The sequence below is a fragment of the Barbus barbus genome, assembly GCF_936440315.1.
Source record: "Barbus barbus genome assembly, chromosome: 17".
Taxonomy (NCBI): domain Eukaryota; kingdom Metazoa; phylum Chordata; class Actinopteri; order Cypriniformes; family Cyprinidae; genus Barbus; species Barbus barbus.
In genome coordinates this window covers 10,156,220-10,300,398 of record NC_136745.1, presented here as the reverse complement: position 1 = coordinate 10,300,398, position 144,179 = coordinate 10,156,220, and the positions used below count along the sequence as shown (strand labels likewise).

The following is a 144,179-nucleotide window of genomic DNA, read 5'->3' as shown; positions in this document are numbered from 1 at the left end:
ACAGAAAACGGACGTACTTTCAGATGTGAAAGTACACATGAAGTACACGCGCAAATGAATGGTTTCGACTCTCTGCCTTGTAAACAACTCCTAATTAATGTCATTAACAAATAAAAGATCATCAGTCATCATCCAAATACTTTCATTTAGAACAGTGAGCTTCAAAAACAGCTTACATTTCCAAAAACCTGCAGTACTCGAACAAGAGAAAGTTTGTACGTCTGCTCAGACCCTGACGTGATGCGAAGCACTTTTCCACGTCAAAGCCAGTTTTTACAAATATGAGCACTGGCGTGGATTTAAGTGTTTGCACACTCTAAGATCAAATCTGAGTGTATGCACGCTTTATAAATGAGGCCCCAGGCTCCGAAAATAAGATAACATGACTGCATTTTGTCTGCGTGCTCTGAAGCTCATAATTTATTGCATACAAAAATAATTGCATACAGTGCCTTCTCCTACTGTAGCAAATTCAATTTTTCTTCATGATATTTAGCGCAAGGGTAATGACGAATCAGGTAGTGAAGATTTTATTCTCTTCAGTTCGTTGGATGGAAATGGTGCTTTATTCGCAAATGTTTTATGCGATATTCCAATTGTTTTTTTTATTTAATTCGTAACTTTGGATGGAAACATAATGGAGATAGTGATGAAAAAGTAAATTTTGTCCAAATACTCTCTCTCCTAGACCCTGTAAAAAAAAAAAAAAAAAGATTTTTCACATTTTTAAATAAATATTACGAGAGTACATTTTACAAGATAATACTATTTCAGTCTTTCTACTTTAAAATTTCATGTTTAATTTAATGCGCTAGTTGATGTTTCTTTGTAATTTATTGTGAAATTCACTAGCAAATTCTGAGTGAAAATTATTTATACACCAATTTTTGTTTTTCAGTGTACAAGTGGTCTCATGCTGATGATGTAATTGTCATAATATCGTTACTGCTGTGGGCAGCAGCAATGGCCGCCGGCTGAATGGCAGCTGTCCCCACATCCACTTGTACACCATAATGAAGAGCTGTCAGGAGTTTTACCGTCATCATTAATTACCAAAACATTCAAAGTGCTTGAGAGGTTTTTAGTGGGTCAATAAAGTTAATTTATCACAGCCTGTATATGAATGACATTTAGCATTGTGAAATGCCAAACATACTTGAGCTGACACTGACTCTCACATGCTTTTTGTGTGTGTGTGTGTGTGTGTGTGTGTGTGTGTGTCATGACTCACATCACATCTCACACACTACATATGCTACTGAGTGCACACTCGAATGTCTGCACACACTCAAAGACAAAGAATAACAGAGTCGACCTCCCCCAGGTGCCTGTCATCTCAACACAAGGGACTCAGACCACGCGGATACATAGTGAAATATTTCAAACTGAATATCTCTCCCAAATAACAGAGAGACGAAACATGAAGTGAATTTACAATCTGAGCATGAAATTGAAGTTATCTTACTGAAAAATTTGACTTTTTACAATAGAACAGAATAAAATAGAATATGCACAGTATGAAAAGTCACTTATTCACTACAACTCCAAGGTTGTCTCTTATGCTCACCCAGGCTGCACTTATTTAATCAGGAATATAAAAACTGTAATACCGTGACATATTATTACAATTTAAAATAACTATTTTCTATTTTAATATATTGTAAAATGTATTCCTGTGGTGCAAAGCTGAATTTTCAGCTTCATTACTCCAGTCTTCAGTGTCACATGATCCTTGTTGAGAAAAAACAAAGTTGTTTTGCATTTACAGGCTTGAATCAACATAAATCATCTCAACTTTGTTGTGTAAAGACTCCTTGTGAAAATTTTATCAGGCAGTGAGTGCACACAAGCTGAGGCAGAGATCACTGATCAGAGGCCCTTGTTAAAGTCGACAGAGCCAGTGCTATTACACATTAAACACTTTATACATAAGAACTCATTTTTACAGCCACAGTTTTTACTTTTACTGTGCACTATACCTGCTGCCAAAACCTTAAAGATATAGTGTGTCATTTCCTCATAGAGAGCTGCTGTTTTCAAAAAGGTTTCCTGAACATTCCCCCTGTCTGTCATTGAGCAGAAAGATAGAAAGTCCCATCTCAAACTCAAGCCATTGGTTGAGACAATGTTCCCGTGTTGGGCTGGTCAAGATTTTGGAAGCAACACTAAGTCACTTTTTGGGGAAACTGTCAAAGCTGACATAGGAGAAAATGTTTAATCATTAAAAAGATGCACTTCAGTATATTTACCACTTAGATAATGGTCCTTTAAGGACAAGTTCACCCATAAAACTTGCTGTAAATTTACTTCCCCTCAGGCCATCCAAGCTTTAGATGAGTTTGTTTCTTCATGGGAACAGATTTGGAGAAATTCAGCATTACATGACTTGCTCAGCAATGGATCCTCTGCAGTGAATGGGTGCCGTCAGAATGAGAGTCCAAACATCTGATTAAAGGGGTCATATTATGCTTTTTTAAAGATCATTATTTTATGTATTTGGTGTACCAGAATATATTGACATGCTTTAAGTCGTGGGAAGTCGTGGCCTAATGGTTAGAGAGTCCGACTCGTAATCGAAAGGTTGCGGGTTCGAGTCCCCGGCCGGCAGGAATTGTAGTTGGGGGGAGTGAATGTACAGCGCTCTCTCCACCCTCAATACCACGACTGAGGTGCCCTTGAGCAAGGCACCGAACCCCCAATTGCTCCCCTGTGTGTGTGTGTGTGTGTGTGTGTGTGTGTGTGTGTGTGTGTGTGTGCGTGTGCGTGTGTGTGTGCGCGCGTGTGCATTTGTTCACTACTCACTGCTGTGTGTGTGCACTTGGATGGGTTAAACGCAGAGCACCAATTTCGAGTATGGGTCACCATACTTGACAATACGTCACGACTTTTAATGTTCAAAAAACACATTATTTTTAAAATACTGTACATTCTCTGTACTGTAGGTTCTCCATGTCCTGCCTCAATCGCGTCGTTTTCTACAAAGTCCCTCCTTCCGACAAGCGCAGTCTGCTCAGATTGGCCAACTGGCACAGTGCATTGTGATTGGCCGAACTCCACAAGCCGCGTCAGAAATGTAACGCCCCTTTCCATAATCGCGAGCTTCAGCTTTCAAAATAAAAGTAAAGACAGTTAATAATGTCCTATAGTTTTACCATCAGTTCAAGCCCAGAAGGGGAATAGATTCACGTGACAAACACATTGATGATGCTCATATATATTTGCACACAACACAAGCCGCGGTTTAGACAGCTGACTCCACTGTGATGTGACTGTCTCTCTCTCTCACACACATACACACAACACACAAAACTCAATAGCAAATACTTAAACTAATAACAAAACATAGCCTACTTACAGTCGCTAATTCAGAAGAGCCAGATTGTCATAGCAAAGTCAGAAATACCTCCTCTCCTAGGTTCCCTAAATGGTCGTTCATAAAATGCGTTGTGACAACATCTGGGTTGTGCTGTTCTATTGTAAGTAATCTTAATAATTTTGGAAGGCCAACTAAAGTGCTTTTGCTTTCGCATAGAAACACACAGCGTCTCCCTGACATGATATGGCTGCTTCAACACTACTGCAGTTACTGAAACCACGCCTTCTTTCTTTGTGTGAACATTTGGGCTGCATTATGCAAATATTTCCACATCGTGATGTAGACATGTGGGGGCGTGTTTGAACGAGCCGTTTTAGGGGGGCGTGGCAGAGTCTTAACTTTTATAAAGAATATCTCTTTGGTTTTGAGACTTTAGTCTTTGCAACTTATCTATGCACAATCAGCTTGTAACAATCCAAAGAGAAAGGAAAACTTGAAATCGCATCATATGACCCCTTTTAAAGCATCATAATAGTCCACAAGTAATCCACATGACTACAGTCCATCAGTTAATGTCTTGTGAAGTGAAAAGTTGCTTAAAATATGAGTCCTCTATACATAATATTGCTTTCTCCAGTGGAATACTCATCTAGTCTGAATCGGGAGAGAAATATGCACAGATCAAGCACTGTTTACAAGTAAAAAGAGTCCAAAGCTTTTGGTGGATTTTGATGTGAAAGGACAACGGGATGGAAGTCTTTTTTTTTTTTTTTTTACCATAGGAAGCATTAGTATGGGTTATTGACTCATATGTTGGCCAGAAGTGACAGTTTGAATTTAAAAATGTCTTGATGGATTTGTTTTCTTACAAATGTGCAGCTTTTTACTTCACAACACGTTAACTGATGGTCTGGAGTCGTGTGGATTGTTTGTGGATTATTGTGATGTTTTTATCAGTTGTTTGGACTCTCATTCTGACGGCACCCATTCACTGCAGAGGATCCATTGGTGAGCAAGTGATGCAATGCTACATTTCTCCAAATCTTACAATTGAGGGAAAGTATTTTTTTGGTAAACTAGTCCTTTGTAAAAAGTCAGCAACCAACAATCTCTTGGCCACTCTTTCATTTCACAAAGCGTTCTTCCTGCTTTGAGTTTTTCACAGCTTATCGCCGTCTTCCACAGTGGTAAAAAGCGAAAGTCATTTTGTCTCAAAGCAATGATATTGAATTTTCCTCTAAGATGAATTGGAAACCACAAAAAAAATTGAGCCAGTTACTCTACATGAGTCTATGAGCAGTTTCTCATGGAAATGCAGAGGGAAGAATTTACTTAATTTCTATCTGATAAACATTAATCAGAAATGCATCTTTCACACATTACACAACATTACTCCCACAACATTAATAGCCTATCCATCAGACCTTACCAGGCTACAAAATATTAAGTTAACTCACCTAAAATTTATAAGTGGGTCGATTTTCAGCAGAGATTTCTGTGGCAGAGCTACTAATATCTCCTGATGTCTTGATTTTTCTAGTATTTAACCTTCTGAAATGTCATGTACCAATCAAAATTACTTTTTGTCTTAAAAAATATAGGGTCCAAAACAAGTTCATCAGCAACATCTGTGAAATGCTGTCAGTTATCACAGTCAATAATTAGGATTTGTCCCTCACATCGTAAAAGCATGCAAACCTATAGAAATCTATGGGACAAGACACATCACTGGGATAAATATATGAAACCAACAGATTTTACATTTAGATTAGCATTCAATTTGGTTTGTTCTTCACATGCACAAGTCATACGGACAACTTGTTTGACTCCAGAAAAAAGCAAGTTGTGTAATTCTCTTAAAGTTTTCCTTTTGTATTCCAGAAGAGTCAGTCATACAGGTTTGGAATAAAACAAGAGCGAGTAAATGATGACATTTTTGGGTGAACTATCCCTTTAACGTGTACCGAACCCAAAACATTTCTTTCCGACACCTATATTTTCCAGCACAGCTGTTGTTTACTTTCAACCAGGACAGAGTTCATCCAATCTCACCCACATTTAAACAGGAGAGACAAACACGCTCCAGCTCCAGCAAATGACTGCTCGCCTCAGAGAGATCGTGTGCACTTCTGCAGAGGCTGGTACTGCTGGCGGGAGTCCAAACTGTATTAGTGCCACACTAATGCGACTAAATGAAGCGCGGGAAAGCTTATTTATGTTTGCTTTGACAGAGGAGGAGTCTATTCTGTCTTCATAAGGCACTTTAAAAAGGCTGCCCAAGGCAAACGGCTCCAAAAACCAACACCATAAAGCTAAATTGAACAAACAGGTTTCATTAAACCTCGGATGGGAATTAACAGAATTTCCCTGGATGTAAACTACATTCCGGATTCTCATTGGGAATCCGATCAAGCTTAAAAGGAGGAGGAGGAATAAACGTGAAGATTTGATCGCCACCATTAGCTTCACAAACGGCGGAAGTTTGGTTGCGCTGCTTGATGAAAGCTGAAATTGTCCGGATTTTGCCTTTTTGAGTTGAAAATCTCCTGCATTCCAGAGTTATTCTGTGAGGAGGGAAACTTTTCAATATTTTTTCGGAATAATAATGCTTCAAGTGCTCATTAATTGAATTGTGCCAACTCAAGCTAAATTGATAAAAATCAATATGTTCTGATATTCCAGAATTGTTTTATGTAGCACATTCATCTCAGTTGTTTGAGCCAATCAGGAGAGAATACAATATCATGTGACTTACATTATTAAGATAATTAAAACCTTGATCAAAACAAAAGTTTTTTTTTTTTTAATTAATGAACTTATGCTCACCGAGGCTGCATTTTTTTGATCAAGAATACAGTAAAACCAGTAATATTGCGAATTATTTTTACAATTTAAAATAGCTATTTTCTATTTAAGTATAATGTAAAATATAATTTATTTCTGTGATGTAAAGCTGAATTTCCAGTATCGTTAATCCAGTCTTCATAGTCACATGATCTTTCAGTTATCATTGTAATATGCTGATATTCTGTTCAAGAAACATGCATTATTATTTTTTAAAATTGTTAAAAATGTTGCTTTTTAATATTCTTGAGGAAACAGTGAACAGTGATTTATAAATATATAAATAGATGATCATTTCTAAATGCAAACATGAAATCATCCTATATTCCGTTAAAATATTTCTAAAATGAAATATTAATTTGAATACATTACGTTTGTTATTCATGTTAAATTAACATGCTGAAGCTTGCAAAAGACTTCATAGCAAGAGAGCAGGATAACATCTCTTCTCTCCTCAAGCAGGGTAAATTGAAAGCAGGAAGGCGAGCTCATGAGGAGAGACGGGACCTTGGCCAGTGTCCAGCTTTATCAGCGTGACGCAGTCGAGGGAACGCAGATCTGCCGTACACACACAATCACTCCAGGATTACAAGAACACATGAGTCAGTACCAGCAACTATAAATCCATGTCCACGCGGAATGATCTCATTAAATGCGTGATTAACAGCATGATTAATGAAAAATACTGCACTGTATCGTTTCTATGCCAACTGCTGGATAATCATTGTACTCAATGACCTCAAAAAGCTCGAAGACAATACGGTGAATCTCATGAAAGCTGCCAAAAACTTCTTGAGAAAAGACATATTTCACCTCCAAAAATAGGCAAAAGAAACTTTCAAATTTTCATTTTGATGAAAGAAACATTTTAGTGCTGATTTTCCCCCCTTTTTGTGTTGTGACACTATCTTCATGACACATTCATGGGACATTTTCACCAGTTCTCATTATTATGGAAAAATGTTTTTTGAAATGGATTACAAAAAGAAAAGAAAAAAAAGAAAACCATTACAAATATTAAACAAACATTTGATTTTAGCTAGTTGCCAAAGGCAACATTTCCCATTTAGTTTAAGTTCATGTACTTAAATAAAGAATTAAAATATAATATAAATTAAAAAATAAAATATATAGACATGAAAAAAAATGAATAAACTAGCTAAAATTGAAATGAAAATGGAAAATATAAAATAAAAAATTATTCTCTATAATAGTATTTCCCTGATACTAAAATAACACCACTCAAATGTGAACATAAGATAAAGTGTTTAACTGTCATGAAAATAATACTGAAATGCAATAAAATCTTACAATAAAATAAAAAAATAAAAACAAAGAAAAATAAATAAGAAACATATTTAGATTTTTTACATTGTGACAATGATTTTTAAACACATTATAGCCAATTATATAAATATATATATAAAATGTAAATTGTACATACATCTATTATTTACACACGTGGTCAGAATTGTTGGTACCCTTGGTAAATATGATCAAAGAAGGCTGTGAAAATAAATGTGCATTGGTAATCGTTTTGATCTTTTATTTTAAAAGATCATAAAAATCTAACCTTTCATTGGAGAATAATAATTTAAAATGGGGAGAAATATCATTATGAAATAAATGTATTTTTTCAAATACATGTTGGACACAATTACAGGTACCCCTAGAAATTCTTATGAGTAAAATATCTCTGAAATATATTCCCATTCATATTCACAATTTTGAGCACTCCAGGGTGATTATCAACATGAAATTATCCAGCCATGGCTTCCTGTTTCACAGAAATATAAATAGGAGGGAAAACAAAACAAAGGCAAAATTCCAAATTAATCATCCATCACAATGAGAAAAACCAAATAATATATTTCTGATGTGCAGCAAAAGATAATTGAGCTTCACAAATTAGTGAAGTGGCTTTAAGAAAAGAGCTAGAGCAGTGAAAATCCCCATTTCCACCATTAGGGCAATAATTAAGAATTTCCAATCAACATGAAATGTTATGAATCTGCCTGGAAGAGGATGTGTGTCTATATCGTCCTAATGCACAGTGAGAAGGAGCGTTTGAGTGGCTAAAGACTCTTCAAGGATCACAGCTGGAGAATTGCAGAAAAAGGTTGAGTTTCGGAGTCAGAAAACCTGATCAAACAGCACCTACATCACCACATGTTGTTCGGGAGGGCTTCAAGAAAAAGAAAAAAAAACAAGAAAAGAAAATGCTTTCACCAAAAACAATCTCCAGCATATTCAGTTATCAGACACGACTGGCACTTCAAATGGGACTGGCTTCTATGGTCAGATGTAACTAAAAAATTATCTTTTAGCAGCAAACACTCTAGATGGGTTTGGTGAACACAGGGATAAAAAGTATCCCATGTGTACAATGAAATATACTGCTGTATTTTTGATGTTGTGGGCCTATATTTCTGCTGGAGGTCCTGGACATCTTGTTCAGACACATGGCATCATGGATTCTATCAAATACCAGCAGATAAAAAAATCAATAAGTGACTGACTCTGTTAGAAATCTTATAATGGGCCATGTTTGGATCTTCCAACCGGACAATAATCCAAACACAAACCTCAAAAACAACACAAAAATGGGTCACTGAGCACAAAACCAAGCTTCTGCTGGCCATTCCAGTCTTCTGAAATGAACCCTGTAGAAAATGAGTGAGGTGAACTGAAGAGAAGAAGCACCGTCATGGAGCTGTGAATCTGAAGGATCTGGAGTGATTCTGGATGAAGGAATGGTCTCTGATCTCTTGTCAGGTGATCTCTAACCTCATCAGGCATTATAGGAGAACATTTAGAGCTGTTAAACTGGCAAATGGAGGTTTCAAAAAGTATTGAATAAAAGGGTGCCGTTAAGTGTGTCCAATGTGTATTAGAGAAAAACATTTATATGATATTTTCCCCCATTTTAAATTATTATTCTCCAATGAAAGGTTCGATTTTTGTGATTTTAAAAAAAAATAGATCAAAAGGATTAACAATGCAGATTTATTTCCACAGCCTTCTTTGATCATATTTACCAAGGGTACCAACAATTCTGACCACATGTGTGTTTGCATAATGGTAGCGCATTATATATATATATATATATATATATATATATATATATAATTTGTTTTTAAATTAAGATATCCAGAAGGCCTTATTATTTATCTTATTTCTTCCCTCTGAAATATGCCCAGCATGAATATGTTTTCATGAGATTCATCTGTTTAAGCATAAGCCGAAATACTTAAGACACACACAAGATGTAAAACTCATTTTGTCACATAGATGGGAGCGTAGAGCTTTAACGTCTAAAACAAAAAGCTTAATTCAAGAGTGGATAAACTTCCATCACACCAGCACCGCTTTATTCCCACAGCCACATGTGAAACATAACAGGCAAATATATCACTCCTAAAAATAGAAGCATCAAAGTCCATGAGGCAGATCGTGCATAACAAGTGCTGTTTGCTCTGAAGCCCTGATGGCTCTTCTTTCATCATCTGCCTTACTGGAAACGGTTCACCTGTGCAGAGACAGATTTCACTGCAGAGCTGGAGCTCAATCAGCAGCACACAACTATGAATCTCAACCATTCTCACGCTTCTATACTGCCTTAAAGAGACGCCTTAGAGCCAGTGTGAAACACAGACCCTATTTACTGCACCATTCATCAGTGTATGTTATTCCAGTGGCTAGTTTTGTTTCGTCCAGATTTAAGTCCATCAAATGCGACACAACACAATACCAGAATTTTTCAGCGTACAAAAATAAAAACGCCCTTGAAGTCAAGGACTGTTTTAAATCTATCATTCAGATGTCCAACAATATGCAAAATTATTATCCAAACACTAGCTGACTGAAAACTGGAATTTATAGTTCCAGTGTTTCCAATATCTCTAAATGTCAATGGTCTCATGCTTTCAGCTGGTAACAACTCACCACACAAAACACATTATAGTTGATTCTCACTAAACACGTTTAATCCTGCTTCGCTTGTATTTTCTTTTCTTTTTCATATTATTATTCATGGTTTGTCCATTTGGCTTGTAATTTGAGTAACTTATCAAGTGACCAAATTATGGTAGAGTTTGACCAAAATATGTTAGATTTAAGTCATTTAAAAAATAAACAGAAATGCCCTCAAAATCTAACTTTGAAATGGTTTAAAGATATCATCCAGAAGCGTAACAATATGCAAAATTAACAAGACGTAGGGTGAATAGGAAAACTGGAAAATGTATGTCTATATATAGTTATTGTGTTTTTAATTACTATAATTTGTCTAACTTCTATCAAGAGGCCAAAATATGGTAGAATTAAGTAATTTAAAAGGCACTGACCTGTGTTAAATCTACCATCCAAAGGCCCAACAATATGCACAATTATCAACACACAGGCTGAACAGAGAAATTGGTAAATGCATGCGTTTTATTTCTTGTGTTTATAATATCTCTTAATTTCAATGGTTTAAAGCTTTCAGCAAGCTATAATTTACCACATAAAACATTACAGTTTGGCATAAAATATTAATTCTCACTATACCGTATTTAATGTTGCTTGGGTTGAGTTTTCTTTTATTTTGCTTGTTTTTATTCATGGTTCATCCAGGTAGGCGTGTAATTTGACTAACTTTTATCAAGTGAACAAAATATGGTAGATTTAAGTCATTTAAAAGACAACACAACACAAAATTATTTAGCTACAAAAATGCCCTCAAAATCAAACACTAAAACATTTTACATCTGTCATCTAGAGCCCCAACAATTTGCTAAATTTTGATCAAGACACAGGCTCCTGCGTTTGTAATTACTTAAAATTTCTATGTTTTAATGCTTTCAGCTGGCAAAAATTCACCACACAAAACACATTCGGCAGAAAATGTTTATCCTCACTTAATCCAAATTTAATGTTGCCAGGGTTGTATTTTCTTTTTCCTTTTTCATAAATTTCTTCATGGTTTGTTCATGTAGGCATGCAATTTGACAAACTTCTGTCAAGTGAAGAAAAATGGTAGAGTATGTCATTAAAATGTGTTAAATTTACTATCCAGATGCCCAACAATAATACAATTATTACGAAGACATGGGCTGAATAGAAAAATTGGAAAATGTATGACTTTATAGTTCCAGTGTATCTAATATCTCCATGGTTTCATGCTTTCAGCTAGCAATAAATCAACACACAAAACACATTTAGGGTTATCAGAATTTTTTTTTTATCCTCACTAAACTCATATTTAATGTTGCTTGGGTTGTATTTTCTTTTATTTTGCATATTTTTATTTATGGTTGGTCCATGTGGGCATGTTACTTCAATAATGCGTCCAAAATATGGTAGAGTTTGACTGACAGACAACATTTGACATCAACAACAAAAGATATGGTAATATAGTGATATTCCAAAGAAAAAAATACTTTAAGCTTTCATCAAAATATGACTACTTCCTTTTTCCCGCTGACATCTCCAGGCCAGATAAATAACAGCCACTTTTCACAATTCAATAAATTCCCTAAAGGATAAAATCAAGTCCTGCCCTACATTTTTTTTTGTCTAGCTGAATATCCTGTTTCATTCAGAAATGCGTCATAACAGAGGTAAGTCTTCAAATAAGACTTCAGAGTGCTCAACAAAGCTTTTTGCAAGTCATTTGTGCCATTGAAGTTTCAAAATACAGTCCTGATTGAATGAGAATGGCCGTAATTGTAATCAGTATGAATGTACAGTTGAAAATTCTAACTAAAATTAAAAGTTCAGACTGAGAAAAAAAGCTGTATTTAGGGCCTGTCTCTTTGGTCTCTTTACAGGAATGAATTTGAAGAATAACAACACTGATAGAGTAATCATGACATCTCAGACAATTGACTCGTATACTCTAGTCTAGGGGAAAGGCCATAAACAGTCATTTTTGTCGGACAAATAAGCAATACATTCTGCATTAACCACTAGACTGTATATTTCATTATCAAAATTAAAGGCTGCAGGCAGATATGTGCAAAAAAGGCATAATACATAATAACAAATTAAAATGGGCAGAACATTGTGATTTCTTGTCCTGGTCATTTGAATAATAGATAACAGAAAATGGGCTGAGAACAAAGCAACAAGTAAATTGCATTACACATCGCTCACCTCCATTAGCTAAATTAAACCATTTCTGAAGATCTGCCATAAAAGAATGGAAAAGTCAACAGTGCAACCAATTTCAGAACTTTCACTGACCTTCAACAACATTTCCAGTGGATGTAACCTAAATTCAGATGTACTTTCTACCATTTTTCCTTATACCTTTCATCACCCCTATGAAATTTTTATCAAAATATATCTTTAAAGGACTTTTCACAGCTGGAAGCTTCTTACACCTCAGAAACACAATGACGGTATTCGGTTTCCCGTCATGCAGTTGTTATTCTGCACGACTGCCATTTTCAAAGGGGCATCATTTCCCTTCTAGGCTATTAATACATATTCAGAGGTCTTTTAGTTCTATTAATGATGAGCAAATTCTCTTGGGGAAATTGGGAAGTATATGCACTCTAAATGTGAACTGTTAGATCTCAATAGCAGATCAAACTTTGAGAAGGGTGACATTGTGAAGAAAAGCCCAACATAAATAAGATGCAAAAAGATTTGCTTAAAATATTTACAACCTCTCCTGCAAAATGCAACAGTCGCCATTAGATAAAGACCATCATGCATGAAGCAGATTTCAATGAATTATCTGAGTGCCACCATTCATTCATATCTGATCGATCACATTCAAGTTTGCTAGTTAAAAGAAAGCGTTGACTCAAAAATGAAAATTTGCTGAAAATGTACTCACCCTCAGGCCATTCAAGATGTAGATGTAGTTTTTTAACTATTAATTTGAACAGATTTAGAGAAATGTAGCATTACATCATGCTCACTAATGGATCCCAGTGAATGGGTGCCGTCAGAAGGAGAGTCTAAATAGTTAATATATATCACAATAATCCACACGACTCCAGTCAATCAGTTAATGTCCATGTGGGTGTATTTTGATGTGAGAGGACAACAGGAGACAAACTTTTTCACTGGAAGAAGTGTTATTATGGATTATGGACCATATTTTGGATTATATTTTGACAATGCTTTAAAGTTAAAATACCTTAATAATGGATTTGTTTCTTACAAACATGCAGCTTTTGGCTTCACAAGATAGTAATTGATAGGCTGGAGTGGTATTGATTACTTGTGGATTATTGTGATGTTTTTATCAGATGTTTGGACTCATTCTGACGGCACCCATTCACTGCAGAGGATCAGTCAGTGAGCAGGTGATATGCTACATTTCTCCAAATCTGTTCTGATGCAGAAACAAACTCATCTACAAGATGGATGGCCTGAGGGTGAGTACATTCTCAACAAATTTTCTATTTTGGGTGAACTATTCCTTTAACATGGCTCCATTTGCCTCTGCTGGCAGAAATGGTAACTACAAAATAAATAATCTTTCTAACCAAACAACTCCAGCAACTGACAAGCTGGATATGCTGAGAGAGAAGCATTGCTGTTTGTGCGTTTCACCTAAACATTCAGGGGCATGTTCTCCTATTACTCTGGAACAACACGATGCAGAAACATTAATAATATCCCAAAGTCACAACAGTGCTAAGCAGAACATTTCTGTCTGAATGGTAACACCTGTCATTTTAATGTTGCCAACAGCAATAGCTTTTTGTCTTACATTCCAGGGAAGAGGAAAACAAATCACAAGGCTGAGGATAAGATTTTAGTCCTTTCATAAAAATACACATGCACTGTACATATACTGCACACCACTCATCTAAAAACTCATCTAGAAAATCATCTAAAACACATTTTGATAAACGCAGATAATGTCCACAAGATAGGGTAGGGTCTAAAAGTGTGATATATAGTTAAAAATCTAATATTTCAAAACTGGAAAACCGTTCTGACTTTTCAAATTAAAGTAAACAATGAAAATTACATAAATTCTATTGTTAGGTGACTGCTTTTCAAACGTTTGGGGTCAGTATGATTTTTTAGAGAGAAATTAATCTGCAAGGATGCATTAAATTGATCAAAAGTGGCAGTAAAGACATTTATGTTATAACAGATGTCAAATAAATGCTGATCTTTCATAAAAGATCAGCTTTCCACAAAAATATGAAGCAGCACAACTGTTTTGACAATAATAAGAAATGTTTCTTGAGCAGCAAATCAGCATATTAGAATGATTTCTGAAGGATCATGTGACACTTTAGTAATGATGCTGAAAATTCATCTTTGCATCACAGGATTAAATTACATTTGAAAATATACAGTATTCAAATAGAAAAGAGTTATTTTAAATTGTAAATATTTCAAAAGGGTGTGTATATTCTGACTAAGATTATTTGCACATATCCTACAAATCCCAAAATGCTTTTTGGACCATCTCAAATCATTCTGGAGAACGTGAGCATCAGGCTTTCAGAGCTGCTGTCATTAAAGCAAACGACATTATGAAAATTGCAGCACTTTCACTCACGGTCTCAGACTTTTAGACCCCACTCTACATCCAGCTCCAGTAATGTCTCAGACAAACGCTCGTCTATTTAATCGGAAAAAGTCTCATCAGAGGTTTTGGTGTTGTGCCAAAGCATATAATATCCACTCAGAATAATTACCAGACTCAGGCATATTCTCGACGTGTTTGTAATGCATATAATACCTCAGAGGAAAAGCGCAGCTCTTTGAAAATCTCCCTGTGGCATTCAGTGAAATCTATTCAGATAGACTCAAAGAGATCTTTCAAAAACGCTAAACTGAAACGTATGAATGTGTTTGTTGCATTAAACAACCTGCTTTGCTTTGTACACCAGATCAAACTTGACAAACCAAGCAAATATGTGTTTCAAAGATTGGGTTGTTACATATCTAATTACATGCAGGTAGAAAAAGGGTCAAGGAACCATGGCAACACCTGCTGCAGGCAGACATGCTGTCACCTCCTGAGAAGCACTGCATGCACAAATGCATTAGTTAACCTGAACTCAACAGCAACACCAGGAGAGAGTAAATACACCTTTTATTCAGAAGCTAAACATAAGCAATATGGGGGAACACAAGAGAGCCACATCGAGAAAATACATGTGCATCCCTAGTCAAAAAATACAGTGTACAGGATTCCCAATGAAACTTCAATCCAAGTGTTGATCCTAAAGGAAAAATCCTACAGGAATTCTTATTTGATTCTTAGAGTGCTATTTGGAATTTCATAGGTTTCTTGCTACTGGACAGTGATAGGTGTTAGGTACTTTTTTGTTGGTCCTGATGGGAATTTTTTTGTTGGAATATAACATACATTTTGTACAAATGGACTAGAGCTGATCTGGAAAAACCTTCAGTCACAAAAACAAATTAAACTCTTATTTCACTCTGTTTACTTCAATGGCTTGAAGTGTTGGTGGTAACCACCAATGAATACACTAAAGGATAACCACACAACTGACATGTTGGGCATAAACTGCTGAAATGAAAAGAATTTCATGTTCTCCTGTAATTCTGGAACAATATGATGCATTAACATTAATAAAATCCCATAGTCACAACACTGCTAAGCAGAAATGTTCTGTTCAATGGGTAATGCCCATCATTTTAATGTGGCCAGCAGCAGTGGCTTTTTGTCTGAAACATCAGGGATGAAGAGATTATAAACAAATCATGAGGCTGAATATAAGACGTGTCGTTGCAGGCCTTTCAGAATACTTTTGATGTCCTACAGGGACATTTTTTCCAGTTGCAAATCATAATAGCCCGACTGGGAATTTTCCGGGTTTTCTGAACCCATAACACAATTATCTTTTTCATAACACAATTCTGATTCTCAATGATTATTTCTAAATCATCACACACCTTAACAATGAGTCAGAAAACAAATGTTCTTTCAGTTTACCTTTTATCATAGGCTCTTTTTGTCCTGAACTTCTTTTTGTCTTTGCCTCCTGTTGAAATCCCTTAAAACACATCCTTTATGGTCGGGTGCTTGACAATTATACGTGCAAATCTCTATGAATCCTGTACACAAGACTTTAGGATTTTGACTAGGGATTATTTGGGAATACAATCAATCAGGAAATTAAAAAAAAAAAAAAATTCATGTATACAGTACGTTTACTTTCTCATTTGTTCTTTTTGCCCAATTGGTAACTTCTTTTTGTTTTGTGCGCTGGAATACTGTAAGAAAATCAGGATCCTTTAGATTCCAAAAATTTCAATGGGCATCCTGTACACAAACCTTTGGGATTTAGACAAGGGATGAACTGAGAATACAATCGGTCAGTCAAAAATAATTTTTGCATGTATATTTAATCCTTTCAGTACGTTTACCTTCTCATAGGTTCGTTTTGTAGTTTATGAACAACTGTAGGGTTTGTTCAGAGCGCTGGCTGTATCCTCCACTGAATTAAAAAGTAAATTAGGCAACAGCTGGTCACCGTAATATAGAAATAATCGTGTCGATGCCAAGTTCAGCCTGCCGAATGCGTGATTGTCACTGCAAAACTGCAACTCGGTTCCTCTTCTTTGCTATTTGCTGCTCGCTTCTCCAGGGAATATGTCCTCGTAGGCAGGTGGCAACTCGTTGTGAAGCGGGTAAGAAAACGGGTACGTGTGATTAAGCTCCGGATTGGCGGGCGAATAGCCCGGCAGCTCCATGGACGGGTGACCCCGGCTTTGCACCTCCCCGTCCGCATCGTTTAAAGCGTGAAACACCGCCAAGTTGATGTAAGACACCGGCTGGAACTCCCTGACCGCGAAGTCGCGCTCCTCATTCAGCACGATCCGCGCGCTCCGCCTCTGCGTCCGGCGTCTCCGGTGAATCCGCGCCGTTTGGTAACGCTTGATGATCACCAGGTTCATCAGCCCCAGGAGGCACTCCAGAGTGTTAAGGATACTGGAGACCACCAGACCCCGCTGGTACACCTTGAGCCGGTCGCACGCCGGGTTTACATCCACAGAGTCCTGGCAATAGTGCGCGTACTTCCTCTCCACGAGGGACACCGTGTCGCCATCCACCACCGCGCCGGAGAACGCCGTCAGGACCCCCAAAAGAAACACTAAGATCCCAAAGAGGAAGAAATTCGCACACCTGGGCGTGCCCCGGCAAAAGACTAGCGCCACCCCGATCAGGACCTGCCCGAAAATCACCAGGATGCCCGAGTAGAACGCGCCGGCAGCGGTGGCCAGGTGGAAGTGCGTACGCACACTGGAGCCCAACGCTATGCATTTGAATCCCACGACCACGGCGCTCACGGCGCACACGAAGAGCAGACTGCTGGAGACGATGGTGCACAGTCCTTTGCCACTCAGCTTCATTATAATCCTCCTCTGCCTCCTTCATCCTCCTTTGTCCTCCTCGTCAGCTCCTCTGGAAGCGCTGTCAGTTGGTGACATGACTTGCAGGTGGTTGCGCTTCGGTTCTAGGATCTCCGACTCGCTCTTATTAATTATGGATAGGCTCCTTCTGCGGAAACGGCCCCCTAAATCCAACCCAGAGGTTGCGGTCACCTTCATGACCCTGTCGCTCCATCCATCCAGTCCCCTAAGGCGATGATGCGCATCCCTCTCTTTTGATGCTGGAGAGGGAAGTGTCCTCCCTCTCTCTCCGTGCGTTCATGCAGCACTGAGACCGAACTTGGGCTGGAGGCTGGAGATCAGGGGAAAGCGATCCGACCCCCTACTGGTCTCACTTACAAACCACTGTATGTGTCATAGAGGCTCTCGGAGTGTTCTTCGTGATGTCACGCTTTTAAATTATCCTTTCAGTTTAAATATAACAAGGATAACAGCACGAAATCGTCAGGCGCTACAGCAAAATATATTCATGACTGGAGCTCTATATACAGCGGGGTCCAAAACTCTGAGACATCATTGAAAACCCGGTATTGTTTTTTTAAATTTCAATATCCATTTCAGTTTAAATGTATATACCGTAGTACAATAAGTCGTTTTAGATAAATGTAAAAATAAATCTAAAATTTAAAACATGTAAATATAAAAGTTGTGTCAAAACGAAGCATCATTCTCATATCAGGCTGGATATTATATCTTCCTGTTTCTCAGCGTCAGTAAGCCATGGTTTTGTCAAAAGTTTCTTTCTAGCCTGCCAACTGGTCTGAAAAAACAAGCAAACTTGGCACAAAAAGTTATATAAATTCCTAAAAGCTTTTTTCTGTTCAACATTTGCCTCATAATGATAGAATAAATAAAATGTCAAATAAAAACATTTTCAGATTTTTGGACCATGCTGTAGATGTAAATGGGTAGTTAATGCACAAACCAACATCACAATTTTAAAATGTGTGTGAACATTTAAGGACAAGTTTATGTCTCAAGTTCACTAGAAACTGCAGTGTGACAGGTGCAATTTTACAAAGGAATTAGTACACTAATCACTGCAGTCTTTTAAATAATATTAGCTCATTAGAGCTGCATGCACAAATATGATAAAATAGTCAGAAAAATGCTATAGTTGAAAAAATTTGAGAAGTTAAGCACACTGCAGTACATGTCAAATTGCTAAAATTATGTCAACCACCCAATTGGGTACTTCATATGATTGAAAATTATATAAATTATAAAAAAATAGTTTTAAGTCAGTTATTTCTATCTTTTGCTGTAGAGTGTCAGAAGGAAATATCAGTTTGCATTTCATTGTAATAATCCAGTGAGATTTTTGTCTGACAATAGTCAGTGCTCCACACAGAGATCTGATCTCATCATCATCCAATCCAGTGAAGAAACATAACAAACTGACACAAACTAAATCCAGAAGAACTGTGGCAACGTCTCCAAGATGCTTCAAGAGACAAACCTACAAAGCTACTAACTATGCTCAAGTGCACCTAGAGCAAAAGCTGCTTTAAACACAAAGGATGATCACACCAAATGTTGATTTAATTTAGTTAATAGAAGCTAATTGATGAAGAAAATCTATTAATGGCATTATTTTTGATAGCATCCTCATTTTACAACATTTTTACACGTGCCTAAAACTTTTAACAGTACTAGCTTTGCAGTTAGGTTTCTTGAAGCATCTTGGAGACGTTGCCACAGTTCTTCTGGATTGAGTCTGTCTCAGTTTGTTCTGTTTCTTCATGTCGTTCCAGACAGATTGGATGATGATGATATCAGATCTCTGTGTAGAGCACTGGCTGTATAGTCAAACTCCTTGTGCAAACAATAATCACACTGGATTATTACAAATAATGGCAAAATGAATGCTTAGAAATGTAAGCTGATCTTTCCTACTGACACACCACAGCAAAAGATAGAAATGATTGACTTAAAACCATTTTTAGCTGGTGAAAATATTAGTGTTCTAATAATTTTGGCCACCACTGTAATTATCCACACTTTGCATTCCATTTCAACAAAACTAATTCACATGCAATGAGACCCAGACCCTTGCAGACAGTCTATAGTGTTTTCAAGTGGTTCAACTACATCTGTAATGCACCTGTTTGCCAACTGGGAGAAAAAAAGTCACAAAGGCTGTATTTTTTCAGAGCAGGACCTTTTCGAATGGTTGGGTGGATCTTCAGCGAGTCTCTGCGTCACCTCTAAAAAAGTGTCTGATGTGCAGATGATTCATCTTTTACGGGCTCTTTAGAGCAGACGTGTCCCGCATGCACAACCAAATGCATCCTATTTTTGGGAGCGCCTTGTGTGTCGCAGCAAGTGATGCTGAAAGGTGTTTGATGGCAGTGGATTTTCATCTGCACACACCCCAGAGACAGAGTCACAGACGGAAAATTGACTCTTTGTCTCACAAATGAGCATGTTGCACCAAATCCACATGAACACATTCTGCTCTGCTGGCTGCTGAAGTCATGTTCTGCTTTTATATCATATGGAGCAGACAAACTACTATCAGCCAATGTTTTGAAAGCCAAGAATCAGAGCATGTACAGTAGAGGAAAGATTTTACAGATAATTGGTTTGGGCAAGTTGTTAAAATTGTAAAGCTGCCACTGGTAAAAGACTGCAGTCAACCAGAAAAGACAATGCTGTAGTAAAAGCTAGTTATTCACAGAAATTCTTCTGAATACGTATTAAAGAGAAATAGTCTGAGCTAAAAGTTCATAAGGAGTGACGTGACGTCGAGAAGTGAAATTAGGACTGGCAATTTCAGGACTGGCTGATTCCCTCAAGCCCCCCTGCAGAGAGAAGGGCTGTTTCGCAATTCCCTGGAGAAACCAGTTTATCAAGCCAATACATAAACAATAAAACAGCGCAAATTATCCCCAAAAGCTCCAATCTGAACCATAGGATCTAACAATTATCTCCGTAATGCTGGTAATCACTGCAATTAAATGCTGTTCTGGGTGAGAGGCGGTCTCGCTTGTGTCTCGTGTCTGCACCTCATGCCGAGACAAAACACGACATTCAAGACTACGAATCATAGTGAAAATGCTCCCGGGTCAATTCCCTAGACACTGCATGTTGATGCTTTTTAAGCTAAAAAAAAAACACCACTCTTATAGCAACTGCTTTGGAAACATAGACTTTGGATATTTTTGTGTGTTTCTTACACTTTACTACTGTAGAATGATGTATTTCTGAGTAGAGCAGAATATCCACGAATTGACTGGATTGTGCAAAGTTGCTGTTCCAGACCAGAGGGTCAATATCACCATAGAGTGCCTTTCAACCCTCACAGTACTCAAACATTTTGGTTTTAATTTCCATTGGCTTTATGTCGTATCATAAATAGTAGACACTCAAGTACTATAGAAACATATTATCTGAGCTCCCACATACTTTCTTTACATAATTATGGGCCATTATTCGAAGCACAAACCATAAGATATGTCCACCCTGTCATGGACATAATATTACTGTTAAATATGTTTTCATTGCAAATTTAAGATGTAAATTATATTTTCTGAAAGGTATGATGTCCCTTTCCTAAACAGGGTTATTAAAAAAATAACAATAATAAATAATATAATTACATCTTCAATCACATTGATATACCCCCCCCCCCCCCCCCCCAATTCATTTTAGTTTTTAGCAATATTAACTACAAATGAATGCTATGTCCACCCTGTCATGTGTATGTCCACTCTATCGAGTATAAGTGGCCGACAGGGTGGACATTTTGAGCTTCAATTAGCATATTAGCTTACAACAAACTGTGACTAACTAAATATTTAGTCTGGTTGTTGAAGAGAATTTGGTATATTTAAACATATTTTGAAAACACTGTATCCTAATCACTTCTGGCATATTTTATGCCAACAGGGTGGAGATGTTAAGCTTTGGCAAAGCAAGAAAGCAAACTCATACGAAGAAAATCAAGTTTAAATAAATAAGTCACCAATTTATTCACCTCAGCCGTTGAAATTTCCGCCACTGAAGAGACAAAAAAATCTGTTGTCCTGATGTCACTAAAGGCCTTTTCTTAAAGGGGCGGATTCCCCAATACGACAGGGTGAACAACTATTTAAGGGACATGGACAAACTCTTCTTGCTTATAAAATAAAAAATATAGTTTTTATTATCAAATGATCAATATACTTAAAGAGCCACGTAATGCTATTGTTATGAATATACAAACTTAGCCTAATATAACACAGCCTTTCATAGTAATGTTTATGTTATCATGGCAAATGAGTTATGTACAGGACACCAAAAAGCACCCTACAGTGATACTAACCCCAGAATGAAGCCAGATTGAATGTGAATTTGCAGTATGTTATTAAAATTGCATTAGTAGTTTTGGTTATATTTTAGAAAGGGTTTCAGATGTTTTTCAAAACATCTTCTTTTGTGTTCCACAGAAGAACAGAAGTCATACAAGTTTAGAACAACATGAAGGGGAGTGAATGATGACAGAATTTTAATTTTTGGGTGAATGAAAATTGAAAATGTACTCACCCTCAGGCCATCGAAGATGTACAGTTAATTTCTTCATGGAAACAGAAATGTAGCATTACATCACTTGCTCACCAATGGATCCTCTGCAGTGAATGGGTGCCGTCAGAATGACAGTCCAAACAGCTGCCCAGAATAATTAATTAACATCTTGTGAAGTGAAATGCTGCATGTTTTTAAGAAGCAAATCCATAAAGGCATTTTAACTTCAAACCATCACTTCTTGCCATAATCCATAAAAATGCTTCTTCCAGTGAAAAACTGTTTTCTCTTGTAAACGGTGTTTGATCTGTGCATATTTCTCTCCTGATTTAGTCGAGACAACTCTTTCACTGGAGAAAGCAATATTATGGATCGAAGATTTAGCCAGAAGCAATGTGGTTTGAAGTTAAAAACATCTTTATGATGGATTTTTTTTTTTTTTTTTTTTCAGACACACAGCATTTAATTGTGTTAATTGATGGACTGGAGTCGTGTGGATTACATGTGGATTATTGTGATGCTTTATCAGCTGTTTGGACTCTCATTCTGACGGCACCCATTCACTGCAGAGGATCCATTGATAAACAAGTGATGTAATGCTAAAATTCTCCAAATCTGTTCTGATAATGAAACAAACTCATCTGCATCTTGGATGGCCTGAAAGTGAGTATATTTTCAAAACATTTTATATTTGGGTGCCATTTCTTTAACAAATTGATAAATATTAACCAATAGCCTATATGGCCTAAGATATCAGCCAAAGTTCTTTCAGAGAGTTATTTTGATGAAAGATTATGAATACAAACTTCATGTTGACTTATAGCCTTTTGCACATGACCATTGCTGGACATAAGTCACCCTTACCTGTCCTGGCTCGCTTCTGTACCACCAACATCCCATCTGAGTAAAGCTTCAAGGGGCTGAAAGTTAAGAACAGGGTTGTGTATAGAGTATTCTTCAAGGTTTTGGACATGTTGTCAGCAATATCAAAAAATATCTTTCTGCTTCTTAGCAGTAAGCAAGCCTTGGCTTCGACAAGAGTTTATTTTTCCACCTTTGCCTGCCAACTGGTCTAAAAAACAAGTAAACCTGCCGAATACATGTTGTTTCAGAATTTCTCATTTTTGTTTTCATATTAAACATCATCAACTCTTGAAGACTGTCAGACTAACAAAAACAACCCAAGGCCAAACAAATCAGCAAAAGACATTTAAATATGATACATCTTCAAAAGAAGCCAAGAACCAAGTTGCTATATTTTTTGACAACCACAATCAGCCTACAGCTAATGAACTATTTCACTTGCCAGAAAAACTGGCAATTCAGATTAATAATAATAATAAATGTACCTATTAATTCTCAAATCATTGCCTACAGGACTAGTTTACCTAAATAGAAACATTCCGGCAATATTTACTCACCCTCGTTTAGTTCCAAATGCAATTACAATGAAACGAAACTGAGACTTTCAAGCTTTAAAATGGATACAACAACCTCACAAAGCACCATGAAACATATGGGCTACAACAAAACATATGGGCTATTTTTATCCGAATATTGCTAATGTCTTCTTTAAGCTGAAACACTTCAGTCCCCATTTATTATAATTGCATGGGAAAGACTGAACAGAACAATTCTGCGTAAAGTGTATACTTCTCTGTCAAGAGCAGATCTCAGCGTTGTCTGGTTGATCAGGATGAGCAGCACGCACTCATCTGGAACAGGACACAAACTGGAAGCATGCCTTAAAAGCAGAATTAAATGAAAAAGACTTCAGTGTTTGGTGGCAAGAACACATCAGATGTTTTAGACATTTTTAGGGTATGAAATGCAGTGCGGAAATATAAAATATAACAAATTCAAGTTCAAGTTTATTTGTATAGAGCTTTTTACGATACAAATCGTTGCAAAGCTGTTCTACAGGAAATGAAGTTTCCACAATATATTTATATATTGCAGAACCTTAATATATTTAATTTATGGCAAAATTTGGTAATTCTGTATGTTGTCTGAGCATTGGCATCCTCTTAGGTCCTCTGAGGGGTTGGCATTATCTTTTCTCAGGTGTTCGGTCATCTCAGATCATTTAAGGGTTGGATCCAGACTGAAGCTTCTGTAATTCTTAGTTACCACGGGATGTTAATCAGAAACAGAGAAACAAATAGAGACATAATTAGCGTAGCTGCTGTTCCATCTAAGCAAACATTATTTGTTCAACCCAAGCTAAAGAATAATAATAATGTACATTTGATCAGATATAACTGCAGTACAAGATTATAAGATGCATTATGTGAATGCTTGGCTAAAGAGATGTGCCTTTAATCTAGATTTAAACAGAGAGAGTGTGTCTGAACCCCGAACGTTATCAGGAAGGCTATTCCAGAGTTTGGGAGCCAAATGTGAAAAAGCTCTACCTCCTTTAGTGGACTTTGCTATCCTGGGTACTAACAAAAGTCCAGAGTTTTGCGACCTTAGAGAGCGGGTTGGATTGTAGCGTGGTAGAAGACGAGTTAGGTACGCAGGAGCTAAACCATTCAGGGCCTTATAGGCAAGTAATAATATTTTGTAAATGATATGGAACTTAATAGGTAGCCAGTGCAGAGACTGTAACATTGGGGTAATATGATCATATTTTCTTGACCTGGTAAGAACTCTAGCCGCTGCATTTTGTACTATCTGTAGCTTGTTTATTGAAGATGCAGGACAACCAGCTAGCAGTGCATTACAATAGTCCAGTCTACAGGTCATGGATGCATGAACTAGCTTTTCTGCATCAGAAACAGGTAGCATGTTTCGAAGCTTGGCAATGTTTCTAAGATTATAAATGGACAAAAGGACAAAAGGACAAGTTGCTGTCTAATATAACACCCAGATTTTTGACTTTAGAGGACGTGACAGTGCATCCGTCTAGTTGTAAATTGTAATCCAAGAGATTCTGTGTAATGTTTTTTGGTCCAATAAGTAATATTTCTGTCTTATCTGAATTTAATAGGAGGAAATTATTGGTCATCCAATCTTTTACATTTTTTACCCAATCTATTAGCTTAGATAGTTTAGAAGTTTCATCTGGTCTTGTTGAGATAAATAGTTGAGTATCATCAGCATAACAATGAAAACTAATCCCGTATTTTCTAATAATATTACCAAGAGGCAACATGTATATTGAAAATAGCAGAGGACCTAGGACAGATCCTTGTGGTGCTCCATACTTTACTGGTGATAATTGAGATGACTCCCCATTTAAATGAACAAAGTGGTAGCGATCGGACAGGTAAGATTTAAACCATCTTAAAGCCTGCCCTTGAATACCAGTATAGTTTTGTAAGCGATCTATGAGTATGTCATGGTCTATAGTGTCGAACGCAGCACTAAGATCAAGTAATACTAGCAATGAGATGCAGCCTTGGTCTGAAGCAAGAAGCAAGTCATTTGTAATTTTAACAAGTGCAGTTTATGTATTATGGTGAGGCCTGAAACCTGACTGAAATTCTTCATAGAGATATTTTTTGCAAGAAGGAGCACAATCGAGCAGACACAACTTTTTCTAAAATTTTAGACATAAACGGAAGATTTGAAATGGGTCTGTAATTTTCCAGTTCATTAGAATCTAGTTGTGGTTTCTTAATAAGAAGCTTAATAACCGCCAGCTTGAATGGTCTTGGGACGTGACCTAAAGATAACGATGAGTTAATAATATTGAGAAGCGGTTCTTCTGTTACAGGTAACAACTCTTTCAGTAGTTTAGTGGGTACAGGATCTAATAAACACGTTGTTGGTTTAGATGCACTGATAAGTTTATTTAGCTCTTCCTGTCCTATAGTTGTAAAGCACTGCAGTTTTTCTTTGGGTGAGAGTATTTGGGAGTATTTTATATTGTATTTCTGATGTTATCTATTTTATCAGTAAAGAATTTCATAAAGTCATTACTATTAAACTGTGAGGGAATATTTAGATCGGGTGGCGTCTGTTTATTTGTTAATCTAGCCACTGTGCTAAATAAAAACCTTGGATTGTTTTAGTTATTATCTGTGATTTTGGAGATATGCTCTGCCCTGGCAGCTTTTAGAGCCTGTCTATAGCTGGACATACCGTTTTTCCACGCAATTCTAAAAACTTCCAAGTTAGTTTTTCTCCATTTGCGCTCAAGATTACGAGTTTCTTTCTTGAGAGAATGGGTATAACTGTTGTACCATGGCACAGTACGTTTTTCTCTAACCCTTTTCAATTTGAAGGGGGCAACAGCTTCTAATGTATTAGAAAAGATAGTGCCCATGTTACTAGTCATTTCGTCTAGATCATGTGTATTTATGGGTACACAGAGCAGTTGAGATAAATCAGGCAGGTTATTTGTGGCTGGAACAATAGTTCTGTCCGGTGATAACGCGGAGCCATATAATTAATATCAGTAATACGCAGCATGCACGATACAAGGAAATGATCAGTAACATCATCACTTTGAGGTACGATATCTATATCGGTAAGATCAACTGATATTGTATTTCTGATGTTATCTATTTTATCAGTAAAGAAATTCATAAAGTCATTATCGCATCAATTCCATGCGATATAATTAAATCTAGCGTATGATTAAAACGATGAGTGGGCCCAGTGACATTTTGTTCGACTCCTAAAGAGTTTATTAGGTCAGTAAACGCAAGTCCTAACGCATCATTTGTATTATCAACGTGAATGTTAAAATCCGCCGCCATGACCAGTCTGACAGGGCTCATGTTTATAACAGTAGCTTGGTGGAGTAGACTCATTTAGACCAAAATATCAAGTTGATATGTGAGTGCAGTTTGATAAAACAAAACTCTGCTATAATGCTAAAGTATTGCAACTTCAACACTGCAAAGAAAGATTATTGGAGTATGTTTTACAAGAAAATACTATTTCAGGCAAGAAAGCCCACAAACAGTTTGCTGAAGACAAGCAGACTAAGGACATGGATTACTGGAACCATGTCCTGTGGTCTGATGAGACCAAGATAAACTTATTTGGTTCTGATGGTGTCAAGCGTGTGTGGCGGCAACCAGGTGAGGAGTACAAAGACAAGTGTGTCTTGCCTACAGTCAAGCATGTTGGTGGGAGTGTCATGGCCTGGGGCTGCATGAGTGCTGCCGGCACTGGGGAGCTAAAGTTCATTGGGGGAACCATGAATGCCAACATGTACTGTGACATACTGAAGTAGAGACTGGGCCGCAGGGTAGTATTCCAACATGATAACGACCCCAAACACACCTCCAAGATGACCACTGCCTTGCTAAAGAAGCTGAGGGTAAAGGTGATGGACTGGAGAAGCATGTCTCCAGACCTAAACCCTATCGACCTAAACCCTATCTGTGGGGCATCCTCAAACGGAAGGTGGAGGAGTGCAAGGTCTCTAACATCCACCAGCTCCGTGATGTCGTCATGGAGGAGTGGAAGAGGACTCCAGTGGTTACCTGTGAAGCTCTGGTGAACTCCATGTCCAAGAGGGTTAAGGCAGTGCTGGAAAATAATGGTGGCCACACAAAATATTGACACTTTGGGCCCAATTCACTTAGGGGTGTACTCACTTTTGTGGCCAGCAGTTTAGACATTAATGGCTGTGTGTTGAGTTATTTTGAGGGGACAGCAAATTTACACTGTTATACAAGCTGTACACTCACTACTTTACATTGTAGCAAAGTGTCATTTCTTCAGCGTTGTCACATGAAAAGATATAATAAAATATTTACAAAAATGTGAGGGGTGTACTCACTTCTGTGAGATACTGTATGTGACAGCTAAAATGTTTAGAGTGGTTTTTAAATTACATTTAATTATTTAGCAGACGATTTTATCCAAAGTAACTTTCAAATGAGGATCAATTTATCACAAAAGTGACAAAATACTCAGGCTTTAAAGTCTTTAAAAGAAAAGTTTCTATATACTGCAAATTTTATTGTCTCATTTCTTATAAAGAGACGTTTTAAGGTAACATTTCTGTTTATTCAGAGAACCATCATGTACTGGTGCATTTAAAAATTATAAACCAAAACAAATGATCTCAAACTTCTTCATAAACATCAGTTGGTTCAGAACTCTGCGGCTCGTGTTCTTACTAGAACTCCTTCTATCATGCACATTTCACTAGTTCTCCAGCGACTGCACTGGCTTCCAGTTAAGTACCACATCGATTTCAAAATTCTGCTTCTCGCATTCAAGGCACTTCACAATCTTGCTCCCCCATACCTTACTGATCTTCTTCATATTTACACCTGTCTACGCACTCTGAGATCTTTACACTCACTCTCCCTGGTGTCACCACGCATACGCTTAAATACCATGGGAGCTAGAACCTTCAGCCATGGAACTCTCTTCCTCTCCAAATTCGGAATAGTAACAGTCTGCATATTTTCAAATCCTGTTTTAAGACATATCTTTTTACCAAGGTTTTCTATGACCTTTTTTTTTACCAGCTTGTACTGTATTATACGGTTTCTATGATGTGTGTATGTTTTTAAGTTGTGGTGTAGATCTGTTTTAACTATTGCTTTTTTGCTTGTAGGGTGACCTTGGGTGTTATGAAAGGCGCCATTAAATAAAATGTATTATTATTATCTGAACAACCTAAAATGTAATATCAAGAACCTTTTAATGTCCAAACACATACAACCAACTCTATACAATATCCACAGTACTGTAACTGGGATTTTTTGCATGTTTCTATGGTGTTTTGATTGGTTTCTAGATGTTGGTCACTTTTCTGATCACATAGTAACATTTACATTACATTTACATTTAGCTGACGCTTTTATCCAAAGCGACTTACAATTGCTATATATGTCAGAGGTCGCACGCCTCTGGAGCAACTAGGGGTTAAGTGTCTTGCTCAGGGACACATTGGTGTCTCACAGTGGATTCGAACCCGGATCTCTCACACCAAAGGCATGTGTCTTATCCACTGCGCCATCACCACCCGTGATGTATAGTATAGTAAAATAACAAAAACATAATTTTAGGAATCATTTATATCTGGAGCACAAAATTACATGCCAACATTTGATTTTTAGTGTTAGGGGAAGGATTGCAAAGAGAAAGGGGAAATGTTTCCAAAAATTCATGGAAAGTTTCCAAAATTTCTTTGGAAATGTTCCACCTTTTTGCAACTCTAATCAGGGGTTTGTTCAAATCACTTACCCAAAGCAATAACAATAATGATGCTTGACTTAGCAAACACTACTAATTAAAGACCTAATTTTGTTTCCCTTGTTTTTCAACATGTCTCATCTCAAGTAATGATGTGCAGTTTATCTTTGTTATTAACAAATTCACTCTTTCAATAGCAGCAGCAACTACTCCTTCCTTCCATGACACACACTCATTGGATTTGTGCCAAGTCAACAAGAAGGTCAATCCACAACGAAAGCAGAATGTATTTTATATTGATTAACTGCTTGGACTAATTATATTACAGCGACATGTGACAGAGCTCACACTGGAGGAAGAGAAGAGACAACCTGACTTCTATATTAAACACAAATCAGAGATATTATATTCTGAATGCAAGACATACAGCTCTCCTCCAGTCTACCATAGCAACACCAAACAGAAATGACGACTGTTTTCAAACACTCAGGAACCAGACAAATCCTCACGCCATTGTTTGAGTCAAAGTTGCCATGTCAGACCACTCATACCAAGAGATTTCAACTCCATTTGATGCAACTAGTGGAACAAATGTTTTAGAGAAGTTTTTGGTGTAAATACAAATGTGCAGTTAGTTTGGATTCTCAGTAAGATCTAGAATTTTATAGGACACAAATGTAAAGTGTGAAGGAAAAAAGCAAAAAGATTCAAAATTCAAGTTTTTATAGCCTATAGGGCAAAACATTTGTATAGTCTGATGTCATAAGAAGAGACTGTTTAAAGTAACTTATATTCGAACATCATTTTGAACAAACCCAAAAAACCCTATACAAAATGGTGATCTTAAAGGCATAGTCCTCCCAAAAAAGAAAATTACTCACACTTCAGTGGTTCAAAACCATTATGACTTTCTTTCTTCTTTTGTAGAATACAAAAGAAGATATTTTTAAGAATGTTGGGAGACAAACATCATTGGAGCCCATTGACTTTCATTGTATGGACAAAAAAACCTACAATTTCAAAGAAAGAAATTTCTCAAAATGTCATACTGTCAAAAGAAGAGACTTTTTGTAAATAACTTATTTTCTATTTATTCACTAAACCATTATGCACTGGCACATTCAAAATATTGAAACTAAAACAGTGATCTGAAGAACCTAAAACCGTAAGAACTTTTTAATGTCCAAACAACCAATACAAGAACACTATATATGCCCAAAATGGTGATTCTAAATGCATTTTAAAGATAATTACCCAAAAAATAAAATAAAAAACAGCCCAAAATGAAAACCAATCCAAGAACCCTATATATATATATATATATATATACACACACACACACACAAAATGGTTATCTTAAGGCATAGTCCACCCAGAAATGAAAATGACTCACCCTCTTGTGGTTCCAAATCATTATGACTTTTGTTCTGTAGAACATGAAGGAAGATATTTTGAAGAACATTGGGAAGCAAACATCATTGGATCCCATTGTATGGACAAAAACATTTCTCAAAATATCTTCTAGATACTCTCAAAAGAAGAGACATTTTAAGTAATATATTTTCTATTTCTTCAGAAAACCATCTGAGCATTAAAACACTAGAAACACTGATCTGAAGAAACTAAAAGGTAACACAGAAATGTTTAAAGTCTAAACACACATGAAACCAACCCAAGAACCCCATATACACATACAATTGTGATCTTAAAGAGATACTCCACCAACAATAATAATAAAAAAAACTCATCCTCATGTGGTTCCAAACATGTATGACGTTTCTTCTGCAGAACACAAAAAATGATATTTTGATGAATGTTGGGAATCATACAACACTGGAGTCCATTTGAATGGACAAAAAACTGAGAAATTTCTCAAAATATCTTCTTTAAAGTATTTTGCATTTCTTGAGGAAACCATCATACACTAGTCTAATGCATTAAAAGAAAAAAAAAGAAAGAAATCGAAACCAAAACTGTGCTCTGAAGAACCTAAAATCAAGAACTTTTTAATCATCAATTACAAATAAAACCAATAAAAAAAAACTTAAATGTACAGTATACACCAAAAATTTTGATTTTTTTAAAGGCATAGACCACCCCAAAATTAAACCCTCTTAATACCCTCATGGGTTTCAAATCCTTATGACTGACTATCTTCTGCAGAAAAATGAATAAATTAAAAATACAGAAAATAAAACTAAATATATATTTTAGATATTTTGAAGAACACAGTGTATTTGAGTTCCATTGCATTGACAAAAACATTTATTTTTTTTACCTTCTTTACAGTTTCACAGACGAAAGTAAGACATACAGTTTTAGAACAAGGTGAAGATGAGTAAATAAAGACAGATTTTTAATTTTTGGCTGAACTATCCCTTTAAGATGCAAGAGTACCATAATAGCCCCGACTTATATCCAAAAGCACTCCACAAACGTTCACTGCTCATCATAAATCACATTCACGACAGATGTGATTTATTCACAATGTGGCCTGCATCCTCCCATTTCAAACTGTTGTTCATCTCCGTCTCGGATGAGTGGGGCTTTATGTTTTATTAGTATGCTCTCCCTGAGCTCAACAACAGATAAAGGTTTATCTGCCCACCAACAGCTGCATTTGATGTTTGAGATCACATTCATGCACACACAGACATGGCTTAATGACGAACACCTTGTGAAGCAACTTTTACCCCAGTGTGGCCTAGCAACCATCATTTCCATTAAGTTTAGCGTAAGGAGGACAAATACAAATCATGTAGTTGCTTGGCTTGCTTAGCACAAACATTGTGAAGCGAGAAAAATGGGGAGAAAAGGTATTTATGAAGCCTTGGCGCACACCTGTGAGGCAGCAGGGCAGGTGATGGGCTGTCTGACCTCTGGCGTCGCTGTATGTGTTGGGTAGCAGGTCTTGGCACAGGCTGCAATTAATAATGGATGGATGTTATTTACATGCGAAACAGCACAAGGCATTTCCTCCAGACCTCCTCTGATTAGTTTCTGCCTCATTTAGGATAATGTTCCTGGCATTTCTCGCAGGCTGAGATATGTCTCGCTTTCTGTCACTCTCCATTCAGATGGCTTCTGTTCTTCTGCAGTCTATTGTGGGATGGAGAGGTTATGAAACAGACCGTGAAATCCAGCTGCACATGTTGTCACCTCACACAAATGACTGTAAAATCCTGTCATGGCATACTTGCAAATTGAGGATTTACAGTATGGAATTGGTATTTGAACCACTGGGTCTCAAGAGAGACGATTAATGTGGATTTGTACTTCATTAAAGCTCTGTGCCCCTGCGGTCCCGTGTCAGGTTCTGATAAAGGCTGTGTGGGACTCACAAGGGTGATATATTTTATCTCATTCCATCCAGCCTTGTTCAACCAAGGTTTTCATCTGCTGTAATGGCTGCCTGTTTATCTGAATCTGACAAATGACACTATGTCTGCTGGAGTGGTTGGGAAGCTACAATCTGTTCATTTGTATGCTTAACTACAAAAGCCATGGGGTGTGTTTAAATTACATACTGCATTAGTATTCTTTGAAAGAAAGTATGGATGGAAGGCCTATAACCTTCAATCCAAGTGCACTGTGTTGAACACAAAAGAAGATATTTTGAAGTAACCAGACAGTTTCTGGTCCCCATTGACTTTTTCCATACTACGGAAGTCAATGGTCCATCTACAGCTTCTTTTATGTTTAACAGAAGAAAGAAACTCATACAGGTTTGGAACAACTTGAGGGTTAGTATATGATGACAGAATTTTCACTTTAATTTTTAGGTGAAAAAGTTACATTTGCTGTTGTTCTATACATTTTCGCAGTTGGATTCTAGTTAGTTTAATAGGAATCCAAACAATTGGGAATTTAGCATGAAGGAAATTTTTCCACACACAGATTTTGCAATGGTCACGCAAATTCACCAACAGAAAAGCTGCATGGTTTCAAGTTGACTTCTTTATGAGCTGGGCATCACACATTGCTAATAGGCCTTAATCAAGTTAGACGCCATATTGAATTTAACATGCTTGAAAATAAGACTGTGAGGGACAGACTAATAGGGTCTCATTTCTAAAGTGCTGGTATGCACAGATTTGATTTTAGTGTGTGCGTATGCTTAAAACCACGCCAATGCTCATATTTGTAAAAACTGCCTTTCGACGTGGAACAGTGCTTAGCATCACGTCAGGGTCTGAGCATACGTACACACTTTTTCTTGTTGGAGTAGGCCTACTGCAGGTTTTTGGAAATGTAATCTGTCTAAATTAAAGAATTTGAACGATGACTGGTGATCTTTTATATGTTAATGACATTGATTAGGAGTCATTTAGAGAGCTGAAACCATTCAGTTGCGCACAAGTTCAAGATCATTCGCGATTCATAGATTTCACATGTTAAAGAGAGGCGTACATGCATTTTCTGTGCGTATGTTCAATCCATGAATCACACGTACACGTATTTGAGAGATGAGCGTAAGATCAAATTTAGGATGGTTTCGGCGCAACATTTTATAAATTAGGCCTATAGTCTTTACAATGGCACACACTGTATAAAGGTCCTAGATCATGTAATTCACTTTTAAAAATGTTGCATTAAGTTTTTGTCTACTCAAAGTTTTTATTTAATCTAATTTGTTTATTTATTGTCAGAAATAAATTTTGTCAGCTGAACAATCGGTATGCTGTTAAACAACTGTACTTCGATCCTCACGTTTCCGTCAGAAATTAAATATGGTGCAACCCTGAGTAAGGTCTATTTTGGACATTTTTGTCCGCAAAATTTCACAAAAATCTCATTAATGTGGCTGTACCTTTAAGAAGATACTAAATGAATAGAGTGACGCCACTAAGTTAACTCGCATCGCTTGACAATATTTTCGCCTGCATTCGTTTACAATAAGCTTGTTTTCCCAACAAATCATGATGTAGACTTTTTTTAACAAACCGGACTCACCAAAACCATCCTTTTTCTCTCTTATGCTGGGTCTAGGCCTAGTCCGATCAATTCAAGTGAATGCAATGCAATGCTCCCAACCTGACATTTCTAGTGTGCTGAATGAACTGATGGCGATATAATGTTGCATTTTCAGTCCATTTCACCAGCTTTCTCTTTCAGGTCAATTGAGTAACTATTTTCAAAAATAACCTTGTTTCTGAAGTTAGCTAAACTGCAACCATGTTTACAGCTATCCTAAACATGCAAAGTAATGACAAAGGTCAAACAACAACAAAGCAGCATATAAATGTTTGATAAGTTTGTTGTTGCATACAGTTTCACATACTGTAAAAATATATATGCTTATATTCCATTCTGAACACAGCCATAAAAGTAAACAAGAAAAGAATGAACTTGTAGTTTATTTAAAAAGACAGTTCTGATGTGATCAAAGTCCTGAAAAAGGAAATAAAACAGGATAGAAATGGACAAAACAACAGCTACACCTTTAAAGCGTCCAGACAGTCCTAGGGGCCAAATCTCCCAGTAGCCCACAAGCCAGTCACTGTCACTTGCCTCTGACATCTTGTCGAACACCAAAAATCATCCAGCTGCATCTAAACCTCATTCCTTTCAAGTTTGCCTGAGTGAAGATGCAGCAAAGTTCAAAGGAGAGTTACCTTTCGGTGAGCTCCCGTCCTGGGCTCTTTCTGCTCTGTATTCCGCAGCTCTCTCTGCTTGATTTGGAAGGCATTGTTTTCTTGTGGACGGTCGATGTCCGGAGCCTGTCTGCATCTGGAAATGAGATACAATCCTCTTTTCTCACACTATAGTGCATCTCAATTAAGCTCCAGAGCTCTGGTCTAAGCACACTCACTTACAAGAGCCGACTTGACTGCTCTTTTCTTTTCTGAATTTGCAGTGAAAATATTTTGGCAGCATTTTTTTCTGTTTTTGTGACCTTGATTCAATGCAGCACTGTGTAGAAATGGCGATACAAATCTGATTTGTGCTCTTAAACTAACCCCCAACAGAGCAGTTCTGAAATATTAACATCTAAATCAAGCAATGAGTGAGCAAATTGGAATAGCCAGATAAAAAAAAAACCTGTTTGATATTTTATTACAAGCTCTTTAAGTTACATTTAAGTTGAAAACTAGTACTACTAGCATCACAAAGAAACTGCACCCAAAAATAGTCCAATCTCATATTTAAAGGGATAGTTCACCCAAAAATGTCATTGTCACGCAAAAGATTCAGTCATTAATTACTCACCCTCATGTCATTCCAAACCCAAAAGACCTTCGTTCATCTTCTGAACAAAAATGAAGGTATTTTTGATGAAATCCACAAGATCTTTCTGTCCCTGCATAGACAGCAAGGCAACTACCACGTTCATGGCCCAGAAAGGTATTAAGGACATCATTAAAATAGTTCAATTTTATGAAGCTACGAGAATACTGTTTGTGCACAACGAAAACAAAAATAATGACTTTATTCAGGTTGAGAAACTGAAGTCACATGGACTACCTTTCTGGGCCTTGAATGTGGTAATTCTGTTGCTATGCAAAAATAATTAATGACATCAGAGACGTCATGCCCATTCAAAGTGAGGGGGCACGTGCTCAGATTTTTGAGCCAGTTTTTTTTTAATACACTTTGAATGCAGTTTCCAAAAGACAAAAAATAGCCGATTAATATTTTCTATAAATCACACCAACTTGATTAAATCGTTCAGCGTATCATTTCAAATCTGTCTTTGCTGAGGCAGAGAGAGGCGCATTTTTACAGCACTGCGCATTATAACCAATCACACACGACTCTGTTGAGCTTAAGAATGCAATGACCAATCAGAGGCGTTCAGATGAGTCATTGCTAAAATGCCAGTGTTTTCTTCACTCGCTCGCTGATTGAAAATACCTCTTTCCGGCGAATTCTCTCGTTAGAAACAATAAAGTGCAGATGTATGAATATGGGAGTTTTTGAGAGTGCTTGAACTTAGACTGAAACTGAAAATGTTCTTTGCTCTCTTTCTGTACAATGAAAGTGTTATGATGGCCTAACTTACATTGTTTTTATTTATATTAACTTTCAATGTTAAATTCACATGAAATATAAAGTTAGTCGTATTAAAACTATGTTATGGCATGATGCCCATATCTGAGAAGTAAAAAGACAGGTTTTTATGCATAGTTAATAAGATTACATTATTGGGTTACTTTGACCACTGCAGATCAACTAACAAGATATAGTTAATGCGTTTGGGAATGTTTCTAATAAATAGAAAAAAAAAAAAAAAACAACTTAACATAAGAATTACAGTCCAAACAGCTGATAAAAACATCACAATAATTCACAAGCAATACACACAACTCCAGTCCATCAATTAATGTCTTGTGAACTGAAAAGCTGTATTTTTAAGAAACAAATTCATCATGAAGGCATTTTAATTTTAAAGTGAGTCCATTATATAAAAAAATGCTTCCTTTTTAATCAGCTGTTTGGACTTTCATTCTGACGCAATTCATAATTCTGACTTTGTTCTCTTTCTCTGATGTGCTCAATACTGTAATATTCTAATGCTACAGCAGGAAGGTCTCATTGCCAGGGCTCTGCACCATAAACACTTCAGATCCTGCCACGGGGCTTTTCATCAAATGAGTGCCCTTGAACGAGGATCATTACCCCCTTGTATACTTTAGGGACGTTGTCCTGCTTTGCCCGCAGATGTCTGCTGAAGTCAGAGTAAATACGGCCTGTGCTTAGTAACAAAAAAAATGACTCATTATAGCAAACAGTAGCTTAAGTTAATGAAGCAGAAATATCCTTCACTGGAAGCTATAAAGGACAGACTTTCTCATACCTGTACCATCCTGACAGAAAAGCAATGAGCTATGGAAGCTTGTTTCGGTCACAGAATAAAAAATTATTCCCCCCCCAAAAAGTGAGATTTGGAATAATAACATAATTACATAATAAGCTGCTCTTAACGAGTGTTTAAAAGCAGAACAATCTAAAACAATTTTTTAAAAACAAAACAAAAAACAAACATATATTTTAGAATGATCAGGTTTTTCTCCAGCCTTGATGTGAAAACAAACAGATGAGCGTTTACATGCTAAATTACTAGGTTCTATAATATAGGCTAAATCATACAGGCAACAATTAAAATTGTTTTTCATAACCCGTGTCACCAAAAATGAATTATTAATGGTAAAAACAAATGACTTTAGATGTCTACAAATCGCTATGTAAACACCATTACAAGCGGTTAATATATTGAGCAAAAATAACAAATTTGTCCACTAACCCCTGTTTTGCTTTGCATGTAGGCTCCTTAATGTTCCATGAGCAAATTTAACTGCGTGTGCAAGCTGATTTTGCTTAAACCTTTCAGATTTCCTCGATAAAATCACTTTTTAAGGCATTTACTTGACATAAGTTGTCTCTTTATGCTTACCAAGGCTGCACTTATTTGATTAAAAATACAGTAAAAACTAATAGTGCGAAATATTGTTACAATTTATTTATTCTACGTTAATAGATTTTTTACTCCTGTGATGTAAAGCTGAATTTTCGGCATCATTACTCCAGTCTTTAGTGTCACATCCATCAAAATCATTCTAATATGCCGATTTGCTGCTGCTTAAGTGTTGCTTAAGATTTTTGTTAAAACTGATATTTTTTTCCAGGATTCTCTATAAAAGTTTAAAAGAACAGCATTTATTTGAAATCAAAAATCTTTTGTGACATTATCATTATCGTCTTTACTTTTGATAAATTTCATGCATCCTTGCTGAATAAAATAATCAAATTTAATTTAAAATAAAAACCCAAAACTTTTTAATGGTCGTGTGCATACAAAAGTAAATAGTTGTTTAGCCAAGCATGTTCATAAAATGTAAAAAAAAATATTTTTCCAAAAGATTAAGTATAATGTTGATTAAGTATCTGCTAAAAATGGCATTGAAATCTGAAACCTGCCTATAAATCAAACACTTTAGACAACACCTGACAACAGTCTTCTAGTAACAAGTCACTTTCAGATCCTATTTCAACCAGGAAATGTAAGACAAAGAAAATAAGTCAATCCGCTTTAGCATTATCCATTATTATTTCTGAACATACAAAAAAAGCGTGTACAGTCAAAGTCTGAGCAGAGTTTGGTAACACAGACCAGAAGATGCTTTGGCAAGAGAAGTTTCTGACTACACCTGAAGCATGTCGGCAATGTATTCGCTTTGATAAATGACACTTTTAACCTCTGAAAAGTTAGATGGTAGTCTAAAACATAAGTATGAGTGGTATGATTAACTGCCAAACTCCCACAGTCCATTTCATTCACCGTACAGTTCACTCTGAGCGCGTTTAAGCATGTGGCTACTTGGAGTTTTACACCGTTCTTTGACTTACAAGCGCTGCTGTTAAAGCCTGCACACGCAAGCACTCATACAAAGATGAAGAGTCTATCATGTCTCAGAATTTCTCTGTCTAAGCATGTGTCCAGGCCTGCGTTTCTCCTCAAGGGTCACTGGCCTCCATGTCGGGCTGCTGGGACGAGGGAGGAGGTGGTGGGTCCGAGGAGGAGGAAACAGGGTCACCTGAGCCATACGTGTTCTGCAGAGAACGGGACACATAATTCCAGTATTCCCTTCTAATGGTGTCCTTTTCCTCAGCCAGGAGTTTACAAAGCTAAAAAAAACAAAGAAGTGTAAAAGAGTGAGAAAAATCAAGGCACTTTTTATTTATGGAGATAGCGGAGGGGAGAAATGGAAATGCATTCTGACGGGAACCAAAAAAAAAAAAAGAAAAGAAAAATGTATGGTAAACTCAAAGACATTGAGTGAACACTATACATATTTAAGACCGTGTAAAACAACAGGGGAGTAGAAGTCTAAATGCAGCTCTGACATTTTCCCATGTAAAGAGCGTCTGCGTACAGCAGTGAGACGGCCGGCTCCCTCTGAGCAGCAGTAAAAGCCAGTTCAGACCTTATGAAAGGAAATCTGCTGGTTACGCTCATCAATATTCTGCACTTCACAGCCTTACTGAAAGGTCAGCAGTCTGAGTTCTCCAGCTCGACCTGCTGAGGAATTCTCTAGAAGCATGGGAGAAACGAGCAGATTCCTTCCTAGAATTGTAAGGCTTCCACAGTAGGACCCTTCTGAGCCATTAGAATTTGAAGGGTTCCACTGTAGAAACAATTCAAAATATTTTAGAACTGTATGAGTTTGCCACAGTAGAACCTCTCAGAACTGTTCTAGAACCATTGTGAGACTTCCACTGTAGAAACATTCTAGAACTGTTGTGCAGCTTCCACTGAAGAAATCATTAGAAATATTCTAGAACACTGTGAGGTTTCCACAGTAGAACCCCTTAAAGCCATTTTCAGGGTTTCTTCAGATTTAATGAAGCAAAATTAAAGACTTTTTAAAGACCCTTTTAAAAATCAAGAAAATAAAATTTAGGAGGTAGATAAAAAGGAACACAAAACGCTAATATGGTTTCTTAATGTAATGTCTAGGGAACAGACAATGAGTTACATTAGCAACACTTCAAAGTTTGAAAATACAACAAATCTCCATTACTTTAATTAATTTGACAAAAGAATACAGCAGCTCAAGGCTTGAATAGCTCTGTTCACAACCTCTACAATACAGAAATCATTTTCACTGCATGTACCTTCTGACCACACTACAAAAAAGTGATGTTCTTCATCAGTATTTTTGTCGTTTTCCAGTGCAAATGTCTAAAGATTCTTAAAATCAAGACACATTTACTTGAGAAGCAGAATGACAGAAGTAGAAACTGATCAAAATGAAGTGCGTTCAGTGGACCTCATTGGCAGACATTTGTTCTTTTTAAGCATAAACTAAATTTTTCAAGACATTTTACATCTGTATCTTAAGTAATTGTATCTTGATTTATGGATGTTTAGATATTTGTATTGCAAAAACTAATACTAAGGAAGACATTCTTTCTAGAATTATGTGAGTGTTCCATATTACAAGCCCTCAGAAACATTCTAGAACCATATGAGGGTTACATCAAATATCATCATTATATCATCAAATATCTTTTATAATTATTCTATAACTGATGTGAGCATTCCACTGTAGAACCCATCAGAATATTATCATTATTTTATGTTATAACATTATTATTTTTCACTGTAGAAGCCCATTCAAGAACCATTTGAGGGTTACAATAAATCATTTTTACCATGTGAGAGCTACAATGTCCAATAGAATTATGTAAATTCCATTTCTCTACAACTGTGAGAACTTTAGCATAGATTCTGTACTGAAACCGAGGGTTAGAACTTACGAAATGAAGTTGGTTCAAGAATCTAATTAAGAGCACTTTCAGTGCAGATAGCTTTTTCTGAAACAGGGACTTAAACTGAATTTTCTTTTTGGTTATAAATACAGCAGGGAACCAATTATGTGTGCATACGCATATATCTATAATCAAGGCTTCATACTTGCACCTGTTTTGGAGAACATGCAATTACACAACACTTTAAGATAAAGAGTTTTTTAAATGTGCTCTCCCACATAATCAGATACTGCTGCTTTTTACGTAAGGCATTTCCCATTATGAATTAGGATACAGTTTGGTTCATTGATCACAGATTGTTTTGGTGTGAATGTCGTGTTTATAGAAGTGAACCAAACTAAGATGGGAAACTGCACCAGGTTATGACAAACACTCCAAACGAGCCAGGTGTGAAAACGTCCTTAGAGATTACAATCAGGTCTAGAACTCTGCAACTCGCTGAATACCACCCACCGCACATTACTATAAAGCTTCTTTTTTTTGTCTTGGCACAAAACTATTCATTTCATACACACTTTTCCTCCGACAGCTTTCATATTCCTCATCTCATATGTGTGCGAGTCTGACTGCAGCTGAAAGGTTGACATGGTTTTTTAACACATACACATTCACGTGGCCTCAATTTCAAAACAGAAAATCATTTTCAACTCCATCATCATCGTGGCACAGGATGAGAAACCCACAGCAAAGAAATCTCATTAACCTCAACACAGACAAAACATCCGCACGTTTGCAGAGGAAAACACAATGCCTGTCATGGAGAAATACTCAAATACTTTCTCTGTCCCGATTGTCCTTCCTTTATGGTGGAGACCATGGCAGCCATGTTATGTTTTATATTCATTTTGTTTATTGGTATGGAACCACAGATCAATAATTCATTAACATCTATTAAAGTTGTGTTGAGTTAATATTTAAAAACAAGCGCTTTCAGACAGAATTCCAAAATCTCTAATTATCTTAATCACTGGCTGTGGATGATATCTATTTTTGTACAAACCCCCAAACTGTGAAATATTCAACAGATTCTATGAAATATAGATATCTGTGAGTGAACCTACATATTAAAACAGATGAAACATAATCACTACACCAAAGAATTAAACCACATATTCTTTATGAGAACACTTTACATGTGATACGGGCTACTGAAATATTTATGGTAAAAAATGTTTTTAAAACTCCCAGCGTTTGATAGTGTTATCCATAATAAAAGGCTCATCACGGATTTCCGTTCTTACAGTAATGTTGCAGATAGGCACATTATGTAAGTTTTGTGAAGTTTTACAACAGCAGTTCTGCTTCATTAAAACGCTTTGTTGATTAATTAATGATTTAAATCACAATACTGTTATTTACCTTAAAGGCAGATATTTATAGTGGTTATTCATACAAAACTATGTTTACATGCACATTAATATCAGTATTTGATGTATGCATGACATAAATGCATTAACACAACTGCCATATGACTGTATCCAGGTGAGTAGCAGAGAAAAAGTGTGCATAGTTTACTTGTATCTTTTTCCGGAAAAAAAGCTTACAGGAATAGTTCATCTAAAAATAATTAATTTTTAGATCATTTGCTGAACATTTCCAGGCCAGATGTAGATGAGTTTGTTTCATCATCAGAACAGATTTGGAGAAATGTAGCATTACATCGCTTGCTCACCAATGGATGCTCTGCAGTGAATGGGTGCCGTCAGAATGAGAGTCCAAACAGCTGATAAAAACATCACAATACATCCACACCACTCCAGTCTATCAATACATTTCTTGTGAAGTGAAAAGCAGCAAGTTTGTAAAAAAAACAAATCCATCATTGCGACATTTTAACTTCAAACCGACACCTCCAGCCATAAAAATACAAGTCCATAAACCATAATTACATGTTCTGCAGTGAAAAAGTCTATACCCTGTTGTTCTCTCACATCAAAATCACTTGTAAACGGTGCTTGATCGGTGCACATTTCTCCTTCTGATTAAGACTTTTTCACTGGAGGAAGTAATATTTTGGATAGAGGACTTGTATTTTAGCCCAATGCAAAGGTTTATGTTAAAAATGTTTAATGATGGATTTTTGGACACAGCTTTTTGCTTCACAAGATGTTAATTGATTGACTGGAGTCGTGTGGATTACTTGTGGATTATTGTGATGTTTTTATAAGCTGTTTGAACTCTCATTTTGACGGCACCCATTCACTGCAGAGGATCCATTGGTGAGCAAGTGATGTAAAGCTACATTTCTCCAAATCTGTTCTGATGAAGAAACAAACTCCTCTACATCTCGGATGGTCTGAGAGTGAGTAAACTATTGTTTTCTCTATATGCAAACTCACAGCTCACCTCCAAAGCTTTGTTGAGTGTTTCTTGCTGGTCGTAGCTGGAGTTGTTGGTCTCCAGAGCATCTTCGTAGAGGTCGACCAGGAAGGCGGTGAGATATGGAGAACTACATGTGTCCTGAAGCTCTGTCACCTGTTCCAGCAGTCCAGGAAATGAGGAGAGCCCACCATCCTGTAGAATCCTGAGCCACAGAGCAGATGTTTTGAGACAAATCACAATATATGTGCAATGTTTAAATTCATGCAAATACTATACATATTTATATTTATTTCCAAGTATGAGCAACAATAATAGTGATGCTTGCCTTGACAAACCCCGTTAATGATCCATGTTATGTTTTTGCAAATATATAGTCATAAACATTCATTCTGGCTCTTCAGTTAAAACTATGTATATATGCAATACATCTACGTCTGTTAATGGTGAGAATCTGCCATCTGCTGGTTGACTTGGATGATTTCACAGGCTGTTTATTTCTGTTTGCAAATTCCAACACTGACCCTTTTAAATAGTTCCAAGCGCTCTCGTTGTGAGGAGCTTTCTTTATTTGTTTCAGGGTGTACCTAAAGAGAGAAACACAGAGAGAAAGGGAAAGAGAGGCACTGAATGGTTATAACTGGCCATATTTGCTTATCAGCAACAAATAAGTCTCAATGTGTAAATTCTACATAAACTGTTCATTTAAAAGCAGGTGAAACCAGATAAATATTCACATGTTGCATGTAACGTCACACAACAAGCAACCACACTAGCGTGCTCTTCAGATAAGCAGCTTTAGGTGATACATATGCACAGTGCTGTGACTCTATTATGTTAATCATTTTATATGTAATACATTTTTGTTCTATATCAATATCAATGTTATAGAACTATTATAGGACGTTGCACTATTACATAGCCTGTTCCCATATTTCCATAAATTATTTGCTACTGCATCTCAAAATTATTTTCTTTATTATATTTTATTTATTATTGTGAGTTTATAGCTCACAATTCTGACGTTTTTACTTGCAATTCTGACTCTTTTTCTTTCAATTAATCAATATAAATTCAGTGCAATATAAATTTGTAATTCTGAGAAAAAAGTCAGAATTGTGAAATAGAAACTTGCATAACTGTGAGATAAAAAGTTACAATTAGTTTTATTTTTATTCCATGAAAAAAAAAAAAAAAAGAATTCAGAGAAAAAAGTCTGAATTATTTATTTTATATCTTGCAATTATTACTTTTTTTCTCAGAAAATCTGAACTGTGATTAAAAAGTCACAAAAACTTTTCGTTATTGGAATTTTTCTATGTACTTCTTGAATAATCACTCTCAAATGCATAAAGCATAACTTCAAAAGCCTGAGAAATATGACACAAAAGTAAAAACAAAGAATTCATTCAAGGCCATTTTTATAACTTGAGATCATTTGTATTTTTGCAATGCATTCAGCTAGGGATGCACGGTATTGGAATTTTGCCAATAACCAACCAAGTTGTTTCTAACAAAGAAAGTTAGTTTTTAAACAAGAACTTATTTGTTAGAATTAAATAAACAACAATGAATTTATTTTATAATGACAGTACATTGAAGATTTGAAAATAACTATAAGTAAACTATATTCAATCGCTGCATTGTTTATTATTTTTTTCCCAGAAAGATGCAGTGGTAACCTTAACATTTTGTTTTAAGATTTAACATTTGTAAATGGTCTAAAGCAAGAGTTATAAAAATTCTGAAAATCTTTTAGAGCTCATAATTTGTTTAAAAATATACACATTAATGAATATTACTACACATTAATGAATAAATCTGTTTCATAAAACAAGTTTCCCAAATAAGCCAGGTTTATTTAAGTTAGTCTGACTTATTGTCAGTTGATTTGGTTCAAAATAAGTCAGACTAACTTAAATAAGCCTGGCTTATTTGGGAAACTTGTTTTATGAAACGTATATAAATTGATTAACTTAAGTTACATGTTTGTGTGTTTTTTTTTTTTTTTTTCTGAAATTTAAATCAAAACATACTCATGAATACGTGCGTGCATTCTCAGTTTAAATGCAGCGAATAAATTGCTTCAAGAATAAGCCACACTGCTGACGTGATCTAATCGCTAGTACACCCTGAGCACATGTGAGTTAATCTCTTATCAGCAAGACATATGGCACAATTTTTCATATCGGGCTGATGCCGATATTTACATTTAAACCCATTACCGGCCGATTCTGATATTGGTCCGATAATATTGCTCATCCCTAATTTCAGTTTTGCAAAAAAAAACAAAGGATGGAGTTATACAATTTATCTCTGAGCAGAAAAGCTTTGATTTGGAAATGAATGAGACTCACTGCACTTCTCTGTCGAGGATGGCAGGGTCGGAATATCCGCTGGTGTGACTAATGACAAAGTGTCTCTGATTCCAGGCGGAGTTATTCCTCACATCCTCCTCTAACAGTTCCTCTACATACTCCAGCTCTCCATCCCACAGCTTATACTCCTGTGACACACAGAGACGGACCATGAACACACATGCAGATCAGCAAGCCGTTACACACCACACTGGATCTGGATCTGTACCTTGATGACCCACTGCCTGTGCTGCCACGCATGGTAGTTCTTGGCATCTTGACTAAGAATTTCTGCTACAAACTGCAGCTCTTCAGACGGGCCGTTCAGCCACTCCACCACCATCCGCCTGTGATGCCTGTATATTTGCACAAATTGTTTAATAAATAATAATAACCAACAGGGCTTGATTTACTAATATACTCTAAACATGGCTTTGAAACAGTTGTTAAAGTATCAATGATATACATTTGTTTTTTGTCTATATAGCTTTTATTAATTTAAATGTTTATTTATTGTGTGTTCAGCAAATAAAGCTCTTTCTGATTCTGATTTAATTTGTTAACTATAACAAACTTGCTTTGAAACAACTTTCACTCAGAAATTGCTAGTACATTTCCAAAATAATTACAAAGAAACTACAAGTAACACACTGAATTAAATGTGACATTTTAAAGCAGAAAGACTGAAATATATTTATTTGACAAAACAATCTAATAATCTTTTTTTTTTTTTTTTTTTTTTTTTACAAATTTGAAATATGATTTTTTTTTTTAAAGTGCGCTAGTAAAATACGAGAGATTTTGGACATACAGCAAAACTAATGAAAAACAAAATCTAAACATAAAACATTGGTAATGCTTTTATTTATTGATTGCTTGATTGATTTATTCATTCACTTTTACTCAAACTTCAAATTTGTACCAAAAGGTTGAGGTGGACTTACCAGACTTGGTAGTTCTTAGGCTGATCCTCTATGATGGCTGTGATATACTTCATTTCTTCTCTCAGGTCTTTATCTAGAGCCCGCAGTAAAACTCTCCTGTAGTGCCTACAGACATCAAACACCACCCTTTAATGTAGGATGCAAGTGACTTTCACTGACTTTGTAGCTTTATGCAGACCTAAGCAACCAGAAGGCTTGCTGATGTTTAAATCTGTAGCCACTGCAGACTTAGTGTATGTGTTATGTATATTACCGTTCAAATGTTTGTCTTGAAAATAAATGAATGTTTATCCAGCAAGGATGCATTAAAGTTGATCAAAGGTGACAGTAAAGACATTTATGATGTTACAAAAGTTTTCTATTTCAAATAAATGCTGTTCTTTTGAATTTTCTATTCTTCAAAGAATTCTAAAAAACGTATCATATTGATAAAATTTATAAATAAGCAGAAAATCAGCATATTATAATGGTTTCTGAAGAATCACGTGACACTGAAGAGTGGAGTAATGATGCTGAAAACTAAGCTTTGCATCACAGGAAAAAAATCACATTTTATATTGTATTAAAATAGAAAACAGATATTTAAAATAATTATAATATTTCACAACACTGTTTTTACAGTAGTTTTGATCAAATAAATGCAGCCTTGGTAAGCATAAAACATATAAAAATAAATCTTACCACACCCAAAATTGACGCGTAGTGCATTAGGTTTGCCATTAAAAATGCTCTGGGACCTAACATATTCACACTTAGATGTTCATTTAAATATCTGCTATCTCACCATTAGGGATGGGTATCGTTAAGGTTTTAACGGTATTACTACTCTTACCAATACTGCTTATCGATCCGGTACTTGGCTCAAGCTCCAGTCTGACACTTTAAGACAATATACTGACACGCATCGGATTTTCTCCCAGCTCGTCCACTTAAAACATAAAAGTGAAGACTCTCATAACCGGCCATTTTGACACATTGTGTGTGTATTTTTTGGCATATTTTTGTGTGTTATTTCGACGCGCCAGAAGCTCAAAGTGTACTTTGCTTGTCCGTTTTGGAGCACACCGCCACGCAGGCACACGCGCGCACACACATTTCAGCCTGGCATCACTTGTGCAGATTGTACTTTCAACGTTTTACTATCAAATATGTCCTGCAATGTAGCAACAGTAAAGACGGCATTTTATAACAATCACTGATTGAGCTGATTCAGATGTTAAGTTTTGGTTCGGAGGAACGAATCCGCGCCGCTATGAAGGGAAGGGAGTTGTGTTAGAAGAAATGCGGCTATAATCCTTGGAAGCCAAAATCGAAATAAAAATAATACTTAGCTTAATATAACAGCCACAGGCCTAAAGTGTGAGCAGATGTTTGAATAGTTGGTTCTCTCTTCTGTCATAATTAAACAGGACTTTCATGTTGCGTGTGCTGAAGCTCCTCCGCGTGAGCGCGATCTGGCTTCTGAATTGCGCATAGCAAAAATGCATCATAAACAAATGTTTGAATATTATTGCACATAAAAACAGCTGGCGACATTATATATGAGAGAGAGAGAGAGAGAGAGAGAGAGAGAGAGAGAGAGAGAGAGAGAGCAACAATAAATGTATGTGTGTTTTCTTAATTTCTCCAATACCGACAGAAGTACCGATAACGTCAGAGCTTATCGATACTCCGGTCTTTCATAATTTAGCCCCGAGACCGATTTAATACCGAGTTTCGGTACCCATCCCTACTCACCATACTGTGTAATTTGCAGCATTGAGGTCGATGGCTTCATCAGTCAATGCAAACGCTCTCTCACTCTTCTCATCGTTCTTCAGGAGCGCTCTGAACATGTCAAACACGTCTGTGACTGCAGATAAAAAGGCAAACATGTTCAACAAATGAGCAGCTGAAAACATACCTATCATGTGAGGAGAAAAGTGTGGAGTGATATGAGAGACATGAAAGAAATGAGAAATCAATGGTCTGATTGACAATAAAATCACTGCAGAACACAAGATCCAGGGGGCGTGGTTGGATCTAGATCCAACCCCTCCCACCTTACATATACCTGAACCTACCCGTCTCCACCCCCTGACCACTAAACCTACCAATCTCCACCCCCTGACCACTAAACCTACCCATCCCCACCCCCTGATCACTAAACCTACCAATTTCCACCCCCTAGATGTGGATCCAACCCCGCCCCCTGGATCTTTGTTCTGCAGTGAGGGGCTACTGGAATAAAAGACACTTACATTTCTCTGAATAAGCTATTTTCACGACAGGGTTTGGTCCATCATCTTGAGGAACGGGTTCTAGATCGGCCCACTCTTTTCTGTCCCTAAAATAGAAAAACAGGCACATTAAATGCCAGTTTATAGAATTGCAAGTTAAATGACCCAGTCATTTCACCAAGACTTCATAAAATGAACCTCTTTTAAAATTAATAGTCAAATTTCTAGTGCTCTGACAAGTGATTTAGTTCATATGCATCTCCTGAATCATTCATTCGAGATGACATATATATCACAGAGCGTCCACATTACACCATCCAGTCAACAGAATGAATCAATAAAGAAAATGGTTCATATGAATCTCTAATTCTCAAAGACTTCTGTCAGTTTTATTCAGTTCATTTGAATCAACCAGAAAATAGGTGACAACATCTATAGAACAAATTTCTCTAGGCTCAGTTTTCTGGATTAATTTCATGTGACTCAGCCACTTAGAATGATTCAATGAATCTACGTCGAACAATTACCCTCAGAAAACACCTACTGTATGAAGGCACCTGGATTAAACAGACTATTAGAGTCCTGATTAGGCCCAAGAATACCTCTGGAGAAAATTAAAACTGCCATAAGAAAAAATCTAAGTTAGTGTTAAACTGAGATATAAAGTACTTCTTTAGTTGTGCTCTGGAATACACAGATTGTTTACATCCTGTTCAAGTCTCTTGAATCAGTTCAAATGAATCACTTTGACGTATTGATTCAGCTCACGTGATCCACTCAAAGAGCTAACATCAAATCACGTCTGTAGCGATTATAGACTAAAATATTAACAAATTCGCTCCCGATTCAGTTCATGTGAATCACTCATAAACAAAAACAATAAAGTGCACTGCTTGTATGTACGAGCCAGATGTCATCTAAAACGTTATTAAAAGCTACTGTCCCACACTATGCAGAGGAGAATAACTAAACATCTCTTACTGAAGTGATTAGCCGCACACACACTCATTCAGTTATTATGCTAAGCTAGCTGCTAAACTCACTTGTAAAAGATATAACCTCCTTTAACAGGCTCCTCATACTCCATCTCCACCTCCTCTACAGTGTTCTCCTCTTCTACTCCGTCCTCCTCCAAATTCTTCGCCATGGGGTTGGAAATTTCATCAACAGAAGACATTGTAGAAACTGCACCTGGCTAATAACTGTACAGATGGCTGTGGGAGCTGACAGATGCGTGAAGGCAGAGACACGCCGGATCTAGACCGATTTCAAAATAAAAGCCTGTCAAAGTCTAGTAATACAGAAAAAGGACAGGACTAGGCAGAAAACATGGTGAAATGTAGGAAATGGTGAAAACGTGCATGCATGTACATACATATATTAGTTTTTAAATAACTTTTTTAATTAATTAATTTATTGATTGATTTTCATTTATTTAATTTCCATATTATTTTTATTATTTGAAATAGAAACACATACACAAAAATATAATTGTTATATTATAAAATATAATTTATATATTATTTATATTCATGTGTGTGTGTGTGTGTGTGTGTGTGTGTGCGTGTGTATGTATGTATGTGTGTGTCTATATATATACTGTATATATATATATATATATATACACACACACACACACATGTTGGTTTTTGTGGTTTATGGGGACTCTCCATAGGCGTAATGGTTTTTATACTGAACAAACTGTGTGTGCTATTGCCCTACACCTAAACTTAGCCCTCACAGGAGACTTTGTGCATTTTTAGATTTTCAAAAAAACACCATTTAGTATGTTTTTTTAAGCCTTTTGAATTACGGGGACATAGGCAGTGTCCTCATAAACCAGCTTCATATTGTAATACCTCTGTCATACCCATGTCATTATACAAATGTGTGTCCTCATAAACCACACACACACATACAGTTATGGCCAAAAATATCTGCACCCTTGGTAATCCTTTTGATCTTTTATTTAATTTTTTTTTTACAAAAATCTAACCTTTCATTGGATAATAAAAAATGTAAATGGGGGGAAATATCATTATGAAATATCTCGCGAATTCCCTCATCATAAGCAACAAAAGTTCAGATGTATGTATGAAGCAAGAGATTAATTTATCATACAGATTATAAGAGGAGTTATGAGTGCTTAAACACTAACTAGACTGACTGTGCTCATTTACAGTGCATTCTTTCACTGCATGATTCAGCCTAATAAAATGCATTTAGAATGCTTCCAAAATTCAAGATATGGGGGCAAAAAATGTATATATTTATATCATTTCATATAGTTAATCAATATCACACGAAGAGTGACAATGTTTCGAAAAAAACACAAATGTGATATTGATTTTAGCTTATAAGCCTACAACAGTTCAATAAACAAGAAGTTAATATTAATAGACTTTTGTTTTAGACACCATATTGCCAATTTTTGCTCTATTTCACTAACAAAAATGGTTCCAAACACAGCCGCACTGTTTTGTGAGCAACATGATAGTGATTCGTTCCCGAATGAATCAATCGTTTAAATGATTCAGTCTCAATGACTCACTAATTAACAGTGACGTGCTTTAATTTCACATTTAAAGTACCTTTTCATTTTTAAAAATAATTTCAAATATCAGTATTCAAGGTTTTAAGATTAAAATATCAAAACATTATTTATGCATTTGTAACTGCAGGTTTAATGCATTCATGTCCTGCATTAAACGGTGTGTAAATAAATACTGTACATCTAAACGCCTCTTCAGATGCAGCTTCTGTGTTTCCTCTGCATTGCAAAGATTAATTTGGTTGATAATGATTTTATTTGTTTGGTAACACTCCAAATGTCTTATTATTCTAATTGACTTTATTGATTAAATATTGCAAACTAAAATTAGCAGTTTAAATTATCAAATTAATGGGGAAAATGAATAAACAAAAATAAAAGAAAAACCCAATAGGAATGAATTTAAACAATATGATTTAAACTTAGTTATTATTCTTCCGACTCATTAGCAAATACTCACTGGTGCGTTTTACATCATATTTAGTATAATAAATTTGACTGTTCACGCTAAACATTCTAATGTGAATAAAGGCAGTCTAGAGAAATGTTACATTTTAAAATGATTCAAAACCTGAAGTTGTCATTATTAAATGCAAATTAAAACGTGTTTTATGTGCAGGCATAAAGTTGTTCTTTAACAAAGCAGCACTGAAACCATTCTGGACGTTTACTTTTTTTTTTTTATTATTCATAATTGATACATGGATTTTGGTTAGTAAAAACTATCAAAAACAGTTAAACATACAAAACAGATATTCGTACAAACACATGATGTTTTGCTAATCACAGAGCACCAGTTAAGGCCTTTTAACAGCAAGTGCCATTGTTTGAGAATATTCTACTGAATTACTGCTTGCCATTGCCATTGATGGGAAGTTTCTTGAAGTTTTCACACTCCAGGAGGGCTTTGATTTTGGGCCGGGCAGCAATCTTATCTACATAGCTCTTGAGAGTTGGGAAGGAGTCCAGGGAGGTAGCGCAAAGGACTTTATGATTCAGCAGAAGGTCGAACAGGTTGTAGTCCACAAATGCGATCTGTGAGGAGATTTGAAACATGGGTGACAGTCAGAATTAAGCATATACTATATTACATGGTTACCCTTCTGGTGTTTGTGCTGGATTTCTCACCTGATCACCAACTAGGAATCCAGATTTGCTCTTGGACAGAATGGACTCAAATGGTTTGAGTTGGTTGGGCAGATCTTTGCAGTACGCTTCCTTACCAGTCTCCTACAGATGGAGACACAATAAAAATAGAAAATAAGGAACTAATGTCTTGGGTAATACATTTGCCCTAAAATGGCGACCTTTTTTTTTTTTTTTTTAAACAATGTCTGAATGTGTTATACAAAAAGTTTGAAAAATATTTTATAAAATCATTAAATATATAGTATAAAGTGTATGATATTATATCAAATTAAATGGAAAAAAAGAGAAACCGGAATAAATTTCTATATAAAATATGATTTAAACTTTAATTACTTATCATACCCAGACTAGATTTACAGTTACATCACTACTCACATATTCCTGGTAGATCATCTTGATGTATTTTAGGCGAAGATCTTCAACTGCATCATTCATCATGTCAATAAGAGATGCCTCAGAGTCGTTTTTTCCATATGCACCTGAATGTGTAAAACAGATTATGACAGTTTGGTATATAATATATAAAAATCGCATACTAATAAAGAAGAAAAAAATAAAATATAAGTATGCATTATGCAACAAGGAAGATTTTAAACAGCAGTATGCGGAACTGCTGCCACATGATATTGCATATTTAATTCAGTGAATGACATCCAGTTCTCTCAAAGAAATGTTTAATATGTAAATAACAAAATTGCATACATTTTTTGTATGCATTTAAATATGTTACAAGTATCTTCTCAAATTAATAAAAAAAAGCTTATTTATAAAATATTACATTTAAACAATAGATGTAATCCCTCTCTAATTTATACTTCTTTAATATACTTCAATACTTTGAATTACTTTTAAGCTTCATAGGAATATTAATAAGAATATATTCTTAGATTTCTATTTTTTTTTTAATCTAGTTTTTGCCAAAACCTTTATAATTGGCTTACAAACATTTAAAAATGAAGATAAAAAGAGTATTAAAGATATTTTTTCTTTATGGGATTAAACCAAGCACAGTGTAATAAAACATGTTTCAGGGATGAAGGATTTTGACAAAAAGAACATGTTTGTGGATCTTCTAATATTAAAAACTTGTTGGTCATCCTGGAACGGGAATGAGCAATCTGATCCCACTGACTTGAAACGTGATAAAAACTTCTTCTCCCAACATTGGGACTATATTGGAATTTCATGGAACATTAAAAAACAAACTTAAGTATGCTTGATTTTATTCTAATGCATTAAAATGGAGATCGTTACCATGTTTGCGACCCACATGCCTTAAAATGGCATTGGACTGAAACAAGACCAGGTCACCATCTTCAAATTTAGGCAACTGTCCAAAGAGCTAAAACAAATCAAGAAACATGTTACAGAAGGAATACAACTTAAACAACATTAAACCATGCATAGATTATGATTTATGGTTTCTAAAAATAAAAACTGGAGAGAAAAAAAAAAAAAAAAAAAAGGGTAATTCTGTAACTCACACAGCAGCCTCTCACGTCACCCTTCATCCACTCCTCTATGGACACCAGGTTCTCCTTCAACTGCTGCCCATTATCCGCCAGAATCATCTTCAAGGCGCCACATCTGCCTGTGAGATGCACATGACACAGTCAACAGCATTCTACAATGCTCTTAAGTGTGCTTTCACATGCATTAAAGACATGTGATTAGACAAGTCTGCAAACACTCAAGTTATGGCCAACAAAAGGAATTTTCTTTTTTTCAGTGCGTGTATGGCCTGAGCCTCACTGCCATTCCTCCCAATCTAGGGCAAATGCCTTCAGACAATGGTCACATTTTGATTGGACAACCAAAAGCTGGCTGGCTTGAGAGAACATGCAGGCTGCCAAAGATGAGAACCTCTGAACAGAGAGGTTATTGTGCATCGCTTTACTAAAATAACAAACATAACAGATATTGTGTAAATACTAATACAGCTACCAAGGAACAGTCTCAGAACTTTGGTTAAAGTTCTGGAAAGTTCTCTCAAAGTTATGAACAAGCGTCCCTCCAGTAACATTCCCAAAACATTAACACAAAAACATATTTATACATTGTTCATGGAACATTTTATTTGGGAACATTTTAGTTGGACGTTCATCTAACTTTTTTTAACGTTATTGTTTCTGAATGTTCAAAAACCATTTGAATGTACCTATAATATTTGGTAAATTCTAAAATGACAAGTTTCCTTAACTAGTGTAACAGAAGAAAAAAAAAAAGTTCTGAAAACATTTTAAAAAAACTGAATGTTTTAAATAGAGAACATTCAGAAATAATGGTTTCATAATGTTAGCAAAACATTTGGGTTATCTGAAAAACTATATTATAATAAAAAAAATATAAAATATATATATATACCCTTGAAAACTTGATGTTTTCATTGTTCAGAGAATATTTTGAAATAACTTAATAGGAACGTTAGCAAAACGTTCATAGAATGCATGCGTGTTAGCCGGAAAGCTTTGTTATAAATTATGCAAATAACGTCAAATCTTGTTAAAGTTGCATGCAAATTCAACCAATAACTTAAATATGAACCTTTTATTTTTTATGGTTGCATATGGTTCATACTGCATGCAACTTGCACTGCTTTTGTTTGCAGCTCCGTTGCATAATACTTCCTCAACTGAACCACTTCACGAAAACTTTTCCAGACTTTTGGTTAGACACACATCATGTGACAATATTACAGAATCAGCCTTTCATACAAACCTTTGACCGGAAAGTACGTGAGTGTGTAGGGAGCCACTGTTTAAAAAACAAACAAACAAAAACAAAAACACATGAGCATGAAAGCAGAATAAAAAGTAAGTAATCAGGGCTAGTAGCTACAGCGATTGTAAAGGCAGATCTGTACTAGATTGTGTTCTAGTAAAGTTCCTCACGCACACCATCTAGACCGCCCATGTCTTTTTCTGAATGCACGAGCATTCGAGTATTACAGAACGTTTAAATTCATGCACAATACAGTGATGCACTTTAAAATAGTTATGCAAGATCATGCAAAACATTAGAAATAATAACACATACTGCGGTTTTAAAACGTACGTCGATCGGTTTGGATATGCATGCATTGAATGGACTCGAGCATATCTATTTAAATAGCTGCAGTAACACAAGCTTAAGCTCTATGCATATCTTTAGACTTAAATTACGTGCAACGACGCCGTGAATCATGTTATAGCAGCGCGGCAAGCAATACATCCGACATAATGTATCTGAAGCACGATTAAACGTACTTAAAGTACATAAGTTTTAGACAGTCAAAAGGCACTTACTCGTGTAGAATAGAGTGGGTAGTGAAGGCTGAGTGTTTCAGACAATGCGTGAGCTGCTCCTGAGTACTGACTCTCCTTTTATAAGCCTTTAAGTTTTTTTGATGAGTCATGCACGCGCCCTCATAGCACGCAAAGCGCGTAGCTCCAATCACTTGCATTCAGAAATTCATGATGATAACACTCATAAAAACGCACGATTGATTGCCTGTGGGTCATTTTTGATGTTATAGTGTATGCAACTTTAAAAAGAATGTTGATGCTGTTTAAATAATAGCAAGCATTTGAACTTTTTATAACGCCTAAAAGTAAAGGTAGAAATGAAGCTTAATGTTAGTCATTGAGGGATTAACAGTAAACTTACATGATGTCAACTGAAGAGAGAGAGAAAGAAAGAAAGAAAGAAAGAAAGAAAGAAAGAAAGAAAGAAAGAAAGAAAGCCAGCTCAGTTCAGTTCAGTTCAGGTCAGGTCAGATAAGGTTGTTTTTATGTCATTTTTGCCTAATTTGCCAAGTATTTATGATTGCATTGGTCTGGTCTCTTCCATTTCAGACAGCTGGCCAAACAGCTGTTTAACACACACACACACACACACACACACACACACAGATAGATGCAGGAAAAGAGAGGAATTAGAGAGAGAGATTGTATTACTTGCATTGCTGTAGGCCTAACTATCAGTGCATCTATTTGTTTATATCAGAGGCGCTTGTTACTCAATCCACCTGGGTAATAGCTTTTAGCACTGGAGATTAATTAATGTAACCAACCAGATTTAAACAAACATCTGGTTTGGCTCTACAGTCTATAGAGTTCATTCAGTCTGGTGAATCAAAATATATACAGTGGTGGCCAAAATAATTAGAACACTAGCATTTTCACCAGCTAAAAATGGTTTAAGTCAGTTATTGTGTGGAGCACTGACTGTTGTCAGACTCCTTGTGCAAACAAAAATCTAATTGAATTATTACATTTAATGGCAAAATTAATTAATGGAATTAATTCCAAATGTAATTTCTTTGTTCAAAGGTCAAGATGCAATACATGCACATTCTTGAAAATCATTTGTGCTTCATTAAGGAAGTGCTGAGAGCGAAAGTGAATCATTCATTCATAACTCTGATAGGAAAAGACTGCTTGAGTGAAGTCATACCCTTAGTTGCCATTTCAGAATATTTGATTAGTATAAAGAGAGGGACCAGCATGCATACAGTCTGACAACATGTCTGGCCTCATGCACAAATGTCTGCACACCTTTTGCCAATCGATTGTTGCCCTGCAAACATGCTCCTGCGGGCTCACAGTGGGCTAGGGCCAGCCCACACCAAACCTAAACAGGCCCAATGCGGGCTTGCCTAGGCAAGGCCTACAGGTTTGGGCTCACCGCGGGCTCTCTGTGAGCAGCCCACACTATGGGACTGCCCACATTAATTCAATGATGGCCCAGTGTTGGCCAGCCCGCTCAGGCCCAGAGCAACTTTTGTATCCTTTAGGCCCATGCAGGTTTTATGTAGGCAGCCCTGTAATGCAACTAGTAGAATACTAACATTGACTGGCCATTCTTTAGCCACTCAATTGAACTGGAATGGCTCAAACCAAAATACAACTTTACAGAACCTGTTGTTTCATATTGGCCAGGGATCCTCAAATCTGGCTCGCAAGATCCACTTTCCTGCAGAGTTTAGCGTTAACTCTAATCAAACACAACTGAGCACTTGAGCTAATCAGTGTCTTCAGGATCATTAGAAAATCACAGGTAGGTGAGATTGATCAGAGTTGAAGCTAAACTCTGCAGGAAAGTGAGTTTAATGAGCTAGATTTGAGGATCCCTGATATAGGCTGACTTGCTTTTCAGAGGCTGTTTGAAAATGTCCCTTTCAGCCAAGTCCTCCTGATTCTGAAGTTGAGAGTGAGATAAAGGTGTTGTTGTGGAATTCAAGAGACAGAACAGGTGGACGGAAGGAGCGCTACCACCGTCTGCTGACTAGTTGAGAGACCTCAGGGGAAGATTGAGCTCTGCCGATGAATACTTTAGTACATCAAAACATATTTTCAGAAGAGTTCAAAATAATAATTTATTTTTTATTTTATGTTAATTTATATTATTTTTTATATTTGTTTAGATAATTTGTAGTCCCTTTCAGAAGACTTAAATTAGCAGCATTAACCAGAATTGAATATTTTCTATTTTGTATTTAATAAATCCAATTGATTTGAAACTTTGACTACTGTACATTTTTGACATTAGTTATGTGGTGACCGCATCCATTTCAGCTAAAAAATAACTGTTTCTTTTCCAAGGACTTAAGTTATAGTAGCTAAAAAGTATTTATAGTGAAACAGATGTAAGGGGCCAACGTTTTGCCAATGAGCAAAGTCTCAGAGGACCTGCGCTGTCAGCCTGCTGGGGGCCCTTAGGCTAACCCTAAGTGGGCCCGTAAAGGGCCACCACAGGCTTGTTTGCAGGGTGTGTATTTGCAGTTGTTTCATAGGAACTGGTTCATCCTGTTCAGCTCTCATTGTGGAGGTGAATACAGCCAACTCTGTAAAAGTGCAAAATCACCGTTATACATCTGTTTTACAGCCTATAGTATAGTGTATAGGAAACGCACAATATAAACATGTACAGTCTTGAAATACTGTCACATGTTAAATGAAAATGTTTGGATAAAGGCCTTCAAGTTTATACATGTAAGTCTTTAAGATGGGAAAAGAGTCCAAACATGATTATTTAGAAAAAGCTGCTGCAGCAGATTGTGTGCAGACGAAATCTCTGGATGAGAAGACATCATTAAATGTCACTTTAATTGGAATGAAATGCATTAGTGAAAGTGTGTGCATATATTTTGGTTTGGGTTGCATGCACTTATAATCTTAAATTTAACCATGTACCTTTTAAATTGACTTATGAGCCATCCAGAACTCATCCACAGGATGTTTTAATTAGGGGCAAGGTCTGCATGCATATTGTCTTTTCCTGACTCTGAAGTGAGGTAAAATATATTGTTTTGTCGCTGGCCAGTGATCAAGGTGCACGCAGCAGTATTTTACTGTTGAGAATTATTTCATTTAGTATTAGGATAGAGAAGTGCAATAAAAAGTTTAATATTTACCATAACATTGTGTGTGATATTTTTAGCTAGAATCCTATGGAATTTATTTTATTGATTTTTTTGGTGAAAATTGATAAAAAAAAAAAAAAGGCAATTTAACTTTTTGTTACAGTTCTGACATTTTTCCTTCCATTTTTGAGTTTATATCTTACAATTCAGGCACTTATGCTGTGGCTCCCGGGGAGCAGTTGGGGGTAATTGCATGGCAATGTAATTTTTTTACGTTTTGGACTGCACTGATCTATAATTAATGACTTAATTATCTCGTAATTCTGAGATAATTAAGTCATTAATTCAGAAAAACAGAGCAAAAACTTTTTTCATGAAAAATTATCTCGTAATTCTGAGATAATTAAGTCATTAATTCAGAAAAACAGAGCAAAAACTTTTTTCATGAAAAATTATCTCGTAATTCTGAGATAATTAACTCGTTAATTCAGAAAAACAGAGCAAAAACTTTATTCATGAAAAATTATCTCGTAATTCTGAGATAATTAACTCGTTAATTCAGAAAAACAGAGCAAAAACTTTTTTCATGAAAAATTATCTCGTAATTCTGAGATAATTAACTCGTTAATTCAGAAAAACAGAGCAAAAACTTTTTTCATGAAAAATTATCTCGTAATTCTGAGATAATTAAGTCATTAATTCAGAAAAACAGAGCAAAAACTTTTTTCATTAAAAATTATCTCGTAATTCTGAGATAATTAACTCGTTAATTCAGAAAAACAGAGCAAAAACTTTTTTCATGAAAAATTATCTCGTAATTCTGAGATAATTAACTCGTTAATTCAGAAAAACAGAGCAAAAACTTTTTTCATGAAAAATTATCTCATAATTCTGAGATAATTAACTCGTTAATTCAGAAAAACAGAGCAAAAACTTTTTTCATGAAAAATTATCTCGTAATTCTGAGATAATTAACTCGTTAATTCAGAAAAACAGAGCAAAAACTTTTTTCATGAAAAATTATCTCGTAATTCTGAGATAATTAACTCGTTAATTCAGAAAAACAATTTAATTTTTTTTAAATTAATTCAAAAAATAAAAAATAAAAAAATCCTCAAGTGAATGCAATACGCTTCCGTAGAAAGTAGCTCAAATTTTGATATATAGAAAAGCTGAATTTTATTTTATTATTAAATTTTATTTTATATGGCAGAACTAGGCTTCCATAGGGTTTAATATATTTATAGAAAATATTTATTTATTTATTTATTTATTTTGCAGTCTATAATACTGGTGAACAACCAACTGCAACCAACTTTTTAGCAATAGGAAGAAAAAAAAATAGATAAGGAAAGCAAAGACAGTTCAGGTCAAATGAGGTGGTTTATTGTCATACTCACTTACATTGCGGACCAAGTTGAATTGCATTGGTCTGGAACAGAGTCAAGTCTCTTCCAGTTTAGCTGGCCAAAAAAGCTGTTTAACAACATACACATACACAGAAGCAGGAAGGAACAGCAAGAGTAAGAGGAGGATGCGTGAAAATGAACACATATTTAGTGTTAGGATACTATTTTAGGAATTAAGAATCCATTAAAAATACATATCTGACCACTAATGATAATTACAGCCAGTGATGATCAGTGCTGGGTCTGAGATGCATGGGGAAAAAATAAATAAATAAAATATTAAACATTTCCTAGGGCTTTCAAGCACAATATACACCGTTTCCTAAAAAAATAACCTTTTATATTTCCTCATGTGCATTCCAGATAAACTAATAAGATCTGTGTGGCAGTTAAAGATATAATGTTTTCTCTATCTCTGAGGAGTATGTTACTCATCTCACCCGGGTAACGGCTCAAGAGACTGCTAGCTAACACAGCAAAAACAAACAAGGAGTACTGTTACTGTAATCGTAAACTGAAGGAGCCAAATAAGTTTTAAATGAATTATCAGCTAAACCTCTTATCAGGCAATTACATAGTTCTCGTTTGTAATATACAATTACTGCCATTTCTTATTGTCAGAAAGCAAGACAAATATTCATATTTCACTTTACAATATTAATTGTGAAATAAATTGCAGGGAAATGTGAATTAGAAGGACTAGCACATTAGTATCATCATGTGTTGCATTAAAGTTTTTATTGTCGGAAGCGTCATTATGGATTACTCGTATTCTGGCTAAAAGCAACGGTTTAAATTTAAAACGTCTTATGATGAATTTGTTTATTACAAACATGCAGCTTTATGCTTCACAAGATGTTAATTGGTGGATTGGAGTGGTGTGGACTACTTGTGGATCATCATGATGTTTTTATCATCTGTTTAGACTCTCATTCTGACGGCACCCATTCACTGTAGAGAATCCATTGGTGAGCAAGTGATGTAATGCTACATTTCTCCAACTCTGTTCCAATGAAGAAACAAAACTCATCTACGTCTTGGATGGCCTGAGATTTTCCTTTCAAAAATGCTCAGAGGAGTGTAAAAAGTGTTTTATGGTGAAATTCTGATTTGTTTACTAGGCCTCAGTTAGGGAGAACTTGTGAGTGCTATGCAAATGCTGCCCTATTTGCTGGCCTTAATCATTTCAAACTTATTGCTCTGTTCACTGTGACTTGCATGTTTTGACAGTGAAAGGACGGACCAATGCAAACAATTCTATCTCTATAGATCTTAGAGCATGTTTGTCATACTCGGCACACAGGCCCCTCCTACCCTCCGTCAGTCTTTTTTTGTGACTGTATTTGCAGTGTTTAATCAAGAACTGGTTCTTCCTATACCAACTGAAGTGTTGTATGTGTCACCATAACAAAAAGATTAAATACTATAGCGAACATGCTGCTGTAAGCGTACTTGAACTTAGAAGCTGATGTCATTTATCAATGCATAAACACTGAAAAGTGCTCTGCTCCCCTGTTGAAGTAAGTTATATGAAATAAAGTTATTTATTTCCACGTTCTTATTTAAAACATTGGCAGTCTAAATTTAGTAAGATTCAACAACAGGACAAGTCATGACATGACAACAGAGACAAAAGGACTAACTTTTAGCCTATAAAAACTCAAGTTTTCCTCTTTATAGGGCACAACTAGTAGACCACAGATATTCTCTCTAAACCTTGTTGTCTATGAAAATGATTACATTAACATTTACTTTATATATTATATCTCTTCCATCTTGACCCTTTAACATTAGCGCTCTCTATCATTTTTTTTCTTTTATTTATTACATATAACAATATTCTATTTTTATTCTATCTACTTGTTTTATTTTTATTTATTGAAAACTTGATCCTCTAACACTAGCATCCTCTTCTATTTCTATATCAACGTTTTTTCTCTTTTTATTTATTATACTGCATTAGACAGAGACTTGTCTCAGCACTTACATATTATTGCTCTTTTGTAGGTTCGATTGCTTCTGTTGTCCTTATTTGTCGTTTTTGGATAAAGGCATACGCTAAATTATTAAATGTAAATTAAAAATGAAAAAAAAGGTGATCTAACCATCTTCTAAAGTAGTAACTCTTTCAAAATAAATCACCTGGTAAAAAAAGAAATAAAAATGTATAATAGAAATGTATAATAGTAGTTCAATCTGCAATTCTAAAACCCATTTAGTGAATTATCGTGAAATCCACATCTGGATTGGGTTTCTGGTTACTATTTTAACCCATTTAATCCCAAATTTTTCTCAGACATGAAAAATCAAAATGATGTGTCATCCCTTTTTATGGAAAAGTGTGTGTTTTATGGTTGGTCACAGTTGTGACTGCAATTGTATCCCACTGTGACCAACCATAAAACACACTGGTCATGTGACAATTTGCTCTAAATATGTGAATCTGTACATATTTCATTGAGACCCTTTACTTTTTCCATATTTGTTAGTCAGTAACATTTTTAGAGCTTCTTTATGGTCACTAATGTGACTAAGTTCTAACTATATCTCTATAGATATATAGTCAGGCTTAGTAAGCTATACAGTTCTAACTACACTATATAACTATATCATTCTATAAGAAAAAGATGCACAGAGGGTGCAATAAACATCTTAACATTTCTAGATTTATTCATCTTGTCTTGTTCAGTAAAGACTGTCATGTCATGATGATGATACAGATGTATATAAGTTAATTTCAGCACATGCCCATGCAATCAGGTCAAGAAAAAAAATGTTCATACACGCAAAGCCTCGCCCTTTCTTTCTTGCCTATTGTCACTGTTAGTCACACCACTTGCAGAAAGCAGGCTTCAAACACTGAGTTCAGATAACAAAACAGCATTCAATACCCAGACTATCATGTTACGGCTCCTAGTTAACACTCTGCTTTCTGGATCCTCGTGAAATGTTTAGGTGCAAATTGTTTGGACAGTTTTAAATGAACTGGACTTCATATTTAAAAGTGATGCCCAGTCCTGACAATATAGCTCTAAACACCAGTTACAGTATATTTCAGTGTTATATATTAAGTGGTTAATGTGATGTTTGCATGAATGAATGTGTATCAATAAAACAATTAAATAGTTCTAACTCGGATAACAGAAGATAGCTATATTTCATATAATTATAATTATATAAGTGATTATAAAGTAGGTGCTGAAGTCTGTAAAGAATCAGCGCCATCTGTAATAATTTCTCCATACCTACACAAATCAAACAAACCTTCACAAGTCTGAGTCTCAAAGTTCACTGATCACAATAAAATGCCAGTGAAATGCTTCCAGTGCAAGCATGCAGTGCATTACAGAACTAAACTAGAGCAAGACAATAGTCTGTAATAAATACAGAAAATATGTACTGTTTTTAGACAGTATGCTCTAAATAAGAGAGACTGGGGCTAGTTGTCACAATACTACTCCAGTAATGTTTCAATGGAAGCCCGTTTCTGAGATATATAAAGACAATCTTTTTATCTCACAATCTCACATCAGAATTGTTTGATAAAAAAGTCACAATTACCTTTTTATCTGTTGGCAGAAACAAGCTTCCGTACATTTTTCATTCTAGCTGAAGAGAGTTCATTTAAAACTGTCAGATTATTTGTCCCTAAATATTTGATGAGCTTCACAGAAAGGTAAACAATGTTAAACAAGGGCTGTAACAGTAGTCTGGGTATTGAATGGTGGTTTGTAATCTGAACTCATTGTTTGAAGCATGCATCTTTGTGATGTGAGAAAAGAAAAACAAGGGTAAGGGTGAACTTTTTTATATTTGAATGGTTGGGTGTGTCATGAAAAATGCTCATGCTATTCACTGAGACAAAAAAAAAAACAGCTTACAATAATAAACGTAGGCCTACAGAGGTTCTGTAGGACATGTAGCACTTCCATCAGGCTCTTTAGGATTCGTTGGTGTGGAGTGATACATTGCTATTGTGTTACAGGATTCTTTTCAATGAAAAAATGGTATTCGAGCCCACGCCTCCAGAAGAGACCGGGGACATTTCTAGTTCAGTAGGCCTAACAAACAAACAAACAAACGGGGGCAATACATTTTTGTATGTTTTGTTTCTTAATTATTGGTTCCGCTTACTATTATTATAAATTTATCATTTTTGATATTTTAACGCAATTTGCCAAAATCACACAGTGAAAAACAGTAACCACTGCAATTCAAAACTGTGACTTAAAATTACAAAAGCTAAAATAAAACGAGTAAAAAAACCCAACTAAATATGAGGACATAAAACTAGGCGGTCCGTGCACTTTTGCGCTCTAACACGATGTAAGGGTAAAACTAGAACTATATAAAGTTGTAATCTGATACAGGCAGGCCACTGATGGTGCTTCTGAAATCAGTGACGGTACTCTAGCCTTAATGTACATGTTGACATATTTTTGCCCTGTTAATTAATGCCACATTTATATGCAGATGTCACTCCCGAAACATTGCAGCGTGCAGCTGTCACTGCTCCAACAGCATCATGAAAAACAAAACTTATTCAAATTCTCAATGGATTAGCCAGTAATTATAAAACTGTCATTCATTTCAGTTTATCAAGATCTCACAAAAATCCATTATAATCAATGAAGAGCTACACTGCACAATGAATCTCTTATTTACATCATGTTACACTTTGTTTGTTATAATGAGAGACACTTGGGGCCTGTTTCATAGAACAAGTTTACCAAATAAACCAGGCTTATTTCAGTTAGTTATTTTGAACCAAATCATCTGACAATAAATCAGACTAATTGAAATAATCCTGGTTTATTTGGTAAAACAGCCACTGAATGGTCAGAACACCCCAACACAGCAGCCCACATTTAAAAGTTGCTGAAGTTTGCAAGCATCGAGTAACTCTAAACCCCCATCACTCCCTCCAGAAATAAATTAACTATTTTATAACACATAATTGTTGTGTGCTGAGGTCCATGGTCCGCCCTCCTCCCTTATCTGGGTCAAATGCCTTTTGATAAATGTGATTCATCAACTATGAGAAAGGTGACATTAAACTCATATATTAAACTCAGGACAGAAAGGGCATTGGTTGGTCTTTTGATACATTCTATTGAAATAAAGAAAACCAATTGCTTCATTTCAAATGCTTCATATTTGTTGTGTCTGATCATTTCAAAATAATATTTCAAAACCTAAGAATGTTGTGTTGAAATTAATGGCATTTCTTCAAATAGCACAGCTCTTTAGTCAATGCATATAGACTTGTATTGTTTGCAGCCCCTAATATTTCATGTCACAACTGAAACATGGGACATCATGAATAACTTCTCCAGAAGCTGTTCTGCTGCAACTCCTGAGGGTCAGACCACGACCATGTGATGAGTTTAAAGAAACAGACTTTCATATAAACCTCTCGCAGGAAGAACATGACTCTGCATATTGCCAAAAAAAGGGAAAATATTTGATATCAAAAGCAGTAGGTCATCTTCCACCTCAGGGTTGATTATATTTGTGGATGTGTAGTGTGTATATAGACATCAAAGCATTCTTAAGAACACTGATTTAAAGGATTGCGTAAAACTTTAGTAATGGCACATACTCACTCTTACGATTTGTCTTATATAATTTGTATCAGCACTGATGAAGGACCTTGAAGAGCCTCCACATCCCAAGGCCTTTCATATTCTGATATGAAACACTTGCAGAATGGGCATTAACTTTAGGTTTCACTTGTAGACCTGTGTGAATTACAACACATTTGTTTTCATGAATAGATTTTATATAGAAAACATGAAAAATGTCAAATTTTGAGTCTCAATGCTATTGTATTATAGTAATATTTATATATGTCATTGTTACATTTCTCAGATTTCCCTCTAAAATCATTGAATTGATAATTATATGAAAATGCATAGCTTAAACATCTAAGTGAAAAGAAAATGCTAGCAAAAACAAATCTGAATTGTCATTTTCACACATATTTTTGTTGAGTAACCCTGCTCTGATCCTAAAAATATACTGCCTACTACTGCAGATATACTGTGTCTATCATGAAATATGCCATCTATTGATTTTCATTTGGCTATAGCCTAAATATAGAATTGATCAAGAGAGCCTTGAGTTTTTTTTAAGAATGAAGAGTTGCACTTTGTGAAATGAAATGGACCTCTATGGACCCACAATTCATAATGACACTAAAAACCCCCTCAGTTGAACGGCATTGATTCTCAAAATCAAGGTTTTAACACAAAAATATTTAAAATATCATGATCTGAACAAGCTCATTTAAGGTCTGACATCACAAAACCAACAAACAAAAACACTTTTTAAAGGAATAATGCAGTCACAGATGAAAATTCCCACATAGTCAACAAGCCCTATGGACTGTTTTGATGGTTGTACAACAATTTTTGGAGGTTTACATTATAAACCACCATTTACTTTCGCTGTATAAGTAAAAGTGCAGCTCAAATGTCTCCCTTTTGTACTTCACACAAAGAAATAAAAAAAATACGGGTTTGATAAATTTTCTTTTTTGGACAAACTATTGCTTGAAATAAGATTCAGGCAACAAGTCCTGAATATGAATTAAACAGAAAGCCAGTAAACAGCTAATTAACTTCTGTTCACACAGTTGAAGTGACTTTAACAAAACAACAACTAAACTGACTAACAATTAAATAATATTATTAATAATCATTTGTCACATGTTGACATACAGATACACATTTACCCTGCATAGATTTGTGCCAAAAGGTCTTTGCATCCTAAATGTTTTATGGACACTTGACCACTAATATTTCATCCATTAACTTTAGTAGTTTTACAATTACTCTAATACAGGTTCCCAAGGAATGCTGGGAATGGATAAAGACAGTATGCAACAAACATCCCTGCCTAAAGTTGATTGAGAAATACTGTACATTTAGCTATATTCAGAATTACCTCTATTTTAGATCAAATGCATGATATTTTATACACACAGATATATACAACAAACACAACTAAACAAATCAATAATTAAAACAATAAAATAACAATTAAATATAGCAATTTATATATAGGACAGATTCACAAATATCATCTAGAATCTTTAATTATACAGTCATTCCAAACATATTTCAGTGCTCTACAGATACAGGAGGTAATGAACACTTGTGTGCTGAATATTGCACTTCCAGTTATTATTAAATTAAGTGGAGGTAAAATAGCCTACACTCTCAAAAATATTTAGATCTAAATTGAAGATTTGAATTGCTTATACAATTTGGATTACAGTTTAATATTAACTCATAAACATACTGTGATGCATATGTGTCAGTCATCCATAAATGAAACAGGTTACAAGTTTTGTAATAGTAATAAAATGAATGCATTTTAAATACAGTACACAATTATAAGGTTTATATATTTGTCATCAATAATTATTTGTTTCAATCTATATTTTAACTATTTGAATATTGCTTGTTCATACATTTTTACAGAATTAATGTAATTGTTTTTACAATGAACAGATTTATGCTGAGCAATCTGAATAAATGCTACTTAAATGTCACTTAAAATAAAATAAACATGAGCTGGAAAAAAACAAATCATAAAAATAAAAACTTACTTCAGCTAGTTCCCAAGGAAAATTCTTATTTTAATTTGGATTAATGTACTAATTAATGTACTAAAATAATGAATACAGATATATAATTACTACAATCCAAATAATAATAATAATAATGACAATAATAATAATAATAAAAAACAACAAAATTAATAAAACTTTAACTAATATAAAAATGAAAAAATGAAAAAAATAGATTCAAAATATGAATAAAACTACAATAGTATCTCATTGCAATTTTATAGATGTGTTTTTTTTTTGAGATTCAGAATCTTTCTGAAAACCATTTATGTATGACTGACAAATATGCATTACAATAAGATTATTAGTTTTCGTTTAAATGGCTGGAAACTGTATGTGTAATTCAAATACAGAAATCTTTGAGTGTATGGAGCTGTCAATCAAATCCTCACCGTCATTAAAGGGTGAACCAATGTTACACTCACATGAAATACACAGCCAGCAAAAAAAAAAAAAAACTGTCCAGTAGAGTCACTGCTCAATTTACCTTCTAGTTAATAGTAACTTAAAGGAGAAGTGTATCATTTATGCCCTCGTCTGCTATTGCTCAGATAAAGCTCAGGATCTCTGCATATTAAAGGGGAACAGAATAAAGTATTTCACATAAAGAATGACTTCACCGTTGATTTGTGTCAGTGTGGATGGACAGGACGCGGGTTGAGTTTGTCACTGAGTTTCTGTATGAGGAGTGAGAGCTCTTCTGTAGCCTGAGATTTCTCCTCCAGCAGCTCATATCGCAGACTGGAAATATCCTGCTTGATCTCCTTCAGCTCGCCTACAGATCAAACACAGATATAGATGAAAATATGAACACATTTGGTGGTAAAATGTGCATAACTGTCATGTAAATAAAAAAAAACCTTAAATAGGCTTAATATTCTGTAATCAAAATATTATTATTATTTTTTTAATCTTTGTATTCATTTACTTAATTTATTTTTCTTTCAATTATTAGGTGCAATATGACCTGGGCATGTTTTTGTGAGACTTAATCTGAGAATCATTACATCCTAATTACATTAGCTTTATCATAGAATCATTCTGTTTTAATATCCGATTGGTTGGTTTTACGGTAAACAAGAATCGTCACCTTCATTCACTTCATCATTTTCTTTGTCCACTTGTGCTTTCAGTACATAGCGTTTGATGAGACGCTTCATAATTTGCTGTGTAAGGAAATCAGACAAAATGAAGATCAGAGAAATGGATAAGGGTGAAATGTGCAGTGATGATTCATCATATATGAGAGAGGGAGAGGGAGAGGGAGAGGGAGAGAGGGAGAGAGAGAGAGAGAGATAGAGGGAGAGAGAGAGAGAGAGAGAGAGAGGGAGAGGGAGAGAGAGAGAGAGAGAGAGAGAGAGAGCGAGAGGGAGAGGGAGAGGGAGAGGGAGAGGGAGAGGGAGAGAGAGAGAGAGAGAGAGAGAGAGAGAGAGAGAGAGAGAGAGAGAGAGAGAGAGAGAGAGAGAGAGAGAGAGAGAGAGAGAGAGGTGATGGCGGTCTTGCCTGATAGCGTGTGGGGGCATTTAGGATGCTGTTGAAGCTGTGAGAGTCTGGCATCCTCATGCTGGACTGGGTGAAGAGGTTCAGCTGTAAGCATTGAGAAATATTGATTATTGATGATGACCTCACAGGACTTTCAATAACTGATTAACTGATTTCAGTAGTTGAGATCAAAACCAATACAATTTCACAAGTGGTGTTGATTCCAATTTCAATACCACAACAAAACGTATTTATTTATTAACATACACTGATTTATAATATTAATAATATAAATTTTATATTAATAATATAAAATATTTAAATATAAAATTAAATGTTAACAAATGAAGAAATGGCATGTAGCCATTTTTACAATTAAGTAATTATTCAAATAATTAAGTTAACAGTTAATAAAAATAAATAAATAAATAAATCACAAGAAATTAAACAAAAACAATAACGATTAAAGACACTAATGATGTAAACAGTGGTTGCAGATTGCAACAGATTGTAAGTAAACATTCAGAAATTGATCAAATTACAGAAGCAAATAAATGTAAAATAAAATTATCTATAACGTTTGGCCACCAGGGGGCGTAACCAACCACTGAAATCACTAAAGACTTCACAGCAGTTGCTAACCATAAAAAATAATAAGAAAAAAAAAACTGTTTTCAGTCATTTAAATAAAGCTGACATAAAATTAAATAATAATAAACCTGCAGTCATTTCACTTGTTTTCCAAGGCAAAATGTCTATGCTTAAGTTCTAAAACTACAACTAAAACAGAAATATAAATAAATATTTAAAGGCTATACAGAATATTATATTATTCTATTATATTATTCTACATTAAAGCTAGAAATATTGTAAAATACTGAAACGAATAAATATGTCCATGCATATAATTAAATAACTAAAACTAAATTCAAATATAAACTGAAAATATAAGATATTTAAAATATCACTAAATAGTAACTAACACTTAAATAACACTAACTCTCAAACTGAAGACAGAAAATGCAGCAGACATTTTCTGCCAGGACATTATCCAGTAATAGACATTTCCATCAACCCTAAAACATAATATGTTACAATGGCTACAATGATTCTAAATACAGGTAAAACACCTGTAAAAAAAAAAAATCAATATGATGACATTAATAATGAAAATTCCTCCATGTTAGTACAGTATATTGTGCCCTATTTTACAGATTTCTTACAGTGTAGTTCACTGTAAAACCAGACTCAAACAACAGCCTGTGGTAGTTGTTTGAAAACCACAAATTACAATCTGATAATTGAACTCATAACAGCTTGAATGTCCCTGTGCATCACGCGACTGATTCAACATCAACAACAGCAGCCATGCAGGCAACCGCCAGATGAGCCCCTCTCTTCCGTGTCTTGTAGATGCGGCTCTGCACATGTTCTTGTCAGTTTTTCAATTACGCAGCCCACGGGAGACGCTGGCCTGATCAGAGATAATTAAATGGAGGCCTCTGCCACAGATGAATCACAATGATGCGGTTACTCTTGTGGTTTTGTGGACGTGCTCACGCTCGCACAGGGGATGAAGTGTAATTTGCCCTGAGGAAGCAATGATCAGCTCTCACCTCTTCATCAGAGCTTGCACCCCTAAATTCCGCATTGAAACGCCATCGATTCTCTCCGTAGGCTATCTGTATTTTTTCGTAGAAACGCTAAAAAACGGTTTGGCTTGGGAAATGTCGATAAGCCAGTGACATAGGGAGGTATTATCTGGGGTTTATTGGACAGATACATCATTGTGGCTTATTCTCACTGAACAAAAAGAACAGTCTTATTGAGAATGGAGGCAGAAAATGAATGGTGTTGAGTGAATTATCACACAGTGCAGGGAGGATGGGAGGAGAGGTGCTTCATCCTTTTAAGTCTGAATGGAAGGTGGAGAACTGCGTCAGGCTACAGATTTCAGAGAGAGGGAACGGGAGGAGGATGAATTTAAATAGAATGAAGTCTATAGAAATCCATATAACTCTTAACAATCTATTTTTAATACATTTCATTTTTCAGTCTGACTTACTTTAAATACTTATGTTATGTTATGTTATTATACACAATATATAGGATATTTCCAAAATCATTAGTTGATATAAATAATTAATGTTTGAAATGCCAGCTATAAAAAGTATTTCTTAAAAATATTATATCATTGTATTTTGTATATTTACCTGTATCATTGTATTTTATATAATTAATTTATGATTTAATACATTTACATAAAAAAAAAAAAAAAAAAAAAAAAAAAAAATATATATATATATATATATATATTATTAGATTTATAATAAAATTTTACACATCTACTATTCGAAGATTAAAATGTAAACATAAGACATAATATACTGTATTATAAATTCAAATAATTTTTTAAATATCTACTAAATAGTGACTGAATGGAATTAAATATATTAATTATAATTTTATTTAATTTTTAATTATTTCTTTAATTTTTATTATTTATTGACTATATTGTGTGTGTGTGTGTGTGTGTGTGTATGTATGCATGTTGTCACGAATCCTGGCCATGAACTTCCATTCGTTCACCACCAGAGGTCACCCACTCACCACATGGACTTTCACACTACACAGCACACTGGACTACATTTCCCATCATCCATTGCACTGACGACACGCACACAGCTGATTACACTAATCACGCTCACAGCTGAGAACTATCACCCAATCACACACACCTTATAAGTCTTGGACTTCCTCTGTCACTGCCGAGTATTGTTTAGCATTCATCTCAGTCTCTGTTGATAGCTACTTTACAAAGCCTTTCCCAGTTCCTTGTCTTAGTCTAGCCCGTTTACTTGTGATTTGATACCTGCCCGTGTTTCCTGGATTTACCCCTTTGCCTTACCGTTCGGACTTTGTTTGCTCCTGGATTGGATTATTGCTCTCGTACCTGGATTACTCCTCTGTCTAGCCCCTTTGGATACTGTACGCCAATCGTCGACCCACGCTTGCCCTAGGAATACCCTTGTGTCTTGCCTGTGCCAATCTTGTCTGCTGTTGTCTGACCCAGCCTGTGAACTGACCATATTTACCAATAAAAGCTTGCAAATGGATCCCCATGGCTCATGCCTCGTAACGTATATGCATATGCATATACATGTATTTATTTTGTATTGTACTAATATATGTGTGTGTATAAATATATATATATATATATATATATATACTGTATATAAAAATCAGACAGAGCACTTCCTCTGTCTGATTGCCTCTTCAAGATTAATCGCTTTTTGTATTCCCCAATTGTAAGTCGCTTTGGATAAAAGCGTCTGCCAAATGACTAAATGTAAATGTATATATATATATATATATAAGATTCATAAAAATATAAAACAGGTAGTAAATAAAATTTTACTCCAAATCAAAACATTCCTATTCTTGATGTTCAGTTTAAATTCCAATTTGCCTTTGTGTATTTTGGCCAATTCGATTCAAATTGGCAAAAAAAAAAAAAAAAAAAGTGCGGTGGCCGAGAGAGCTCAACGCGTTGCAACTTCAGAAAACACATGCAAATAAAAAAGCACCAGCAAATCAAGAAAACATCTTCAGTTTGACAGCAGGTGGTGCAAATGCTCACAACACAAACAAATAAATAGTTTTTTTGTTTGGTTGTGCTGTGAGTTTTGCAGTGTGTTTCTTTATTTGTTTGTGTTGTGAGCATTTGCAGTGAGTGTGTTATCAAATTGATGAAGTTGTTTTCTTAATTTGCATGTGTTTTTTCTATTTGCAGCTCGTTGAGCTCTCTCTGCCACCATAAAAAAGCCAGTTCTTAAAATCAGTATTTTGTACAACCCTGACACACAAATACAAGCAATAAACAATAACAGACACATACTCTGGACTTCGAGTTGTCCATGCCCAGCTCCACATCTTTTTTCAGGTGGAGCCGGCGACACCGGAGCAGGTAGACCAATCTCTTGATACACAGATAAAAGGACTTCGGACTGGGGACGATGCTGAAAGGAGGCGGGAGAGTCTTGCCATTGTCAAAATATGAGAGCCAGAGTTTAGACCGAGCGAACTTCCACTCCACATCTGCATCATCCTGCGAGAAACAGACCATTAGATACTGTATAAAACTATAAGAAATAATCAAGAGAGAGGTCAGAAACAGGGTGAAGATATCATCTCATCATGCATGTTATTTTCTGCTTTATTTAGAACTGAATAGTTCTGTGAGAGGCTGAGGCTTTGATCTGAGGTTAAGACTAGGAATAAGGGTTAACCCTTATGTTGTGTTTTGGTCCAGAGAGGATCTTCTTTTTCTAGACAATGCTAGTTAATGTTATCACATTGGACAAAAACATACTGATTTTGTTCACACAGTGTATAACAATCCCCCCGCCCCAAAGAGGATATATACACACACACACACATAATCTACATACATGTTATATGCTACATATACATACATATATATATATATATATATATATATATATGTATGTGAGTACATAATCTATTTCACTCACTGGCCACTTTATTAGGTACACCTTGCTAGTACCGGGCTGGACCACCTTTTGCCTTCAGAACTGCCTTAATTCCTCGTGGCATAGATTCAACAAGGCGTTGGAAACATTCCTCAGAGATTTTGGTCCATATTAACATGATAACATCACGTAGTTTCTGCCGATTTGTCGGCTGCACATCCATGATGCGAATCTCCTGTTCCACCACATCCCAAAGGTGCTCTATTGGATTGAGATCTGGTGAGTGTGGAGGCCATTTGAGTAAAGTGAACTCATTGTCATGTTCAAGAAACTAGTCTGAGATGATTTGAGTTGTGTGACATTGTGCATTATCCTGCTGGAAGTAGCCATCAGAAGATGGGTCCACAGTAATCATAAAGGGTCATGGTCAGCAACAATACTCAGGTGGTTTGTGGTGTTTAAACGATGCTCAATTGGTACTAAGGGGCCCAAAGTGTGCCAAGAAAATATCCCCCACACCATTACACCACCACCACCAGCCTGAAACGTTGAGACAAGCCAAGATGGATGCATGCTTTCATGTTCTTTACGCCAAATTCTGACCCTACCATCTGAATGTCGCAGCAGAAATCAAGGCTTATCAGACCAGGCAACATTTTTCCAATCTTCTATTGTCCAATTGTGGTGAGCCTGTGCGAATTTGTAGCCTCCGTTTCCTGTTCTTAGCTGACAGGAGCGGCACCCGGTGTGGTCTTCTGCTGCTGTAGCCCATCTGCTTCAGGGTTCGACATGTGCGTTTAGAGATGGTATTCTGCATACCTTGGTTGTAACGAGTAGTTATTTGAGTTACTGTTGTCTTTCTATCATCTCTAACCAGTCTGCCCATTCTCCTCTGACCTCTGACATGAACAAGGCATTTTCGTCCGCACAACTGCGGCTCACTGGATATTTTCTCTTTTTCGGACCCTTCTCTGTAAACCCTAGATATGGTTATGTGTGAAAATCCCAGTAGATCAGGAGTTTTTGAAAAACTCAGACCAGCTCGTTTAGCACCAACAACCATTACACGTTCAAAGTCACTTAAATCCCCTTTGTTCCCCATTCTGATGCTCGGTTTAAACTTCAGCAAGTCGTCGTCTTCTTCTTCTTCTTCTTTGGTGTTTATTGGCGGTTGGCAAACCAACTTGTAGGTGCATTACCGCCACCGACTGGACTGGAGTGTGGACAGGATACATGCTTATAGGATTAACATAATAGGATAGATGGGGAACAAAAAAAAATAAAATAAAAAAATAAAAAAAATAAATTAAATAACTGTCTAAATTATTTTACTTAATTCCGTTTCTTTAATAAACTTAGTAATAATATCATATATAGCCTTTTCCTTTAGTATACCTATTATTGAAAAATCTTTATGCTCAGCTTTAATTAGTGACTGAATAAAATTATGTCTTTCTTTGTTGTATTTCCTGCAGTGAAGTATTACATGTTCAACTGTCTCTTGCTGACTACAGTGATTACATTCCCCAGTTGGATGTTTGCCAATTTTAAATAGTGTACTATTCAATCCTGTGTGACCTATTCTCAAACGGGTTATTATATAGCAAGTCGTCTTCACCACATCTAGATGCCTAAATGCATTGAGTTGCTGCCATTTGATTGGCTGATTAGCAATTTGTGTTAGCAAGCAATTGAACATGTGTACCTAATAACGTTGCCGGTGAGTGTATATATTATGCACTTCATCACCTGAATTCTAATGGAGTACACCTGCACGTCATCTGAACCTCATCACTCCGCACTACAACACCACACACCTCACTGCACTCAAACGTCCGGTCTCGTTCCTACGAAGTGGACTCCTATAGCGATCTCAGCGACTTACCTGTTACTTACCTTGTTGTCATCCTACCTCCTGTGTTCTTCCCCGCGTCGTGTCCCTCTGTCTCCTGGATTCGGATTCTGCCAAGATCTCCTGCCAGCCTATCCAAGTCTCACAGTGAGGTGTGTGGTTCTCTCAGCGTCCACGAGTTCCTGTCAAGACAATTCATTCCAGTCATCGACTCATCTCTCCAACAAACTGATATCTGTACGTAATACTCACCATCTCATCATCTGCTTTAACTCTGGTGTCAATAAATCCCATTGCATTGAACTAATCATTTGTGTGAAGTCTGCTTCCCTAATAGAAGACCGGACCAACACAGAAGACACAGCATGAGTAACCCCGATCCCTTTCAGGAACTCGTGGACACCCTCGTCGAGTTCTTGTTCCTGCACCACCGCCAGCACCACCTAGCACCTCCATAACCAGTACCACTTCTTCCCGTGATCTCCAGTCCCATGGCCAGACCAGCGCCCTTCTCTGGTGTGGCGGAGGAGTGCAACGGGTTTCTCCTGCAATGCTCGCTAGCCCTTCAGTTGCAACCGCATCAGTAGCCTACCGAAAGGTCAAAAATATCCTTCATTATATCCCCTCTGATGGGCAAATCGCTTCAATGGGCGGAAACAATCTGGTCTCAATCTGGTCCTGTCACGCAGTCATTCAATAGTTTTATTGCTCACTTCCGTGAAGTCTTTGGCCGATCCTCAGGCGATCCCTCCATCAGTGACCAGCTCTATCATCTCCGCCAGGGAACCAAGTCTATAAATGAATATGCCCTCGAATTTAGAACTCTAGCGGCAGCTAGTGGATGGAACGAACGGTCTCTTCTCACCACCTCCGGCCAAGGTTTAGAGCCCAGATTACGGCTGCAGCACGCCGGAGAACTTTATTCAATTGTCCATCCGATGTTCCAATCGCATGCAATCCTGTTTTGTGGAACAACCACAGTTAACCTGTTGTACTCCTCCACATCGCTACCCAGATGCAAACCGCCCTCCAGAACCAGTTCATGAACCCATGCAGAAGGATAATGTTCACCTCTCATATGCTGAGCGGCAGAGGTGACTGAATAATGGATTATGCCTGTATTGTGGAAATGGCAGGCATGTAAGATCTACTTGCCCAGTTCGCCGTCCTCGACTTTTGGTGAGTGTCATTCAACCCTTCACTCAAAATATGAAGCCGCTTACAACTGTAGTAATGCTTACTACCTCCAACATATCCATTCCAGTCCACGCCCTCCTTGACTCGGGCTCCGGCGGGAACTTCATATCAGGGAGCCTCTGCCACCAACTCAAACTCCCAGCCACAGCCAACCAAACAGTTTACCAAGTCCAGTCAATAACCGGGAAACCCATTAGTTGATGCAATGTCCATTTCAGTGCAGGTCCCGTGCAACTAAGAGTGGGTCAGTTGCATGAGGAAAGCATCTACCTACTGGTTCTGGAGGGAGCAAGAACAGATATCATACTCGGGTGAGCATGGTTTGCACAACATGAACCTCAGATCTCTTGGTGCACGGGAAAAGTCCTGAAGTGGGGCAATCAATGTTTCCCGGACTGTTTTCCCAGAGTTCCTCAACCATCTCCCTCAACCAAGATTATCACCTTGAACTCCACTTCCAATGAGAGCCCTCTAGAGAAGCAATCCATCGACATCCCTACCTGTTATGCCCCCTTCAGAGACGTTTTCTGCCCGAAGAGACCTCCTCATCGGCCATGGGACTGCGCGATCGATCTCGTACCAGGTGAGCCAGTGCCCAAAGGGAAAATATATCCACCGTCACTTCCCAAACAGAAGGCCATGGAGGAGTATATCGATGAGGCACTTAAGCAAGGTTACATCCACCCTTCAACGTCCCCTGCTGCTTCGAGTTTCTTCTTTGTGGCCAAGAAGGACGGAGGCTTGCGGCCTTGCATAGACTACCGGGCACTGAACAACATCACGGTTAAATTCCGTTATCCCCTTCCTCTCGTTCCAGCGGCCCTAGAACATCTTCGGGGTGCCACCATTTTCACGAAGTTAGACCTCCGCAGCACGTATAACCTCATCCGGATACGCGAGGGGGACGAGTGGAAGACAGCCTTTGTAACAGTTACCGGCCACTACGAATATCTGGTTATGCCACATGGCCTTGTCAACGCCCCCTACATATTCAAGGATTTCATGCATGAGGTGCTCCGAGAGTATCTACACCGGTTCGTCCTTGTCTACATCGATGATATCCTCATCTACTCTCGGAGCTTGGCTGAACATGTTACGGAGATCCTACAACGCCTGAGAGAGTTCCATCTGTTCCTCAAAGCCGAGAAGTGTTCATTCCATCAACCCTCAGTGCAGTTCCTGGGATACAACATCAATAGTGGTGGCATCCGGATGGACGAGGGGAAGGTGGAGGCCATCAAGACCTGGCCCATTCCTTCCAACATTAAGGAACTCCAACGATTCCTAGGATTTTCCAACTTCTACAGAAGATTCATCCAGAATTACAGCGTCATAACCAGTCCCCTCACCAGCCTCTTATGCAACAAGCCCAAGTCTCTGTCCTGGACACCTGCCGCCACCAAAGCCTTTGAAAAGCTGAAAGAAGCCTTTACCCATGCTCCAGGAGCCATTTTGTCTCAACTGGGGACTCCAGCAAAACTCCATCCATGTGCCTTCTTTTCCAGGAAACTCAGCCCGGCGGAAAGGAATTACGATATTGGCAATAGGGAACTTCTGGCCATCAAGTTAGCACTCGAAGAGTGGAGGCATTGGTTGGAGGGTGCTCAACATCCCTTTTCAGTCCTTACTGATCACAAGAACCTGCAGTATTTGCGTGATGTCAAGAGACTCAACCCACGCCAGGCCCGGTGGGCTCTCTTTTTCACCCGGTTCAATTTCACAATCTCCTATCGCCCAGGGTCGATAAAAAGGCAGATGCCTTGTCTCGTCTCCATGCTCCAGAAGAAAACAAAGAAGTGCCAGAGCCCATAATTCCAGAAAAGATCATCATCAGTCCAATCCAATGGAACCCTGATCCAGTCACCTCCTCCAATGCTCCCACGGCCACTCTGCCGGGCTGCCCACCAGGTCTACAGTATGTCTCCCGAACACAGCGCACTCCCCTCATTCACTCTTTTAACTCCTCACTGGGCACTGGCCACCCCGGGGCCAACGGTACCCTCTCGCTGCTGAAAGACGATCTCAGTGACTTACTCGTTACTTACCTTGTTGTCATCCTACCTCCTGTGTTCTCTCCAGCGTCGTGTCCCTCTGTCTCCTGGATTCGAATTCTGCCAATGATCTCCTGCCAGACTATCCAAGTCTCACAGTGAGGTGTATGGTTCTCTCAGCGTCCACGAGTTCCTGTCAAGACAATTCAGTCCAGTCATCGACTCATCTCTCCAACAAACTGATATCTGCACGTAATACTCACCATATCATCATCTGCTTTAACTCTGCTGTCAACAAATCCCATTGCATTGAACTAATCCTTTGTGTGAAGTCTGCTCCCCTAAATGTTAATGTTAATAAATGTTTTTTTTTTCTTTTACATTTTTTTGATAATATAGCATAATACGAGGTTATAAAAGACCAGTAATTTCTGACCAGGAAAAACATTTTCAGCACAGCATGGCAACGGTTAAGCTGAGGTTTAGTGTTGTATAAGAATTAAATTTTTGGCCAGCAATAGATGCTAAATGCCTCTTCTCCAGAAATCTGAAGTATGGGCCATTTGCACAAGTATAATTGCTCAGTGACAGTCGAAATCCCATCCATGGCCCTCAAAGGCTCTTAGAGACCCTCTGAAAGATTAGTCATTTTAACAGCAGCATTATCAAAAGCCTCAGACATAATTTTCTCCCAGAGGACTATCGGAGAGACAGAGGACAAGTCTGATCTGATTCCAGATGCATTTTTGGCAAAGAAGCCTTTAAAAGGTATAGTTCACCCAAATATAAAAATTTGCTGAAAATGTACTCACCCTTAGACCTTAAAAGATAAAAATTAGTTTTTTTCTTTATTGGAACAGATTTGGAGAAATGTATCATTACATCACTTGATCATCAATGGATCCTCTGCAGTGAATGGGTGCCGTGAGAATGAGTCAAGCTGATTAAACAGCTGATTAAAAACATCATAATTATCCACAAGTAATCCACACGACTCCAGTCCACCAGTTAATGTCTTGTTAAGTAGAAACTGTTGCTTCTGGACAAAATATGAGTACATAATCTATAACAATGCTTTCTCCAGTGAAAAAGTCCATCTCCTGTTGTCCTCGCACACCAAAATTCACACTTGTTTATAACTGTTTTGGATGGTTTTTGCCTGTAAATGGTGCTTGATCCGTGCATATTTCTCTCCTGATTCAGATGAGAAAACTTTTTTTTTTACTGGTGGAAGCAATATTATGCATAGAAATAATATTTGGTTTCTTGCAAAGATCGATCATTTCGCTTTATAAGATTTCAATATGTCGTCAGAAGCCACAGGTATTAATTTTGTGTTCCTTGCTTTATTCTCAAAGACAGGAAGCTGCTGACTTGCATTTTATGAATAACAAAAGACCATGGTTTCAGTTAAAAATCTTTTTAACTGTTCTATTCAAGAAAAAAGTAATTACATAATTTTTGGGTGAACAATCCCTTTAAAAATGTCTTAATGAATTTTTTTATTACAAACACACAGTTTTTGCTTCACAAGTTGTTAACTGATGGAGAGGTATGGATTGCTTGTGGATTGTTTTTATCAGCTGTTAGGACACTCATTCTGACGGCACACTGCAGAGGATCCATTGGTGAGAAAGTGATGTCATGCTAAATTTCTCCAAATCTTTTCCTATGAAGACACAAACTCATCTTGGATGGCCTGAGGGTAAGTACATTTTTAGCAAATGTTAATTTTGGGGTGAACTATTCCTTTAACAATCTATAACATGAATAAATCCTTAAAAATAAAGGTTCATTGTTGTTGATGGTCCCCTGAAGAACCTGTAACATCCATGGGATCTTTCCATTCCACAAAAAGTTCTTTATCGTGGAAAATGATTCTTAAGATTATTAAAATTCTTTACACTAAGAAAAAAAAAGTTTTTTTTAAGATCAGTTTACTCAAAGGTTCTTAGGGGAACTAAAAATGGTTCTTCTATTGCATTGCTGCAAAACACGTCTTTTGAACCTTTATTTTTAAGAGTATACAGTAGTTTTTTTCTTTCGTATTCACCTCTCAATCATAGCTTTTTTAAATCTTTATTATTAGCTTGTTCATGTGTTTCATTTTGGCACAAGTATCGGTGTTGGCAATCTCATGCTCAGTGAAGTTCTTTCAATAGTGCATGGGAAAAATAGCTCACCTCTATTTCCTGGTACGAGCTGTTTATCATGGCAATAAGCATGTTGAGCAGAACCACCACCATAGTAACATTGTAGATCCCGTACAGCACATAGCCAATGTTCTCGATAAATTTATGATCATATTTCAACACCACAGAAGACACCTCAGACAGCCCAAATATGGACCAAAAGAGAGTTTTAAAACTCTCCTCAACCCTGTGAACACAGAAAAGAGGGAAGAAAGTGCTTAAGGTCAACGTGAAGTGTCCACAAACCATTTTTATTTCAGTCATTTTCTTATGTATGTCCTTCAATGGTTGGTGTGAATGAAAACATATGGTCTGCATATTTTGCCTTTGAATGCACATCAGAACAATTACAGAAAGTAACTTTTAAGTAAAATCTACAGGCGCTCTAGACAATCAGATGAAATCTTCTGGGAAAGCAAATGTCTAGAGACTAGATACGAAGAATGACAGCAATGCAAATCTGCTTTACATCCCTGGAGATCAGCTGTGAAAAGGAACATCCTCCACTCACACAGACGCAAGAATGATGGGATTGAGGAAACAACTCCAGACTTGAATCTCAGGAGTCTACTGTGAGTACATACAGTACACACACACACACACACACACACACACACACACACACGCGGACTTGTAGGTTTCATCGCCTCTGACTTGCTGTGAAACAAACCTCATCCTGTTGGAGGCACTCTAGTGTGAAATGAGCTCTAGCACTTGACAGCCTCACATTTGATGCTGGGAAACCAAGAGTTCATTTCACAGGACTGACACTTTCACTACAGATGCTCTGCCTGACAGACCACAGAGACTTACTTTGAGTTGAGAAGCTGCATGTAGTATATTTATGACCATCTTGCACAAATCACATTTATTGTGGTAAGATGAGTAACAAAAAAAAAAGTCAGTCAATCTAAAACAAGGCAAACTCACTTCTAAAAAAAGAAAATCACTTAAATAGTCTATAATTTTGGTATCTTAACGAGTTTAAAACAGTTTACAAATTGTATACAAATACAAATATTTTGGTGGAATTAACTGCCAATTAAACAAACAAAAAACAAAGTAACTAAATCAATGCAAAAATCAGTTGAAAAATAAAAATAATTTTAAGATAAACAATTTTTGTAAAACTAATTGCTTTGAAGTATTTACAAATTTGTGTTAAGTTGGTCAGGGTGGTCATTGCTTCCTGACTAGTCAGGTTGTGAGGTTAACTAGTAAGTTTTTCTGGATTGTTTTATTATTGTTGTTTTATTTTTAATAATTGTTGTTAGCACATGTATGTGGTCTATGTGGTCTGTAAGACATGAAATGAATTCACTTGAATTAAGCTGTCAATAATGTTAATTTTATATAAAATTATATAATTATATATTTTTAGGTAAATCAAATATCTAATTTAAAAAACTAATTAAAAAATACAGTAATAAAAATAATTTTAAGATATTAAAATAATTTTTGTGAAACTAAATGCTAATTTAAAAAACAATTTAACTTTAATTTATTGCAAAAATAATTGCTTCAATGTACTAAGAAATATGTGTTAAGTGGGTGAGGATGGTCGACTAGTCGTTGCAACAGCTGACTAGTCAATTTGTGAAGTTTTTAAAGAACTGGCAGAGGCGGCAGAGAAGGGCAGCTTTTGGCTGTGGCTAAGGAAGCAAGCATAGGGGGTGGGGGCTAAATAACACCTAGGGCATCAGCAGGGGGTGGCAGGGAGTGATCCCTGCCATCGCTCTGCCACCAGGAGATGTACTGGGGTTAAAGGAGTGAAACATCCATGACTGGTGGTCCCCAGCTGATGATCCGTTTATGCCCAGAGAGGTGCTCAGATGAGCACACCTGCACAAAAGGCACCGGTGGAGGTGCGTCAGGCAGCAATGCCCAGCAGGCCGACCATCAGTCTGTATTTCTATAAAGTTTAGTAAAACTAATTGCAAATTAAAAATTACAGTTACCTTTAAAAATAATAAAAAAATTAAAAATGCAAATTCATAAAATATAAAAATAATTTAAAGATATTAAAAAATAATTTTTGAAAATATAATTTCTTTAATGTCAAATTGTCAACTACTCATTGCAACAGCTCACTAGTCAGTTTTTGAGGTTTACTGGTTAAAGGTGCACTAAGTGATTTTTGAAAAACGCTTTTGACCACAGCGTTGGGTTGGACCGAGTCCCATAACACACTTGTAGCCAATCAGCAGTAAGGGGGCTTGTCTTATGATAGAGAGAAGAGAGCGCTCAATTTGAGTGCACAGGACGGATATTAGCAAATCCACTATAGATAGAGAGCGATGGCAGATGAAAAAAAAGAGGAAAATGTCAGGGAAACAAAACATTAAAAAGTTAGGTTACGATCAGGCAAGAGGTAAGCTCAAGGAGCGGGGAGGCCTGGAAGCGTACACTGAGGTTGCTTTGTTTTTTTTCTTCTTGATAGGCGGGTAATGCTTATTTTGCTTTGTTTCACACAACTTATCCGTGTTGGCTTTTGTTTGAATATGCTGTGTCATCTTCACTTGTTTCCGCGATCGTCGTTACCATGGTTGTGTACGTACGAATGGGGTGAAGATTTCAAAATAAGGGAAAGTTCCTGTTGGGGTATGGACGTTTGTTTTGGTGCTTTGGAATATCAACATCGTTTGGCAAAAATCACTTAGTGCACCTTTACTTTATCTGGCCTGTTTTTTTGCTTGTTTTTATCTGTAATAGTTGTCTTTAGCACATGAATGTGTAGACATTAACTAATCCACCTGGTTAACTCACCTAGTGCATTTGAAAATATGTATAGTTATGCACATCCCTTATTATGCATATTTTTATATTTTTCTCAATATACATTGCAGTGCGTGCATGTCACTCACGTGGTGAAGGCAGGGTTAACCTTTGCCCCCAGGTAGTAAGAGTAGAGGATGAACATGCCAATCATGAATGCGAGGAAGACCATGATGAAGAGGACCATGAACTTGAAGATGTCCTTCACGGTTCGTCCCAAGGAGATCTGCAGCGGCCCGAAGCTCTCGTTGGCTGGGAGGATGTAGGCGATACGAGAGAAGCTCAGGACCACAGCGATGGCGTACAGACCCTCAGAGATCAGCTGAGGATCCGATGGAAGCCACTTGTCTCTCGCTGAAAATACAGGAAATTTAGGTTTAGTTGTTTCACATTTATTTTGTTTCAAGTAACAAAAATATGTGCATGTGGATGTTAAAAATTCATTACAATTAATAATGTTTTAATTCATAATATCATACAACTACCAATATTCATGTATAATGTAATGTTAAGTTTTTTTTATCCATTTAAGTGTGTTCTCTCAGAATCTCTTTGAAACTGAGCAGTGCTCAGATTCTCTCTCACCGTATGTGAAATATTTGATGTCCGGCGGCAGCGTGACCAGTGAGAGGTCTGAAACGTGGACCTTCTCATCCACATACTCCTGGGCTTTCATTGCCTGTAGGAAGGCGAAAAAGCGGGCGGTGAACGCGGCGATGAAGATGGAGAGCATGCCGAAATCCAAAACGTTCCATAGCTGCATGATATATTCCCTCGGCCCCTCTGTCCAGAGCTCCTTACACTCAGACCACATCATTCCTGCAGAAAACAGAGGCGTTCTGATGGTCAACACAGCAGTAGCTTATACCAGTGTTGTGTGCTATGTATTGTATATTTGTATATATGTATATTTCTGTGAGTTGAATGAACTGAACAAGACAAGTTTTGCAGAGTAGCTATCAGTTCTTGTGGTGACTTCAAACTCAAGCAATTCAAGGATCTACACTGTGCCAGAAAATACCCAAATATCCATCCTTCACTCTTTCTTTCTGATGGAAAACAGATTGATGGAATTGTGCTAGAAATGAACGTGTAAAACAATGGAAGGCATTTCTGATGTATTTGTGCAGATACAGTTTATGAAAAATATATGAAAATAGTTAGACGAATCTCACAAAATCATATCCATATCCAGGTCAGTTTCAGAAAAATTTCTTTTGCATAAGAAAATATTGAAATTTGATGGACAATTAAGCACATTTCTACCCCAAAATTCACATAACCATTCTGCATATAGGCATTTTATTATAGAGGTTTTTGTTTGTTTTTTCTTTGGCCCATGAAACTAATTTAATGTGTGAATTGTCATGATAAAATGTATTTAATTTTGTTTTGTAATCAAATTATACACATTTCTAATAAATAATTATACATTTGCATACTGATAAAATTAACTTTAGAATTTATTTACTAAAAACCTATCAGATGTTGCTTAATATTAAAAAAAAAACTATTTAAAATGTTTAATTTTATAACAAAAACACCATACTCAATTCTGAAAATATGCTTCATTTTCTTTGAACAACATAATTCTTTATTTCTTACATATTATTTTAAGAGGTAAAATTTAGACAAGGATTTGTAACATTTACCCAGTTGATCAGACAAGAAAATCATAGAGCTGACAAAACAGCACAACTGATTGTGGACTGAGCTCATATTCAGATATGGAGATATAAGAACATAAGAGGTGAGGAAGAGCTAGAGAGCGAGAGAGCGAGCGAGAATTAATCAGACAAATCAAAGAGCCTGAGGAGAACACAGTCTGACAGGAAAATTATGATGGGACCTCAGCGAATGCTGTTAAAATGATTAACTACATTGCATTATATTTTTAATTTGAAATCTAAGCTAGAAGAATGCCAAAGGAAACCCAAGTAATAAAAAAAACTTCACTCAATTCACTCTAACACTGAAAGCATACTGATATGGAGAGGTGATTTTCATCTCCAAAACTACCCGCCAAAAATCTAAATGCATTTCAGCAGAAGCCATACGAATGAGTGAGAACAGTGACAGGATGTTGTGTTGAAGGGGGAACGGTCAGGGGATCGGGTTTAGAGGGGTCATGTTGAGCCCTCAACCATCACCACAAAATAATGAACCTGCCCACATACACTTCCCCAATGTTACACTTGTATGAGCACTACAAATAACATTCTGAACACATTCTGAAAAAACTGTTTGAATGAACATTCTGAACATGCTATGAATAAATATTCTAAAAACACACTTTGAACGAGCATTCCACAGCATGACACCCTGTCAATAAATTATCTGAACACACATTCTGAATGCACACTTGAAATGAACATGCCTAACACTTAAAAAAAAAAAAAAAAGTAATTATCCAGGGTATCTTAGGGTAAACTAAATGCATAAATCAAAGAAATGCAGTTATCCATAAGCTTAACACACACCACATGACTCAAGGCTTGTGTGTGCTTGGTTTAAAAAAAAAAAAAAAAGTCACACTACTAATGGACTTCACGCATGGCCACTTCTGCAGTCAGTGCAGGTTTGCTCAGTTAACACAAGCACAATAAGGATGGCTTTTACTCTAACATTTCAAAGGTGTCGTCGTCATTGACTGAGACTGTCACTCTGTTACTATCCAAGTGGAAGCCAAGCAACACGTTTGGATTTTTGCACCATGCAAGCAAACACTCACATGGTATCATGAATTATTAAGAGACACTGCAGCAACAGCACATTATATTTGGTGACACTGACTAAGTTAAACTCAGTTTCAATCCTAGATTAAATATAAGAGATCCAAACATCACATGGCACGCAACATGTATCAGTTTCCCCTCATCTAATGCGTTATCCCAGCATCTTGTCCAGAAAATGGATGAAATAGCTAAAAATTCTCTTACATCAAATGTAATGAGGTGCACTCAGCGTGGGTGAACTCTCTGAACCACAAATGAAATAGGAAAAATGTTCTAAACCCAAACCAATCTGCGGTTCGCCCTCTCAATGATGCATTGCCTGTGTAAAGCCTTGCATTAAATCCTTTCACAATGCGACAGTGATGAATGAACATGCCTTGTTTTAAATGAGTCTAAAATAATATGCTGAACAGCATTTGTTTGCTTGTTTTGTGTTTCTTAAAAGTGAGTGTGGAACCTTGAAACGCCCTCAAAGATAAGCTCAGGTAACAGGGTTTCAAAAAAGAACTAAACTAACTAACTCTGATAATAAGAATTTCTTGAGCAGCAAATCAACATATTAGAATGTTTTCTGAAGGATCATGTAACACTGAAGACTGGAGTAATGATGCTGAAGGCAAGGCAAGTTTATTTATATAGCACATTTCATACACAGTGGTAATTCAAAGTGCTTTACATAAAAGAAAGTGACAGTCATTAAAAACAATAAAAACAAGGAATTTTAAAATTATAAAGAAATTGATTTAAAATGAATTTAAAACAGTTATGAATAGATAATGATTACATAGAATACAGTGCAGTCAGTTCAGACATAGCACAGTGCTCATTCAAGAAATGCACAGCTAAATAGAGGAGTTTTGATTTAAATGTGGCTAATGTTTTAGCACATCTGATCTCTTCTGGAAGCTGGTTCAAACTGTGGGCAGCATAATAGCTAAAAGCGGACTCCCCTTGTTTTGTGTGAACCCTTGGTGTTTCTAACTGACTTGATCCTAATGATCTGAGTGGTCTGTCAGGTTTATATTCAATGAGCATATCTGCAATGTATTTAAGTCCTAGGCCATTGAGTGACTTAAAGAGTAAAAGTACTTTAAAATCAATCCTAAATGTAACAGGAAGCCAGTGTAAGGACCTGAGGACTGGTGTGATATGCTCATTTTCTGGTTCTAGTCAGAATCCTGGCAGCAGTGTTCTGGATGAGCTGCAGCTGTCTAATGGTCTTCTTGGGAAGGCCGGTGAGGAGACCATTACAATAATCCACCTTGAAAATTCAGCTTTGCCTCATGTATTAAAATAGAAAACGGTTACCTTAAAAAGTAATATTGCACAATTTTACTGTGTTTTTGATCAAACAGACAGGGCTTCGGCGAGCATAAGAGACTTAAAAAAAAAAAAAAAAAAATCTGACCAACCCCAAAAGTCTAAGGATGCCAGTAACAGTGACAAAAGGAATCTTAAACAGATAAATGTACACTAAATATACCTGCAATACCTAAAAATATAAACATTTAACTACAAAAAAAAGATGTAAAAAGCCATGCGTGGACAAAAATGACGCTTGAAAAATTTACAAAAGAAAACAGTTACAAACGTCACTACTTTCAGAAAGTTACGTTTACACTTTATTATAAGGTGCCCTTGTTACAGTGTAACTATACATTTAAGTACTGAGTAATATTAATTCACTACATGTACTCATTATATGGTTAGGCTTAGGGTTACTTGCATGTAATTATGCATAATCAATAGTAATTATAAGAGTACGTACATGTAACAAGAACACCTTAAAATAAAAGTGTTTCCAAAGTTACTACCCAGCACTAATCTGGAAGGAAACGAGCGTTTAAGAAAACACATTATTATCAGTCACTTCAGAGAACATTGGCTCTAACCTACTCAAACTCTATCGGTCTCATCAGGTCGAAACCATTGAAAGGTTCATTTATCATCCTGCTTTAGACCTGAAGTGAGGAACTCCATTTCTGACAGTGCAGGAAATAAATATTTTAGCCTCTTGAATAAATGGCCCGTACTACTAAAACTGACAATTTTATATATGAAAGAACAACCACAAATGAGATCTCTTCAATCTCTCAATTGCTTCTCCTAGACAGTAATGGGATTAAATTGTAATCGAATATCTTGCAGATCTCTTTTGGTTTAAAATGTTAGTTGTACAAAGGAATCATGTACAGCTGAAATCATTTAAATGAAATGAATCTTGATGACAAATGTTGGTGCATTACCTGCTACCCAGACCATGATCAGTATTTCTGTCCAGGTGAATTGTGTGGTCTTGACTCTGAAGATCTGGAGCGGGTGGTCAGTGACAGTGACGTTGGGAAGGGTGGTGATGCCTTCAAACCGATCGGACGCATTGAACACCAGCAGACACAGGAAGATGATAAAGGAGGCCGCATGAGCAACAAACTTCATAAAAGGACTGCGTAGTATTTTACCAAGCTGAGAAAACATGGAAAAGATAGTGTAAAAAACAGTGTATAATTTACTTTTAAACAATTTTCACTCAGCAATTGCTCGTGAATTTCACAAATAATTACAAGGAAATGGCACGTAACACTGAATTAAATTTGAAATAGAAAGACTAAAATTGTAATGATGGGTCTGAGGCACGGGGATCCATTTGCAGCTTTATTAATAAGACCGGGTCAAACAGGCAGGGATCATTCAACAGCGTCAGGGGTGTCAGAGATCAGAGATCAAAATCCATAAACGAAAACCAGGCTAGAGTCGAGGCAGGCGGCAGACAGGGGAAGTAAACAACAGTTCAGAGATCGGGTCACAAATGCAGGTAGCAGAGAATCACAGAGTCAGGTAACAGTCCAAGGTCGAAAACGGGAGATCAATAAACATAAAAATCCAATTTTTATTCATTCTTATTTCAGTTTTATTTAGTACATCAAGTTAAACTAAATTAATATGAAAATATTTCCTTGGCAACTATAGCTGAAATATTTTTTTATTTTGTATTTTATTTATGTTAATGTTTATTTTATTTCAAGTTACAGAAATGTTTTTAATGGTTTTGTGAAAAATTAATTGGACAGGAGATGAGAAAAATAAAGAGAGACTATAGCAGCATTCAAAAGTAGCTTGTGTATTCTGACACAATAAGACATTTTGTAATTTATAAATAGCAGATGTGTCACCTAACTGCCAGGGTTATTATAGTTAACTAAAACTAAAACCATAAAAAAAAAAAAAAAAACGTATAGGAAATAAGGAAATAGGAGATTTTATAGTTTAGATTCAATAGTTTGCCAAGAAAATATTTATCTTTTTCATTTAGTTTAACCTGATGTATTAAAATAAATAAAAAATTATGTTTATTTCAAGTAACATTTATGTTGCTATTTTATTTTATGTTTGCTATTTTATTTTTTATTTTATGTTTTTATTTATAATTTTTGTTTAGGTTAACTATAATAACCCTCACAGCAACAAAAGTGACTTCACAAAGTTTACACCTGCAGAGAAAATACTCCTACATAGACTATACCAATAAATAACAAGTAGGTGTGTCTAAAATTATATTGCAGGACCAAGGCATGTTTTTGACAGGTTTTAAATGTGTCTTACTTTGCTGCACGGGGCGAACCAATACCCCACAGCTAGTAGAGGGAGTCCCAGCGCCACCACCAAAACCACCAGACACTTCACTGCAGTGTTTTGCTCCCGAAGACCAGACAGATTTTCATACCAGATCGTCAGCAACTGCTGCTGACAGTTCGGATGAGCCACAAACTGCAGAAACAGAGACATATTCATTATTTAACTCATCTGTGGTCAGGAAATATTATGGTAGCACCTTACTTGAAGCCTTTATGTATATTGCATATTTATTTATAAATGTACATTGTAAAGCATTATATCTTTGCATAAATCTATGTAGATTCCTTGTTACATCTGAAATTAGTTGTTTGTGTTTTAAAGCATTATACTTTCTAAAGGTGTAGCAATTAATAGATAAGTATTATAATGTCCTATATTTGTTTATACTTATTTATGAGCTCATTCATTGTGTATAAATGCTTCAAATAAAGTGTTATTCAGGCCCCATTAAACTGATCAAGTGACAGTAAAGACATAACGATAAATACAATGTTACAAAAAAAATATCCATTTAAAATAAATGCTTTTCTTTAGAATTTTCTATTCATAAAAGTATCCTGAAAAATTATAATAGTTTCCACAAAAATATGAAAGAGCTCAACTGTTTTCAACATTGATAATCATAAGAAATGTCTCTTGAGCAGCAAATCAGCATATTAGGATGATTTCTGAAGGATCTTGTGACACTGAAGATTCAGCTTTGATCACAGTAATAAATGACATTTTAATTCATATGAAAATGGTTATTTTGAATTACAAAAATATTATTTTTGATTAAATAAATGCAGCCTTGGTGAGCATAAGGGTTTTTTCCCTCTACACTTGCAGAAAAAAAAGGTACAAAAGCGGTCACTATGGCAGCACTTTTTCAATAGTAGTTATTAATATGTACCTATAAGTTACCAAAATTGACTCTTTAAGTACAAATGTGTACCTTTTGAATTGATGAAAACTAGTTAAAAATCGCTGTTTAACACTATAAATAATGTCTGGTATGACTTTGTTTAAATATATAACTTTGCGTGCGAGGATGGCATCTTGCAAAGTTTGCTCAAGACGTCTCCATAGCAACAAACCACAGCGCACACATAACTCATATGGGCTGAATGGTGCAGAAACGGGTTCTGCTCATTATTATGTTATGTGGAATCATTGACAAATGAACTGGACAGGAAGGACAATAAAGAGAGACTGTGAAAGCAGTTCAGCGGTCCAGTCCTGCTCTCAATAATTCAGCAGATCCTTCACCACTGATGACCATTCAAAAGTAGCTGTGCATATATAATTTTATTCGGCCAAATAAAAAAAATACATATAACTTCAAATCAAATGGTCTTAGATGATTAACAAAATCCAAGACCATTTGATTTGAAATTATATCAAATTATTATTTTTTTTTTAATTATTATTTTTAAGAAAACATTTTTCATTTGAATCACTGTTCAACTAAACACTTTAGTTGATTTTTGCAATAATAATAATAATAAAACTTATTATTTTATTTCAGCTAGCTAATTGCCAAGAAAACATTTCTTATTATTTTTCTAATTACTTTAACTAGATGTACTAAAACTTAAGTAAAAATTTATAAAAACTATAGACATGTAAAAAAAAAAACTTTAAAAAAACAACAACAACAACTAAATTATGAAAACTTTGACAAATTTAAATTGAAAATACTAAAATAAAAAAATATTCAGAATTTGTATATAAACTATAATGTTATAACACTACTTATTATTATTGTAAATGTTTTGGAGGCTCTTAAATAATTATTTTCAACTTTCTTTTACATAAGTCACATTATATCAGTAAATGACATCTTGCTGAAGCAATTACTTTTTTTTTTGTAAAACGTTAACACTTGATAATTTTGCTCGTTCAGGTTTGCTGACATGGGAATATCTTTGAAGAGAGAATTGAAGGCAGTAAAACAGCTGAAATGGCTCTGATTTGTTAAAGAAACTTTTTACCTGTAAGAGTGTTAATGAGAAGTTCCTCTCCATTCCACACCGGTGTCAGAATATTCAACACGTGTCCAACTCTCTCTCACACACACACACACACACACACACACACACACACACACACACACACACACACACACACACACACACACACACACACACACACACACACACACACACTCACACACACACACACACACACACACACACCACCTCCCGTGTGCCTGTCGTTCTCTATTAAGGTAGTAGGTTAATCAATTTGAGTCCTGAGAGAATAACAGGTGTTAATTTCACGCCTGTCCTATAAACCCCTTCCTGCCATAAATTACGAGGCTCAGAATAAATTACTTGAAAATACATCCACATAATTATATGAAAGAATGTGAACTGATGATGAGAGAACAGCTATGAATAACAAACCACAATTAGATTACTGAGAAGAGAGAATGAAATATCTTAGAACAGGGACAACCAGTTTTAGTGCTTTTGATTTCATTTAACCCATATTTATCATATTTAATATACTATGTTCAAGTATTATCTGTACACTTACAAAACTGTAACACTACAATGTATATATATAGTACAACATATAATATTCAAATTAGATGAATATAGATCATATAGAAAGTTCATATTAATAAATTATCAATAAATTATTTAAATGTTATTATTATATCATATTATAATATGAATATATTATATTATATAGAAATTGTATATAGGAAACAATATTAAATAGCATATTAAACATAATACATATTATAATTAATATTATGTTAATAAAAGCATATATTAATATAATATAATAATAATATATAAAATATTATAATATAATATGACTGCATTTTTTATATTATAATATAATTTCAGAATGTTATATTAGGATATAAAAAACTTGAAGAATCCATGAACATGTCAGCTTATTATTTAACTATACAATAATTTGTTCTAGCAGGTGTATTGCTTCCTATCCAATCAGACAGCGGCACTCTAAATAGTTTAAATCCCCAGAGAAGCATCAAAGATGATTGTAATTCACTAAACTGTGCCTGTTGTCCCCATGATCATCATAAGTGCAGTTTCTGCAGCCTGGGGCGGCCCTTTCACTCCTGTCATCAGTAGTGAGCTGCCCTAGAGCCACAGCGAACACCATCTGATCCTCTGCAACCGGTCTGCAGGGACAAACCTGCTCATTACAACACAACTATCAGCATCAAACACATCTCCGTCACTCTGCTTCAGAGAAAACTGATGCTCACTAAAGTCTGAATGTCTGAGTTTGGACTGCCCTGCCACAGCTGCACGACACATTCAAGAAGATTTATGAAAGTAAGAAGGAATAATAAATCTAATAGGTGAATGAATATTAAACTCACAGCAGTACTTACAGGAGGGATCACTCCTAACTAGACTTCAACCATCCAAAACACCCTAGTAACCATACTTATATGAATCAAATATGAAATCTAAATATATTTAATATTTGTAAATAGTATTATAACAAATATTTGAATAGAGATAAATTAGACACTTTTAATTAGCAGCTATCTTGCAACCAAACATGACACACCAGCAACCACCTTACAATACCCTAGCAACCACCCAAACAACCCTAACAACCAACCAAAACACTCTAGCAACCATATTTAAACTTAAGAATATTTGTAAAAATATTATTAAATATAATATTCAAATGCATATATATGTAATTTTCAAACATTATGTAAAAAATAAACAATTCAAATAATAAATAAATTAAATAATATTGTTTTTAATATTTATTTTTTATTAAAATAAAAATATAAAATATGTCTAATGAAATAATACATTTTAATTAATATTTTTGTAAAAATCTAGTTTCTGAAATTTTCACTCCTATTTTCAGGCCTTGTTTGTAGAACAAATCTTGAACTAAATATCTTTTATTATCTTAAAAAAAATTTTATCTTAAAAATATCTATATTAAAGGTAATATTCAAACAAACTAAATATGAAATATATTTATTAAATTAAAATATATATTTACGATATGTTTTAATATAAATTAAAATATTACATACAATTATTAGTATTTAATTAATATTTATGTAAAACTCTAAATACATTTTCACTCCTATTACTTTAAACATTTTATCAGCCCAGTTGGTTTAACTGCTGCTGCTGTTTCCTGAATAATGTCACAGCAAGGTTATGTAGCATGGTTTTGATTTTGGTAGATGGTCTGAGATTATTCACTGTCTCCTGGTGTGCGTGAGATCCATTGGTTTTGTTTAGAGCATCCGTTGGGGTTTGGTGTTTCTGCTGATAAGTAAATGCTACTTGGAGGGAATCCAAATGGCGGTGACAGACCCTTGAAAAGGTTCCTGAGGTGTTGTCTTCGTCTCAGGTTGCACTCACACAAAAATGGCACCTTGCTCAACAGCCTGGCAAAGCTCCAATCTGATCAGGGTGCACAGGTTTAAATATTTCTGCTAGTGACTCAAACTAACTCACAATGCAATCACAACTCATTGCACCAGAGAGCACTGGCGGTGCTAGGGCGGGGCTTGACGGGGCTATAGCACCATCTTAAACTTGCTTAGCCTCGGCACATATCCATTGTATGACTTAATAGACCTGTTTAAAAAAAAATAAAACATTTTCAACGAGGAGTAAGCTAGCCTATTTTATTATCCTTACAGCGCATCATGCGGTGAGGCGCTATGAACAGTGGCGGCTCCAGGATTTTTTTGTTGGGGGGGGGGGGGGGGGGGGGGGGGGTTGGGGGGTGAGAGGGGTTGTTAACAGTTCAAAGGGGGTGCTAAAAATATAATTATATTGAGAGAAGGTAATGAACGGCTAAAGTTTATCTATCAGTTTTTTATACAGCAGCTTAAAAAAAGGCATATTCAATCTCCCTCGGACTGGGGCTCCATGCAAGATCTCGCCTCGTGAGTCTCAAAGATCCTGAGAAAGGTGAGGGATCAGCCTAGAACTACACGGGAAGACCTGGTCAATGACCTGAAGAGAGCTGGGACCACAGTCTCAACGGTTACCATTAGTAACACACTACACCGTCATGGATTAAAATCCTGCAGCGCACGCAACGTCCCCATGCTCAAGCCAGCACATATCCAGGCCCGTCTGAAGTTTGCAAAAGTCCATCTGGATGATCCAGAGGAGGCATGGGAGAAGGTCATTTGGTCAGATGAGACCAAAATATAACTTTTTGGTATAAACTCCACTCGCCGTGTTTTGAGCAAGAAGGATGAGTACAATCCCAAGAACACCATCCCAACCATGAAGCATGGGGGTGGAAACATCGTGCTTTTCTGCAAAGGGGACAGGACGACTGCACCGTATTAAGGGGAGGATGGATGGGGCCATGTATCGTGATATTTTGGGCAACAACCTCCTTCCCTCAGTAAGAGCATTGAAGATGGGTCGTGGCTGGGTCTTCCAGCATGACAATGACCCCAAGCACACAGCAAGGGCAACTAAGGAGTGGCTCCGTAAGAAGCATTTCAAGGTCCTGGAGTGGCCTAGCCAGTCTCCAGACCTGAACCCAATAGAAAATCTATGGAGGGTGTTGCCCAGCGACAGCCCCAAAACCTGAAAGATCTGGAGAAGACCTGTATGCAGGTGCGTGTCTACGTGGTACCCCAGGTGCCCCCCCTACCAGATGTCTTGCGATAGGCTTGTTTTTAGTTTCTAACTGCATCTGGCGTATCTTGGCATGTGTAGGCAGCTGCCTAGGGCCGCTTTCTTCTCTTCTTTATTAATTTTAGGCATTTTAGCGTGATCTAAATGACAAATGTTGAGAGCGCATAATGTTACACAATCATGTAATGCGCGAGCACGAATCTCTCCACTCGCAAGCGGATTTCCTTCACTTGCACAAAACTGGACGTGTGCTTTTAAATCTACATTGTTCTCTTATGAATTGGCTCGGGTCTCACTCAGATATTGTGTGTATGCTCAAACGTTATCCTCGCATCACTGAAGACCAGAAAAGCTTTTTTTTTCTAATTCAAGTGAAGAGTAGGCTTTTCTCACTAAATGGAAGCAAGCTGAATATAGTTAGCCTTCTCTAGTTATTAATTTTATTAATACTTATTTTAGTTAAGTGCCTAAATTGTAAATATGCATTTATTAAATTATTTTATGTAGTACATTTGTATTTTGTTGTTTTTGTATATAGTTATAGAAGCACATCAACCAGGCTCCAGAAATAATCACAAAGGCTGCTTCTGAAATAAGTGGGGGTGCTCTCTTAATGCACATTTTCACATATTTTGTCCCTTCTATTGCTATCAATATGCTGCTACTTCGAGAGCGAATCCCGCATAAATATGCAGATGTCATTCCCAAAACTTTGCAACGTGTGTGTGGGCAAAAAACAAAGTTCTACATTTTAAATGGATTGCTTAGAAAGCTCGCAAAGAGTGCTCATAACCAATAAAGCTGTCACTCTTTGTTCATCGCGATCTCAAGTTCTGTGAGGACCAATGAATCTCACACTGTGCAATTAATAGCCTATATAATATAGGCCTATTAACATCGTGTATCCAACCCCTCCCCCCGGCCACCCTCTTTTAAGGCAGTGCCCCAGACTGGCCCCCCCATTTAAAATGCTGGAGGAGTGGGCCAAAATCCCTGCTGCAGTGTGTGCAAACCTGGTCAAGAACTACAGGAAACATCTGACCTCTGTAATTGTAAACAAAGGTTTCTGTACCAAATATTAAGTTCTATTTTTCTATTGTATCAAGTTAATTATTTAATTGTAGGAAGTTAATTATTTAAAAATCATACAATGTGATTTTCTGGATTTTTTTTTTTTATATTCTGTCTTTCACAGTTGAGGTTTACTTACGATGAAAATTACAGATCTCTCCATTCTTTGTAAGTGGGAAAACTTGAAAAATCGGCAGTGTATCAAATACTTACTTGCCCCACTGTATATACCATTATCAGTACATGTTAAAGTAGATTTGTCTACTTTAGATAGTAGATTCGGCATAACTCTTGCGCACAGTTTGCGCATTGCTTGCTTGAGTTGCTTGACCCCTCCCCCATATCAGTTGTTTATAGGCCACATATTAGGCACTTTTTTTTAGGTTTTTAATGTAAATGTTTTGGAGGCTCTTAAATGTTTTAATGTTTATTTTTCAATGTTAATGAGAGTGACACTGTGCTGGGGCTAAGCAAGTTTCTGATGGGGCTATAGCCCTGTCAAGCCCCGCCCTAGCGCCGCCACTGGCTATGAAATTATAATTATAATAGGCCTAATAATAAGAAGAATGTAACAGGCCTACATTAATTGGAAATGCTAAATCCTCTTAATAGCCTATTGCCAAATTTTGATGCTTATCTCTGGCAATCATCGACACATGATACCATGCAAATCAGCACGGGGAGGTTATCACCCGCAATGTGTGCCCGTGTGGGAATAGTTTTATGAATTGTACAATTTTTTTGTTTGTTTTTATTGAATTGAAAATAGAAAAAATCCCAACTTTCTCTCTTTTCTATATTTGTTCATAAATTATACTACTTTGTAAGTGTCATAATTGGCAGCTGACATTAGTATATTATACTATACCACAGAGAAAAAAGTAAAATACACCTTTTTTTGAAGCTGCTGTATATAAAAAACTGATAGCTAAAGTTTAGGCGTTCATTACTTTCACTCAATTTAATTAGTTTTTTTTAGCACCCCCTCTGAACAGTTAAGCCTCCCCTTAGCACCCCCAACAAAAAAATCCACTGCCAGAGAGGCCCATTACATTCTTGAGGAACAGCTTCTGTCTCTATCATTTTGTCCAGTATATCGCTTCATTTCTGTCCTTATTTAGACAAAAAACTATTTTTCCACTACACAATCTCAGCAACAATTACTGTCTAGATTTTTCACATGCATATATATTACAGTATTTATTATGTCTTCAAAAATGTTTCTAAAACATTGACATGTCCAGTTTTCTTGTCGCGATTAGAACATTAAAGGTTACACAAATGTTTCTTAAAACAATCTACCAAAAAAAAAAAAAAAAAAAAAAAAAAAAATATATATATATATATATATATATATATATATATATATATATATATATATATATCGTTATTTGAACATTGTGTAAATACATAAGAAACGACAAATCTCAAGTTGACAGTTTAACAGATGAGCCCATGCCTCCGTTACTAATTCAATAATGTCACTTAAGAACTAGTAACGAAGGAACGTTGAGTTGCTCCATTGAAAACTTATTGGATTACTGTAAGAGTCAAGTATTATGAGAGAGAGATAGTGTCACAGTCAGTTGTTGGAGTGCCCAGCTTAGCCACCAGACAGCACTCTCTTATGCTGCCTTCCAGGTAACCCGTAACCTGTGTTTTTCCAACCTTCTACCCGTGAAAGTGTACTGGAACAGCAGTCAAACCCGTGACTTCCCACCCGTGAACTCGTACTAGATCGATGTACTCCCAGTTCCGTGCTCTGACGTCACATAGCCCGCGAAACAACAATGGCAGCCCCTACGGATGCATTTCCAAATATACAAATAACGTAAAATAAAAGGTGTAGTAGTGAGTGGGGCGGGGCCGAGAGCCGTGGGAGCGGAACGAGTCCGGTGGAGTGAATGATAATGAGCGACACCTGCGCCACTCAACGGTCTCGAGTCCCACGGAGGAGCTCCGGAAGGATAAAAGGAGGAGTGACGACAGTGGAAGACGAGAGAGGACCAGGCCTGGATTTTAGTTTGTGTTTTGTGTGCGGCAGTCGTCCGTGAGGGGCTGCCGCTGTACTTTTACGTTTGTTTATTTTGATTATTAAATTCTTGAATGTTTGCCGGTTCCCGCCTCCTTCTTCCCGACCTACGAACTGTGTTACAAAAGGTATAACAGCATCTCTTGCCTTATGTGATGTTTTTCCTCCTCCGTTTCCCTCAAATAAGCAGTTCAGCACCTTTGGCGATAGAAATTATTGTAAAGGAGCATAAGCCTCATACGGTCCGCCATGTTGGTTTGTTTACATCTAGCTACCACAATTCCTTGCGCTCAGACAGTTTGGCGTGACTTGCCTGGAACGCTACAAAGTCATGAGTCGTGGTTTGAAGTCGTGACTTACGGGCTCAAAAACCTGCCTGGAATGCAGCATTAGAGTCATTGTTTGTGTGTTCTGGACTGCGTTTCCCATAACCCTTTGCACTCATTATTGGTTCATTGCTGCCAGCTGTTTATCATTGACTCATTAGCCTCACAATATATACACTTTGTTAATTTTGTCTTTAGTTGCGTCAGTATTACTTTCTGTTCCTGTGTTGCTTTCTTTGTTCCTGCTTTGAATATCACACGCCTATCAGCCAATCAGATTTGATGACCAGAAAGAACTGTTTTGTGTATATACAGTATATATGTATGTGTATATATATATATAAGAGTTCATTTGCAAAAAGCAAAAGCCGATAAATGCCACCTTTAAAAAAAATGAACTGCCTACCATGTATTACTCTCCACATATAATGCAATCTGGACCCTAGAAACGTTTTGTCAAAAACGTTTTGCCTGTATTGTCCACTTTGAAGGCATGCTCCCTTGTTGTTTTTGAATAGAAGCCGATAAGTCCATTTTAGCGAATCAGCGCGCTGTATTCAGGTCACTTCGAAAAGACGCGCTAGCTAACTAAGGGGAGTTTTGTCAAAGCTGACAAAAAGTGATCGAGGATGGATGATTTCGACGACCTTGAGGAACCCCTGATATCTTCTTCGGGGAATAAAAGGAAAATAAAAGCCAAAACTTTTTCAGGGAACCTTGCAAAAGCAGCGCGTTACAGTGGTGAGGGGAAAAGCTCCCTGTATTGCATGTAATCACAACCATACAGTCTATGATCACAACAACAAAGCTTTACATTATCAGCTGAGGAGATTACAAAGATTAAAAATATATTTTTTTGTTTGATTAATATTACTTGAAATGCACAAAAAACAACAACATGATTTATGAAAAATAAAATGCATGTTTTCTATTTAGGGTTTTATAAACAAATATAATACATTTTGAAATATTAATCTTTTTGATTCACACTGTTGTTTTTATAACCCAGGACGGCAGAAAGAAAAAAAAAAAAGAGAATAAAAAGAGCCAAAATGTGCAAAGTGCAAAATGCTCATAGTTATTGCAAATAATCACAATCAGGCCCTTATGTAATAACTGCTACAGGCCTACTGCCTACCGCTTTGATTAAATTTAATTGTAGATGTGCTTGTGTGATTAGTCACCTAATATGTCTGTCATATTAGTCTCTTATTGAATAATTAGCTAGTTTCAGGCTGAATTCACAATATAAAATACAATTTCTGCCATTTAAAGATGTGGCAAAAACATTAAGAGTAATGTAGCAGTATATTCTTTTGAATTCAGCATCATGACCACTTGTTTTCTATTCTTATATAGAGATTCTTTTCTATTCTTTTCTATTCTAATAGTTAACCACTTGTTTTCTATTCTTCAAAACCTTTTAAGAATGTAATGACTGCAATACACTTGAACCAAACAATTATTTCTTGTTTGAAGTGACAATACAACCAGCCATTGCTGAAAAGTAAACCATCGCCCACTGCATGACTTTTAATCTAACAGGCTGCACTTCTCAGGCATGAAAAAACACTGAGCGGCCTTCGAATTAATCATCGTAATGCAGACGGTTGTTCTCTAAACTCATTTCCTAACACAACCCAGAGCCTCACACTCCACATCCTCCTGGGAGCGTTTAGGGCTCTTCAAATCTCATCTTTAAATTACACTTTATGTCAGGGTGGCTGCGTTAAGGCTGCACGGCGCTGGAGCTGTTAGCCTGATTAACGCTTCATCGGATTGCGTCCCTGACAGTGTGTTTGTGGTTTTGAGAAAAGCGGATGACGTGTGTGTCCGGTGATTAAACAAAACCAAGTCAGTACTGAGGATTATTTACACTTTCACAATAAAATACATGTGATTAATTGCAGCCCTCTTTATCTACTTCTTCTCTCTGCTTTTTGTCATTATTTTCTCAGTTAAAATCCAAGACATCCTTCACCCAAATATCTCAGACAATGTAAACCAAAGCAGTTTTAACAAACACCAATCCTCATCAATCCTGGTCAGTATGAGAAGTAAGCTGTGTTGTTGAAAGCATGAGATTCATCGATTTATGTGTCATTATATTTGCTTTGAGCGTTTTTCTATGCATCAGTTAACTTTGAATGCACATCCTGCAGCAAAATAAATACACCATTAATTATTCACGCCCATTTCTGTCTGAAAGCATATTGATAATCAGTATTGTTTTCTTGTTTTCCTGTAAAATAAATGATCTAAAACACACTTTTTTATGCACTGATGAACTTTGAATACTGCAGCAGAATACAAAAAGAACTAAAAATACTGGTCAAAAGTTTGGAATTTAGGACTTATATAATGTGAAATTTCAATACAATTTTAAACAATATATAATTTCTATTCAAAAAATGTTCTATTTGAATATATTTTTTATTTATTCCTGTGATGAAAAAGCTGAATTTTCAGCATTATTACTCCAGTCTTCAGTGACACATGATCCTTCAGAAATCATTCTAATATGCTGATTTGCCTCTAATTAATTATTCAATATTATTGGTACTTAATTATTAGTAATAGTCCTTATAGTTATGTCAAACACTTCTTGCTGCTTCATGTTTTTTGTGTAAATTATTTTTCAAGATTACTTGATGAATAGAAAGTTTAAAAGAACAGCATTTATTTGAAATAGTATATATTTACCATTAATTTGAAATTGTTTTGTAACATTATGTATGGCTTTACTATCACATTTAATCAATCTAATGGCTGAATAAAGTATTGATTTATTTTTTCCAATTGAAAATTCTAATAATATTTACTGTAGTTACTGTATTATTGATTAAGTAAATGCCTTGGTGAGTACTTTTTTTAAAAAAACATAAAAATATCTTAATTATTCCAAACTTTTGACTTGTAGTGTAGATACAATATAATTTGTATTTATTTTTTTTTAGTTGTAAAAAAACATCTAAACATCTTTAAAAGTGCAGTGTAATCTCTGTATTGGCATCATTGGATAGACACTTGCCTTCTTAACCTCATATTTAATGGCCAGTTTGACTCGGCTGAGCAGGGAGCGATGATGCTGGCCTTCCTCGAGTTCAGCGGAAATATCTCCGTTTAAGATGGCCTCCACCTCCTCCGTGTCCCTGCACAGATCCAAAACGCCAACCACAAAGTCTTTACACTGCATAGACAGCTTCCTGTAGTCATTCTGTAGAGAAGGCGAGAAAGAGCAGAGAAGGTTTGTTTAAACACTGAGCTCACAGTCCACAGGGGTCTTTCAGGTGAAAAGGTTGTCAAGCTTGAACAACCACTGCAACATCTGACTCAAGGGCATCAGCAGGAGATGGAGTATTTGTCAGAATCCATCAGACTCCAAACACAACACTACTCAGCCCTAATAGTTCTCTAGGAATGAATAAAATCTTCTGATGTAGTTTGTCTAGGAGATTCTGCCAAGATTTGCCAATTTTTCAAAGGGGAGTTTGTGATTGTAATGACTGTGATATTTATGGAAACACTGCAATTATCTTTGGTGTTGGCTAAAGCAACGTTCTGTTCTGTTCCTAGAAAACGCATTTGTCCTTGAACAGTAACTTAAGACTTTCAGGTCACTGACTGCTCTCCTGATTGATATCAAAACTTTATTGCCATTACTGAACAAACACTTTCAGGCAGTGAGCAGCAAAACATATTGTGACCCCAAAAATATTTGGACATTTAAAAATGTATTATGTCATTTTATTAGATAACAATCTATCAAATCAAGTATCTGGATCTACATGTGTCAAATGCTGCAGGATCTTTCCTCTTCATTAATTTCAATATTTTCATCACACTGAAGTATCAGTGTGTTCAACTAGTGGTTTGGTGATTTTTTTGTGGGTACACGTTCATGCAGATCACACATGCAGATTTTTTTTTACTCATCAGTTCATCCAAGGTGTAGATCAAATTGTTTCTTCATGGGAACAGATTTGGAGAAATTTAACATCTCATCACTTCTGAATTGAATGGGTGCCGTCAGAATGAGAGTCCAAACCACTGATTAAGACATCACAGTAATCCACAGGACTCCAGTCTATCAATTACTGTCTTGTTAAGTGAAAAGTTATGCGTGTATTGTATGTAACAAATCCATGGTCAAGATGTTTTTAACTTAAATTGAGTCCTCTATCCATAATATTACTTTCTCAGGAGAGAAATATGCACAGATAAGGCAGAGTATATAAGCTAAAACCAAAACATTTCTGAACAAATATTTTTGTGGATTTTGATATGAGAGGACAACAGGAGATGGGCTTTTTTCACTGGAGGAAGTGTCATTATGGATTATGGATTATGAACTGGCCATATTTTGGCCAGAGGTAACAGTTTGAAGTTAAAATGCCTTAAATGTACAATAAACAATTTTTCAAAAACACTGCTTGGAAGTTACTCAAACTGACACAACAACAAACATGTAGCCAATCAGCATTAGGGGGCATACGACGGTGGAAGACAGAAAATGCATCACAGCATAAAACAACAGAAAATGGTAAGATAAAGTCAACATGAAATGAAAACTCATCCTATTACCTCCATAACACTGGGCTCGATGTAAATGACTTACTTGTGCATATTATTTCACTCACACAAAAATGAAATTACAATCTCAGAAATTAATTTCCGTTTTAGCTAAAAACATAAAAAATCATCAAGGCTGTTCAAACAATGGTCACAATCAGTGTTTCAAGAGGGGAAGCTGTGAGATGCAACAACCAATTTTCACTATATAAATCAATTCCACCCTATATTTTTCTCTTTAAATAACCAGTGTTAGGTAAAATGGGTTGTGAATATAATTTCATGTTGACTTTAATGCAGTAATTAAAAAAGTTATTACACACTCAAAAGCTCATTTAGGAAAAATTATTCAAGAAAAGCATACCAACAGTTTTTACAAGCGAAAAATAAAAACAAAAAAGTTATGGAGTCTTAACTCTTAACTTTTTCCAATAGCAATGAACTGTGTTTTCCAGAACTCTAGAAGAAGATCCTGGTTATTGATTCACTTGACTTGAATAGCTGTTTCATGAGAGTTGCACTGTTTATGTGAATCATCCTGGGTGATTCTTTGACTGACTCTTTGACTTCTTCATGACTGAATTATTAAACCGTAGCACCATAAATCTTTTACCATGAGGAAAAGTCAATACTTCACTTGTAACCTCATGATGCCAAATGATTCTTTGCTTCATTTAAAAACATTATTGACAGTGAATAAGCATAATCAAACAGTGTGCTGTCCTCTACAGGGTTCACTTGATAGACATCAGGTAGACATCATATCAGTGTGATCTCCCAGCATGCACTGCTGCTGAGGTTCTGTTTAAAACATTACATGCTGTGTGCTTTATTATTCTCTGTGGGAGAATAATATACCTTCTCACACCACCAGGATGACAACAAACCTCTTATTAGCATGAGAAAAGCAATATTACCGACCATATGTTACATGAGAACCAGACACCAAACGTTATGACGGCTTTTATCACATGCATGATGGGTGTACAATAGTTGCGTGTGACAATGTGACATTCATTTGCTTAATAAGACAGAATGCAAAAGTATAGGCTACACCAAGAACAAAAGTAATATTTAGGTGAATCTCGCAGAAACATGTCCAGGTCATATTTCACTCTAAACATAAAAAAATATAAAACATTTTTATATAGAAAATGGAGTCTGATTTTAGGACCATTAACGTTTTTTATATAGATTTATGAATATCACAATGCAAAAAATGTTTATGTTTATACAACATTTCTTAATATTCTTTTTAATTTTGTTTGAAATATGACAGGTTTTGTGAGATTCACACATTTATGCATCATTACGTATATCATATCAGTGGTTTTTTGTGCACCAGTGAACTTTGAATGCATGAGTTCTGCAGCTTAATAAAATACAACAAATGATTCATTCTAAAAGAAAATCTCTTGTACTGGTACAGAGTTGAAGAGAGAGCTCAGTTTATCTGAATTGAATCTTTGGCTCTGCGCTATATTGAACATGTCTCACGGTTCTGCTGCTGCTGCAAGAACTGATAGCGATTCAGCGATTTGATTGTCCAGACAGACAAACAGACAGGCCAGCCTTGACATAAGAACTGAATCAGCAAGCATGACAATTAGTTACTGTTAGTCTGAGTTCGTGAAAATGATGTAGTCAAACATATTTACCAGAAAGACGCCATTGTGCAGCGATGTCTCTTTATTACGGTTCTTTTTATCCTGTTGACGGCAGCAGCACACAGACACACACACACGCAACAGAAGTTAAAATGTTGTTAAAATGGAGATAAATGTCAAGATAAGTGAGGCAAACATAAGATGAACTCTGATTCTGTGAAAGTCTGGGATGGAGAAGGAAATTTAAAGTTTGACATACAACAAAATTTAGATCGCAACAGGCCGCATTCACACTGCAGGTTCATTTCTAATCAGACAAAATAAAATGACTCAGTTCAGTGAGGGAGTCAGCTGTGTTCTCAGTAACAGCTTTGAATGATTCACTTATTGAATCTGATTTAAATCGCAAACATTTTGTGAATATTTTTACTGATTCATCAAAACCAACTCATAAGAGTCATTTGTTCACAAAGCAGATATCACTGTTCATGTTCGGTGCTGTGTCACTTAAAGATGTGATCAACTAATGCAACCTGATAAAATGATAAATTACACAAAATAATTATTTATAGCAGTGTGAATCTGAAGTGACTCCTGTATTATTTTTATAAGCAGTGCACTAATAAAAATGTATTTGCTCTTATATTTAAAAGTGGTTGTGACTCCCAAAACATTGCAGTGTGTACATGACCAAAAATTGTTTAAAGGAAAATAAGTCTTCTGTAGTATCAAAACATTCACAAACACGTTTAAATTAAAAAACATGGCACAAACATAAAAATACAATTACAGTTCAGTCTCACAAGAGAGTTCGAGATCAGTTTGTGAATCTTTTTTTACTGATTAAAACCAACTAATTTGTTCACAAATCGGACATCGCGGTTCACGCCGTGTTTGTTACCGTGTCACTTTAAAGATGTAATAAACTAGTGCAATCTGTTAAAATAAATGACAAAACTTGTCCAGTCTCAAAAGTGAGTTTGAGATCATTTTGTGAATCTTATTTGACTGATTCATCAAAACCACTTATAAGAGTTCATGAATTTGATATCACAGTTCCTGTATGTAGTCCTTGCCTATTATTTCTATATGCAGTGTAATAGCTAATTTAGTAGATTAAATCACTCATATTTAAAAGTGATTGTGACTTCCATAACTCTGAAGTGTGTACGCGGCCAATAAAGAAAAACGATTATGCAAATCAAATTAAAACATGCAAAACAAATAAAAAGTCATTAAAGCAAAAACAAAATGTTAATCCAGTCCCACAGTGGCCGCCATCCTACCTTAAACTCTTTTTCGATGTTGGCGAGTTTGGTGAGCTCATTGCTCAGCTCCAGCGCGGTCAGTACCGGGTCTTCACTGGACAGAGAGAGATACGCCGGACTGGCCAGTCCGCGGTACGCATTTATCCTGGAGCGCGAGTGACTGAACGAGTCCTTCCTTTGCTTTTCTGTGCAGTCGGCGCATTTGCAAAAGTAGTCATGTGGCCGCTCGATCCTGGCGCCCTTCATCAGCAGCATGTGCACGACCTCGTATTTCTGGCAGTGGGCGGCCAGGATGATAGGCGTGATATCGGGCGAGTAGCGCGTCCCGTCCTCGTCGTATGAGTAGAAGTCGTCGTCTTGCAGCTCGCAGGGGCTGCGGGTGAGTCGTTCGCCGCCCACAAAGGACGGATGTCCCAGCAGGGCCTCCACGATACGCACGTAACCTTTAGAAATCGCCAGCAGGAGCGCATCCCCAACACGGGCCAGGTTGTCTCGCCGTAGGAGCAGCTCGGTGACCTCCAGGTGTTCGTTTCCGACGGCTAGCTGTAGCCCGTTATGTCCCATGTAATCCATGCAGTTCACGTTGAGCGTGGGTGATTCTTCCAGCATCTTCCGGACCACCGGGATGTTACCGTACTCCGCCGCATCCAGAAAGCGCTCTTCCTCTGCCGTGAGGATGCTGCCACGGGCGTTGAACATGAACGCCGGTCCGCGAATCGCCTGTCGTCGGCCCTTTTCTCGCTGTAGGGTCATCCTGCGATGGGGGAAACTATCCGAAGATTTCCTGCAATTTAAAAAGAAGTAGGCTATTTTTATGTTGTAAACATTAGTTAAGCTCATCCAAGTGGAAGTGACTTTCTCTGCACTTGGCTGCTTGATTATATATCACGCCTTTGACAAACAGCCAACAAGTTGACTTCCTCACTGAGAGCTGACTAGTGGTGTATCAGCAGGGACATGATCCCACCGGGATGGAAAGCAGAAGGGGATTCGGGCAGGATGGTCCTGCTGAAGGTGAGATCGCCCTCTGGCTTTTAATAGCTTTTTAATGAAACTCAACAGATGCCACAATCAGACAACAGGTGAGTGTATTGGAGTGATGTCTGTGCTCAAATCGAGCTGACTGATGTTTAGCGAGCACTTGAGGTGAAGAGAACATACAATAGCAACAGTCAGTGAGCTTGAATAGAGTTCATTTCCCTCATTTGGATGGGTAATACTTTTAATCATTTTGATAATATTGGGCCTTGTAGCTAGTTTACAAACTCCTGACATCTTCAGACATCATGGGATTGGCACTCATTCAAAAGATCCTTATATGAAAGTTTCCTCTATATATTCCTCTCTATACACTCTGCAATACAAAGTAGCATATACAAAACATCAAAACATTTTGGGGAATTGGTTGAGAATTTGGCACTGGAACTTTGTCCTAATTGGAAAACTTATTCTGAGAGGATTTTCACATGTTCTGACCAATGATTTTCCTGATTTTCCATGACTTTTTCACACTCATTCGTGATTACTGATATACAGTATATTTTTTTTAAATAATAATTTTATTGAGACTGCACTCACAGAAAGCAATTTTTGGTCAAATACTTGAGAGCTAAGCATTGCTGAAAAATGTTAATATATTTAACACATTCAAGATTTTATACAGAAATATGAATTTAAAAAGGATAGTTTACACATATTAGGACATTTTACACATTTATCTTATCAATAAATATCTTGATTTGTGTTCCAAAGATGAACTAAGATCTTACAGGTTTGGAACGACATGAGGGTGAGTAATTAATCAAAGAATTTTCCTTTTTGGGTGAACTAACCCTTTTATTAAAATCCACCAACACTGTTTACTGAGCCATATTCATGCTGTATTAAATTAAACAAACCTTTGACTGACACCGTACACCCCAACAGACTTATCTGATTTAATACAATATAATCCTTAATGAAAAACACAGTGTCAGCAAAAGTCATAAACATGAAAATAGAATCAGAAATGAAAACTCATGGGCAAATTAAATTGTATTATTATGTACTCTTATAAAACTCATTCAAGACATCAAAGGACTTCAGCACAAACCTTATTTACTACATGCATTACCTGGTGATTAAGTAGGGTGTGAGTAAATTAACACAGAATGAGTTTTTTTAATTTAAAGGCTGAATTTATAGTCTGATGCAAGATGGACCCGGTCTCTACTGTAGGATTTACTTGAGTGGGGAAATTCATTTCACACCGCTCAGGTCCCTGGAGCTTCAGACACCCACGTCACCAGAGGCCAAAAAGGAGGGGAAGCATTCAACTCGAAACTCTCCATGCAGACACTTCTACCATGCCAATTCAATAAACGCAAAGAGCTCGTCCTCCACTTAGACCCCTCGATTAGCAAACACAGAACATGACTTGAATCTTGAAGGTATGAAATAATAAGTTTAAACTTGCTACTGCATATGTAGTAACCAAAAATGTGAGCTTTTACGAGATTTTACAGGATTTATAAGATTTACTTTACATTTTATTGATTTGGCAGATGCTTTTATCCTCAATTATCCTCAACATATATATTTCACCAGTATTCCATGAGATTCAAACTCACTTGATTTTTTTTTTTTTTACGAGTTCCACTAACTTGCGCCAGCACAAACCGTCTTTTGGCATTAAAAGGCTACTGTCAGGATTTACTAAAGACGCGCAGTGAACAATTAGTACTGAAAAGGCATTGTCCATGCCTTTTCAGTACTAATTCTTCACTGCGCGTCTTTAGTAAATCCTGACAGTAGCCTTTTAATGCCAAAAGATGGTTATTTTGTGCCTGACCTTATTGAATCCTCGTTTGTGCTTCTAATTTGTGACTGGCATTTTGTTTTGTTCTCTCCCCCATGCTTTCGCATTTGTGATTAATCACCGGCGAATGGGCGACATACATCCTACGTCATTTGCCGGAACGGCTTCCATGTACAAAAGTTAGCGGAAGTGACAGAAAAGTGTTTATAATGTTTTAAATATGGATATGTTTTCTTACAAAAATACATCAGTTCGCTACTGGAGGTCTCCCCAAAGGCCCTTAGTTTTGTAAAGAAATTCATATTGTTAACAAAACAAATTTCAGCATTAATATAATAAAGTTTTTTTTAAAACATAATCCAGCTACCAATTTTTGGGTTCCAAGGACATTCTGAGAATGTTAGTTTATGATTCCTTGAATGTTCCCAGAACATGCACTTTTTAAGGTTTGTATTTGGTTGGCCAGATATTTATGAAATTAGTTATTTCTTTATGGAGGGTTTACAGAACTTCAGGGAAATGTTCGGTGTTCTCAAAAATTCTCAAATAAAGTGTCAGTTGAAATGGTCAAATATAATGCTTGATATATCATTCTCTATATACTATACTTATATTATATAGAATGAACTGTATCGCGGATTTTCGTTCAATCACAGCTATTAATTTCAAAGCAGAGCTCATACGAATGTTTAGCTATTCTTTATGATAATGCGAGTGTAAAAAGTTAGCCGTGGTAAAAAAAATTAATTTGACCAAAGTGATCAGAAATTCCTTGTTGAGTCAAAACACATTCAGAGAAAATATGGATGCGGAAGCAGAAAATGTGAGCTGAAGCTATTTCTATTCCTCTCATTAAAACACCCTCTCCATTATCGTGAAAAATGGATCGCTTGGCATAAATTATGCAGATCCTTGTTAATCAGGTGCAAAAGTGGATTCAAACATGCTTAAAATGTTAAAACGTGCTTGTGACGTGCACATGTTCATCATTGCACAGCAATGCTTCCTATAGACATGCATAAACAAGAGAGAGGAAGACTATCTGTCATTATGCTGGGCACTGCTCTATTTATTCAGAAAGAACATGCTGTCTTTGAAACGTAAACAGCTGTGGGTATTTCAGAGTCTGGACAGCATGTGCACAGCACATCCACCACTAATGAGATGCATCAGTCACACAAATGGACATTTTGACTCAGTGATGTATTGGAAGACCATTTCCAGTTCTGAATTAATTATCATGTATATTCTGAAAAGCAAATGTCAGCATTGAGGTTATAAATCAAGATGTGAATTCACAGGCATCGTACTTCACTAGTGGCTGCATTTTTCTATATTTTCACCCATGTACTTAATTTGCAACATTTGTGCTACAGACATGAACAGTACCTTAAACCATGTGTTATACCTTTGTTATTGATCAGACTGTGATTTTTGCCTGATGCATGAACAAATATGTGAAAAAATCCCAATATAACTTATTTTAATAACTAAAAATTATACAAATAATATATGTATAACTTACATCCATAGCTTGTGTTCAACTTGATGTATAACCCAAATTTAGGAAATGTTGGGACGTTTTTTAAACTTGAACAAAATGAAAACTAAAAGAATTTCAAATCACATGAGCCAATATTTTATTCACAATAGAACATAGATAACATAACGACTATTTAAATAGAGAAATGTTTCAATTTTATGCACAAAATGAGCTAATTTCAAATTTTATGCCTGCTACAGGTCTCAAAATAGTTGGGACGGAGGCATGTTTGGTTTAGCATCTCCTCTTCTTTTCAAAACAGTTTGAAGATGTCTGGGCATCGAAGTTATGAGTTTCCGGAGTTTTGGTGTTGGAATTTGGTCCCATTCTTGTCTGATATAGGTTTCCAGCTGCTGAAGAGTTTGTGGTCATCTTTGACGTATTTTTCGTTTAATGATGCACTAAATGATCTCTATAGGTGAAAGATCTGGACTCCAGGCAGGCCAATTCAGCTCCCGGACTCTTCTACTATGAAGCCATGCTGTCGTAATAGCTACAGTATGTGGTTTTACATTGTCCTGCTGAAATACACAAGGCCTTCCCTGAAATAGACGTCATCTGGAGGGGAGCATATGTTGCACTAAAACCTTTATATACCTTTCAGCATTCATAGTGCCTTCCAAAACATGTAAGCTGCCCATACCTTTTTGCTGCAGAACTGGAAATGATGCACATTGGAAATATTGTTACCTGGATCTTCCTTTGTTTTATTACACATTAGGGTACAATGGGGCGAAAGGCACACAATATAGCAAACAAAATGTGCTATTTACTGCGCCTAAAATGTATAATTGCAGAAAATATATATACGTTTGTATTGAACATTAATGGAGCAACAGATTTTGTGTGAAAATAAATCATTTCAAGTTGTTTATTTTGTGTAAAAATGTTATAAATGTATGAGGTGGCAGGGGGGAGGGGGCTTTTACCCCACACATGGGGTTAAAGGCACATGATATTGATACAAAAACTTCAGCCAATACATACATATATATATATATATATATATATATATATATATGTCAAGTTAATAAAACAATCACAAAGTTTGTACTATTTTCTGCTTATTTTGAAAAATTCAATAAATATACTGTCATTAAAATATGTTAATACGAAATATATATTTTAAAATACAGAAACAAAATTATTGTAATAAGTAAAGATTCTGAAAGCACTGAAGGGGATCCAATAATAATTTAATATATATTTACAGTAGTAACAACAAATTATATTTGATTATATGATATGATTAATAACATGTTTTTAAATATGATGGTTTCATTCTAAACATGGTGATTCTCTCTAATATGGACACCCAAAGTAACAATATTTACCATCTGAATCTAACCATGTCTTGTCAACAAATGGAAATGTCAGCCATTAATTAATTATCATGTTAATTACTGTGCCTTTTAGCCCGAACAGCAGGGCGCTTTTTACCCCAAAATCATACTTTTACAGATTCTTTCGTTATTTAAAAACTGTTGCTTTAATTATCTTAAGCAAAACTGAAAATTGTTAAGAAGATCTTTGTCTCAAAATATATGCATTCATTTTAGCGATTCTAATTTGCTACTTAAATCGACAACATTTTAAAAAACATAAAATATTAGATCAAGTAAGCACAGAATCAACTTTGCGCTGCTGCGCGCGATCGCGTCAAGGATCAGACAAATATACACCTGCATACTGAAAAGCGAATGTTTTGGAAGTCGTACGCCACGTTTTTGTGCCATCTAGTGGTTTAGATAAAAATAATATCAAAGGCGCTACATATATATATATATATATATACATATATATATATATATATATATATATAGGCTATATATATATATATATATATATATATATATAATTCGTACACAATAAAGACTTGATGCCTATTTTACTTTGATATTTTGAAAGGCTTTCTCTGACAGACATTAGCTCACTTATGGAGACAAATGCAGTAAACCAACACGCATGCATTAATCTTCAGTGTGGAAATTACCTTCCACTAGGTGTTGATTCGAGGTTCATATCATAGCTTATATTAGAAAAAAATCATTTCAGTCTAGCATTTCAGTGTCATTTTTTTTTTTTTTTTTTGCATCAAGTTATAAATGACAGATGTTTGCAGAGACAGGCTCAACAGGACTGTTTCAACCGGAATTTTTTTTTTTTTAATGTATTTTAATAAAAAAAGAAAGAAAGAAAGAGAAGAGATGACTATGAAACGTGATATTTTAAGCTTAAAGAAATGTACAGAAATATTATGTATTATACTTTTCATATAAATAAAATGATTTATTTTTCCCTTTTTCGCGTTATGTTTCATTTCACTACTTTATCACTGAAATCCAAGACATTAGTGTGAGTTTGTAGAGTACAAGTATGAACACTCACCGGTAATATCCCGACGAATCCCTGACCGTCTTGACGGATTTCAGGTGATGTGCGTCCACACCGCCGTTCTCCTCTTTCCAGCACTGCTCATCTTCATCCTCAGAAAACGACGCTCTTTTCTGGTATTTGGATCCTCTGCCTTTCATGGACATCCAGACAGCGACTGTGAGAGCTGCTCCGGGACTCCAGCGCTGCTCACTGCAGGTGATGCTCCGACTCCAGCATCTGGATCAGCGTGTGTGTGTGTGCGTGTACACACTATGGGGTGTGCTATAGTGAGAAAAAAGAGAAGAAGATATCTCGATATTTTCTGGGATTTTTCGACAACGATAATTAGACATTAGATATTTTGCTGAGTGTGTTATTGTGCTGATATCTGACTCCCGTGGACAGCTGCAGTTTTTGATATCCTTCATATTCTGTGTGGTCAGTTCACATCAGTGATAGAAATTAATCTTTTCATATAAGTTTAAATTGATTTTGACCTTTTATGGGTAATTTTACCTTTAATAAAGCCATTTTTTTCTAAAAGTGTGCATCTTTTGTGTCAAATTGTTACATTTAATCAGTCAATTAGAATAATAAGACATTTAGGCTGTTACCAAACAAATGAAACCAGTATCATAAAAATTAATCTTTGCAGAAGTTGCATCTGAAGTGGCATTTAGATGCATTTATACACTGTTTAATGCAGCTCAGAGGGACATGGGGTGCTTTAATATGCAGTTGTATAATGTTTTGATATTTTAAACATAAAACATTGAATACTGATATTTGAAATTATTTTAAAAATTAAAAGCTACTTTAAATGTGAAATTTAAATCGCCAGTAGGTGGCAGCAAGTCACTGCTAATAACTAAGTCATTGCGATTGAACCGAATCATTTAAATGGTTGATTCATTCAGGAAAGAAACATTGTTATGTCGCTCAGAGACGTAAAGCAGTGCTGTGGCTGGTTGGAATAATTATTTATTTTTTGTTGGCGAAATGGGGCAAAAAAACTTAAGTCTCTTAATATTAAATGTAAGTCTCTTAATGTTAACTTGTTTTTTGAACTGTTGTATAAACTTCAAGTTATGTTATTGGGTATTGATTTTCGTATTATTGTTCATTGTGTTGTTATTTTTGTCTTTTAGACGTCTTTTGAGTTAATGGATCAACACACAAGGAAAACTGATTACACAAGCCTGTGGACATCTTGATCAATAGCAGAATTGACAGACAATTACAGGTGAAAAGGTTGCTTGGCTGTGTTGTTTGACAAGCCTCTTCATATGAATTTGATTAACAAAAGGGCAAAGGTCAAGCCAATCAATAATTGTTTTAGTGATGTTGCAATTAAATGAGGTGGTTTGCCTTCTGTCTTTGAAAAAAATATGACATGGGAAACTGTTTGGTGCTATTCTGTGCATACAGTCATTAGAAGTGCTCTCCAAACTAAATTACTGTTGGTTTGTGAATTACAGATAATCATAATTATGCTGAACAGTTGTCTAAATTTGGATAAAGCTCAGCATCTGTCATTGCCATATAACAATCCTTTGGGAAAAGATTCACCTACTTTAGTCACAATCCAAAGTTATGTGCAAAATTAAAACAGATATTAGAATCAGGCTGAAATTTTCACTAGACATTTCCTCAGCAGACTTACATTGTTACAATGTTTATTTACAATGTTTATCACAAGATGATCTGCTTTCAAATGTCATGTCACATTTACTGGCCTTTTCACATTTATCTCAATGAAACCAGAGCAGAATTTACAGAAGGTTTCTTGCGAAAACAGGAAATGTCATTTGTTACTTGTGACTCAGAGGCGGAGTGTGACTTTACAGAAATGAAGAGCTCTTGGTTCTCTATCATTACAACCAGAATGGGGTCTGATTCTTATGATCAAAGCATACTCCATATGTTTTCTTCTAAGAACAGAAGAACATTTAATGTCCCGCTGTATTATCGGCCTCTTGTATTGAGTAGAAGACACGGAGAAACCAGATGCACTTAAGCAGAATTGAATAGATGTTCGATCAATATGAAGTGCAGTGTGTGGTCTCCTTGACAGACCTACAGGTATCAATGTTGAGTGGAAAACTGAAGGACCCCAAGTGACATGGAGACCAGAACATACACAAGACCAGAACATATTATTATTTTGAGAGATCAAGCTTTTAATATTTAAAAAGCTTCAGAGGAAGGTTCAAGTGGAAACTGAGTAAAAGACAAAACATTTTTTTTGTCGTAAGGAATCTCTCATACGATAAATTCACGCCATTTTCCTTAGAAATTAAATAGAAGCTCACTCTACGGCCATATTTGCAATGTCTCCAGGACACTTTTCACATTTTTAGGGTTCTCAGAAGTGGAAATCGTCATAGTTTAGTAAACGTCTATGTTGGTGAAATGACTACAAACATATATTTTTGGTGTTCTTTCTCCCAATACCAATTGAAAAATCCACAAAAGCATTTCTATGACTTTCCAAGAGATAAAAAAAATCAAGAGATTAATCAAACTATGATGGTGAATGACAATTAGCCTTATATAATTCATTGGTATTTGTATGCATGTGTGTGTTTGTGAACAGTAGCGCCGTTTTGTCTCCGTCAGGGAGCTCAGTCTACCTGAGGTGTTTTTGAAATCTCTGCGTGTGGTTGGTGCCATTTCCATGTTACAGGTGAGTGTGGCGAAATGGGCAGCCCCTAGGGAAGGTGTTTAATTATTCCACCTGAACAGCTAGGGATTATCCAGATCAGAGGCTCCTGGGGTGGACAAAGCAGGTGATTGAGAGGCATCTCTCAAGATGGACTAACCTGCCCTGTCACTCTTTTGTTAAGTGATTTGGGGATATAATCAATGCGGTCATGGGTCAATGCAGATCTCAGCTTCTCTAGAAGTGAACTTAATTGTAGTCTGTAATGTTATATATTAAAAATTAATGGCAGCTGCCACATACATTTTCTGTTCATCAATATTTCATGCTGTCACAGATTCTAATCACCTTCCTGTTCTGTGGAACCAGAAAAGATGATTTACCGATCACAGATCATTCACACACCTGTTTCTGCAAATACAGATTCATGTTATTTTGGGGCCAATGATGCCCTTTTTTTGCTTAAAAGTTAGTGTTTATCACTAATTGCACACAACAACAAATTCACATGACAACACACAATAAAAAAATAAATAGTTTTCCAATTTGGAAATCAGAATGATTAGGAATAAAAATATACATAACACTCGCAAATATTGAGGACATAGGAGTCATATACAGTTTATAGAATTTACAAACACATTTTCTACACTGATAATAATAGGAAATGTTTCTTGAGCAGCAAATCTGCATATTAGAATGATTTCTGAAGGATCATGTGACACTGAAGACTGGAGTAATGATGCTGAAAATTCAGCTTTTCATCACAGGAATAAATTACATTTTAAAACATAGTCAAATAGAAAAGAGTTCATTGTAATAATATTTCACAATATTCCTGATTTTACCCCATTTTGATCAAATAAATGCAGCCTTAGTTGGCAAAAGAGACTTGTTTAAAAACATTTTTAAAAACATTCACAGATCTCATACTTTTGAACGGTAGTGTGATTTTGTTCATGTATAATGATATTCATTTACAGCCATTACACTTTATTTATCTTTACAAGTCTTACACTATACATGTATAATCAATTCTTTTTATATATTAAATTTGTATGCCATTTCTTTTGACTGCAATCATAGACTTTCCAATATCTGCACGGAGGGATGATGTACACAAATATGAGCGAACATGTGAAGTGAATTGACATACTGCCAAGTACGGTGACCCATACTCGGAATTCGTGCTCTGCATTTAACCCATCCAATGTGCACACACACAGCAGTGAACACACACACACCGTGAACACACACCCGGAGCAGTGGGCAGCCATTTATGCTGCGGCGCCCAGGGAGCAGTTGGGGGTTCAACTGCTGATTTTAATGCTTATATTTCCTTTTGTTATGCTTATGATGTTCCAAATCAGGAGAATATAAGAATATCCTGCCCACTATTTCCTATATAATGAACGTGAGTGGCTCCAAAATTACAAAATATACATCACTAAAGTCCCGTAAAGTGACCTTTAATAAGTCTTCTGATGTCATATGGTAAGCTTTTTTGAGGAATGAATTGATCGAAAGCAGTTATTCACTGATAATCTTCCCCTGCTCTTTTTACTGCAGTCAACAAAGCAATAAAAGCAGATCTAACCTCCAGCAAGGGCAGTGCAAGACAAATGTTAGGCCATATATCCAGTGGGACAGATTGATGCTTTCAATTGTGTATATAGTCCTCCTGTCAGGGTCAGATGTGTGGGATTGCTGCCCCGTGGCATTGGTCCAGGGAAATATTCTTGTGTAAACCTGAAGAATCAGAACAGTTTTGTCTCTGAAAACAGACAAATGCATCAGGGCTGATGACACTATTGTCGACGATATGGGTGATGTATTAACCAAAGATGTTGCTCGCATGCAACCCGGGTGTTGTCACTAGCTTCAGCAATTCAGATAGCTTCGGAGAGATGTCCGCGTAGTTAAATTATGGTCCCTTCAGGAAAAAATGACATAGTCTGGGACTCAACCTTGGCAGTGAAGTTAATTATTCTCTGCCAATATACAGTGCTGCTTGAAAGTTTGTGAACCCTTTAGAATTGTCTATATTTCTGCATAAATATGACCCAAAACATCATCAGTCCTGAAAGTAGACAAAGAGAACCGAAACAAACAAGTGAGAGAAAAATATTTTCTTTGTGATTTATTTATTGAGAAAAATGATTCAGTGTTACATATCTGTGCGTTGCAAAAGTATATTAATCTTTGCCTTCAGTACCTGGTGTGACCCCCTTTTGCTGCAGTAACTGAAGATAAAGTGTTTTGTAAATGCTGATCAGTCCTGCACAATAACATGTAGGAGTTTTAGCCCATTCCTTTGTGCAGAACCACTTAAACTCTGTAATGTTGGTGGGTTTCCTCCTATGAACTGCTTGGTCCTTCCACAACATTTTAATTGGATTAAGGTCTGGACTTTGACTCAGCCATTCCAAAGCATTAATTTTGTTCTTCTTTAACCATTCTTTGGTAGAATGACTTGTGTGCTTGGGGATGTTGTCTTGCTGCATGACCCACGTTCTCTTGAGACTCTGTTCTGACGTTTTTTTTTTCTGGAATAATTCAGAATTCATTGTTCCATCAATGATGGCAGGCTGTCCTGGTCAAGATGCAGCAAAACAGGCCCAAGCCATGATACTGCCGAAACCATGTTTCACAGATGTGATAAGATTCTTAAGCTGGAATGCATTGTGTTCTTTTCTCCGAACATAGTAGCTTCTCATTTAAACCAAGTTCTATTTTGGTTTCATCCATCCATTAAACATTTCTCCTATAGTCCTCTGGCTTGTCCACGTGATCTTTTGCAAGCAATTTTCTTTTTGGAGAACAGTGGCTTTCTTCTTGCAACTCTGCCATGCACACCGTGGTTGCTCAGTGTTCTCCTGATGGTGGGCTCATGAACATTAACATTAGCCAATGTGGGAAAGGCCTTTAGTTGCTTAGAAGTTACCCTGGGAACTTTTGCAACCTCGCAGACTATTAAAAGTTCTGCTTTGGAGTGATTTTTGTTAGTCGGCCACTTCTCGGGAAGTTAACAGTGCTCTTGAATTTCCTCCATTTGTGCACAATCTGTCTAACTGTGGATTTGTGGAGTCCAAACGCTTTAGAGATGGTTTTGTAACCTTTTCTAGCCTGATGAGCAACATCAACTCTTTTCCCGAGGTCCGCAGTAAATCTCCTTTGTTCGTGACATGATTCACTTCCACAAACATGGTCAGACTTTGATAGATTCCTGTTCTTTGAATAAAACAGGTCACGTACTGACATTTGATAGTCATTGCACTGACTGAAAACACCTCTGCACAGATGGACTGTAATTTTACCTTTAAATTAACTGCTAATCCAAGAGATTCACATACTTTTGCCACTCACAGATATGCAATATTGGATCATTTTCCTGAATAAATAAATGACAAAGAAAATATTTTTGTCTCATTTGTTTGATTGGGTTCTCTTTGTCTACTTTCAGGACTTGTGTGAAAATCTGATTATGTTTTGGGTCATATTTTGCAGACATTCTAAAGGGTTCACAAACTTTCAAGCAGCACTGTATATCTAATGTCCGCATTTAGTCAACAATAAACTTTGGTTTCACTTTATTTTGATGGTCCCTTTAACACATTCTGTTGACTATAAGTAACATTGCATCTACATATCTACTAACTCTCATTAGAGTGTTAGTAGAGCATTAGTAGACTGGTAGGGTTAGGGTTAGAATAAGATGACATACTTGCTAAGTTGCTTACAGTCAGTAGAGTGTCTGTTGGGAGACCATCACAAAAAAGAGTTAGCAGATATGAAGCAGACAGTCTACTAATACTTTAATGAGAGTTTGTTCACATGTAGTTGCAACATTACTTTGTGTTAACAATGCTCAAAAGGGAAATCAAACAAATTGCTTTATTAAAAATATCAGTGTTTTCAATTTCAGATCACCCACCTGAAGGAGGTTGTACTTCTGTCAGTTCAACAGGTTCTTCAGATGAAGAGGAGCTGTGCCGTGTCAAATACTCAAGTGTTTCAGCTACTGAGAGTTAAAATTACCTGCTAATAATAAAACCCTTCAAAGCTTCACAAAGCAAATTATTTACAAATCTACAGAGTGACTAGCAAGTATCATAAACAGCCATATTGATAAATACTAGTTGCTGGTAGCCATTGACATCCATAGTATTGTTTTCATATTATGGAAATCAGTGGCTACTTTTTACTTGTTTGGTTATCAAATTCTTTTGTGTTCAACAGAGGAAATAAATGCATACAGATTTGGAACAACACGAGGTTGAGTAAATGACAAACGTTTACATAAAAAATAAAATGACTGTTTGGCACAAGCTAACAAAATGGGTGAGTAGGTGACTTCATCATGTAAAGTTGTAAAAGTAATCACATGCATTGATTCCTGACCTAGAATGGAGACAGAGGGCATTAAACGCTATTGAATAATGATTCTAACATTGATTCTGAGTTCATTGTATAATTGACAGGCAGTGCTGCATCTGAAGGCAGACTCTAGTCTTAATCGCTTTATGTTAGGTTTACCGCCCATGTAGTACACTTCTTTGTTTTATATCTGTTATCTAGCATCTGATATATCTAGGCTTAATGTTATAGATTTAATATGTGTTTAATGCCTCTGCAGACACAGTAGAACAACTGTAATAGAAATGTGAATATAATTTTAGTGTTGTGGCAGACATTGTATGGCGAGAGCAAGGGAAGAGACAGTGCGTCATCTTATTCTGCAGAGATGAACACTATTAGATCATATCTGCCTGAGGAAACACAATATGAATTGCTTTCATTTCACAAGTCACATTAAATTAGATTAAATAGTCCCTAGACTTTTGTTGTACAGTAGCAGGAATGTAATATACATTAAATAGGTAAACTAAAACACTCGCTTTGCTGTTTGGCAAAAGGATACGGTTATATTAGGTCACAATTAAGTATTGAACAATCACAATAATTCTTATGTAAGCTATCATTTACATTTAATTGTCACATTTAATTCCGTGCAATTTACAGATTTGTGAATGATTTATGAGCAGAAGTGCAAATTTCTTTCTTTCTTTAAGAATGAGGCTCCATAACTTTTCACCACAATTTTTTTCAAACACTGCCTGAATAAAGGGCATAAAATAAATTAATACAGAAACTCATAAATCTCCACTAATTGTAAATTGCAAACCAATCCATGCTAATTCACAGACAGCTTTTTTGGCAGTCACTTCATACAAGAAGCATATCCTGCCTGCTCTTTACCCTGCGTCTTTTTGGAACAATTCATTAAGAACTGCGGCTCAAAGTATATATGAATCAGACTACACTGGTCATGCTGTTATGTTGTCGATTAGCTAAACAGAAAAAGCGCATTAGAGTCAATTGTTTATGAATCGGACTACACTAACTGAGTGGTATGTTTCTGGTTCACTAAAAAGAACCGACTCGTAAGAGTCATTTGTTTGTGAAGTAGATTACTATTGTGCTTTATTTTTTTGTGTTTGTTTTTTGCACTCAACCGCAACAGTTTAACAGACAGACATATTTTCTTACCATGCTTTTACCTTTGACATTTTATCCAAACGCATTCAATCACTCTCCTCCAAGCTCAAAAACTCTCCGTCCAAAGCCACGCCCCCTGAATGTATGAACGCACACAGACCAGAGGTATGCTTTTTTATGGATGGATGCGCTTTATTTGACATCTTTTGGACTGTTGAAAAAAAAAAAAAAAAAAAAAAAACGCCTTTTTTTGTGTAATTTATGGCAATTACACAATCTTTGCAACTAGAGTAATTGGCTGTCTGCAGAGTATTGAAACGGCTGCAGAACAGGTTTTTCTGTTTACTTGACACAGAGTAAAGCCTGGTACACACCAATCTGCCCAGTCTCATGAAAATGCGTATAAATAGTACGCCAAATAAAATTAAAACTTGTGGTATTGATACGCAAACGTGCATATAATACACAGTTCCCTATCGAAAGGTAACTCCCGTTGCGTCGTCATTGACGACTGCTTTGGGAGAAACTGTTTCAAGCCGCCCCAAGCAAGCGCCTGCAAAACCGGTGCAGCGTCACCTCTCGTAAAAGGCCGAGCCGGGGCTTCAGCAGCATCCCAGATCGGTGAAGAGGTACCCCTTCCCCAAGCGTCAGGACCCCGTCCTCGCATAACGCTGGACCCTGGGCCTCAGAAGCCATCCTGATCTGTGTGCGGAGAGGAAGAGGAGAGGGAAAATTCTAGCGGACGCCGGAATCCCCTCAAACACAGCTTGCACTTATTCCCCACCCCTTCGAATGCCTCTGAGTGGTGGAGGTGTTGTAACAGGGCACGTCCTGTCATTTCAGTGTGTGCCCCAAACTACCGCTGTGATAGCAGACCCACATACAATAAAGAGCAAATTTCCTTTCCCTGCCCTCCCACATGTCAGTTCTCCCCCTGTAGGCGGCGAACTGTCATCAGTAAAGCCTCTTGTACATGGCTGCTCTCCCCCTTCGGGAAGCGAGTGGTCATTACTGAAGGCAAAAACTCTCACAAAGGCCAGCTCCCCGCACGGCGAGCTGCCCTCGATGAAGATGTCCACAAATGTCAGTTCTCCCCCTGCGGGCGGCGATATGTCATTGATAAAAAATAGAACCTCTCGCCTCCCGGCTTGGAAAGCCATCCCAGGAGTGTCGAGTTGGGTTCTAAAAAACATAGAACGAGGTTACTCGCTCCAGTTTGCTCGCAGGCCGCCTGCATTCAGAAGCGTGGTGCAGATCTTCTTGCAGGACAATGATTCTCACGTTCTCTGATCCGAAGTGCACACACTACTTGCAAAAGGGTGCCGCGGAAGAGGTCCCGTTAGCAGACAGTGAGTCAGGCTTTTACAGCTGCTACTTCCTCGTTCCCAAAAAAGACGGTGGGCTCAGACTGATTCTCGATCTCAGACTTCTGAATCGAGCCCTCATGCGACGGCCGTTCAGAATGTTAACATTGAAGCAGATCCTCACGCAAATTTGGCCCGAGGACTGGTTCCTGTCTGTGGATCTAAAAGATGCTTACTTTCACATCCAAATAGCGCCCCGTCACAGACCGTTCTTGAGATTCGAGTTCGAGGGAATGGCCTATCAGTTGGGAAAACGCATATTGAACTACCTCAACGACAGGCTGATGCTAGCCGACTCAGAATGGCAATTGATCACTCACAGGTCATTGTTGCTCAACCACCTAGAGCGCTTAGGGTTGAAAATCAACCCATCCAAGTGTTTTCTGTTTCCCAGACAACGAGCGTCCTTTCTGGGAACAGGCATAGACTCTGTGCAAATGCGGGCTTGGGTTACGCCGGAACGCTCCCTGATTATCCAGCGAGCGGCGGCATCTTTCAAGCTGGGGAACTCGCGTCCCCTCAAAGCATTTCAGAGGATGCTCGGCTTCGGCCTCATAAGCGGCTCCTCCAATATTGGCCAAAAGCCCGCGTTCCTTCCTACGCCTGGCGCCTGTCAAGGCAACCCACTGCTGCCTCAAAGCTGTGGCCCCTTGGACAACTTCTCGCCTGTTTCAGTCAGGCATTCAGCTGGGGACGACCTCCAGGAGGAAGGTGGTCACAACAGATGCTTCCAGCTCAGGCTGGGGCGCTCTGCACGAGGGCAATCCAGCGTACGGCTCCTGGACGACCCATGAGCGACGCATGTATATCAACGGCCTCGAAATGATGGCTGTTTGTCTGGCCCTGAAGACCTTCCTGCCAGCCTTAAAGGGACATCACGTCCTAGTCCGGTCGGACAACACAATGGTGGTGGCCTAAATCAACCACCAAGGCGGCCTCAGGTCACATCCCCTTCACAGGATGACTCGACGTCTCCTACTTTGGGCACAGAAATAATTCCTCTCACTACAAGCGGTTCATGTGCCGGGCAGATTGAACCAAGGAGCGGATATGTGGTCAAGAGACAATGTAGCGCCGGGGGGAATGGAGACTACATCCCCAGACGGTTCAGATGATTTGGTCAGTTTTCGGGCAAGGCAGAGGTCGACCTCTTCACCTCCGAAGACTACTGTCACTGTCTAACCTATTTCTCAAAGCAGCGGGATGCTCTGGCCCACGACTGGCCCAACACCTGTCTATATGCTTTTCCTCTGATCGCCCTGCTACCAAAGGTTATCAGGTGAATCAGAGAAGCGAAATGCTCTCTCCTTCTTGTGGCCCCCCTCTGGAGGAACCAAGTTTGGTTCCCAGAGATGATCCAGTTGCTGTCTGCAGCACCGTGGTCAATACCACTGAGGAGCGATCTTCTCTCACAAGCGCAGGGCAAGATTTGGCATCCCCAGTCGGAACTGTGGAGCCTTCATGTCTGGCCGCTCGACGGGAGTCTGATCGACTTCCAACGAGAGTCACTAATATCATTTTAGAGGCTAGTGCTCCATCTACACGGCGCCTCTATGCCCTTAAGTGGTCAGTCGTCAGCCACTGGTGTTCAGCACATAATCAGGATCCGATTTCATGTGCTTATTTTTTGCTGGACTAGGGGCGTCCATGTAAACTCCGTTTAGAGCCCAGGTTATGAATGATGATGAATGATGCATTTATATAGCGCTTTATTGTGTATTGCTATACACCCAAAGCACTTTACAATCATGTGGGGGGGTCTCTCCTCAACCACCGCCAGTGTGCAGCATCCACTTGGATGATGCGACAGCAGCCACAGGACAACGGCGCCAGTGCGCTCACCACACACCAGCTACAGGTGGAGAGGAGAGAGAGTCATAGAGCCAATCAAATGTATGGGGATTATTAGGATGCCATGATAGACAAGGGCCAGTAGAGGGAATTTGGCCAGGACACCGGGATTACACCCCTACTCTTTACGAGAAGTGCCATGGGATTTTTAATGACCACAGAGAGTCAGGACCTCGGTTTAACGTCTCATCCGAAAGACGGTGCTTTTTGACAGTATAGTGTCCCCGTCACTATACCGGGGCGTTAGGACCCACACAGACCACAGGGTGAGCACCCCCTGCTGGCCTCACTAACACCTCTTCCAACAGCAACCTAGTTTTTCACCGGAGGTCTCCCATCCAGGTACTGACCAGGCTCAACCCTGCTTAGCTTCAGTGGGCAACCGGTTTTGGGCTGCAGGGTCATGCAGAGAAAGACTCTGCTCATATTTTCTGCATAATGATGCATTTAAAAGTTAACGACCAAATGGATGTTTATAAAAGTTCACATTGCTGTTGCAGATGAAATATAACACGGATAACAATAAATAAATGTTTTACCAGGTTAAATGTTGATTATTAGTAACTCAAACCCCTTTGTGCAAACCTCGCTACCTAACTGTTGATCGCGCGCATCCGCCATGTTTGTAGTTTTTTCTAACGTGTTTTTTTCGTGTTTGTAGTTCTGGACAGATTCCTTCACCAATGCGCAATGGATTGTGGGCAATTTTAACCAGTAGCGTGTGCACGGCTCCACACTTCAAAAGTCGACCTGAAATAGTAGACCATCCAGGCACTTTTGGCATACTCTTTTCAACATACTATGCTTTGGGACACATTCATTATAATCTCACATACTATTTAGGATGGATAGTATGAACATTGGTACGCAGGGACACTATTACCGTCGCGTAGGACTTTTCACCGCATTTTGCGACAGGATACCAGTGTTAATTTTGGCAGGCATTTTTGATTTAGTCTTAGTCTTTATCTTGAGACAAAAATGCTTAATAGTCTAGTCACATTTTAGTCATTTGAGTCTTTCATAGTTTTAGTCTAGTTTTAGTCGACAAAAAGTCATTGCATTTTTGTCAACCTTTAGTCATTACGTTTAGTCAAACTGCAGTTACCAACATTTATTTTGGTAGCTATTTTATATGTAGCATTCAAACTACATACAAACCCCTACAAAATTCTTCTCTCTTTAGACCAAATCAATTAAGCTTAGAGAAACTGGAATAAATGTCCTTTTTCTGGTAGAGATACAAATTAAACTCATTTTTCAGATACAGTAGGTTTACTTAACAAGTATACATTTATGTAACATCTTTTGTTGGCTAACATTTATGGCACAGATAATTAGGAATGCTGTCCATTTAAGACAGAAGGTATGCATGTAATACTGACACTGACACACATTCAGTTTTCACCCACCTGTTTATGCTCACTTAAGCCATAACCAACTGTATTTACATGAGATACTCTGACTCTACACGATAGACATTTGGACTGCATGTTTGTGTATTTGAGCGCTGAGAACTGAGAGCTGATTGCACGCTGTATTAGAACTGATCAGTGGAGCGTGCGCGAGAGAGAGCACTTCTATCAGCGCGATTCCGCCTATATCCCGCCTTAACTAACTTTAACTTAATCGACAATGAATTGTGACTCCCGGGAAACATGGGACATCTGGTCAACCAGTCCCTAAACCTTCAGGTCCTGAGGCCATTGTTTCAGATCACTAGTTCGCGTTTTGGTAGCCTATCCGTCCACTGCGGCTGCCATACCGAGACTAGATATGCAAACGCCCCTTATCCAATGACAGAGATGCACATTTTGAAAGACAAGACAGTTAACTTAGCCTACAGGATGTATTTTGAATGTCCGGTAGTACTCAAATAATATTTTAGTCCTGTCTCGTCTTGTTAACGAAGACGCAGCATAAATTCCGTCATAGTTTTTATCATCAGATATTATTTTTAGCTTGTCAACTTCTCCTCTTAGTCACAGAAAAAACGTTTGTTGACAAATATTTTTCGTCGTCGTCTTCGTCGACGAAATTAACACTGCAGGATACACACACGGCAGTGGTCAACTGTTTGATGGCAAATAAAAGAGCTTCAACGCCGCCATCATCTGTAAGCACGTACAAATAATTAACTGTACTTGAAGTTTTCATAATATTAAAAATGAAACACCCAAAACTGTATATGGCATCATTACGAAGACGAACTATGTTTATAAGTGAAATTCTGGAGGGGACATCGGATGGTGTCGTGTGGTGACGTAATGACGCATGCCATTAATTGATCTATGTACTATAACATGTAAAACAGGAACATGAAAGGATTATTCTAAAACCAAATCATGTAAACACCTTAATCATAATATTGTCTTATTCAGAATAAGGTAAATAATTAGATTACTGATGTCCATGTAAACGTAGTCACTGATGTGTACTGGTGTAGAAGATCTACAAATTCTATAACGTGGAGACTTTTATTTTGACTGGAGTTACGGGCACTGCCCTTGTGTGTTCGCACGAGAGAAGGGAAAAAAAGCTGCGACACGCTGAAGAATGTGTTGGTCTTCGGGTAGTTTATAATGGAAAAAAGTTGTGTTTAGACCCGTGAGAGACATCGAAACTGTGCGAAGTTGCTTTAAACTGTCTGATTGTGCTAACGAGACAGTTATTGAAAGCAACAGAACGAGTTTTCTCCGTGTTTGCACATGAAGCTGTGCAAAAGTGATTCGCCGTAGGAGTTGAATATTCTCGTGTTTTCTTTGTATTTACATTCAGTTTTTGTTTCATTTGTTCAAACGAACTTGAAACACAGTGAATGCTGTTACTGATCGTGTGAAGAGGATAGACTATTGATATCTTCTCAATAGTCCTTTGTCAGCTGGGATTGCGGCCTCGTGAGATCAAGCTGCTGTCGTCAGGATCTCGGGGACAATCGCTGAGAGTTATTGAGTAAATAGACATTACCCTGCCATCCACGGGACGTCATTCAACACCTCATCCTCATCAAACTAAGAGTGGTGATGTGCACTTTTTTCTCTTTTTCTACTTGAACACTGGAAAGCAAACTGTTGTTTTCTCTCCGTGAGTAATCAGAAATGAACTGTTGAATAATACAACTATCGTTCATGGAACTGTGTGTAGTGAACTTTCCTGGAAAGGGATTCATAGACTTTCTTCTGTGTGCATTCATGAACTTTTTGATACCAGAGCATGAGAATGGACAGAGTCTAACTTTTTCCTTCTTTTTTTTCCGGGATTTCTTTTTTTTAATTGGTGTTACATTTGGACCAATCAGACACACAACTATTTGTTATATTTAAAAAATAATCTCGGTAACACTTTATAATAACGTCCAGTTATAAGTCATTTATAAGTGATTAGTTAATGATTAACTAATCATTTACAAAACATTCATAAGCGATTAATAAGTGATATGCTAACAATTTGTGTATGTTTTGTTAATTCATTTAAAAGTCATTTACAAGTAATTAGCTAATGATGAACTAATCATTTACAAAACATAACTATACATTCACAAATGATTAAGTAATATGCTAACGATTTATAAATCCGTCATAAGTTATCTTTATAAATAGCATCATGAAATAATCAAACAGATCCTTAATGGTTAATAGTTACTAGTTAATATATTATTAATCACTTATAAATCATTGAAATGTCAACATTGTACTATTATCTCAATAAACATTATAAATCATTTACAAAGCTTTCTGCATCCCCTAATCTAAAGTGTAAACTACTCATCAGTTGTAAATGTTTTACAAACCTTCCAGGTTACAGGTTGTTTGTGAATATATATATATATATTTACGCACACACGACTGGAAACCATAAAGTTTGTAAAACATTTACAACTGATGAGTAGTTTACACTTTAGATTAGGGGATGCAGAAAACTTTGTAAATGATTTATAATGTTTATTGAGATAATAGTACAGTGTTGACATTTCAATGATCTATAAGTGATTAATAATATATTAACTATTAGCTATTAGCTATTAACCATTAAGGATCTGTTTGATTATTTCATGATGCTATATTTAAAGATAACTTATGACAGATTTATAAATTGTTAGCATATTACTTAATCATTTGTGAATGTATAGTTATGTTTTGTAAATGATTAGTTCATCATCATCTAATCACTTGTAAATGATTCAAAACTTATTCTACAAAACATAAAAATATTAACATATCAATTATTAATCATCTATGAATGCATAGTCATGTTTTGTAAATGATTAGTTCATCATTAGCTAATTACTTTTAAATGACTTTTAAATGAATTAACAAAACATACACAAATTGTTAGCATATCACTTATTAATTGCTTATGAATGTTTTGTAAACGATTAGTTAATCATTAACTAATAACTTATAAATTACTTATAACTGGACGTTATTATAAAGTGTTACCATAATCTCTTATGCCCCCTCACCTAACCAAAAGGCCAAATATGAGGGTCTGTGGACAAGTCACCATAGCCTCTTTGACTTCCCAGAGGTGTGACCTCTATAGCAGATAAAGCTCTCACATCATGTGATGCCCCGGCAGTCTGCGGTTCTGTTAGATTCTGAGAATATGAGGATGTGAGCTAGAACTCTTCTGGACCCTCTAAGTTTTTGTGCCAGGCCTTGCGGCCTTGACTATCCATTCAACAAAGGATCCTCGGATATCAGCAGATCTCTTTCTTAGCTCTTTTTCACTTTCTGCCTGGGAAGAACATTTCTACCTCAGAACATTTTTGGAATTCATCACTCTTTAACCCGGAAGAATGTGATCGGGAGTCCAAAACCTTGAAACCATTAGGACTTTAATCTGAGAATGCATTCCGGACATTCGTCACAACCAAGGCCATGCAAGTATCGTACATTTAACTAAACGAAACAGAGGTTTAGTATAAGTTATAGAACTCGAGGAGGTCGTACGATCAAGCTGAAAGCCCGTTTGCATACGGGCTGTATTCCTAGCCCTTTTTGCGAGCCGTCCTATGGCGACTCCGTGGTCTGGCGTCTCCTGGATCGGGCTCATCGGTGGCTTCGACCTGTCCTTCCTCTGTTCCCGCCCTCCGTCCCCTGGGTTGGTCTTCCTCGTACCGGCCGTCTTCTCCGAAGAGCTGGAGCGGCTCCTGGTGTGCTGCGGCCGCTGCGTAGAGTGTCACTCTCCTCCGGAGCTGTCCCTCCACCCAATATGGGTTTAATCAATGCTCGTTCAGTGGTGAACAAGACTTTCCTGCTGAATGACTTTTTTTCTTCGCACAATTTGGATTTTATGTTCATTGCTGAATCATGGATTAAGGATGGTGATCTTACCCCCTTTTCTGAACTGGTCCCGGTTAACTGTACATTTTTTAATTCCCCTCGCAAAAATGGACGAGGGGGTGGGCTTGTGACTGTGATGAAAAACTCTCACTGTGCGCGATGTCGCACCGTCCCTGTGGATATTTATTCCAGCTTCGAAGCCCAACTTCTCCATCTCGATTGGAACGGTCCTGTCTGCTTAGCGGTGATATACCGTCCTCCACATTCAGTTAAGGACTTTCTACAGCAATTCACTGACTTCATTGGTAACATTGTTATTAAATTTGATCGTTTTTTATTGGTGGGCGATTTTAACATTCATGTCTGCTGTAAGGCAAACCCCCTGGCAAGGGAATTTATTAATATAATTGATGCCTTTAATCTGATACAGTGGGTTAAAAATCCCACTCATATCCACGGTCATACTCTGGACCTTATTCTTTCTTACGGGGTCGATATTTCTGATATTACAGTTTCTGATTATATGCTCTCTGATCATAAGCCTATTTTATTTTCCATGTCTCTTCCTAGTCTTCCTCATGTCTCTACTAAAACGTCATCTATGTCCAGGGTTTACTCTCCTCAGTTCAGTGAAAGTTTTAGTCAGTGTTTTATTAAATCCTGTACTCATCTACTCCTGGACTCTCCGTTAGCAGACCTGGATGCGGATGAACATCTGAGTTTGCTAAATAGCATCTGGCTTGATGTATTGAATGAGACTGTTCCGCTAAAGCCTCTTAAGCACAAAGTTAAATCTGAACTGTGGTATACCGCTGAAACTCGGCTGTTAAGGCAAGCTTGTAGAAAGGCTGAGCGTAAATGGAAGAAGGACAATCTATACATCTCACTACAGTTGTTCAAAGACAGTTTATCGGCTTATCAGAGAGCCGCCAAATCGGCTAAGGCAACCTATTTTTCAAATTTAATATTACATAATCAGTCTAGACCTAAAATCATGTTTTCCGTTATCAATTCTGTTGTAAATCCCCCAGTCAATACTATGTCTGTTGCCTCTGTTGCTCTCTCTGAAAGCTTCTCGAGGTTTTTTAAGGACAAAGTAGTTAAACTAGGATTGGTAACTCATACTCCCCCTATTGAGCTGCCTCTCCCCCCACAGTTGTCTGTATCCTGGGATGTCTTTGAACCTGTCTCCCTTCAATCACTCAGTGACGCTATTGCCAAGTTGAAACCTTCCTTTTCTTCATATGATGTTATCCATCCTAGGTATTTAAAGCAAATTGTTGACTCAGTTGGACCAGGTCTAATGTCCTTTTTAAATAAGTGTCTTTTAACTGGGGTGGTTCCTGCTTATCTGAAAGTGGCAACCGTCACACCTCTCCTCAAGAAGCCTTCACTCGATTCGTCAGTTTTAAAAAATTATCGCCCCATCTCTGTTTTACCATTTATCTCCAAGGTTTTGGAAAAGATTGTGTTTCTTCAACTCCAATCTTTCCTTGCTGTAAATTCTCTGTTTGAGCACTTTCAATCTGGTTTTAAGGCTGCCCACAGTACTGAATCTGCCCTTCTGAGAGTGTTAAACGACATTTATTTAGCAACTGATACGGGTGACTCTGTGGTCCTTGTCCTCTTAGATCTATCAGCTGCTTTCGACACCATTAACCATTCTGTATTAATTAATAGATTGAAATCTTGGGTGGGTCTCTCTGGCACAGTTCTAAAGTGGTTCCAGTCATTTTTATCTGACAGGAAATTTGTGGTTAGGTTAGGAGAATTTTTATCTTCCACTGCTTCTCTCCCCTGTGGCCTTCCGCAAGGCTCGATTTTGGCCCCCTCTCTATTTTCATTATACATGTTACCTCTGGGATCTATCTTTAGAAAACATGGGGTATCGTTTCACTTTTATGCCGATGATACTCAAATCTATTTACCTTTTAGAAAAAATGATCCACTGGCCATGACTGCTCTTTCATCCTGTTTAGGTGAGGTTAAATCCTGGTTATCTCAAAATGTTTTATCCTTAAATAAGGAGAAAACGGAAGTAATTGTTTTTGGCCCTTCAGAACATATGAAAGCATTTAATTTTGACTTGGGATCCCTATCGGCTTTTAGGTCTCCACAGGTACGAAATCTGGGAGTTATCTTGGATGACTCATTAAAATTCGACAAACAAATTTCTTCAGTAATTGGGTCCAGTTTTCGTCAGCTCCGTATATTTGCAAAAATTAAACATTTCCTCACTGATAAGACTTTGGAGATGGCGGTGCATGCTTTTATCACGTCACGTCTTGATTATTGCAATTCGTTATACTGTGGCATTTCTAAAGCCCAAATTGCCCGACTTCAGTTGATCCAAAATGCTGCCTCAAGATTTCTTTTGAAAAAGAAAAAAAGGGATCACGCTACTCCACTTTTAAAGGCCCTTCATTGGTTGCCAGTACAATTTAGAATACATTTTAAAATTGTACTATTTGTTTTTAAATCTTTGCACAATCAAGCACCCGGCTACCTATCTGAACTGTTGCATCAGTATATCCCCTCAAGAAGCTTAAGATCTGGTGACCAGAATCTTCTTTTAATACCACACTCTAGACTTAAACGTAGAGGTGACCGTGCCTTCTCTGTAATTGGTCCTCGTCTCTGGAATGACCTGCCAGTGGAAATTCGAATGGCCCCGAGCTTGACCATTTTTAAGTCTCTGTTAAAAACCCATCTGTTTTCATTGGCTTATTAGGTTTTATTCCTGCCTATTATAATTTTTCTGATACTGTTTTATTTTGGGTTCTTTGTTTTAATCTGTTTGCTTGTTTTAATTACTTTTATGATGCTGTATCTTTTGTGAAGCACTTTGGTCAGTCTCGTGGCTGTTTTAAATGTGCTATATAAATAAAGTGAACTTGAACTTGAACTTGAACTAGAACCCGTTATAAACGGCGCTGATGGTTTTATTCAGGTGGTTAAATGACTCTTTCCATAACTGTATTCTCTGGTTTTCCGGTTTCATCCATCAACTCTCATTTGCCCTTTCCCCATGTATGAGTGATTGTTTGTTTGTTTGTTTGTTTGTTAGACTAGTCTGTGTTAGTGTTTAGTTAATAAAACTCTTGTGCACAAATTACACGAGTTTCTGATTCTGCCTTGCAAATTAATTTCCCTTTACAATTTTTGATCCTTGTAAAGTGTACGAGAGTCAGCATTATCATTGTGGCCATTTTCGAGAAAGAAGCACACTGGAACGCATGAGGCGGAGCTATTACTGGCCGACAATGAGTAAGGATGTTCAAAGCTGGATTCAAGAATGCAAGAGATGTGCTCTCGCAAAGGATGTTTTCCCTAAAATTCGAGCCTCAATGACGTGCACCAACATAACTGCACCGCTGGAAGTCCTCGCTATGGATTATACTGTCTTGGAGGAATCTGTGGAAGGATATGAAAATGTCCTCGTCTTAACTGACATGTTCACTCATTTCACGGTGGCAGTGCCAACCAGAAATCAGATTGCCCACACCATGGCAAAAGCCCTTGTGCAGCATTGGTTTATCCACTATGGCTGTCCTGCATGACTACATTCCGAACAAGGTTGATGTTTCGAAGCCAATGTCATCAAAGAACTGTGTAAAATCTATGGAATCGGAAGGAGTTGCACAATTCCGTATGACCCGCAGGGTAACTCCCAGTGCAAAATATTTAATAGAACCATGCACGACGTGCTAAGGACGTTACCCTCGGAAAAGAAAAGGAATTGGATACAGTATCTACCCGAGTTGGTTAATGTTCAGTAGGGATGCACGAATGCCAATGGACCTCCTTAACGGGAAAGACGGACAGTGGAGTTGACAACCTCGACTGGGTGAAAAATCATGACAGATTGAAAACCGTTGTTGAAGTAGCTAACTCTGCAGCACAGGAGGCTTCGAGACGAAGAAAAAGAGCCTATGGCCTGGTGACCGTGTTCTGTTAAGGACCCATTCACATAGGGGAAGGAATAAGATACAAGATCATTGGGAACCCTTGCCTTACATTGTAGTGAAACAGAATCACGCCGACACTCCAGTATACACAATTCGCCCAGATAAATGGGGCCCATGTAAAATTGTACACAGGGAACTTTTTGAACAGAATTGAAGTGAACTTTGAATTGAACCTACTTTGAATTGACCATGTAAATTTACACTGTGGAACCGTGTGGTTAAAAAAAGGAGAGACTGATTGCCATTTTGTTGTTGAGACTGAATTGAAACTGACACAAATTTTTTGATTTTGTAATTTGTATTTTTTTCACTTATTTCATTCAGAGTTGATTTGATTTTGTAATTGATTATCTCCTTTTGTGAAAGAAAACAATGAAACCAATTTAAATTCAGTTTACATAAACATTTTATTAGTTAAGTCAAAAGTGTTTGTTGTTTTGAGTCACTTATACTAAGGAGTGGGGGCGTCTTACCTGTCCTGTTAGATCTGGGGAGCGTGGTTTTTGCAGACAGTTACATTTATTCCTGAGTTTCTGCACACAAACACACACTTCAGGTGGCTGCAGTGTACTAAATGAATCCTGAAGCCCACCTCGCCACATCTTGAGTATATCCATATTGTACCACGACAGGCAACAACATACAAGTGACACTTGTACAAAGACTAAAAGCATTGAGTGGGGGGACTAGGATCCTGTTTCTCACTCAGTCTTCCTTAGATTAAGTGCAAAATATCCCCCACAAGGCGATAGCATATTCCCCTCCGCCACACTGGCTTACCCTCAGAAAACCTCAAGATTCAAGTCTTTATTGATTGATTGGTCATGTCTACGGGGTGATAAACCTGATTCCCTTGCAAGAATTCATTTTTAATATGCTTTGCTTGTATGACGCAGGAAACTAACAAAATAAAAGTGACACTGAGCAAGGGAGAATTTCATAGAGGAAGAGAGAGAGTAAATATATCTTCAGAAACATTCGCTCATTAAGGACACGTCCCTGTGGCAGACACAGTCATTAAGAGCTTTCACACGGAGAGCAGGACAAACTCATGTCACAGCACTATATAATCCGCTCAATCGCCTCTGATGAATGAACTCATAGATGAACTTGAAATCATGTTCAATGGAATAGTGAATGTGAAGGTGTGAAGATGTAAATTGCATATTTCTGAACTTTGTGAGAAGGAAAAAACTGAAAGGTTCCATCATTAGTGTTTTTGTGCTGTATGGTGGTTTGGTGCTCAAATGGGCTTTAAACCTGCATCCCAATGCTGATTAATCAAACACTCAAGCAATTACTCTAAAAGCAGCACATTTACCAGAAAGATGCATCATCTCATTTAGTTAAAAGGTCAATTAATCTAAAAATGAACATTCTCTCATAATTTACTCATGTCCTTCAAAACATGTATGTATGTTTCTTCAGTGAAAAGTGGTTTCAGTTACTGATGAGATACACACTATATTGACAGTTGGCCAGTAATTTATTCTGCAAATAAAAGTGTCTGATCATTAGAGGAGTTAACGAGAAAAGGTAGTATTGAGCTGGTCAGTATTGAGCTTTTGACTATGTCACATGTACAACATTAAACTTTTCCAACATTATTCATTTCTTAGTGTAAACCTTTTTAATAAATACAAAAATTCAGCTTCTTTAAAATCATTTGATGAAAACATCAGGAGTTTTTTTTTCATGTTAATATTAGCTAATCATATAAATCTCTTATCAATTAAAAGACATTTTCTTAGCAGTACAATATAAACTGATGTATGAATATATGAATAAGCAGCGTTTGCAATATGCAAAGTAGTCTATCAATATGTATAAATGAAGTGCATCATGAATAGTGCTATCAATTAATATAGTATAGTATATTAATTTAGTGCTATAAGTTATTATTGGTATGAATGTGCCTTTAGTGTAAACTTTTTAATAAGTAGAAAAAAGAGATTACAAAAATGATACAACTTCCTGAGATGTTTTTGTCATGTTCATACTAAGACTTTACATGACATAGTTATGACTTTAAAAGTCAAAATTATGATATTCTAAGTCTTAATCATGAGATAAAAGACAAAATTATGACACACAAAGTCAATTATGAGAGGAAGTCAAAATTAGATTTTGTATTTTAAATGTAATTATGGCATACTAGGTCATAATTATGACAAAAAAGTCATAATTTTTATATACAAAGGCAAACATTACTATCTGTAGCATCATTTATACCTAGTGTCTCATAATTACCTAAAAATCTCATAATTATGACAGTGTCACGATTTTGACTTTTGATCTCATAATTACATATGTCATAATGTATCTCATAACTTAGTGTACACTCTAAAGAAAAAAGGTGCTATATAGCACTAAAAGTGGTTCTTGGCTTGTAATCAAAGGGGAATCACATTTGGTGATATATAGCACCATATCTTTAAAGGTGCTATACACCTTTGTCAAATGGTGCTATGTAGAACCATAAGAGGTGCCATATTGCATTGTATTTCTTCAACAAAAATGGTGCTTAACAGCACCAACAGTGGTTCTTTGGCTTGTAAAGTACCTTTGAAGGGGCTTAACAGGTTCTTTGTACGGCAGTGGTGCTATATAGCACCTTAATCACCCCAAAGAAACACTGAAGAACCATACAGGAGCTTAACAGGTTCTGTATATGGCCGCGGTGCTATATACCACCTCAGTCATGCCAAAGAACCGGCGAAGAACCACTGAAACACCAAGATTTGGTGCTATACAGCACCAAAAGCGGTTCCCCTATGATTACAAGCCAAAGAACCACTTTTAGCGCTATATAGCACCATTTATTTTTATAGTGTAAACTGAAACAAGTGAAAATATAGCTGCAAGCAGCAATGACGGGGCCAAGCACATCAGAGGCAAAATTAGGAGCTAAGCATAGTACAGAGCATCAGAACAACTGCAGAAATGAGTAATTGAAGCCATTTTAAGATTATCGCTGTCCAAATGAGTGAAAAATCATTTAAAACTAGCAGTAATAGGATTGAATGACTTTTAACTTTTGACCAACAGGTGGCACCGTTATCAAATCGGCCTCAAGTGTCATTTTGGCATCATGCCTCAAATTTGTTGTTGTGGTATGTGAAAACCGTTTTGTCTATCAACATGAAATCCATAACTTTTTGTCAGCATGGCCTGAAGATGATATGATTCGATTTTGGTGAAAATTGGACCAACGTGCCCATACATATATGTGTCTCAAATTTGGTGAAAATATCTCATTTTGTTGACTTTGTTTGCATTTTTGTGACACTTACTATCAAAATGTTGTCAATTGCGCATTAGCATATAGCCAGGACGCTATGTTTTCGAACTTCCCACGGTGGTTTTGTGTCGATCGGAGTAACGGTTTCTAAGATATTGGCAAATGTTTTTTTAAGCGCTAAAATGCAACGTAGCACAAACCATAAGGCTAAACCTGGCAAGTTTGGTATCGATGGACTCGGCAACGATTCAGGAGTCTAAAAATTTGACTCCTGTGAAAATATGTCAACCCCACCCAAAGTTATAAGCATCGCTGCTTCGAAACTTCTCAGGCTCCTTCAGGACATTGTGCTGATGACCCATACCAAGTTTTCTAATGATATGTTAATGCATTCGTAAAATATAGCATTTTACTACAAAATTCAACATGGCCGACCCCCAAAATGGCTGACATGGGAAAATTGGATATGGTTGGACTCGGCATGATGCACCGAATCTAAAGAGACCAGTTTTGGGATTTTTAGCCAAACCATTCATAAGTTATAAGCAAAAATATTCATTTTCCATATCTCCTGACCACTAGGTGGCACAGCGCCGAATCCCTGCAGGTAGCCTCAGGTCATGCTTGCTATAAGACAAACCAAGTTTCGTCTCAATCCGTCAAACCCTTGCGGAGATATAAACTCAGATCCATTTTTGCATGCTTTTTGACAAATTCGTTAGTGTGGTATTCAAGAACGCTTGGATGAATCGACTTGAATTCCATAACTTTTTGCCTCCATGGTCTGTAGATGATCTGAGCCAATTTTGGTGAGAATCGGACTAACCGTCTAGGACGAATTTGACAAAGTAAGTTTAACGAATAATTGAAACCATACGATTTTTTGAATTTTAGACTTGATTCGACTCGGCTTGAGGCAAGGATTCAGAGGAACAGAATTTTCATTTTGTGGCTTACGGTTCAAAAGTTATTAGCATTTCAAAATTTAATTTTGGGACAAGTGGTGGCGTTAGAGAGTTTGAGTTAAAGACTCCAAATTTGGTGTGGTTACTATTGACACTATCATCTATCAGTGTGCCAAATTTACAACTTTCCCACAATCGGTTCTATGGGCTGCCATTGACTTTGTGGCGGAAGAAGAAGAAGAAGAAGAAGAACGCTAACGCAACGCTAATAACGCCAATGGTTTCAATAGGTGCCTACGCACCACTTTTGGTGCTTGGCCCTTAATAAGAACGCTAACGCAACTCCTGGAGATTTGGAGAGTGGATATGTTGAGTTTTTATCATGTTCTTCATATTAATCAGGTAAATCTCTATTAGATATTTGGCAATTTTCTCAGCCCAGACAAAAAAAAAACAAAAAAACAGAAACAGTTCAAGGACAGTCATCTTTTAAATAGACATTGTTCAGTGCTTCTCACTCATTCTCTTTCCTTCCCTTTCTGCCACTCTAAAAGAATGAAAAGCCCTCACTTGCTCTTGTAAATGCTTTAAATGAATCTCATCAATAGGCAATCAATTCTTCCAGCCCTGCGGTGCATCCTTTCAACGAGTGGGGCGGAATGTCTCGCGCATGCTGAAGTATGACAACGTTCAAATATATTCAGCTATATTCAAACTAAATTCCACTTATGCCTTCTGTATGCTCATCAGGATTATCAGCTTATTTCAAATCATCTAATTAAGAGTTGTTGTTTTTTTCAGTAGGTCCTGACATGAAGTAGCTAGTGCAATATAGGCCTAAGCTGACGTATGAATATAAAACAAGTGTTTGCAAAATGCAAAGTAGTTTATTAATATTCATATATTCAGTATGTCATGTATGACTCTTATTATGCTATCAATTAGTTGATTTTATGTCATAATATTGATATTGTGATGAATATGTGCTGTGGACAGAATTATATGAATAGTGATTTAGTCTTGGATTCATTTGTATCTTCTCTTTGCTATGCTAATGCAGACATGTGCTCTTTCTCCTGCCGTCAGCTTTGAAGTGGACATGCACATGTCTGTGAAGATCAGACAGGTCTCAAAGAGCTTCTATTCTACCAGACAGCTTTGATTTTCAGACTAAAAAACAGAAACAACCCCGGTTGAAAGTCTCAGAGCGATTCAAGCTGTGCTCTCGCTTTCCGACACATGCTATATGAACAGTGTTTGTTTGAGGGGAACAAATGAGTCCCAGAAGTATCAGATAGAGGCAGTTACAGATGGTCAGGAACTGTTACACAAAATATACCAAGTCAGACAGTTTTGGAAAATCTATCAATAATGAGAAAGGAAAATGGAGAATACTGTAATATTGTTAGCAGGAATAATAAAAAAATCATGCTTTGGTAAATTGTAATTATAACTTTAAATGTAGAGATTATGAAAAGTCAAAATTATGAGATAAAAAATTTAATCTTGAAACAAAAAGTCAAAATTATGTGATGAAAAGTCAAAAGTATGACCTAAAGTCAAAATTGTCATATTAATTCAAAATTATGTGAGCAAAGGTCAAAATTCTAACACACTAAGTAAAAAAAAAAAAATTGTGACTTTAATTGTTGACATAAATCGTAATTATGAATAAAAAAAAACTAAATTGACAAAAAAATATGATATACTAAATTGAAATTATGAAATTAATTTCATAATTATGAATTAAACTATGCCATAATTTTAATTTTAAAGTCAAGATTTGACTTTATCTCAGTTTAGAGTAAGTTATCATTAATTTTTTTTATCTCATAATATCAATTTAGTATGTCATAATTTTGACTTTTGATCTCATAATTATGAATTGGGATATCATAATGTAGACTTTATTTCAAAATATCTACTTTTTAAGTAATAGTTTCATAATTTTGATTCAGTATGCCATAAATACAACTTTTAAACTATTAATATGAATTACTATGTCATAATAGGACTTTTGATCTCATAGTTATGAATTAGTATGTAATAATTTTGACTATGTCATCATTTCGACACAGAAGTTTTGGCTTTTAAAGTCATAAGACTTGGTATATCATAATTATGAGATTTAAAGTCCTAATTTCGACTTTTCATCTCATAATTATGACTTACCAAAGCATTATTTTTTGTCTTTCATAGTGGAAATGGGCTTCCATAGAAATATGGAATTTCTATTTAAAAAAAAATTTGAGTGAAGGCAAAACATTTCCCAATGCAGGTTTAACAATGGGTTCAAGTTTTTTACGGATTCACTGCGTTGACCAACCGAAAGTTGCTTGTTTTGAAAAAGACTTCTGCCTCACCCTCACAAAACATTCCTGATTGCATGGATTCCTAGAAGTAACTACAGTAGATTTCACCGGCAAAAATTTGGTAAATGTGTACATTAAGTCGTCTTTTTTTTTCTTTTTTTTTTTAAGAACATACAGGGTACAAAATTAATTTCTTGTTAGAAATACATTTTATGTCTTTGATATAGCCTTAAAATTTAAGAAGCAGACCACGGAAGCATTGTAAATAAAAGAGCAGAACATTTCTAAAAGGCTTGTTTTATATGACATATTTTGTGAGGTTGGCCTTTCCAACTCCATAATGTCAACACAAAATATCAATCACATACTCTTGCCAGTCTTTTATATATGAGGCACTTTAGTGCTGATATAAACACTAAAACAAGGCTAAGATATATTAGAAGAAGAGTTATTGTTCTGGCTGCAGAAGACAGGCTGTTGACAAAGCATTGGCTGCAAGCATATATTATTTGGAAAACTAAATTAGACTAGAAAAGAATTAATGACTGGAGATCATGCTTGTCTTCCTACTCACCCATCTGGCAGACTGACTGATTGACTGTGAACAAGATGTTGTCTCTTGTCAAATGCAGACAGGTGCCTAATGAAAATGAATGCTAATTAAGGTACAAAATTATAGCATGAAGGGAAATGAAAGTTGGCACTGCAGACAAGTGGGACGTAAACCAAGGTTCAGAGGAGCATGTGGTGTACAGTTAGGATGGGAGATATTAGACAAAACTGGGTCGCCTTCATGAAACATGAGTAGAATGGATTTCTATGTAAATCATTCATTAAATCTAAGTAAACAGTAGCTCACGGCATCATTCAAAGTCGGAGCCTTATACCCTCTCAAAACGTTTCAAACGATGCTGGGCCTCATGGCCTCTGCTACTCCAGTACTTCAGTTGGGCCTGCTCAGGATTAGACCCCTTCAGTACTGGTTGAAACCTTTGATTCCGCCTTTGAGCCCTGGCCCCCTGGAAGAACCTGCAATGATTCAAACAAGACGTGATGATGGGAATGGTCTACAGAAGGAAGGTTGTCTCTGCAGATGCTTCCAACACAGGTTGGGAAGCTCTGTGCGAGGGCAATCCGACCTTCGGCTCCTGTTCGATAGCAGAAGGTCGGCTACACATCAACTGCTTCGAAATGATTGCAGTATGTCTCGCCGTTCACCTTTGCCAGGTTCTATAGCTTGGACGCTTCGGCTTTACAGGCCCGGATTTTATCTGCTTAAAGGGGCACACGCCTATGTAAGTGGTCTGACTCTCAGGCTTTGCCTGTTTCTTCAAGAACGCTCTTGGCCCTAATAATAGTGCTGAGGCTGTACATTAGGCCCGATTGGAACGATTATCCAAAGCTGGGCTGACTTTTATGAGTTCATCCCTCTTGCTTCCCGCAGGGCTCACCCTGCATATAATTGGTCCCTCTTAGTCCTTATTGCTCAAGGCCAGTTTATATCATTCGTTCCTCTTACATGGCATGGCAGGATTGAATTGGTTCCCCATTAGCGTCCAGCGACACAGTACAAGTGAAGTATCGAAAGGAAACGTACTCGGTTACTTACGTAACCTCGGTTCCCTAAGATATGGGAACGAGTACAGCGCTGCACGACTCAGTGTCATCACTTCAGTCAAATTTACCTGAGATCCTATGGCGAAATGCCCGCTTATTTAGCCAGATGGCCCCGCCCATTCTGGCGGGCTTCACCGCCATAGGTTCATGCAGCACCGCTGGTTCGTTTTTAATGCACTGCACGAACCAATAGCTGTGCAGTTACACTGCGTGATTGAAAAAGTCTTCAGTCCTCTAAGAAACGACGCAGTACTCGTTCCCGTATCTCAGGGAACTGAGGTTACGTAAGTAACCAAGTACAGTTTTATCTGACTCATCCATGTCTGAACTAGCATTGACATTGTCCTCATTGTCTTTGTGAACGAGAGCAAAAGTCGAGTTTAAAGCAAGCGTCTCTTTCTCTGTCTGTGTTTATCTCAGTGACAGGCTCATGTCTTCCTCTCTGTCATTCTCTTAAAAAGGAAACTCAGGCAAACAGATGTCAATCAATTGTCATAGCAATTAATACTTTTCCATGTGTTGTGGCACTACAACAACATCCTATCTACTCACACATATTAAATACTGTCTTCAGTTAAACACTTTATGAGAAAATATAAAAGTTAATTTTACTTTTGTTACTTGTTTTATTTTAAAGTTAGTCTTTTTCTTCATTCTTCCTTATATCACATTTAGGAAAAACATATTCAAATAAAGCTTAGTAACAGAATGAATCAATTAACCTGAAGCAAAGTTGAAATAACATCTGTGGATCAGCATGTCAGTGCAATTCATACCCTAAAAACTGCATCTCTTCATCTGAAAAACCCATTTAATTGCTCTTACAGTATATGAAACAGATGCATGGAAACACTGTCCTGAAGCTGCCTTCTGTCTACCAATAAAATGTGGAAAAAGGTAAATAAATACATATTTTAAAAGTTTTGTAATTGCAAATCTAATGATTTATCCTGAAACAACAATAATGCAACCTAGGATCACTGAATTTTTTTTTTGCATTTTTCCAAAACTCCAAAAGCGTACCTACATAAAAATTGCTGCATTTGTCAGCTGAAATGAATACTAAAGGCAAAGAAACAGCAACAAGTTTTATTCTTTTTTACGCAAATGATAAATGATAATTGGGCAGATTATCAATTCATGAAGAGTCACTTTTGCATGTTTTTGCACAATACTATGTTATCACCTCCAAACGCTTTTGCCATAGTGCATGACTTGTACACTAATATACTGTAAGGGTTGCATATACATTTCCTTGTGTATGGCTTTTCAAATTTAGTAAGCTTGCTCAGTAGCTCACCTGGTACAACATTGCGCTTGGTGTGAGTCCAGTGAAACAACCCTTACGAAAATTGTAACCACAAATTAAGCATGGATTTACTATGCTAACCATAGTTTAAACATGGTATTTGTAGTGTAAAACTGTTGTTATACAAATGGTAATCAATCAGCCAAAAAAACTACACTTTTTTTTTTATAATGAAACCATGGTTAATTTTCGCTCGACAAAAGAGTTCAAAGTCTTGTTAAAACAAAGTAAAATTCCATGGTTGCTTCAGCAAATGCATTTTTCAGATTTTTTGTTTTCCGAACTACCGCGATAAGTGCATGAATGGTCAAGAGTGACTGTTCACGTTTAGGCCTATCGGTTTCGGAGAAAACTGAACATGCTTTTTAGGGCCACCCACTGGTCATTTACATATATTTACAGTGCTTCTCCTCCAACATTTCTGTAAGTGTTCATGTAATTTCGTTTTTGTCATCATTTAAGTTTTTTTTCTTTTCTTTTTTTTTATCAACACCACTCAGCGGCTTTAGGCGCACGGTTCGTTGGTTTCATATCTTTGCACACCACACCAGGGATGTTTAATCAGCTCAAGACAGAGAGGATGTCAAAGGAAATTACAAATATCCTGAACTAGTAACGGTTTTGCCTTTTAATGCGCTCTCTTCATACACACATCACCTGAAGCAAATTTCAGGCAGACACGAAACAACAGTGAATTTAAAAGCATGTGTAGTCTATATTTGCTGAGGTAAGCAGAATTGTAATGGTCCTTCACAGGCGAGGATCAGTATTGAATTGCTTTTACAATTATTTTTGCTGACTGATTTTCCTCGGGTTAATGTGCAGTAACGGTGAATCCTCCCTCAGGCTAATCCTCAACGAGCATTAAACAGCTGAAGTGATTCTTCAAACTGAGCTCATGTTCTCATTCTCTGTGGTATTATTAGCTAAACCCAGGGGCGGACTGGGGCTAAAAAGTGGCCCTGGAAAAGTGGCCCATGGTTTTATGGCACCCCCCCATAAACCCACCAGCTCATTAGAGCTGTTTTTAACACCACTGACTAGCATACAAATATAACACAATACAGAAATATATATATTTAATTATTATCATTAACATTAATGAATGACCGTCATACTTCTTTACATTATCATTTGTCTTTCCTGGTGTGTAATATTTTTACGCATCTCTTTTACATAGAGAGACAGTTTAATATCAGTAAAGTTAAATGCCTACCATAATATTAGTCCATATAACAATGCTCTGC

The 144,179-nt window shown here is 36.7% G+C and overlaps 4 protein-coding genes across 4 annotated transcripts; all 4 read right to left on the bottom strand.

The window, feature by feature from the left end:
* Window positions 1-16,717: 16,717 nt before the first annotated feature.
* LOC306883147 (transmembrane protein 271-like) lies at window positions 16,718-17,506 on the bottom strand (the record flags this gene model as incomplete). The annotated part of the gene is made up of 1 exon (XM_079438259.1): window positions 16,718-17,506. One exon carries the CDS (start codon window positions 17,504-17,506, stop codon window positions 16,718-16,720), a length of 789 nt encoding a protein of 262 aa, XP_079294385.1.
* Window positions 17,507-37,601: 20,095 nt separating this feature from the next.
* LOC306883262 (protein farnesyltransferase/geranylgeranyltransferase type-1 subunit alpha-like) lies at window positions 37,602-49,536 on the bottom strand. The gene is made up of 9 exons (XM_079438400.1): window positions 49,321-49,536; window positions 48,299-48,384; window positions 47,796-47,910; window positions 46,059-46,163; window positions 45,344-45,470; window positions 45,115-45,263; window positions 43,282-43,344; window positions 42,785-42,962; window positions 37,602-38,791 (listed from the first exon to the last, which is right to left on the bottom strand). The coding sequence occupies exons 1-9, from the start codon at window positions 49,452-49,454 to the stop codon at window positions 38,621-38,623; spliced, it is 1,128 nt and encodes a 375-aa protein (XP_079294526.1). The 5' UTR covers window positions 49,455-49,536; the 3' UTR covers window positions 37,602-38,620.
* A 1,532-nt stretch (window positions 49,537-51,068) lies between these two features.
* Window positions 51,069-55,751, bottom strand: LOC306883569 (glutathione S-transferase P-like). The gene is made up of 7 exons (XM_079438932.1): window positions 55,262-55,751; window positions 54,696-54,731; window positions 53,462-53,568; window positions 53,232-53,319; window positions 52,353-52,456; window positions 51,957-52,058; window positions 51,069-51,863 (listed from the first exon to the last, which is right to left on the bottom strand). Coding segments are annotated over exons 1-7 (627 nt in total). The 5' UTR covers window positions 55,263-55,751; the 3' UTR covers window positions 51,069-51,674.
* Window positions 55,752-66,813: 11,062 nt separating this feature from the next.
* LOC306883212 (short transient receptor potential channel 3-like) lies at window positions 66,814-113,152 on the bottom strand. Its single transcript, XM_079438330.1, has 13 exons — window positions 112,932-113,152; window positions 106,222-106,987; window positions 104,987-105,037; window positions 101,788-101,973; window positions 89,683-89,847; window positions 88,329-88,545; window positions 83,933-84,166; window positions 83,437-83,701; window positions 80,564-80,759; window positions 72,746-72,955; window positions 68,869-68,952; window positions 68,456-68,531; window positions 66,814-68,140 (listed from the first exon to the last, which is right to left on the bottom strand). Exons 1-13 carry the CDS (start codon window positions 113,081-113,083, stop codon window positions 67,998-68,000), a joined length of 2,745 nt encoding a protein of 914 aa, XP_079294456.1. The 5' UTR covers window positions 113,084-113,152; the 3' UTR covers window positions 66,814-67,997.
* Window positions 113,153-144,179: the final 31,027 nt, after the last annotated feature.

Coding starts and splice junctions, on each gene's coding strand:
- LOC306883262 (XM_079438400.1), bottom strand. CDS start 49,454: ATGTCTTCTGTTGATGAAATTTCCAACCCCATGGCGAAGAATTTGGAG. Junction 48,385..49,320: donor GGAGGTTATATCTTTTACAA/GTGAGTTTAGCA, acceptor TTTCTATTTTAG/GGACAGAAAAGAGTGGGCCG. Junction 42,963..43,281: donor GCTTGGAACTATTTAAAAGG/GTCAGTGTTGGA, acceptor TCTGTGGCTCAG/GATTCTACAGGATGGTGGGC.
- LOC306883569 (XM_079438932.1), bottom strand. Junction 53,320..53,461: donor GTGACGTGAGAGGCTGCTGT/GTGAGTTACAGA, acceptor GATTTGTTTTAG/CTCTTTGGACAGTTGCCTAA. Junction 52,059..52,352: donor AGATGATCTACCAGGAATAT/GTGAGTAGTGAT, acceptor CTCCATCTGTAG/GAGACTGGTAAGGAAGCGTA.
- LOC306883212 (XM_079438330.1), bottom strand. CDS start 113,083: ATGTCCATGAAAGGCAGAGGATCCAAATACCAGAAAAGAGCGTCGTTT. Junction 101,974..104,986: donor TGCACAATGGCGTCTTTCTG/GTAAATATGTTT, acceptor CCTTCTCTACAG/AATGACTACAGGAAGCTGTC. Junction 89,848..101,787: donor TTAAATATGAGGTTAAGAAG/GCAAGTGTCTAT, acceptor CTGTTTCTGCAG/TTTGTGGCTCATCCGAACTG.